The sequence below is a fragment of the Thalassophryne amazonica genome, chromosome 12 (assembly GCF_902500255.1).
Source record: "Thalassophryne amazonica chromosome 12, fThaAma1.1, whole genome shotgun sequence".
NCBI classification, from domain to species: Eukaryota; Metazoa; Chordata; class Actinopteri; order Batrachoidiformes; family Batrachoididae; genus Thalassophryne; species Thalassophryne amazonica.
The window spans coordinates 20,590,056-20,734,234 of NC_047114.1; positions in this window are offsets into that span (position 1 = coordinate 20,590,056).

Here is a 144,179-nt window from a genome sequence, read left to right on the forward strand (position 1 = left end):
TCAGGTTTTAGAATTCATCATAGTACAGAAACAGCATTAGTGAAGGTTACAAATGATCTTCTTATGGCCTCGGACAGTGGACTCATCTCTTGCTTGTTCTGTTAGACCTCAGTGCTGCTTTTGATACTGTTGACCATAAAATTTTATTACAGAGATTAGAGCATGCCATAGGTATTAAAGGCACTGCGCTGCGGTGGTTTGAATCATATTTGTCTAATAGATTACAATTTGTTCATGTAAATGGGGAATCTTCTTCACAGACTAAAGTTAATTATGGAGTTCCACAAGGTTCTGTGCTAGGACCAATTTTATTCACTTTATACATGCTTCCCTTAGGCAGTATTATTAGACGGTATTGCTTAAATTTTCATTGTTACGCAGATGATACCTAGCTTTATCTATCCATGAAGCTAGAGGACACACACCAATTAGCTAAACTGCAGGATTGTCTTACAGACATAAAGACATGGATGACCTCTAATTTCCTGCTTTTAAACTCAGATAAAACTGAAGTTATTGTACTTGGCCCCACAAATCTTAGAAACATGGTGTCTAGCCAGATGGTTACTCTGGATGGCATTACCCTGACCTCTAGTAATACTGTGAGAAATCTTGGAGTCATTTTTGATCAGGATATGTCATTCAATGCGCATATTAAACAAATATGTAGGACTGCTTTTTTGCATTTGCGCAATATCTCTAAAATTAGAAAGGTCTTGTCTCAGAGTGATGCTGAAAAACTAATTCATGCATTTATTTCCTCTAGGCTGGACTATTGTAATTCATTATTATCAGGTTGTCCTAAAGTTCCCTGAAAAGCCTTCAGTTAATTCAAAATGCTGCAGCTAGAGTACTGACAGGGACTAGAAGGAGAGAGCATATCTCACCCATATTGGCCTCTCTTCATTGGCTTCCTGTTAATTCTAGAATTGAATTTAAAATTCTTCTTCTTACTTATAAGGTTTTGAATAATCAGGTCCCATCTTATCTTAGGGACCTCGTAGTACCATATCACCCCAATAGAGCACTTCGCTCTCAGACTGCAGGCTTACTTGTAGTTCCTAGGGTTTTTAAGAGTAGAAGGGGAGGCAGAGCCTTCAGCTTTCAGGCTCCTCTCCTCTGGAACCAGCTCCCAATTCGGATCAGGGAGACAGACACCCTCTCTACTTTTAAGATTAGGCTTAAAACTTTCCTTTTCGCTAAGGCTTATAGTTAGGGCTGGATCGGGTGACCCTGGACCATCCCTTGGTTATGTTGCTTTAGACGTAGACTGTGGGGGGGTTCCCATGATGCACTGTTTCTTTCTCTTTTTGCTCCGTATGCATCACTCTGCATTTAATCATTAGTGATCGATCTCTTTTTCCTGGTTCTTTCCCTCAGCCCCAACCAGTCTCAGCAGAAGACTGCCCCTCCCTGAGCCTGGTTCTGCTGGAGGTTTCTTCCTGTTAAAAGGGAGTTTTTCCTTCCCACTGTGGCCAAGTGCTTGCTCATAGGGGGTCGTTTTGACCGTTGGGGTTTTTCATAATTATTGTATGGCCTTGCCTTGCAATGTGGAGCGCCTTGGGGCAACTGTTTGTTGTGATTTGGTGCTATATAAGAAAAAAGTTGATTGATTGATTGACTTTCATGGGCCTAATAATTTTCTTTTGGAACAGTTGATGACAATATATCCCCTTTTGAAGTGAGCCCCACCTACCACCAGAAATGTCTTCCTTCTTTCTTTAATTCTGTGTCCAGCCCAGGCCCGAATCAAGACCGGTTTGGACCGATTTTTTTATGCATCCTTTGTTATCGGTAAAAAAAAAAAAAATCTTGAATAATCCCGAATAGTGCCGAATGTGTCCCCGCAGTGAACACAGCTTTTGATTTGATCTCACAATGCACCATGCAGGTGTACACAGGAAAATTCAAACCGGATCAAACAAACATAGCGTCAGTCCAGTCGAGTCATTGATCACTGCATCCAGGAAAAAAGTTGTGCAAGGAAAATTGGATGCTTATTTCAGCAAGCAACGGTGAGTGGTTTATAAATAGTTTTCAGGCAATAGTGTGTTTGAAAGGCATTCTATGATGACTGAAATTACATTTTCGGTGGTTTTCCATCCACACATGTCAACCTATATGGATTGTCTGTAAATTATATGGATTTTTCCGAGTTTCAGAGTCATACGGACGTACAACTAAAGTCAGATATTCAGGGTTTGGTCTGCAGCGGATCTGTAATCAACCGTTTCTGCAGCGCGACTCCACTTTGAAGCATGAACCACTGAAGCAATGCCTCAATCCACTAGCTCGTTGGTTCTTTGAGTTGCTGCTCTTCAGAAGTGGCAAGTCCGCTTCTTAACCCCTCTCAAAACCATTAAAATACCGTGAGTCACTTTTGTGTGGATTAAAGTCACAAACCGGGACTCTTGTCTTGTTGCAGTCAAGAAACGAGAATCGTCCTCCGTTCCGTTGGCACAGCTCCAAACTCTGCGTGTCTCTCTGCTGAGACAGAGTCCGGTCGGAATTAATAACTTCAAAACAAATTGCTGGTTTAAATAAAATAACACCTCTTACAAACATTGTAATACAGACAAGAAACTACAATCGACTAAAATGTTTTTTTCCTCCCAAAATGAGACGTCCTGTATTCTTTACAAATTACATCCTGACGTGCAGCGCAGCAGCTGCAAGAGCTCAGCTCAGATATATGGAAAGATATTCATGCCAATAATGTGTGAAAGGAAATGCTTTTGACAAAACTACAGATTTTGTTTATTCCTATTTATGTCCAGAGATCAAGGATCCGCCATGTCAATTTTTGTTACAGTGTTGTTTTTGTAGGACATTATTTTTATACAAATAAGAAGTGTTCACTATGGTCCATGAAGTATAATAATTATATTAAAAGAAGTGTGACAGTGTATGTTGCACATGAATAAAAGAATGAAGATTATTAATAACAAGACATGTACGATTTTTATTTTTTCATTGGGCAAAAATGCATTTGTCAGATTTTCACTCTGGATCCAGCCCTGCACAATGGCTTGCAAACGTATTCAGCCCCTTGGTATTTCACGCATTTTAATTTGTTCATCGTATTTCAAATACTAAAAGTAAATCAGGCTTCTCAATACATAATACGTATAAATAATCAGTTTAATTGACAGTTTTCTTCAGACAATTCAAGGGATGGATACATGAACATTTCCAAGTCACTGAATATGTCCTGAACTTTATTTACATCAGTTATGAAGAAATACAAACAGGAGAAGAGTGAGGAAAGACACAAAGACACCCAGACAACCCAGAAGAAGTTACAGGCTTCCGTGGCTGTGATTGGAGAAATTGTGCATAGTGCATGTTTTGCATTTTGTATCCCCAGTTATACAGCTTCATGATGAAGTGGGACAGAGGAGAATTTTATTAAAAAGAAGACCTGAAAGTTCAGCTACAATTTACCAGAATGTATATCTGAGATGCAAGCCTAGATTTAATGTTTTGGTGACAGAAAACACTGGGGCTGATTCAGGCCGGTTGTCGGGCTAAGTGCAAGGGTTCAGGGTTTCTGGTGCGTGTTGTGAAAGTGTAGGAACACGGACCCACAACAGGGGGCGTAAATGAACGGGCAATGGATAAGCCAAAACAGTAACAATTTAATGTTATGACGTGCACAACGGAATACAGACATAACAGGTTTGGAAATACAGTCAATTACACATTGAGTGACGTGTGGACAGGCTCGAGGATAGGAGACGTCCATCCAGAAACGAGTCGGATCCCACACGGCTTCCACCGCCAACGGATCTGAAGAACACTGGAGCCGCCAAGTCCTGGGTCCCCAGGTGGCCACCGTCTCCAGCTGTCAGACCTGGTACTGCTGGCAGAGAAAAGAAACAGTACAGATGAGTGTGAGTACTCAGTAATCCCTCAGTCTGTGTTCCTTAGGGAGGGAGAACCTCCACCTCCAATAACACACTCGTGCAGCTCCTGTTTAACCACTTATCTGGTTGGGGTGTGAGGCAAAGCCGTCGCTATTCACACCAAACGCCAATCCAGCAGACAAGGAAACACCACAGGAAAACGGCTGCAAAAGAGATCAGACTATGACTCAGTTCTAAATTCAGCAGAGAAATTATCTCTATGGTAGCTGATTTCTCGGCGGGGAGGTGGAGTTGCAGTCCAGCCTTTATGGTGATGGTGATGAGTCGTGGATGAGTGACAGCTGGTGCTGATGATGAGTGACAGCTGTCCGACGCCCTCTCGTGCTTGAAGCCCGCACTTCAAGCAGGGCGCCATCTGGTGGTGGTGGGCCAGCAGTACCTCCTCTTCAGCGGCCTACACAACAGCGTGCACCCTTTTGTCACCGCCACCATTGTTATTATTACTGAGCCAGTATTGTGAGTGCTAAACGTTATGCTGAAATGATGTGGCGTTCTGCAGCCTGCACAGAAGCATTTCCACATTACGCATCACCAGTCAGACAGGATGGATCAAACCATCTTCCTTGGTCCTGTGTGCACTAGTCACGAAAAGTCCTGGAGCTGTGGAGAAGGCTAGAAAATAAATGTGACACTTCTCATGCACTTACAGCGATAAAACACCAGAATCAAACCCGGTGTGCATCCACAGGAAGCTTACTTTTTAGACCTCCTTGTATCGGCTGCCCATGTTGTGGGTTAATGGTCGACGCGCGACGGTCTCCGGCGATGGGGTTGCCTGCAGCCTCCTGCTCCCTCCCACGCACCCTGTGGGCCACTCCCAAGAAACAAAAAAACAAAATACAAACAACAACAAAAAAACACCTTTGGGCTTGGACCTCAGATCAGACGACACCACCCGCTGAAATTAAGCAGCATATTAAATAAATGCTGATGATTTTATTACGTTCTTGGTGGATGTAATGAGAGTGAGTGAGTGTGTGTGTGAGACAGAGAGAGAGAGAAAAAAACATACAACATCACAATGTAAAAACAAGATCAGGAAACACTGTTTATTCTGATTCCTGGACCCCTTTCCATTGAGTTGCATGCAATCACTCGTGTGGATCCTGGCATGCCTGAGTGGTACACATCATATGGTAAGGTTCTGTACTTTTGTCTTGGCCCAACACACCAGCCACAGTAGTGATCAGATATTTAGCTGTGATCTAGGTCTCTGTGTGTGGATGTTAGGTGTTTCTGGCCGTCACCACAATTCGATTTTGGGTGTTCCCAAGGGGATCAAGACTCTGGTGTTCCAGAATAGGATATGGATGCTCACTAACTTGACAACAGACTGTTGCTGTCACTACTTGTTCATGTGTGGTTGTTTGTTCTGGTATGTTGTATCACTGGGATTCCACCTCTTTGGTCCTTCACATTTGTTCATCACCTCACAGTTATTACTGTCACCACTTGTCTTGAGTTCTTGTCTGTCTTCATGTTGTTTTGGTCGGCCCTTCCTGATAGAAGTTATCTGTTAGCTTTAAATAAAATGTTATAGGCTGTTCAGGAAGGTCAGATGAAGATCACACGCACACACACACACACCACGTTCACTCACACACTACATGCTATCTGTCTTGCAAGAACAAATTGCATATATGTATATATGTATATAAATGGTTCTGCCAGTTTGACACTTATCATCACTGTATATGCAGACAGAGTAAAAACAAAAAATGTATGACTTCTTCAGAAAATGTGTTACTCTTCTTCAACGTCCAGCTCTGTCTTGAAGCAACTCTGGCTCTGTGTTAGTTTGTGGCTTCACAAATGGATAAAGGAATTTCTTCTGTCTTCTCTGCCTCCAACTCATTGAGGAAATGCAGGACACTGAAGATCCCTATTTGTATGTTGGGTTTGTTAACCTGCCCCCCTTAGTGACAGCAGCATGACATTTTCAGTAAGTCCTCCCTGGGGTGGTGTCTGTGGTGTTCATGATATTGGATGGCACAAACTCACTGTGCACAAGTGCCTGATCGCTCCCAGGATCAATCAAGACCTTGTAAGTGGTTCCATTTGTGACGTTGCCAAATACAGCACGTGAGTCCACTGATGTCACCATTGACAAAACTTATTTACCCCTCGGCAAGCTTCCTTCACCTCTCCCTGCTCTCGCACTCCCCCTGTTGACCCCCTCCCATACTGACATCACCCTCCTGCTGATGTCTTCACTAAGAGACTGTAGTCCTTACTGACTAATTCATTTACACCACATCTCCCTTTTTCAAGAGTCAATGGGTAGACTGTCATTGACTCTGCAGGACCTTAGGGTGTTATTCTGACCCTGTGACTGGAAGGCCTGCTGTTATCTAGACTGACCATCCATACACTCACCAGTCACACAACGTGAACAGATCTGCACCACACTTTTGCCATGGTCACCCTGGATACGGTGTGGGCATTAGTGGCTCCCTGTGGTTCTGTTTCTCCTGGCAGCAAGCTCGACAGTTCAAAACCAGCTCGTTGAGCTGCTGGCTCAGACCTGGCCACCACACGGATTGTCGTGCCCGCCCTCTGCACTTAACCACTCCCTGATGTCCCTCGTGCAGCTTGGTTAGAATGTCATTTCTCATTCGTGATGGAATCACTAGTCTCTGTCCCTTTAACAGGAGACCATCCTGGACTGTTAATGAAGCTCGTTCAGGCCAGTATGATTTCAGTGCAGCCTCTTTGATACCATGGGCTGGCCATCCGTCTGCACACAGCTGCATCACGCGTGCACACACGCTGTCACTCTGTAGATGGTCCCTCAGTGTCTCCAGAAAGGCAGAGCTTGCAGGTAGGTTTTCCAATATCATGTCAACATAGATGTTTGTGTCATTCACCTCTCTTCATCTGAGCTTGTGACAAAGAATCTGTTGTCCACAGGCATTTTCCCAATACCTGGCAGATGGAATAGGAGTAACACATCAGGCACGTTCTGAAGCGTTGGATTTGGGGAGGTGGAGTATCTAGGGCCTGAGACCAGAGGAGACTCAGAAGAGGCTTGTGATCCATCTCCAGCTGGAAATGTTTCCCGATGATGAAGTTGTGGAATCTCTCACAAGCCCAGGTCAGCCCTAAAGCTTCTTTCTCCACTTGTGCGTACCTTTGTTCGGTTGTTGTGAGAGACCGTGACATGTACGCAGTGGTGGGCACAGATAACCAAAAAATTAACTGCGATAACAGATAATCAGATAACTGAAAAGTTATCTTTAATAAAGATAAAACGATAAACCACCCAAAAATGTGTCAGAAATGACAGATGACCAATAAATTCCAGCATTGTCTCTGGTACAGTTGCAACTACTAACAAGCTGATATTGCGCTTTAACACTGCAATCACTTCTGAAAGCATCAAAACCAACAACACAGAATCTGCACTTGTGTCTTTTAACATCCTGCCCCCTGCTGGAAGCTGCAATTTACTACATGGCTTCCAGCACAGACGCAATTGAGAAAAGCCAGAAAGCTCAACTCTAACCAATAACAGTGCTCCCATCAGGCCAAGGTCTTGGAAAATAAAGCCCTGCTGAGTTATGGTTTGGTGTATAAATAAAATGAATACTGAAAGAATAACTCAGTTAATGTCAATTCTGTCATTTGTGCAAAGTTAAGATATAACATATATCTTTTAATGTTGATGCACTAATTCTGAAGTTTTGTAACAAACACAGACAGATGGCATTCTGGGTAAAATGTGCCTCCCCTACCCTGATTGGTTGATTAATTCTATGTAAACCAACATGTTAATGTGAGGTGTGTCGTGTGTTGGTGTTTACAGATAAATTTGCTTTTGTAAATATGACATTTTTTATTTGTAAAAATAAAAAAGCTTTTTCAAAAAAAAAAGTCCAAGTTGTAATTAGATAACCGTCTGATATAACCAGTGTCAAAATAAATAGGACACTGTCAACTACTGGTGCCAGTGCGAGTTTTGACCCTTTTCCAGCTGATTTTTCATTCGTGTGAGAATTTTTTGGATCGCACCGAGTTTCAGGTTAATCGCGCGCACTGCATCGTTTAGTATACATGGAGTAACGAGCTGCGTTTAACATCTCACGACCACCTCCTGAACGCCGATCGTATGGTCAGATGAAAATCAAACCTGATTGATATTCTTGTGCCTGTGCAAACACAGCAGAGCTGTCTTGTAATGTGTTTTTTGTTTTGTTTTGTGTTTTTTAAACTTTGATGTCTGCCATCAAGAGTTTTTGTAAATTAAGTTTGAAAAAACCTTCTGTTTACATTTATGTCGAGTCCGACGTGTGGTTTTTGAATGTACAATGTGTGTGAGAACATAAATCGAGCGCTCTGAACTTTTACACCGTGCAGTTCTGTGGTACAGCGTCTGCTCAGCGTCTGAGCACTGCCATGAACACTACTGACCAGTAGATGGCAGTAGAGACCTTGAAAACTTGCCAAAACAAAATTTCAGATAATCTGTGTTGCTACTTGCTATGTTTAAGATGCGTGGAATTTAATAAAAGCAAACACAAAAACAACATCTATAAACCCAGAGAATATATTCACGAGAATTTTAGGCACTAGAGTTTAATGCTGTTGTCCTGATCAGAGTGTCTCAAATGCATTTCTCCTTTCATGAACGTACTGAGATTACCGTACTGAGATTACCCTATCCTACCCATAATGCACTGCTGGGCACAGCATGCCCACACTAAAACCTTAAAAATTAGCGCATTACTTTAAAACTAAAACATATAGCTGATATTTTCACTTTATAAAATTTCAGAAGTGATGTTAATTTAAATAACTTGTCCGGAATAAGTTTGGTTAAAATTTGAACCATAAGTTAAAAATGTATGCCTCTGGATGACTTGAGTGATATTGGCCATTAGTATGGTGTTAAAAGAAATGGGTTTTTTTTTTTTTTTTTTGGTGACCAGTTCTCCTTTGTGTGCAGAGAACAGAATGTTTTTTTATAGAAACAGATCTTCAGTGTTTGCAGAGAGTAGAACTGCACATGTGTTCACGTTTGTTTACCATGTTAACGGTCTAAAAATTATCATCCAAAAATTCTTCGGAAGATAGTTACTCCGATAATGGTTTTCAAAGTTATCTGAAAAGATAATCCGATAATGACAACTTTATCTTCGATGGTTGTCGGATTATCGGAAGTGTGCCCACCACTGCATGTACTCTATCGGCCTCCACTCTTGTCCCACCTTTGAAGAAGCAGGCCCCAAAGACCATACGATGATGCATCTGCCGAGACCTTACTTTCCCTGTTGGGATCATACATGGCAAGCACCGGTGGTGAAGACAGTGCATCTTTCAGATCCTTAAAGGACTTTGCCTGCTCGACACCCCACAACCAGCAGTTTTTCTTTGACAGAAGATCACGCAGGGGCTTGTCTTTTTCTGCTAGGTTTGGGATGAACTTGCCCAGCTGGTTCACCATCCCGAGGAAAGATCTCATTTCACTCACTGTCGCTGGCTCTTTCATCTTCCTGACCACCTCTGTCTTAGCTGGGTCTGGGCTGATGCCACTGGCAAAGACCACGTGACCTAGAATGCTCACGACAGGCTTTGAAATGTCACACTTTGTGATATTTTGAGTGATACCTGCCTTTCGGAGCTTATCCAGCGTAGCATGTAGGCGAGCATCATGCTGCTCTTGTTTGCGGCCCCACACCAGCATGGGACCCCCTCAAGTACCATCCTGTTCTGGAAGTGTTCAAGGGCTGATGCTGAATGGCAGCTGCTTGAAGAAAAAGCGACCAAAGGGTGTGATAAACATTGTCAGTTTTGCTGAATTTTCTGTTAGGGGAATCTGCCAAAACCCCATATTTGCATGCAGCTTTGTGAAAATTTTGGCTCCAGCCAACTTCCCCAGTGTTTCCTCTACTGAAGGCAAGATGAATTTTTGTCGGCACACAGACTCATTCAGCTTGGTCAGATCGACACATATGTGCACGTCTCCTGTCTTCTTGGGCGCCACCACCCTGTCGGCAAACTAGTCTGTTGGTTCCTCGACTCTGCTGCAGTGTGCAAACTTGGTCAAGATCTACAGGAAACATCTGAACTCTGTAATTGCAAACAAACGTTTCTGTACCAAATACTAAGGTCTGGTTTTTTTATTGTATCAAATATGTATTTCATTCATGAAATTGCAAATTATTTAAAAATCATACAATGTGATTTTCAGATTTTTTTTTAGATTCTGTCTCTCACAGTTGACGTGTACCTAAAATAAAAATTACAGACCTCTCTGTTCTTTGTAGATGGGAAAACTTGCAAAATCGATAATGGATCAAATACTTATTTGCCTTACTGTACCATTTCCATTTTTCGGAACAAGGCTTCATGATATCCCCAGAGACAGATACTTTAACAGAACAAAATAATTTTCACCATTTTAGTACATTCTAAAGGTCTCTAAAAAAGTGGTGTTGTGGGTCAAATATGAATCAGTACAGAATACTGGCTGCTGCATGTCTCACTTAAAAGCTGTGGGTTGCTCTGTGGATTAAATATGGCTGAATTTGCTCAATTTTTTGGCAGGTGTGCTCTCATATTAATCTGTTACTCAGGTAATATATTTACCCATTGTATTCACTCTAGGAAATATAATGAGTGAATTTTAGTAGACTTTATTTGAAAATGAACGGGATAAAAAGTCTTCAGGTCAAAAAATGAACATAAAACAGTCTTCACATAGATTAGAATACATACTAGCTATGAGGTTAAAAACAATATTGGATAATAGCTATTGGTTTTTTTTTTTTTTGTTAGTTTGTTTGTTTTGTTTATGGGGTTTTTTTTAGTTCAGAGTGTCTTATCATCTGACCTGACCTGAAAATCAACAGTTATTTATACATATTTGTTGACATTAGTGTAAATGCAGATTTTATCATGCTCACAAACTGGTTTAAAAAAAAAAGCTTCTGGTGATCTTGACCCACAAGATAAATGTGGCTGTTGGGGTCAAGTGATCCAACATCATGTACATAAACAGTTTGGTGACAGTGAGTTACATACAGCAGAAGTGTTCACAGTCACATTAGAAAATAGACGTTTATTCTACTTCGACGATCATACACTCAACAAAAATATAAACGCAACACTTTTGGTTTTGCTCCCATTTTGTATGAGATGAACGCAAAGATCTAACACTTTTTCCACATACACAATATCACCATTTCCCTCAAATATTGTTCACAAACCAGTCGAAATCTGTGATAGTGAGCACTTCTCCTTTGCTGAAATAATCCATCCCACCTCACAGGTGTGCCATACCAAGATGCTGATTAGACACCATGATTAGTGCACAGGTGTGCCTTAGACTGCCCACAATAAAAGGCCACTCTGAAAGGTGCAGTTTTATCACACAGCACAATGCCACACATGTCGCAAGATTTGAGGGAGCGTGCAATTGGCATGCTGACAGCAGGAATGTCAACCAGAGCTGTTGCTCGTGTATTGAATGTTCATTTCTCTACCATAAGCCATCTCCAAAGGCGTTTCAGAGAATTTGGCAGTACATCCAACCAGCCTCACAACCGCAGACCACGTGTAACCACACCAGCCCAGGACCTCCACATCCAGCATGTTCACCTCCAAGATCGTCTGAGACCAGCCACTCGGACAGCTGCTGGAACAATCGGTTTGCATAACCAAAGAATTTCTGCACAAACTGTCAGAAACCGTCTCAGGGAAGCTCATCTGCATGCTCGTCGTCCTCATCAGGGTCTCGACCTGACTCCAGTTCATCGTCGTAACCAACTTGAGTGGGCAAATGCTCACATTCGCTGGCGTTTGGCAAGTTGGAGAGGTGTTCTCTTCACGGATGATGCGAAGGAGATGTGTTGCACTGCATGAGGCAAATGGTGGTCCCACCAGATACTGACTGGTATCCCCCCCCCCAGTAAAACAAAACTGCACCTTTCAGAGTGGCCTTTTATTGTGGACAGTCTAAGGCACACCTGTGCACTAATCATGGTGTCTAATCAGCATCTTGATATGGCACACCTGTGAGGTGGGATGAATTATCACAGCAAAGGAGAAGTGCTCACTATCACAGATTTCGACTGGTTTGTGAACAATATTTGAGGGAAATGGTGATATTGTGTATGTGGAAAAAGTTTTAGATCTTTGAGTTCATCTCATACAAAATGGGAGCAAAACCAAAAGTGTTGCGTTTATATTTTTGTTGAGTATATGTGAGGTGAATGTACTACACAATGAAACATTTAAAAACCCGATGACTTATTTATTTAAAACACAAACGCTACTTTAACAATCAGAAGCTAAGGGCCCCTTCACACATAGTATGAATAAGTACAACTCAGGTTGAGTCACGGCGGAACAGCTCGTATGAGAGAACCACGAAAACATTGAGCTGACGTGCAGGCGTGAACGATGCCGCTGCAATGGTTTCATGCACGCACGTACACAGTGCAAGCAGCTGCGCGATGTGGTGCAATATGTTCAATATTGCCATCTCAATATAAGATATGACTATGATTTCACACCAAGTGCAGCAACAATGAAAATTAAACATTCTTAAACAAAACGGTAATAATACCAAACTCATTTTGCACTCGTCATAAGCTTAGGATACAGTGCCCTCCAAAAGTATTGGAACACTTGGTATTTCACACATATTATGTTAGAAAGATTAAAAACGAAAATAAGATTCTAAAATCAAACCTTCACTGTGCCATGTGATATAATCACCACGATGACTGGTCCAAGGTGGCGGCTGCATTTCTTGCACCTCAGCAACCTATGTGGCATCTACTCCTCTTTAAAATGTCTATGTTCGTCTGCCGTCCATTTGTGGCTTTTTTACGGCTTTTTACGATTTCGGTTTGTGGCATTTTCTCCACTGCGGAGATTTTTTGTTCCATTTCCGGTTTGTGATTTTATCTACCGTAGAGCGAGCCTCACGCTGCTGCGCAGTGCTCTGGTCATATTATATTGCATTTTGTCCAAACTTTTTTGCAATTTGGGTTGTATATGTTGTATTTATGTAAATACAGAACTGTTGTGTGGGCCGCTGAAGAGGAGGTACTGCTGGCCCACTACCAGAAGGCACCCTGCCATGTTGGCAGCGTTTGGGCCTCTAGAGGGGGCACTGGCCTTTTTGGTACCACCAGGTATGCACCGTTAGGCCGTCATCAGCTGTTTGTCATCACTCATCACCACATCCATAAAAGCCTGGGAGAGACACCATAACTCTGCTGAGTTATCAGCTTACCTAACAGGTAAACCTACTCAGCCTTTTTGTGCCGTCCGCACATTCATTGCTACTGAAGTCTTTGCAGTTGTGATTTATATACTTGCAGCTTGTAGCTGGGTTTATTGGAAGTTTGGAGGAGTTGGCGTCTCCACTCCTCACTTCATACTTGCTAAGTATAACAATTGACACTGCACATTTTCCAGTTTTCCTCTGTACTCTGGGAGTTATTGGGAGTTTTCCCTCAGGAGGATTACTATGGTTTTGCTGTTTGCTGGGTGTGCACACACCCATCTCATCTGTTTTTGCTCCTGCCAGCAGTACAGGTCAGACAGCCTCAAGCGGTGGCCACCTGGGGTACCAGGACTTGGCGGCTCTGGTGTATTGCAGGCCTCCGGCTGGCGGTGGAACTTCATGGGTTCTGGCTCTTCTCTGGATAGGCGTCTCCTACCCTCGGGCCTGCCCACGTGTCACCATTTGTTATTTGATTGGACTCTGCATATTTGAGACCTGTTTGCACTTTTGCCCAATAAATTGTTATTTATTGGTATTCCTATTGACCACTCATTTATGCCCCCTAACGTGGGTCCATGCATTCACTTTCTCAACAGGATAACTCGGCCACGTCATGGATTCCGAGGGGCGTTTACCACCAGATGACCGATCAATGGAAGTGCAAGGTGCGCAGAACCTACCGGGAGGATCGCTGGGTGAGCTGCAGCACATTTTGTCTAACCTGGCTGCTCGTTTGGATTTATTAACCGAGCAGAGTGCTCAACTCAGCCGTAGGATGGAGGCTCTCACCGCGCAGGTAGACACAAGCACGTCAGGTGCGGCTGCAGCCACTCATCCTCCAGTAGATCTGCCGCCGAACAAAATAAATCCAGCGGTCCTTCAGAGGTCTCCCCCCTCGTCGGCCGAAGCTTACATTAGTCCCCCGGAACTGTACGGTGGTTGTGTCAAAACGTGCGCTGACTTCTTGATGCAGTGCGCACTCGTTTTTTCACAACGGCCCGTTATGTAGGCGTCGGAGCACAGCCGGGTGGCTTATGTGATTAATTTGCTTCGGGGCAAGGCACGCGCCTGGGCTACGGCGCTCTGGGAACAAGATTCATGGATCCTCTCAACTTACACTGGGTTCATAAGGGAGTTTCGACAGGTGTCTGATCATCCCAACAGAGACGAGTCTGCTTCAAATATGCTGCTGTCAATGAGACAGGGACGACAGAGTGCAGCTGATTACGCAATCGACTTCCGCGTTGCGGCAGCGAGGTGCGGTTGGGATTCAGTCTCACTCCGCACCGCCTTTGTAAATGGGCTGTCTCTGGCCCTAAAGGAGCATCTGGTGGCTAAGGATCAGCCGCGGGATCTAGATGGGCTTATTGATCTGGTTATTCGCTTAGACAATCGGTTAGAGGAATATAAGCGGGAGCGAGACGAAGGGCGTGGCCGGCTGCACGCTGTTTCTCTCCACTCCAGATCTGAGTTAGCGCTGTCCTCTCCCCGCTCAAAAGCCAGGGCTCTCCGCGTTGCACCAGCTCCCCCTGCTGACGTTGCTATGGACACGAGCAGGGCTAAAGTCAAATTGAAGGAAAGACACAGGAGGCTGGCCCGTGGAGAGTGTTTTTACTGTGGCTCAAGTGAGCATGCGCAGAAGAATTGCCCCAAGTGGTTAAAACTTCAGTGCTTACCCTTAGAGACTGGGCTAAGGGTGAGCCATACAAACCACATGGGTGTTCCACGAAAATGCGCATGAATCCCAGTCACAATCCTCTGTGGGGATTTAACCCTTACCACTCCAGCACTGATTGACACAGGATCGGAAGGGAACCTACTGGATAGTAGGTGGGCTAAGGCAGTAGGGCTCCCTCTGGTGGCCGTTCCTTCACCATTAAAGGTGCGGGCACTAGATGGCACCCTACTACCAGAAATCACACACCAGACACGGCCATTAACCTTGGTCGTCTCTGGTAATCACAGGGAGGAGATTGTGTTTTATGTAACACCTTCTACCTCTAGAGTTATTTTGGGCTATCCATGGATGATGAAACACAATCCTCGGATTGAGTGGCCATCTGGGGTTGTGGCTCAATGGAGCGAAACCTGCCACCGGGAGTATTTAAGATCCTCGGTGCCACTTGGCGATGAGGTTAAAGAGAAGGTCAGAGTCCTCCCCAATCTTACGGAGGTGCCAGCTGAATATCATGACCTTGCTGATGTTTTCAGCAAGGATCTGGCCCTCACCCTGCCCCCTCATCGACCGTATGATTGTGCCATTGATTTGATTCCAGGCGCTGAGTATTCGTCCAGCAGGCTGTACAACCTCTCATGTCCTGAGCGCAAATCAATGGAGACCTACATCCGGGACTCTTTAGCTGCCAGGCTAATCTGAAATTCTTCATCCCCGTTAGGTGCAGGTTTCTTTTTTGTGGGCTACAAAAACGGCGGTCTCTGTCCATGAATTGATTATAGAGGGCTGAATGAGATTACGGTTCACAACCGATACCCATTACTTCTCTTAAATTCAGTGTTCACGCCCCTGCATGGAGCCAAAATATTCATGAAGTTGGATCTTAGGAATGCTTACCATCTAGTTCGGATAAGGAAGGGAGACGAGTGGAAGACGGCATTTAACACCCCCTTAGGGCACTTTGAGTACCTGGTCATGCCGTTCGGCCTCACTAACACCTCCACAACGTTCCAGGCTTTGGTTAATGATGTTCTGCGGGATTTCCTGCACCGATTCGTTGTCATATACCTAGACGATATCCTCATCTTCCTCAAGCATGTCCGTCAGGTCCTTCAGCGGTTATTGGAGAACCGGCTGTTTGTGAAGGCCGAGAAGTGCGAGTTCCATCGCACCTCTCTGTCCTTCTTGGGGTTCATTATCTCCTCCAACTCTGTCGCACCCGATCCGGCTAAGGTAGCTGTGGCGAGAGATTGGCCCCAACCGGTAAATCGTAGGAAGCTGCAACAGTTCCTAGGGTTCACCAATTTTTACTGGAGGTTCATTAAGGACTACAGTCAGGTAGTTAGCCCCCTTACAGCCCTGACCTCCACCAAAGTCCCCTTCACCTGGTCGGATCGGTGCAAAGCTGCGTTTAGGGAGTTGAAACACCGGTTTTCAACTGCACCAGTTCTGGTGCAGCCCGATCCTAGCTGCCAGTTTATTGTTGAAGTGGATGCCTCTGACTCAGGGATAGGAGCCGTGCTGTCCCAGAGCATTGAGTCCGATAGCGTTCTCCACCCTTGTGCTTACTTCTCCCGCAGGTTAACCCCCGCTGAACGGAACTATGACGTTGGCAATCGGGAACTTCTGGCTGTGAAAGAGGCCCTTGAGGAGTGGAGACATCTGTTGGAGGGAGCTGTGGTCCCATTTGTGGTTCTCACTGACCACCGGAACCTGGAATATATCCAGACCGCTAAGCGGCTGAAACCCAGGCAAGCCCGGTGGTCATTGTTTTTTGGACGCTTTAACTTCAAGATCACCTACCGCCCCGGGACCAAGAACATCCGGTCTGACGCCCTGTCTCGGGTGCATGAAGAGGAAGTTAAAGCAAGGCTGTTGGACCCACCAGACACCATCATACCAGAATCCATTATTGTCGCAACCCTCACGTGGGACATGGAGGGAGTTGTTAGGGAGGCCCTGACACAACACCCGGATCCCGGAGGTGGACCACAAAACAGACTGTACGTGCCACCAGACGCTCGGACTGCCGTGTTGGACTTCGGTCACAGTTCCAAGCTCTCCTGCGCCTGTGCCTCGTCGCCCCTGGTCTCACATTGGATTTGACTTCATCACGGGTCTCCCTGCCTCCCAGGGGAAGACAGTCAGCCTGACGATAGTGGACCAGTTCTCGAAGGCGGCCCACTTCGTGGCCCTCCTGAAGCTCCCGACTGCCCAGGAGACTGCAGACCTCCTGGTCTACCACGTCATGCGTCTGCATGGTATCCCCACGGACATTGTATCAGACCGTGGTCCTCAGTTCTCCTCGCAGGTCTGGAGGAGTTTCTGTAAGGAGCTTGTCCGGGTACCACCCACAAACTAACAGTCAAGCAGAGCGGGCTAACCAAGACTTGGAGCAGGCCTTGAGATGCGTCACCTCTGTGCACCCAACGGTCTGGAGTCAACACCTGGCCTGGATCGAGTACGCACATAACAGCCAGGTGTCGTCATCTACCGGCCTCTCCCCGTTTGAGGTCTGCTTGGGGTATCAACCCCTGTTGTTTCTGGCCGTCGAGGGAGAGGTTGAGGTGCCCTCGGTCCAGGCCCACCTCAGGAGATGCCTTCGGGTGTGGAAGAAAGCCCGTTCTGCTCTCCTGAAGGCCCGGACGCGGGCTAAGGACCATGCGGACCGCCGACGTGCCCCGGCCCCAACATACCAGCCCGAGCAGGAGGTTTGGCTCTCCACAAAGAACATCCCTCTACAAACGGACTCCCCGAAAATAACCGACCATTACATTGGACCCTACAAGATCCTTAAAGTGATCAGCCCGGCCGTAGTGAAGCTCCAACTCCCGGCTTCACTGCGGATTCACACGGTTTTTCATGTTTCCCGGATCAAGCCTTACCACACATCGGACCTCTGCTCCCCCAGACCAGTGCCGCCTCCTGAACGGATCATCGATGGAGAACCAGCCTGGACGGTGAAGAAACTCCTGGATGTTTGTCGGAGGGGCCGGGGGTATCAATATCTGGTAGACTGGGAGGGGTATGGCCCAGAAGAGCGCTCCTGGAGGAAGAGGAGCTTCATTCTGGATCCCGCCCTCCTGGCGGATTTCTACCAGGAGCACCCAGACGAGCCGGGGCGGGCGCCAGGATGCACCCGTTGGGGGGGGTCCTGTTGTGTGGGCCGCTGAAGAGGAGGTACTGCTGGCCCACCACCAGAAGGTGCCCTGCCATGTTGGCAGCTTTTGGGCCTCTAGAGGGGGCACTGGCCTTTTTGGTACCACCAGGTGTGCACCGTTAGGCCGTCATCAGCTGTTTGTCATCACTCATCACCACATCCATAAAAGCCTGGGAGAGACACCATAACTCTGCTGAGTTATCAGCTTACCTAACAGGTAAACCTACTCAGCCTTTTTGTGCCGTCCGCACATTCATTGCTACTGAAGTCTTTGCAGTTGTGATTTATATACTTGCAGCTTGTAGCTGGGTTTTTGTAAGTTTGGAGGAGCTGGCGTCTCCACTCCTCACTTCTTACTTGCTAAGTATAACAATTGACACTGTACGTTTTCCAGTTTTCCTCTGTACTCTGGGAGTTATTGGGAGTTTTCCCTCAGGAGGATTACTGTGGTTTTGCTAACTGTTTGCTGGGTGTGCACACACCCATCTCATCTGTTTATGCTCCTGCCAGCAGTATCGGTCCAACAGCCTCGAGCGGTGGCCACCTGGGGTACCAGGACTTGGCGGCTCTGGTGTATTGCAGGCCTCCGGCTGGCGGTGGAACTACGTGGGTTCCGGCTCTTCTCTGGATAGGCGTCTCCTATCCTCGGGCCTGCCCACGTGTCACCATTTGTTATTTGATTGGACTCTGCATATTTGAGATCTGTTTGCACTTTTGCACAATAAATTATTTATTGGTATTCCTATTGACCGCTCATTTACGCCCCCTAACGTGGGTCCGTGCATTCACTTTCTCAACACAGAACAACTAAACAGAACTGTGTTTATTGTTAGATAAATGATGCTGTACAAACATGTTTATCATTTATTATCATCTATTACATCTGCTCATATTAAATTGTTCTTTCTATATCTTAAAATCTGCAAACTGTTTCTCTCAGATATTCACAGCTGCAGCCTGTTTATAGTTCTTTAGCAAGCTTCAGCAAAATCGCTCACTCTGTACCTAAGATTGGAATGATTCAGTTGTCACTCTGTACCTAAGATTGGAATGATTCAGTTGTCACTCTGTACAAGATTGGAATGATTCAGTTGTTTGCAAACGTATCTGCACATGACTAATAGCACATGTTGCAAACGTGGACTCATGTAGCCACACTTATCTTTTGTTTTCTTTACACAATAAAAGGGCCCCGCAAGGAGGTCACAGTTAGAGAACTGCACGATGCTGCCAGCCTCTGTTGTGTCTCTCCTTTGCAAAGCTCACTAAACACATCTCAACTCTCTGTCTGGGTTCTTTTTGTATGTCTAGGCGAGGTCAAACCTGACATATTTCCTGGTGCCGTGACACGGATGTCAACATACCCAGTCGCTGCGGAAAGGAGGGAGACACACCGAAGCCCGTCGACGGCCGGCTCCACAGGGAGGCCGAAAGAAAGTCCCAGGGAGTGAATTCTCCGCCAGGCCGGTGATTTAGAAGTCAACCTCCGACCGCAACGCTGGATTAATGACATCCGAACAGGAGAAAATCAACGAACCGGACAGAGCAGTAAGTAAATTCTTTTATGGTCTGACAAGGCAGGACTAAAATCAAATTTGACGGGGTCAAATTAGAAAACAGCTCCCGGGTGACTTAAAAACATGACAGGGTCATGTCAGAACAAATTTGATGGGGTCAAATTAGAAAACAGTTACAGGGTGACTGTTAAAAGATGGGACAGGGTCATGTCAGAGAAAAAGTCCACTATACGATCAAAGTAAGCTCAAAGTAAGACCAAAGTAAGATCAAATTACTATCAAAGTAACATCAAAGTAAAATCATAAGATGTCTAACAGTGTGAAAAAGTAATAGTGATCAAATTTACGCAGGATTTTACAACAGGATGCGACAAAATACAGCTGTCTAAACCAGGGGTGGGCATCGAGGGCCGAGACACTGCAGGTTTTCCATGTAACCAATCACCTCAGCAGGTGGGTTGCTGATGAGCTTCTGCTCTGAACATAAACACCTGGTTGTCAATGAAATCATCTGCTGAGACACCTGATCATTAATGAAATCACCTGCTGAGGCGATTGGTTGCACGGAAAACCTGCAGTGTCTCGGCCCTTTATGACACATGATTGCCCACCCCTGGTCTAAACGAATGAATGTGATTTGTGTGAATGTGATTTGTATGAAAGGGACGATTTGCAATTAAAGCATGGGCGCCCTAACTTCCTCCAGTCCAGGGGCAAAATACGAAGACGCTGCCTGTGAAGTAAATTGTGAACCAATCCATACACACCACACCTGTTTGTGTTGAACGACGTGACTGAAAAAAGGCACTAGGCAAGGTCACCCACCTCCTTCAGGAGGTTGAAGTGGTTGACACTTTTCAGTCAAACTGATAACCAAACAGTAAAAAGGAAAAAATAAATCGTCTGTTTAGGATTCCCTAGGAATCACCCCCCGCAGACGACCAAAATGGGGAATACACAATCGTGTTGCTGTTGTCACACAAAAAACAATTCACTTGAAGGTGATGTCAAATTTATGATAAAATGCGATCCAGAAGGACAGAAATATGTGGAAAAATGGAAGAAAAAACATGACTTCAAGGGCAAACTGATCGTGTCGGAGTGTGAGGCACTGGTACACAAATAACCGCGGAAACAGCAAGAAGGAAAGAGGGAGTGAGAAAAGACCGAAAATTGATAGAACTTAATATACTAATCTAATATATATAATATACTAATATATATATATATATATATATATATATATTATATACTAGATGAACAGGTTGAAGCACTTAATGGGCGTATTAAAACCAAATTCCAATGTAAAACAAATTATGATGTTATTGCTTCAACCAAAGGTCCATCTCAAAGGAAGGGCCCCGCTCCATCAGCCCCTCCCTTTGAAAAAAGACTAGAAGCTGCAAAAACTGCAGTATTTAAATCAGATGACATTCCTGTCACACAACTAACACACAACTCTGATGATTCTGACAGTGACAATTTGGATTCAGTGGACAATTGTGGAGCATGGACAATAATGAGTATAAAAGACAAACCCACCATCACTTTGGTGGTAAACGGTTCTCCGTTTGAGTTCTTGTGTGATACGGGCGCATGTAGAACAGTGATGAACACACTGCCCCCTAAAGCAAGAGTCACACAATAAAATTTATGTGAAATCAGCTAATGGTATGACTAACCAAGAAGTAATGTTGAAACCAGTGAAGATTGCTGATCCAGACACCCACCGTGAAATAAACAAACCCATTGTCTTTTCCCCAACATGTCCAGTGAATCTCCTGGGACGCGACTTGCTACAAAGTCTAAACACTGGCATCCTCCAAACTTCAGGAGGAATGAAAGTGGTCAGACTGACTACAGATGACATATTTTATGATGCCACAGAAGCGACTAGATACTCGTTGGACCTGACGGACATGACACAGGCTTCATGCCTACTTCAAAAGGCTGTAAAGCAGTTGACTGATTTACAGCATGCACTCCATCCTGAACAGTTACTGTTAAAGTGAGTGTGAAAAATGATTTTTTTTTCTGAGAAATTGACAAAAAATCCTTCAGAAATATTGACTGTTTGTAGTAAAACTTTGAAAAGTAGGAATAGTTTCCTGACATATGATAGTGTTATAGACCTTACTAAACCGAATTATGTTACTTGATACCACCTAAAAAGCTAAATGTCTAATAATTTTTTTTAAAAATATGCTGTCGTGAAATTGCCTGACCACATTGTTGAAGCACGTCAGCTGCTTTTGTCACATGTCTGCACAAGCTGCAGAACTGATTGCACTTTGCAAATGTGCAGCACACACTAAAGGTACTGATTATGTTTCCAATGGCAACCGTTTAGCTGATACTCTCGCCAAAACAGCTCCCTTCATTGACCATGATGTACTCAAATCTTGTCAACATGCTGCATCACAAAATGAAAAACATTCATGGTTGACAAAAGGTGCTCTCCGTGATGATTTGTACATTTACCAGGACAAACCTATCCTGCCAAAATCCTTGTTTGATACCGCTGCTATGGTTACATATGGGCAGAGCCATGTGTCAACAGGAGGGATAGTATCACAAGTAAATCGCATTTTTTCAACTTTTGGACTCAATGTTTATGCACAAACATACTGCAAGAAATGTTTGATCTGCATAAAAACAACCCACAAGACAATGAGACGTTTTCTTAAAACTTTTTCTGAATGAAACAAAGCCGCAAATAACAGATTAACTGCGACTATCCAGTAAAAAGCTGTTATTTTTCCTAATAATTTAATTGCGTCTTTTCCAGTTAAACGCTTTACTTTTACCTACATTTAAATGTGTTGTTTAAAGTTCAAAAGAACGTCTGTGTGCTCTGAGCAAATTTATTTAAATGTTTTGTGGATGGATGCGTCAGACTTTTATTTTTGAAAACACAAAAGTGAATTCTTTTGGCTCCTCAAGTATCCGCTTCAGCCAAGCTGGAAAGCGAACGTGATTTATGACCTGTGACAAGCTACAGCCTCATATCGGCACGCTAAAAAGCAGCCAAACAATTATTAGCCACTAACACGCAAGCTAACTTACCTTTAAAATAAGAAACGATTAAATTCGTTGGTGCAAACTAACGTCGATCAATTGAAGGGAAGCTAACAACAGAAACGTCGAGTCCTGCAACTGACTTTAAATTTATAAGACGATAAAATTTAACAGTTAGTACAACAGCACATGGGCTAAGCTAGGCCACGCTACGCTAAGCTAACTCTGCTAACTCACTCGGAAAACTTCAGAAAGTCACCAAGCCCCTGTTGAAGAGCATTGTAAAAGGTTGCAGTGCCTAAACACAGTCGTAGACCAGACCAAAGCAGCCAGAAGATAGTTTTTCAAATTTATTTCTTCTCAAAGTGTCGATAAAAAAGCCCGCTTGGAACTGCGGACAGGACAGGAAGCGAGCGGGGGGAACCCCCCTCCCCTCCTTGAGACTCCAAGCCTATTGAACAAGTGATCCCACCTACAGGTGGAGGACCGCATTGCATCCTTTTCGGCTTCAAAGGCATTAAACCGAATTTGGAAATAGTTGACCACCTTCCTTTTGTGAATACTTGACAGTGATCACGTGCTTGCTTGCCTCTACTGGTGGTTGGCTCTCACTGCGGTATTGTATCACTTCCTGTTCCGGAGCACAGTGGTGTTTTTCTGTATCTGTTAGCTGTTTAATCTGCGCAGTTAGATTGATCTAGTTATCTAGATTACGATTTGTTTCCCAGTGTAATCTTTACGTACCTTAACTAAAGCACTCCTTCTGCTGAATCACCTCTAAATTATTTACACATTATTCACTTTGCGTGTTTTTAGGAATCCGCTAGCTTAGCATAGCTACTAGCTCTTAGCCGATTTAGCATGGCGGCTTCTCCTGTCTCTCCCGCACTTTTCTGCTCTGGGTGTGAAATGTTTAGTTATTCCTCGGCCTCCTTTAGCAGTAACGGTACTTGTAATAAGTGTAGCTTATTCGTAGCTTTGGAGGCCAGGCTGGGCGAATTGGAGACTCGGCTCCGCACCGTGGAAAATTCTACAGCTAGCCAGGCCCCTGTAGTCGGTGCGGACCAAGGTAGCTTAGCCGCCGTTAGTTACCCCCTGGCAGATCCTGAGCAGCCGGGAAAGCAGGCTGACTGGGTGACTGTGAGGAGGAAGCGTAGCCCTAAACAGAAGCCCCGTGTACACCGCCAACCCGTTCACATCTCTAACCGTTTTTCCCCACTCGACGACACACCCGCCGAGGATCAAACTCTGGTTATTGGCGACTCTGTTTTGCGAAATGTGAAGTTAGCGACACCAGCAACCATAGTCAATTGTCTTCCGGGGGCCAGAGCAGGCGACATTGAAGGAAATTTGAAACTGCTGGCTAAGGCTAAGCGTAAATTTGGTAAGATTGTAATTCACGTCGGCAGTAATGACACCCGGTTACGCCAATCGGAGGTCACTAAAATTAACATTAAATCGGTGTGTAACTTTGCAAAAACAATGTCGGACTCTGTAGTTTTCTCTGGGCCCCTCCCCAATCAGACCGGGAGTGACATGTTTAGCCGCATGTTCTCCTTGAATTGCTGGCTGTCTGAGTGGTGTCCAAAAAATGAGGTGGGCTTCATAGATAATTGGCAAAGCTTCTGGGGAAAACCTGGTCTTGTTAGGAGAGACGGCATCCATCCCACTTTGGATGGAGCAGCTCTCATTTCTAGAAATCTGGCCAATTTTCTTAAATCCTCCAAACCGTGACTATCCAGGGTTGGGACCAGGAAGCAGAGCTGTAGTCTTACACACCTCTCTGCAGCTTCTCTCCCCCTGCCATCCCCTCATTACCCCATCCCCGTAGAGACGGTGCCTGCTCCCAGACTACCAATAACCAGCAAAAATCTATTTAAGCATAAAAATTCAAAAAGAAAAAATAATATAGCACCTTCAACTGCACCACAGACTAAAACAGTTAAATGTGGTCTATTAAACATTAGGTCTCTCTCTTCTAAGTCCCTGTTGGTAAATGATATAATAATTGATCAACATATTGATTTATTCTGCCTTACAGAAACCTGGTTACAGCAGGATGAATATGTTAGTTTAAATGAGTCAACACCCCCGAGTAACACTAACTGTCAGAATGCTCGTAGCACGGGCCGGGGCGGAGGATTAGCAGCAATCTTCCATTCCAGCTTATTAATTAATCAAAAACCCAGACAGAGCTTTAATTCATTTGAAAGCTTGACTCTTAGTCTTGTCCATCCAAATTGGAAGTCCCAAAAACCAGTTTTATTTGTTATTATCTATCGTCCACCTGGTCGTTACTGTGAGTTTCTCTGTGAATTTTCAGACCTTTTGTCTGACTTAGTGCTTAGCTCAGATAAGATAATTATAGTGGGCGATTTTAACATCCACACAGATGCTGAGAATGACAGCCTCAACACTGCATTTAATCTGTTATTAGACTCTATTGGCTTTGCTCAAAAAGTAAATGAGTCCACCCACCACTTTAATCATATCTTAGATCTTGTTCTGACTTATGGTATGGAAATAGAAGACTTAACAGTATTCCCTGAAAACTCCCTTCTGTCTGATCATTTCTTAATAACATTTACATTTACTCTGATGGACTACCCAGCAGTGGGGAATAAGTTTCATTACACTAGAAGTCTTTCAGAAAGCGCTGTAACTAGGTTTAAGGATATGATTCCTTCTTTATGTTCTCTAATGCCATATACCAACACAGTGCAGAGTAGCTACCTAAACTCTGTAAGTGAGATAGAGTATCTCGTCAATAGTTTTACATCCTCATTGAAGACAACTTTGGATGCTGTAGCTCCTCTAAAAAAGAGAGCTTTAAATCAGAAGTGCCTGACTCCGTGGTATAACTCACAAACTCGTAGCTTAAAGCAGATAACCCGTAAGTTGGAGAGGAAATGGCGTCTCACTAATTTAGAAGATCTTCACTTAGCCTGGAAAAAGAGTCTGTTGCTCTATAAAAAAGCCCTCCGTAAAGCTAGGACATCTTTCTACTCATCACTAATTGAAGAAAATAAGAACAACCCCAGGTTTCTTTTCAGCACTGTAGCCAGGCTGACAAAGAGTCAGAGCTCTATTGAGCTGAGTATTCCATTAACTTTAACTAGTAATGACTTCATGACTTTCTTTGCTAACAAAATTTTAACTATTAGAGAAAAAATTACTCATAACCATCCCAAAGACGTATCGTTATCTTTGGCTGCTTTCAGTGATGCCGGTATTTGGTTAGACTCTTTCTCTCAGATTGTTCTGTCTGAGTTATTTTCATTAGTTACTTCATCCAAACCATCAACATGTTTATTAGACCCCATTCCTACCAGGCTGCTCAAGGAAGCCCTACCATTATTTAATGCTTCGATCTTAAATATGATCAATCTATCTTTGTTAGTTGGCTATGTACCACAGGCTTTTAAGGTGGCAGTAATTAAACCATTACTTAAAAAGCCATCACTTGACCCAGCTATCTTAGCTAATTATAGGCCAATCTCCAACCTTCCTTTTCTCTCAAAATTCTTGAAAGGGTAGTTGTAAAACAGCTAACTGATCATCTGCAGAGGAATGGTCTATTTGAAGAGTTTCAGTCAGGTTTTAGAATTCATCATAGTACAGAAACAGCATTAGTGAAGGTTACAAATGATCTTCTTATGGCCTCGGACAGTGGACTCATCTCTGTGCTTGTTCTGTTAGACCTCAGTGCTGCTTTTGATACTGTTGACCATAAAATTTTATTACAGAGATTAGAGCATGCCATAGGTATTAAAGGCACTGCGCTGCGGTGGTTTGAATCATATTTGTCTAATAGATTACAATTTGTTCATGTAAATGGGGAATCTTCTTCACAGACTAAAGTTAATTATGGAGTTCCACAAGGTTCTGTGCTAGGACCAATTTTATTCACTTTATACATGCTTCCCTTAGGCAGTATTATTAGACGGTATTGCTTAAATTTTCATTGTTACGCAGATGATACCCAGCTTTATCTATCCATGAAGCCAGAGGACACACACCAATTAGCTAAACTGCAGGATTGTCTTACAGACATAAAGACATGGATGACCTCTAATTTCCTGCTTTTAAACTCAGATAAAACTGAAGTTATTGTACTTGGCCCCACAAATCTTAGAAACATGGTGTCTAACCAGATCCTTACTCTGGATGGCATTACCCTGACCTCTAGTAATACTGTGAGAAATCTTGGAGTCATTTTTGATCAGGATATGTCATTCAAAGCGCATATTAAACAAATATGTAGGACTGCTTTTTTGCATTTACGCAATATCTCTAAAATCAGAAAGGTCTTGTCTCAGAGTGATGCTGAAAAACTAATTCATGCATTTATTTCCTCTAGGCTGGACTATTGTAATTCATTATTATCAGGTTGTCCTAAAAGTTCCCTAAAAAGCCTTCAGTTAATTCAAAATGCTGCAGCTAGAGTACTGACGGGGACTAGAAGGAGAGAGCATATCTCACCCATATTGGCCTCTCTTCATTGGCTTCCTGTTAATTCTAGAATAGAATTTAAAATTCTTCTTCTTACTTATAAGGTTTTGAATAATCAGGTCCCATCTTATCTTAGGGACCTCATAGTACCATATCACCCCAATAGAGCGCTTCGCTCTCAGACTGCAGGCTTACTTGTAGTTCCTAGGGTTTGTAAGAGTAGAATGGGAGGCAGAGCCTTCAGCTTTCAGGCTCCTCTCCTGTGGAACCAGCTCCCAATTCAGATCAGGGAGACAGACACCCTCTCTACTTTTAAGATTAGGCTTAAAACTTTCCTTTTTGCTAAAGCTTATAGTTAGGGCTGGATCAGGTGACCCTGAACCATCCCTTAGTTATGCTGCTATAGACGTAGACTGCTGGGGGGTTCCCATGATGCACTGTTTCTTTCTCTTTTTGCTCTGTATGCACCACTCTGCATTTAATCATTAGTGATCGATCTCTGCTCCCCTCCACAGCATGTCTTTTTCCTGGTTCTCTCCCTCAGCCCCAACCAGTCCCAGCAGAAGACTGCCCCTCCCTGAGCCTGGTTCTGCTGGAGGTTTCTTCATGTTAAAAGGGAGTTTTTCCTTCCCACTGTAGCCAAGTGCTTGCTCACAGGGGGTCGTTTTGACCGTTGGGGTTTTACATAATTATTGTATGGCCTTGCCTTACAACATAAAGCGCCTTGGGGCAACTGTTTGTTGTGATTTGGTGCTATATAAAAAAAATTGATTGATTGATTGATTGATTGATTGATCAATGAAACTTATTGCGTCGTTTAACGATTTTTAATCACTTTTAAACTGATTAAGCTGATACGATCCTGATTCCAATTGAAAAAAATTGTTAGTGATATAGTGTTAGTGTAATAAATTGAGATAACACATCTCTAAAATCAAATTCATTTGGATTCTAATTTATGACAATTGTCTAATTTTGGATTTTTACTGTTTGTGATTTTCCAAACTAATTCTTTGACTTACACTAATTCTGCTTTCAGCATCAAAATAATCCTACAACCAAACTGGGGATTATCTAAAGCCAGTATTTTAATTGAAGCAGTTCTACAACTGAATTAATGAATTCAAAGACATTTTAATTAATTAAAATAAATTATTCAAACTTTTAATTTAAGTAATTAAAGTGTTGATTTTCAGATACTACCAATTAAAGCAAACACTCCTTTTCCTTTTTCAGATTTCAAAATCTCTTTTGAAACAAGTTTGAGAATTGCTTACAGCGAACCAATTCCCCCATACACAACTGTAACGGGTATATTTGTAAATAATTGTGTATCTTGTGTTAAAGTGATCATCTCATCTCATCAGGAAATTGAAAATACCGTTGTCTTCCGCAATGAAGTCACGTGCGCCCCGTGGCTCTGAAACGTCCAGCCACAATGATTCAGACAAGTCAATAACGCAGGTAATATTCAATCTAACCGCAGAGTTATTACCTGGACTTGCCGACAATCCGCAACGCAAACGAAGGTGAGCACAGGAAAGTCTGAACTCTGCAGCCAAGCTTTGAGCAAAGCACAAAAAGGGAACAACTTAGCTGAAATGCTAGGAAGACTAGCCATAACTGCTTTCGCCAAACTGAAGCATGTTGAATCTCTGTTATCACAGTCTGTTTCTCAAATCCAGGAACAGAAGGAGGAGAACCAGCCAGAGACTAGATGAGACCAAAAGATCTTTGATCCTTGCTGAGCAATGCATCAAAGACGAAAAGGATACCAAAACGATGAAGCCAGGAGACTACGTGTTTATCAAGGCCATAAAAAGGAAAAACTGGTCCAGCCCATGGTGGGAAGGCCCGTTCCAAGTATTGCTGACCACACCAACAGCCGTGAAGATCACTGAAAGACCGTCATGGATACATCTAAGTCACTGTAAGCTGCAGCGTGTGCCTATAACCACAAACGAGTAAAGGGGAAGTATGACTACAAAGGGGATTCACTGTATAGTGGTGTCTTGTCTCAGCGTCAGTGAAGCAGGGAGATCCTTACTCACTTAGAGTGGTTTATAGATGATGCTGTGGCCTAGCACCAATGACCGATCTGCAGCGTACACCCAACCCACTTGCCAAGCGCCGTGGCTGTGGGCGAGTCTGGCGGACAGTCTGGTGTGTTTTGATCTTAGCATGTTTTTGTCTACTGCAGGGGTGGCCAAGTTCGGTCCTGGAGAGCCACATTCCCAACACTCTTAGTTGTCTCCCTGCTCCAACACACCTGAATTCATTGAAAGGCTAATTAAAAGTCTGCTAATGAGTCTTTCATTGGATTCAGGTGTGTTGGAGCAGGGAGACAACTAAGAGTGTCAGGAATGTGGCTCTTGAGGACCGAACTTGGCCACCCCTGGTCTACTGGGATACCTACTGTGGCAGACGTGGGAACGACCTCCCCCATCTGAAACTGCTCTCGATGAATCAACCCCTGTTCATCCTCTCACCCGAAGAGAAAAATGATACATCGACCACCCTGACGAACCACAACACCCTTACCATACCAACATGTGGTGGCGCTACGTGAATTACACTTCACATCTGGTGAACCGTACCAACTGTTATGTCTGTACACATATGCCTGTTTCCACCACACATAATGGTCTACATGCTACTCCAATGTTTTGAGTTAATACTGATTGTTTGATGGGCCTGTCAACCTAGCTAGGAAATTATTCTGTACCTCTGAACAAAACCACTGCGTCTCTCTTGGAGGGAAAGAACTGTACCGGTTCCGGTTTACCTCCTATGTTATAATGGCCCCAGGTGTAGGACCCTCTACTGATAACTGATTTAACGCCTTATCATAGCTTTGATTATTGTGTAATTGGGAATGGCTCAAACCTACTTGGGTGGCTTCCACCTCACTCCTGCAATTTAACCTACACCTTCTGCGATTATGTAAATCGAACAGCAAAAAACGAATGCAACAGAAAAAAAACCTGTAAACAGGATAAGACCCAATGGAACAAGGCTCACCTCATCAGGGACGCAGACCGTTCCTGGTGTAACACCACCCAGGCCCCTTACGTTAAGCGCTGTTACTGTGCAGCCATAGCGCCAACCCAGAAGGGCACTAGAGTCCTCACTGACTACTACTGGCTATGCGGGACCAACGTTTACACTCACCTTCCTCTCAATTGGGGTGGAAGATGTGGACTGATTAATTTACACGAACCAGTAGTACATATTCCTAAAGACCAATGGTCCAAAGCCACCATCAAGTTCTGTGAACCACATAATGTTCGCATTAAATGAGAACTGTCTGATACCAGCCATATTCCTAGTGATAAAAGAATATTCAATCAGGGATGGAGGTCACTATTCGGCATGTGTCCACATGTTGGGGTCAACCTTGTAGCTCTAGAAGTTGAGTTTACCCGCTGGAAGTTTTTGCAATTCATGAAAGTTTGTGAAGTGATTTTTAAGGGCAGTTGGTTGAAATCAGAAAAGTGCCAGAACAGTTGGCCAACAAACAGACAAGCAGACATGACCTTTACCCAAATGATTGAATTATGGCAAATTTGGCCGTCCTTGCCAATTCCAGAACCCACCTCCCCATTTGTGCCACGTTTGGTGGACATGGGAGTGAACCAGAGGTGGGAGTAAGACACCATCAAGTCACTCTCAAGTCATGAATCAGCAAGTCTCAAGTCATAATGACCACCAAGTGTTTGACAGCTGACTTGAGACTTGACTTGGCACTTGCAGATTGATGACTTGAGAAGGACTTGACAGTGACTTACGCTCACCTCTGCAGTGAACAGTCAGAATTTTCAACTTTGACCTCAGTGACCTTGACCTTTGCCAATACAAACCCTTTAAGGGCAATTCCTGGGCTGACCATCATCCACATGTCAAGTTTGGTAGAAATCAGTCAAGTGACCTTTGAATAGAATAAACAAATATACAGACAATTGTTGCTCAAATTCTGGTGTGATGTTAGTGTTCTACATTCTGGTGGTGATGTGTCGGAGCTGAACTATTGTATAATGTTAGTATCATCAAAATGAGTAGCTGTAACACTGTACAAGGTCAAGTCAAGGTCCAGAATAATAATGACCACCAGTACTGTTGTCCAGCAGGACACAGACACAAACTCTGCTGTTGTTGGACAAAGGAGGAGAAACTAAATGATGAACTGATAAAATATCAAAATGTGGATATTGAACCCAGGACCTCATTCATGCAATGCATGTCTTCTGAAACGATATCAGGAGTAAATGAAATGAAGAATGGGGGACAAAAACCAACAAAGAAATGCTTTCAGTTAAAATCAGTTAAAATATGACACAATAAGTTCAGATACGAGGTCTGTTAGAAAACTATCCGACCTTTTTTTTTTTTTTTTGCAAAAACCATATGGATTTGAATCACGTGTGATTGCATCAGCCAAGCTTGAACCTTCATGCGCATGCGTGAGTTTTTTCACGCCTGTCGGTTGCGTCATTCGCATGTGAGCAGGCTTTGTGTGAGCAGTGGTTCACCCCCTTCGTCGGATTTTTATTGTGAGTAAAATATCTGAACGATTTGGAGCTTTGCTGCATCAAACTTTACGAGAAAATGTGAGAGACAGCCAGGTGGACACCATTCGGAAAATTCAGATGGCTTTCAGGGACGACTTTATGGGGATCACACAGATTAAGGAGTGTTACAGCTGGTTTAAAGACCGCCCACAGCGGCTGAGAGCACGCCGCACTCCGAGCAGCGATCGACAGGCTGAAATGACCAGATCATTTCCAAAGTGAAGGCTGTGTTGATCCGGGACATCGTGTGACTACCACAGAAATGGCAGAAGACGTGGACATCACCACTTTTTCGGCACATTCCACTGTTACAGGAGTTGTTGTCATGGAAAGAGGAGCGGAGGAATGCGCCACAGAGCCGCAAATGACACAGGACAAAAGCACCTCCGTGTTGGTCTCACAGGACGGCTTTCAGATGGCTTTCAGACGGCTTTCGGTGGCTTTTCAGTCGTGTGACTATCCGAGAAATTGTGGATGAGCTGGACATGCCAGAACATCTTCTTCATCACGGCGTTGCTTTGCGCCATGCGGCTCCGTCCCGACGCGCGAATTCCTCCGCTCCTCTTTCCATGACAAAAACTCCTGTAACAGTGGAATGTGGCGTTCATTTAACTGAACATAGTGTTGATCCAGGACGTCATCTGAATACCAGAGAAAATGCAGAAGACGTGGACATGAGCACTTTTTCACATTGAGACAGACGTGAAGAGGAATCACGTGTGCTTGTATGAGCCAACCTTGAACCTTCGTGCGCATGCGTGATTTTTTTCACGCCTGGTGATTGCGTCATTTGCTGGTAAGCAGCTTTTTTGTGAGGATGGGTGGAGTCTCTCATTAACGAAGCTGATGGCGCAGCAACAACGCCTCCATGATGAAGCCTCACAGGACATGTTGTGACATGCCCAGCTCGTCAACCATTCGGAAGATTCAGATGGCTTTCGGTGGCTTTTCAGTCGTGTGACTATCCAAGAAATTGTGGACGAGGTGGACATGCCACAACATGTACTGTGAGGCTTCAACACGGTGGCGCTGTTCAGCTTGCTGCGCCATCAGCTTCGTGCCGATGACTTTCGCCGCCACTCTTTTCTTGGCAAAATCTTCTTTCACAGTGGAATGTGCCAAAAAAGTGCTGATGTCCACCTCTTCCGCAATTTCTTGGATAGTCACACGACGGTCCCACATCTCCACAGCGTTGACTTTGGAAATGATCCGGTCGTTTCAGCATGTTGATGCCGATAGGAGCGCGGCGCGCTCTCCACCGTTGTGCGGACGTCTTTAAACCGGTTGTACTGCGCCTTAATCTGTTGGGAAAGTGTAGGAACACGGACCCACAACAGGGGGCGCAAATGAACGGACAATGGAGTAAGTCAAAATAACAATGCTTTACTGTTGTGAATGTGCACAACGAATACAACCAATTACAGAAATGGACAAAAGTCAATACACAAAGGTGTCGTGTGGGCAGGCTCGAAGATAGGAGACGCCTCTCCAAGGTAAGACCGGAACCACACGGCTTCCTCCGCCACAGGACCCCGGGAATACTGGAGCCGCCAAGTCCCGAACTCCCAGGTGGCCACTGCCTCCGCGTGTCGGACCTGGTACTGCTGGCGAGGGAAAAAGAACAGTTAGATGGGGGCGCGTTTGCACCCAGAACTCCGAACGGCAGGAAAGGTACCTCCACCTCTCGTTGGAACAGTAAACCAATAACTAGCTCAGTCAAAACTGTGTACTCAGTAGGCTTTGATATGTTACCTCTCTGGTAGAAACGATATCTCGGCAATGAGGTGGAGATGCCGTCCTGCTGATATACCCCACTGATGATTGCCGTCAGCTGTCTCAGGTGATGGGTGACAGCTGTCACCGAGGCTGCTCCCGTGAGGCGGCGGCGCCCTCTGGTGCCTGGAGCCCGCACTCCAGGCAGGGCGCCCTCTGGTGATGGTGGGCCAGCAGTACCTCCTCTTCAGCGGCCCACACAACATTAATCTGTGTGATGCCCAGAGGATCATCACCGAAAGCCATCTGAATAATCCGAATGGTTTCCACCTGGCTGTCGCCCAGTTTGTGGCAAACTTTGATGCAGTCGCGCTGCTCCAGTCGTTCTGCCATGTCCTTGCAAAGAAAAAATGATGAGAGACTCCACCTATCCTCACAAAAAAGCTGCTTACCAGCAAATGACGTAACCGACAGGTGTGAAAAAAATCACGCATGCGAACGAAGGTTCAAGGTTTCTTACCAAATTTGCACCACTGACAGATTTTAGGGCATGGAAGACACCAATGAGTTTTGGAGGTGATCTGGATCCGGATTGGTGGACATCAGAAATCTCAGATTGCTCTTGTTTGTAAGTGCTTTCTGTATTTACTGTGTTGCCTTAATTTGTATGTGTTGTGGCCTCTCTTGATTATTAGAAAAAAATATTCTGAATGAATACACAACACACGCACACCTAACTCAGTTAGGTTTATTTTACTTAAGATGATATTTAATGCTTGAATATGAGTTCAGGAAAATGAAATAATTCCCTCAAAATAAGTTGATAAGTTGATTAAACTGATCAGGTTTTGTCCAAAATAACAATGAAATAAATGACCTGTTGGTTCCTTGAAAAATGCACAAAACAGTGAATGCAGTCAAACATTTTATGTTGTAATGACAATTTATTAAAAAAATATATTTACAGATAATAAAAAAATAAAAAAGATTTGGTGATGTCTCTGCAGGCTGCTGGGGGTCAGTGCTGAGACGTCTTGACCTTTTTAACCTGCACAATAAATAAATAAACACATTCAGACTTTCTATATGATGCCAGCTGCTAAAAACAAGAGTCACGTGTTCGATCTGATTGTTTCCTCACCTTCCTGTTGGGATTCCACGTCGGGTGGAACTCGTAATGTCCTCGGCTCTCGATTCTGGCCAGTTCGAAATATTCTTCCTTCTCCTTTGCAGAGAGAGAATGCCACTGCAAACACAAGACAACACACTGTTAGTTCACACACTCGCTGACACAACAACAACATCCTGCCGGTGAGGAGTGTGCACACTCACCATCTGTCCCAGAATCTTATTCACGATGGCACAGTCTTTCACTTTCTGCTGTGCCACCACAGGTGGGCGCTGCTTCTGCCGATACACCATGAAGGCATTTTTTTTCACGTAGGGTTTGGGATCAGCAGAAGTGCTGGGAGGGGTTCTGGGTTTTGGAGGATCAGGAACACAGGTGTGATGAACAGGAGGAAAGGAAGCCAAATGAAATGTGGGAGGGACAAAAGTGAATAAAATGTTTTCAGCAACAGGAGTATTGAATGCCTGGTACTGAGGGCTTCCAAGGTCCATGATCAGGACATCATCCTGATCCTGAAAACACAAGCAAACACAACCAGTGGTTACAAAATATGATCTGTCCATATTTGTCATAAATCCATCTCTCCATTCATTAAAACTCTTAAAGTGCATCTGGCAAATGAAATGTCAAATGAGCTGACTATTCTAAATCAAATCAAATCAAATCAATTTCATTTATATAGCACCAAATCACAACAAACAATTGCCCCAAGGCGCTTTATATTGCAAGGCAAAGCCATACAATAATTACAGAAAAACCCCAACTGTCAAAACAACCCCCTGTGAGCAAGCACTTGGCGACAGTGGGAAGGAAAAACTCCCTTTTAACAGGAAGAAACCTCCAGCAGAACCAGGCTCAGGGAGGGGCAGTCTTCTGCTGGGACTGGTTGGGGCTGAGGGAGAGAACCAGGAAAAAGACATGCTGTGGAGGGGAGCAGAGATCAATCACTAATGATTAAATGCAGAGTGGTGCATACAGAGCAAAAAGAGAAAGAAACACTCAATGCATCATGGGAACCCCCCAGCAGTCTAAGTCTATAGCAGCATAACTAAGGGATGGTTCAGGGTCACCTGATCCAGCCCTAACTATAAGCTTTAGCAAAAAGGAAAGTTTTAAGCCTAATCTTAAAAGTAGAGAGGGTGTCTGTCTCCCTGATCCGAATTGGGAGCTGGTTCCAGAGGAGAGGAGCCTGAAAGCTGAAGGCTCTGCCTCCCCTTCTACTCTTAAAAACCCTAGGAACTACAAGTAAGCCTGCAGTCTGAGAGCGAAGTGCTCTATTGGGGTGATATGGTACTACGAGGTCCCTAAGATAAGATGGGACCTGATTATTCAAAACCTTATAAGTAAGAAGAAGAATTTTAAATTCAATTCTAGAATTAACAGGAAGCCAATGAAGAGAGGCCAATATGGGTGAGATATGCTCTCTCCTTCTAGTCCCTGTCAGTACTCTAGCTGCAGCATTTTGAATTAACTGAAGGCTTTTCAGGGAACTTTTAGGACAACCTGATAATAATGAATTACAATAGTCCAGCCTAGAGGAAATAAATGCATGAATTAGTTTTTCAGCATCACTCTGAGACAAGACCTTTCTAATTTTAGAGATATTGCGCAAATGCAAAAAAGCAGTCCTACATATTTGTTTAATATGCGCATTGAATGACATATCCTGATCAAAAATGACTCCAAGATTTCTCACAGTATTACTAGAGGTCAGGGTAATGCCATCCAGAGTAACCATCTGGCTAGACACCATGTTTCTAAGATTTGTGGGGCCAAGTACAATAACTTCAGTTTTATCTGAGTTTAAAAGCAGGAAATTAGAGGTCATCCATGTCTTTATGTCTGTAAGACAATCCTGCAGTTTAGCTAATTGGTGTGTGTCCTCTAGCTTCATGGATAGATAAAGCTAGGTATCATCTGCGTAACAATGAAAATTTAAGCAATACCGTCTAATAATACTGCCTAAGGGAAGCATGTATAAAGTGAATAAAATTGGTCCTAGCACAGAACCTTGTGGAACTCCATAATTAACTTTAGTCTGTGAAGAAGATTCCCCATTTACATGAACAAATTGTAATCTATTAGACAAATATGATTCAAACCACCGCAGCGCAGTGCCTTTAATACCTATGGCATGCTCTAATCTCTGTAATAAAATTTTATGGTCAACAGTATCAAAAGCAGCACTGAGGTCTAACAGAACAAGCAAGAGATGAGTCCACTGTCCGAGGCCATAAGAAGATCATTTGTAACCTTCACTAATGCTGTTTCTGTACTATGATGAATTCTAAAACCTGACTGAAACTCTTCAAATAGACCATTCCTCTGCAGATGATCAGTTAGCTGTTTTACAACTACCCTTTCAAGAATTTTTGAGAGAAAAGGAAGGTTGGAGATTGGCCTATAATTAGCTAAGATAGCTGGGTCAAGTGATGGCTTTTAAGTAATGGTTTAATTACTGCCACCTTAAAAGCCTGTGGTACATAGCCAACTAACAAAGATAGATTGATCATATTTAAGATCGAAGCATTAAATAATGGTAGGGCTTCCTTGAGCAGCCTGGTAGGAATGGGGTCTAATAAACATGTTGATGGTTTGGATGAAGTAACTAATGAAAATAACTCAGAACAATCTGAGAGAAAGAGTCTAACCAAATACCGGCATCACTGAAAGCAGCCAAAGATAACGATACGTCTTTGGGATGGTTATGAGTAATTTTTTCTCTAATAGTTAAAATTTTGTTAGCAAAGAAAGTCATGAAGTCATTACTAGTTAAAGTTAATGGAATACTCAGCTCAATAGAGCTCTGACTCTTTGTCAGCCTGGCTACAGTGCTGAAAAGAAACCTGGGGTTGTTCTTATTTTCTTCAATTAGTGATGAGTAGAAAGATGTCCTAGCTTTACGGAGGGCTTTTTTATAGAGCAACAGACTCTTTTTCCAGGCTAAGTGAAGATCTTCTAAATTAGTGAGACGCCATTTCCTCTCCAACTTACGGGTTATCTGCTTTAAGCTACGAGTTTGTGAGTTATACCACGGAGTCAGACACTTCTGATTTAAAGCTCTCTTTTTCAGAGGAGCTACAGCATCCAAAGTTGTTTTTGGGACTTCCAATTTGGATGGACAAGACTAAGAGACAAGCTTTCAAATGAATTAAAGCTCTGTCTGGGTTTTTGATTAATTAATATGCTGGAGTGGAAGATTGCTGCTAATCCTCTGCCTCGGCCCGTGCTACGAGCATTCTGGCAGTTAGTGTGACTCGGGGTGACTCGGGGGTCTTGACTCATTTAAACTAACATATTCATCCTGCTGTAACCAGGTTTCTGTAAGGCAGAATAAATCAATATGTTGATCAATTATTATATCATTTACTTTACAAATAAATAAAGTATTATGAAACTATTGGTGTATTGTGGTTTATTTCTGGCAAGATCTTGCCTTGTGGGGTAAAGATGATTCTGAGAAAGCCCAGAACTACACAGGAGGACCTGGTCAATGATCTGAAGACAGCTGGGACCACAGTTACAAAGATTACAATTAATAACACACGACACCGTCATGGTTTAAAATCCTGCAGGGCACACAAGGTCCCCCTGCTCACGCCAGCACATCCAGGCCCGACTGAATTTTGCCAGTGACCATCTGGATGATTTGAGGAGGAATGGGAGAAGGTCATGTGGTCAGATGAGACTGAAATAGGGCTTTTTGGTATCAACACCATTCGCTATGTTTGGAGGATGAGAACAACCCCAAGAACAACATCCCACCGTGAAGCGTGGGGGTGGACACATCATTTTTGGGGGTGCATTTCTGCAAAGGCGACAGGACGACTGCTCCGTTATGAAGGGTGGATGGATGGGGTCATGTATCCTGAGATTTTGGCAAATAAGCTACTTCCCTCAGTAAGAGCACTGAAGATGGGTCGTGGCTGGGTCTTCCAGCACGACAATGACCCCAAACACACAGCCAGGACAACTAAGGAGGGGCTCTATAAGAAGCATTTTAAGGTCCTGGAGTGGCTGAGCCAGTCTCCAGACCTGAACTCAACTCAATAGAAAATCTTTGGAAGGAGCTGAAACTTGAAACCTGAAAGATCTGGAGAAGATCTGTATGGAGAAGTGGACCAAAACCCCTGCTGCAGTGTGTGCAAAGTTGGTCAAGAACTACAGGAAACGTCCAACCTCTGTAACTGTAAACAAAGGTTTCTGTACCAAATATTAAGGTCTGTTTTTCCATCAAATACTCATTTCATGCGATAAAATGCAAATTCATTATTTAAAAAAATCACACAATTTTCTGATTTTCTGATTTTTTGGGGGGATTCTGTCTCAGTTGAAGTGTACCTACGATAAAAATTACATACTTCTCCATTCTTTGTAGGTGGGAAGACTTGCAATATCGACAGTAGATCAAATGCTTATTTGCCTCACTGTAGCATAACGCCCCCTTGAGGGTCTCTATTGAAATTAATGGGAAACACTGCATGTCACGTCATGCCATGCTAAGGTAAGCTGCTATGTGCGGGAAGCCAGCGAGTCTCGCTGAGGAAACCACTCCTGGGATCACCGACTGGGACAGAACGAGACAACGAGTGACCGCTGTTAACAGGAGAGCCGCGACGTGGACGAGCTTCAGAGTCAAGCTGAGCTAAACCGATAGCTTGCTTCTCTTAACAAATAACAGCACCACACAGTGGAACAAAAATTCTACATGGCTCTGTGTGTGAACACAGCAGGAGTGAAATCAGAGACACCACTTTCACGGGATGATTATTCAGTCTGATTGAGGCATATGCAATCTTTTTTTTTCTTCTGAATAGACTGCGGGTTACAAAGAGGAGGAGACGGACATATGCTGATGACAAAATACAAAAATATTACAACCACATTAAAACCATATTACATTTGGAGACAAAAAGCAACAGAGATTGACTGTGTGTCCCAGTGTAAGTCATGAAGTGGACTGTAACTGGACACAGGTGGAGCGACCTTCAACCACCAAATACTCAGCATCTGAGGTTAATTCACTGTTATGCCTAAAAACAGCTGTGAATCTGTGTGCAGATGCTGTTTGGCTAATTTTATTTTCGTCAGCTACATCAGGGCTTACACAAGTTAAAGAGTTGGAAGTAATGATTCATAATCTGATGAACAGTTTTTGAAAAGATAGTGTTGATTAGAGTGAGATATGCGCTTTAAACATAACAGCTCCTTCTTTCATGAACAAAATAATGCATTGATCAAAAGCATTAGTATTGCTTGGGACTCACCCCCAAGCTTGGCAGCGTGGCATAAAAAGGCTGCAACCTAAACTCACATTGCCTGAATTCTGATGATATGAATTGGCCTTTTTAGGGATCAATAAAGTTGTTTGAATCTTGAATCTAGTACTCATAATTTTTTCTGCTGTGTGAGTGGCTGATCTTTTGTCAAATCTGCATTTATGTTATTGAACACACACTCTAATGTTTTTATTTGTTGCTTCAGGCGGAACTGAATACAAACGTCCTGCTTTTATGACACTTGAAAGTATTTTGTGTTTCTTTATTTTGAAGTTTATACTTTTATTCATGACATAATGATATTATACTCCTGCTGACTGTGTGTTCTGTCCAACCCTACCCGTTCCTCCATAGGAGGTGTAGCAGGAGGAGCTTTGTGCTCCGGGACTCCGGGATCACGGAAACACTCCATCATGAAGTCGGCCATCTTCACCAGTCGATCGATTTCATCATCATGATCAAGCAGGTCCAAGTAGAGTGACATCTGAGTGGAATCCATGACATCCACTGGAGTTTAAACATGACATTAATCATAATTACTTTATTTGTCGAAACTCACAAACATAATAAAAACATCAAACAAAACAGTATAAAATATAAAAAGCAATAAAAAGTAGGACTGCAAGCAGTCATATACGGGCCCTCGTTCCGCGCGACCGCCTACCCAGGGCAGTGTGTTCTCTTGTTGTTAAAGATTTTGTATATATGCTATCACTGTTAAACGTTTGTACATTTGCCTTCTTTCTCATGAGAACGGTGTTGTGCTGTTTTGCACTTCACCCTGAGAACGTACGTGTTATTCAACCTTGTTTAGCTTTGTCTTCTTTCTCATGAGAACGGAGATGTGCTGTTTTGCACCTGTCTTAATGCAATCCTGAGAATTCAATTTTGTTTTGACGTTTGTGATGTGGTGTTTAGTGTGAAGGAGTGTGGAAGACAGGACACTTCAGGCAGATGCAGAACAGCTGATACCTGCAACAGACGAACGAGATGTGCTGACCTGAAGTGTTCTTCCTTACAGCTGCACTTATTGACGTATGCGTTTATGTTATGGGAAGAAACTTGTCTTGCGTCATTACCCCCACCCTTAGGACAAGTTTCTTGTTTATGTGATGAGGGCGTCTCTTAATAAAAAGAGCGGAAAAGCAGGCCAGACTTTAGTGTAGCCTTGGTGTACAGCCTGGCTGCACTCCGCGCGTAATATTTGACTTTCTGTCTCACTGGTGTTTCTTGACTCTGTTTGTCTTGTTAAAGGTTTTAAGAATGTTTGGAGGAGAAAATACCCAACATTGACTGGGGGCTCGTCTGGGATCTCAACAACACCGGAGGTGTCCGGCGGAGGTCGTCAAGTCCAGACGTAAATCCTTGGCCAAGGTCTGATCGATCGATTGATCGTGTCTGCAATTGTCGACCACCGCTGGCATCGTCTGGTTGATGAGATTTTCCCGAAGAAGACAGACAGGAAGTCGAGTCAGTGAGTAAAATTTCTTTGTAAACAGTACTGAGTGAGTGGTGATCAGATCACATAAAACAGTTAAATTCCGCAAGCGATGATACAGAATCGCCTGTTAATGCAAAGCAGTTAACTCTGTAAGGAGGGTGCGGACTCCTCTGTTTATATACGCGTACCGGTAGGGGATAAAAGTGATCACATAAAACAGTTAAACTCCGTAAGCGATGATACAGAATCGTCTGTTAATGAAACACAGTTAAACTCTGTAAGGAGGGCGGACTCCTCTACGGTTGCGAGGGACGCGAGTAGTTAAATTCCGGAAGGAGGATACGGACTCCTCTGTTTTAATACGTACAGGAAATCCCGGGTAGAAATACGTGCACTGTAAAAGGCAGTTAAATTTGGCAGGGACGGCGGAGTCCCCTAAGGCAGGACATTAGTTAAATTTCACGGGAGGGCGAGCTCCCCTGACATAAGAATACGCGTACGATTATTAGGAGTGTTTCTATGTGTAAATAGTGTTTTGCGCAAGTGTAAATAACTGTGTGAAAGTGTAATACTTTGGACAACGTTAGTGACAACCGTGCGTGTGGAAGCAGCAGGCAAGTGATTCCGCTTCCTACGGGGAGGTGAAAGGAATCAACCACACGACGGTAAATTAATTGTCACGTCCAAAGAAAGTGTGAAACTTCAGATTTAGAACACCCTAGGTGTGCCCCCGTCTGAAGTCCAAATTATAACAAGGGATAAAAAAAATATAATAAAAATGGGGGGTAAGACGTCTAAAAATAAGGAAAATTTATCAACTGACGACTGGAAAGTTATGGAGGCAAAAAATCCAAAAGCAACAAAGAAATTGGAGACCTGGATAAATAAACATGACTTTGACGGACGACTGAACCTGATCAGCATACAAAAGCTGAAGAAGGAGTTAGAACGGGAACATAAAGGTGATGAGAAAAAGATGCAGAAAGTAGGGGCAGATTTAGTGGCATTTGGGAGGAAGAAGCAGAGAACAGACAGAAAGGAGCAGAGAAGCGACGATTAGAGAAAGCAAGGAAAAAGAAAGCTGTAGGTAAGGCAGAAGAAGATGTGATAATTCAGCACAGAGAGCCAGAACAGCCTCAACAATCACCGCCGGCTGGATCGTCGGTGACAAAGAGACCTTTATCTCCTCTACCAGAGGATGACGATGTACCGCCACCACAGTATGATTTGGCAGTAAAACCTAAGGTAAAAAGAGAAAAACCAGAAAAACCACAAACACGCAGTCAAGCGAAAGTGCCTACAGCCCCTCCCATGGTGGAACATAGTGATCAGGGAGGTGCCTATCCTATGATAGAAGTACCAAATCCTCGTGCAGGAACAGCAGGACAGCTACCAACCATGCTCGTTTATCGGACATGGAATGCTGATGATATCAAAGCAGCAGTCGACATGATACCATCGCCACATGTCGATATTGAGGGCTTTCTGCAGGATATAGAAAACATTAGAACATCTTACCACCTTAATGGACCTGAAGTCCAACAGGTGTGGATGAAAGCATGTGGCCCTAAATGGAGTCAGGTACGCGGAGACTGGAATCCTGCAGATCAACAAGGCGTACCACTGACACATGATGATCTAGTCTTGAAAACAAGAGTGGAAGCTATGATTACACGTGCAAAAGGAGTGTTAGGACCAAAGATAAATTATACTGAAATTACCAGGACAACTCAGAAAGAAGGAGAGCCATGGACAGAGTTTAGGTGCAGATTTTAGAATGTGTTTAGGGTCCATAGTGGCATATTGCCAGAAACACCTGTGTATGAACAACAATTGAAAAACGCTCTGATCCAACATTCCAATAAGGATATAAAAGCTTGGATACAGAAACATTGGATTGGATTGCCTACAGGCACATTGGAAGACACACATACACACTGCTGTCATGCAGAAGAAGTCTTAAAACAGAAAAAGACAAGAAACAGCGACAAAGGAGTGTATGTAGCACATGGAGATGATGAAATATATTACCAGCAGGGCAACTTAAGACAGCAGAAGCAGTGCAAACGCCCCAAAAAGCCATGGCAAAATAGACAAGGTGGACAGCCACAACGTCAAGGACCATGGCAACCACAACAGCAGGGAGGGCCACCACGTGGTCCCCTGATTTGTTGGAACTGTGGAAGAGAGGGACATATGTATAGAAATTGTCCAAATCCACCTACTGAGGGAGCAGCAGGGAGAATTCCACAACGGAATAATCCTCCGCAGCCACAGTATCCACAATGACTAGAATCCATAATCCATGATTCCATATCAGATAGGCAGTCTGAATCTGTATGTATGGATCTGTGTGCCTTACTGGGAAATCCGGTACCAAACCAGAAGTGACTTTGTTGGTAAATGGACGACCAGTGACATTCCTTTGTGATACAGGAGCATGTAGAACCACATGTAATGACAACATACCTGTCCATCAATTAAGCAACAAACTCTTTAGGGTTCGCTCTGCAAATGGACAAACATCAGACGTCCCTATCACCAAACCCATAACGTTGACAGATCCATTTGGCCTGACGTGTACTATGTCAGTGTTGAGCATGCCACAATGTCCAGTTAACCTCCTAGGACGAGACGGATTGACTGCATTGGGCTTGTCCATAATTGTGGAACAAGGGAAATTAGTTGTTGAACGCACAGGAGGCGTTAACATGGTAAGAGAAGAAAGCGCTGACCCCACATTCCACTATTACTATACATTTGACATCTCAGAAGAAGATGCTGCAGGATGGGGTAAAGATGTCGTCTGCAAGCGACAGCCCTACTAAAAAATCCTGAACAACAGATGTCACCACCTGACCTGCATGTCACAATGTGGCATAAAGATCCTCCAGGTCCGGATGGTGACTATGAAACTAAATTGAAAAATGTTTCACCTGTGAAACTGACAATGACCGATTTGATTCATGATGGCAACTCAATAGCCGTCATAACAGTAACAGGCGCCACTGAAGATGTATCAAAATTGAAATTCACAGGTATGCCATTACATATGTCACTTTGTAAGCCATATTTGACAGAATGGCAAGAATTGGGACTGACAGTCATAACAGCTTTGTCAGCCTCTGATTGGAGTAGAGTTGGCCTACGAACGGAGTTCAGTCCATCAACCAAGTTGTATAAAGTGCCAGTTAATGTCTCATTGGTGCTGACAGCTGGAACACACATTGATGCGTCCACTTCACAATCCTGAGTGTTTCAGTTGAGTCCTGAAGAGGATGCTCTTCTCTCTTCAGTACCGTCAGGATTGTGGACAACAGGTCCTTCAGACGTAGGACTGATTAAAAATGCACAACCTGTAGTTATAAGGCCAAAAACAGAATACAGACCATGTGTAAGACAGTATCCATTGAAACCTGATGCAATTGACGGAATCAGGCCAGTAATAGAGGATTTATTAACAGCAGGAGTAATAGTGCCATGTCCAGATTCACCATGTAACACACCTATATTTCCTGTGAAAAAGGCTCCGCCCTCAGTGGGGTGGAGAATGATTCAAGATCTGCAGGCAGTAAATGCTGCTGTGATTAAAAGAGCACCATGTGTCCCAGATCCACATACCTTGTTAAATTCGCTGAGACCAAATTCTAATAGTTTCTCAGTAATTGACATAAGTAATGCATTTTTCTCTGTGCCAGTGCATCCAGATAGTCAATTCTGGTTTGCTTTTACCTTTAAAGGACAACGATATACATTCACCAGATTACCGCAGGGTTACGCAGAGAGTCCAACTATTTATTCTCAAGTCATGTCAGCATGTTTAGCCAATTTCGTTCCACCGGCAGATAGCCAACTATTAGTGTATGTCGATGACATTTTGATTGCCTCTGACACACGAGAAAACTGCATAACTGACACAGTAGCATTATTATGTTTCTTATTTGATAATGGCCACAGAGTGAGTAGAAAACAAAGTTCAGTTGTGTAGGGATAAAGTAAAATATTTAGGACATGAGTTATCAGCCCACAGGGCGCACGATCCTGTCTGACAGGAAGGAAGCAATTTTGCACGCTCCAAAACCACAAACCAAAAAGCAGATGATGTCATTTCTTGGATTGACAAATTACTGCAGGGCATGGATTCCCTGCTATGCAGAGTTGACTAGTCCACTTTCTGATTTGATGTACAAAGATGATATTTCAATGTCAACCGTGTTGGAATGGAACAAAGAAGCTGAGGAAGCCTTTGTAAAAGTAAAACAAACATTAGTGTCATCCACAGTTTTGGCACTACCAGATTATAGTAAACCATTCATTCAAACAGTTGATTGTAAGAATAAGTTCATGACTAGTGTTTTGGTTCAAGTGTATGGCTCAAAATTGAGGCCAGTTGCCTACTACTCATCTAAATTGGATGCAGTAGCAAGTGCTTTACCACCATGCGTACAGGCTGTTGTTGCAGCCTCTATGGCTGTTCAAAGTAGCAGTAATGTTGTTCTATTCCATCAGTTGACATTGAAAGTTCCACATGCAGTCTCTGCACTTTTGTTGCAGACAAACATGAGCCTTTTGTCCCCAGCAAGACATCTTTCGTGCATGTCCTTGCTATTATCACAGCCACACCTTACGATAGAGCGATGTACAACATTGAATCCATCCACATTGATACCTTTACCTGAGGATGGTGAGCCGCACAATTGTCTTGATGTAGCAACAGTTTGTACAAAAGCACGCCCAGACCTCCGGGACACACCCATCCCAAACAGTACAATTGTGTATGTGGATGGTTCTTCCACTAAAAACGCTTATGGACAAACACAATCTGGATATGCTGTCGTCACAAATTCAGAAGTATTAGATTCTGCTTCATTGCCATCGTCATTTTCAGCACAAGCAGCTGAATTAGTTGCTTTAAACTGCAGCTTGCTATCTGTTTAAAGGTACGGCTGTAACAATTTATACAGACAGCCAGTACGCTTTTAGCACAGTGCATGTGTTTGCAAAACTGTGGGAGGAGCGTGGAATGGTGACATCGTCTGGAAAGCCAGTGACTCATGCCACTCTCCTGCCCTACTGCAAGCTGTGAAGTTGCCTCAACAAATTGCTATATGCAAATGTGCGGCTCACACCAATGGCTCTGACAGTGTTTCAAAAGGAAATGATTTTGCTGACAGAGCAGCAAAAGAGGCAGCAGCAGCTTCTTCTATTTGTGTTGTACAGGAAACTACTCCAGATTTGCATTTAGGTCATACACTGCTTGCTGACATGCAACAGCAGGCAACTGACAGAGAGAAACAAATGTGGATAGCTAAAGGCGCTACGTATGCAAATGACTTGTACGTATGACCACAAAAGAAACCCATATTGCCAAAGAATATGTTTAAATGGGCAGCTATTATGAGCCATGGCGTGACGCATGTCTCATCAGGGGGTATGATATCGCAATTGCAATCTATTTTTTTCTATTTTTTGTCTTTATGGGTTCGAAGCATATGCAAAACAGCATTGTAGAGCATGCATGATATGTGCAAAACACAACTCACAAGGCAATTTGAGACCCCAAAGAGGTAAATTTCCAACACCACAATATCCCTTTCAAGTGATTCATATGGATTATATACAGCTGAGTAAACATGAAGGGAAGGAATTTTGTTTAGTCATAATTGATGCCTCTCAAAATGGGTAGAATTGTTCCCTACAAAACATGCAGATTCACTTACAGTGGCTAAAGCATTATGCAAAGACATCATCCCACGATTTGGAATACCAGAAACAGTCTATTCAGATAACGGAGCGCATTTTGTTAATGCAATAGTGCAATACGTGGGAGAAGCACTACAGGTTAATCTAAAAAAGCATTGTTCTTATCATCCACAAAGTGCCGGATTAGTGGAAAGGATGAATGGAACAGTAAAAACAGACTTAGAAGACAATGGAGGGAAACAGGCAGACCATGGACGCATTGTGTAGATTTGGTAAAAATGTATATAACATAACTAGTACCATGGGGTTGACACCGTATGAAACATTTTTGTGCAGAAATATCGCCTGCCATATTATGGACAAATTTGGAATGTACCTTTGGAAGCCAATTTGGCGGATTACATGAGAAAATGTTAGAAGGACAACGAGGGAGAGTTCCAAACACTGATGATCCCATTTCTCCACAGGAGGACCCTAAAGTGGTACCTGGAGACTGGGTGTTGATAAGAAGCATCAAGAGAAAACACTGGCATTCCCTAAATGGGAAGGGCCCTATCAAGTACTACTCACAACACCCACAGCTTTGAAAATTGGGGAAAGAAGTACATGGATTCATTTAACTCCCTGTAAGAAAGTCATTTCTGCAGACACAGACAAACAGTAAGAACAGTAGGACAAGACTAGTAATAGTGTGTGAGCTTGGTGTTAAGATCCAGGTTAGACACGAAAGCTAGCAGAAGACATTAAGAAGCCACTGTTCTGAACATAGGTGTGCTGTAGTGTGCAGAAATGGCGAAAGAAAAAAATAAAAAGAACGGGGGTTTCTGGACCCCACGGACAGTCCTTGTTATGCTACTTTTCTTTTTTGAATTGGAGTATTATTAAAAGCCATGAGCACGGGACATGATAATACGGATCACATCCGCAGATTGCAGAGACCAAAAAGAAGTAACAAAGACCCCAGTCCGATAATCAATTGCCACAGTACATAGCTGTGATGGGAATAATGCATACCGATTTGGTGTACAGGCCTGCATTCCTAGAAATACTTCTGTGATCATCTCTGTACCATATAGTGCTCTTACCCATGGAATGCCGGATGGTGACAGAGGGGCTAATTACGGAAATAGTTTCTCATGGTATATGACCAACGATCAACAAGATAGGAGATGGGAAACGTTGGTAGCCGATGAATGGAGTAGATGGACACCAAGATGGGCACAAACCGAGTGGGCTAAGTACCCAGAGTCAAAGTCTCAAAATGTATCAAACAGATGATAAGCTGTCTATAGTGGTGAATACCACAGAAAAAGGACCATATTCCACCTGATATAGAGGGAGACTGTTGGTTGTTCCTCCTTTGGGTATACAAACAAGGAAAAGACCCGTATTTCCATTTCTTCCTCTGTGAGACAGATAGAGTACAGCAACCAATATTGACCGAATTAAGTACGTCAAAGGGGGTGTCCATACAAGCAAAGGGGGTGTCTGTACAAGGCACAAAAGACATGAAGGCAGATGACTGGTTCCTAGTAACTACAGGAATTAGTGGACAAAATAACAATTGGCTTTTTAATGGCAGAACAAGCAGGACTAGCAGCAAAGAAGGACTGTGTTGTGTGTATGGGACCCAGACCTGTATTACAGGTAATACCGGCAGCATTACCCAAAGACTGTCTACTGACTGCTATGACACAGACATACATTGCGGTAAACAACAAATGTTTTAAGTGGGACAAGATCTATCCAGTGACCAAATTAACTAAGATCAAAGCTTTATTCTCAAGCAAAGTTGGGCATGCTAACCATACATGTGTACACTTGACAGGGACAAGTAAGACTTTGGGTAGCTTAAACCACACCGCCTGGTGTAAGAATGTGGTCCATAGTACTCCCACATTCAAACCTGTCGGGAGGAGTGACGTATGGTGGTGGTGTGGGGATAACAGAATCTTTGACAGACTGCCACAAATGTGTCAGGTTATTGTGCATTAATATCATTATTGTTACCAGTTGAAGCCATACCCATGACCCCTGAAGACGTTACGACATATGCAGCCTCTCTTATTCCTGAAGATTGGCAGAAAAGGCGTAGCCAGACATAGAGTGAAAAGAGATTGGAAAGGAGTGGGAAATCCAACATATATTGACGCAATAGGAGTCCCCAGGGGAGTGCCTGACGAGTATAAACTGGTTAATCAAAAGCAGCTGGATTCGAATCTTCCAACTGTTGGTGGTGCTCAATTAATAAAAACGTGGACAGAATAAACTACATCCACTACAATGTACAGAAATTAGGAAATTGGACTGAGGAAGGATTTAAGGCTGTCCATTCACAGTTAGAAGCCACGTCCCTTATGGCCTTCCAGAATCGCATTGCTCTGGATATGTTGTGGCAGAGAAAGGAGGTGTTTGTGCCATGTTCGGAGAACAATGCTGCACATTCATTCCCACAACACAGCTGCAGACGGCAGTCTCACTCAAGCCATTGACGGGCTGAGGACGTTGAACAGGAAGATGAAAGAGCACAGTGGAGTAAACACCGAAGGCTGGGATTGGTGGCTGGAAGGGATGGGAAAATGGAGGTCTTGATTTCTTCACTATTAGTGTCTATAGCAGTATTTGCTGCAATTCTAACATTGTGTGGATGTTGTTGTATTCCATGTCTCCGAGGCCTTGTAAATAGAATGATAACCACAGCAATAAGTCCAGGACCAGGAGGGGGTCCAGCATCATATCCACTTCTGGGGACAGATGACGACAAGGAGGATGATGGCTCTCCTGACCTGTACCCAGACCAATGGAAGTATGATGACCCAGACACCGATGATGGTGACAATGATGACATCACCTCTGGGGTGTAAGCCTAGAGAAAACATACCATGATGAACCTCTTAGTGAAAATCTCAAAAAGAAGTGCTAAGCTGAGTGATGCCTACTGTATGTTTTAACAGGCGATAACAGGAGGGGAATGTTAAAGATTTTGTAATATGTTATCACTGTTAAACGTTTTGACATTTGCCTTCTTTCTCATGAGAACGGTGTTGTGCTGTTTTGCACTTCACCCTGAGAACGTACGTGTTATTCAACCTTGTTTAGCTTTGTCTTCTTTCTCATGAGAACGGAGATGTGCTGTTTTGCACCTGTCTTAATGCAATCCTGAGAATTCAATTTTGTTTTGACGTTTGTGATGTGGTGTTTAGTGTGAAGGAGTGTGGAAGACAGGACACTTCAGGCAGCATGCAGAACAGCTGATACCTGCAACAGACGAACGAGATGTGCTGACCTGAAGTGTTCTCCTTACAGCTGCACTTATTGACGTATGCGTTTATGTTATGGGAAGAAACTTGTCTTGCGTCATTACCCCCACCCCTTAGGACAAGTTTCTTGTTTATGTGATGAGGGCGTCTCTAATAAAAAGAGCGGAAAAGCAGGCCAGACTTTAGTGTAGCCTTGGTGTACAGCCTGGCCGCACTCCGCACGTAATATTTGACTTTCTGTCTCACTGGTGTTTCTTGACTCTGTTTGTCTGTTAAGGTTTTAAGAATGTTGGAGGAGAAAATACCCAACACTTGTGACCAGATGTGGGTATGTGCTTACAGGGGCAACCACTCATCCCACAGTTCAAATTTCAAGGAAATCACACAATGCATGAAGGAGTTATGACATGTTGATGGTTCATCCACTAGGGGGCGCTCAGTGTAGAAACAGAGGGGCCAGGAGTGTTGAGGGGCCAACCATCATCATACATGTGAAGTTTCAAGTCAATCAGGCAAAGCATGAAGGAGTTATCATGACTTGATGTTCTATGGCGAAGGGCCAAAATGGCGGCACCACAGCGGCCACACCCTTCAACATAGACAAAAGCTTTCGATAACTTTTGGTTAGTATCATCTGTGGATGCTGTTAAATACATTTCAAGTGCATTGGACAAAATCCCTAGGAGGAGTTCGTTCAAATACAACATGTGGAAATCACGCCAAAATGAGAACAAAATTCAAAATGGCCAACTTTGTGTTTGGAGTAGACTCATGGTGCAAGAGACGTTTTTGTACATCTATGCAAGTCACACATGTATACCAATTTTCATCTCCCTACTCCAAAAAAACCCCTATGGGGAGGGGTTTTTGAAATTTTCAAGGGGGCGCTATTGAGGCACTTTGACCCGCCCATGGGCGAGGCCCCTATGAATTGTAGGAGGTTGTCATGCTTGACCTGTGTATCAATTGTCATGATGATATGACAAAATTAAAGCCTTCAAAAGGAAGAACGTAATTTCATGGCGAAGGGGCGATATTCAGTACGCCACCACACAGAAGCCGTTACTCGTAAGTTCACGGCGATCATCGCCTATGTTCACCAAGTTGTTCTGCATGTTTTAGAAGTGGAAGGAAGTTGATGGTGTTAAGTATGTGACATCAGTACCTGTTTAAGTATAATGCTCCATGGCGAAGGGTCGAAATGGCGGCGCCATAGTGGCCACACCCTTCAACATAAAGAAAAGCTTTCGATAACTTTTGGTCATTATTGTCTCTGGGTGATGTGGAAGAAATTTGAAGTGCATTGGACAAAATCCCTAGGAGGAGTTTGTTCAAATACAACATGTGGAAATCACGCCAAAATGAGAAGAAAATTCAAAATGGCCGACTTCCTGTTTGGAGCAGACCCATGGTGCAAGAGACTTTTTTGTACGTCTATGCAAGTCACACATGTGTACCAATTTTCATCTCCCTACTCCAAAAAAAAACCGTATGGGGAGGGGTTTTTGAAAGTTTCAAGGGGGCGCGATTGAGGCATTTTGCAGCGCCTATGGGCGACGCCCCTATGAATTGTAAGAGGTTGTCATGCTCGACCTGTGTATCAATTTTCATGATGATGTGACAAAATTAAAGCCATCAAAAGGAAGAACGTAATTTCATGGCGAATGGGCAATATTCGGCACGCTGCCAAACGGACGCCGTTACTCGTACCTTCACGGCGTTCATCGCCTACGTTCACCAATTTGTTCTGCATGTTTTCGATGTGGAATGAAGTTGATTGGGTTAAGTATGTGACATCAGGACCTCTTAAAGTAAAAATAGGACATTTCCCGCCAACACTGGGGGGCGCTATGGTGCAGGTGGGAACTTAAGATATGCAGACGTTCAGGGCGGAGCCCTTATCATGTCCAGCAAGTTTGAATGATCTACGATGAAGTATGTGGGCGTGACAGCCGTTCGAAGTGAAATGGCGTGCTCCGAAAAGCTCACTAAAGTTTGACGACCCCTAGCAGCCACGCCTTTTGACTTAATTAGAATCTTTTGATAACTTTTGATCACCATTGTGTTGTGATGATTTTGACCAAATTTGAAGACGATCGGATGAAATCCCTAGGACGAGTTCGTTCCAATGTAAGTAGTGGAAATGGCCAAAAATGGCAAAAAATTTGCTCAAAATCGACACTTAAAATCAAAATGGCCGACTTCCTGTTGATATTTCACCATGACAGTAAGAGACTTTTTCGTGTGTCCTGGCATGGTAAATATGTGTACTGAATTTCGTGAGGCTACGACGAAAAAAGCCCAATGCGGAGGGGTTTTTGAAAATTTCTAGGGGGCGCTATTTCACGGTTTTTCTGCAACCATGTGTGGCGCCCCCAAAATATCGAATGTCCGATCCGGCCGGACGACTTTGGAAAGTTTGGTGAGTTTTTGAGTATGGGAAGAGGCCGAAATTTCAATTTCAATAGTGAGAATAATAATAATAATAACTAGGACTGCAAGCAGTCATATACGGGCCCTCGTTCCGCGCAACCGCCTACCCAGGCCAGTGGGTGCCCTTGTGACCGCATGTGGGCATGTGCATGCAGGGGCAACCACTCATCACACAGTTAAATTTGAAACAAATCACACAATGCATCAAGGAATTATGACATGTTGATTGTTCATCCACTAGGGGGCACTCAGTGTACAAACAGAGGGGCTGGGTGTGTTCAGGAGCCAACCGTCATCATACATGTGAAGCTTCAAGTAAATCAGGCAAAGCATGAAGGAGTTATCATGTCTTGATGTTCCATGGCGAAGGGTCAAAATGGCGGCACCATAGTGGCCACACCCTTCAACATAGAGAAAAGCTTTCGATAAGTTTTGGTCAGTGTCATCTCTGGATGCTGTCAAAGAAATTTGAAGTGCATTGGACAATATCCCTAGGAGGAGTTAGTTCAAATACAACGTGTGGAAATCATTGCAAAATGAGAAGAAAATTCAAAATGGCCGACTTCCTGTTTGGAGTAGACAAATAGTGCAAGAGACCTTTTTGTACGTCTATGCAAGTCACACATCTGTACCAATTTTCATCTCCCTAGTACAAAAAAAAACCTATGGGGAGGGGTTTTTGAAATTTTCAAGGGGGCGCTATTGAGGCATTTTGCCCCGCCCACGGGCGACGCCCCTATGAGTTGTAAGAGGTTGTCATGCTTGACCTGTGTATCAATTTTCATGATGATATGACAAAATTAAAGCCGTCAAAAGGAAGAAGGTAATTTCATGGCGAAGGGGCGATATTCGGTACGGCGCCACACAGAAGCGGTTACTTGTAAGTTCACGGCGATCATCATCTACGTTCACCAACTTGTTCTGCATGTTTTAGAAGTGGAAGGAAGTTGATGGTGTTAAGTATGTGACATCAGTACCTGTTTAAGTATAATGTTTCATGGCAAAGGGTCAAAATGGCGGCGCCATAGTGGCTACACCTTTCGACATAAAGAAAAGCTTTCGATAACTTTTGGTCAGTATCATCTGTGGGTCATCTGGAAGAAATTTGAAGTGCATTGGACAAAATCCCTAGGAGGAGTTTGTTCAAATACAACATGTGGAAATCACGCCAAAATGAGAAGAAAATTCAAAATGGCCGACTTCCTGTTTGGAGTAGACCCATGGTGCAAGAGACTTTTTTGTACGTCTATGCAAGTCACACATGTGTACCAATTTTCATCTCCCTACTCCAAAAAAAAAACCGTATGGGGAGGGGTTTTTGAAAGTTTCAAGGGGGCGCTATTGAGGCATTTTGCAGCGCCCATGGGCGACGCCCCTATGAATTGTAAGAGGTTGTCATGCTCGACCTGTGTATCAATTTTCATGATGATGTGACAAAATTAAAGCCGTCAAAAGGAAGAACGTAATTTCATGGCAAATGGGCAATATTCGGCACGCTGCCACACGGACGCCGTTACTCGTAACTTCACGGCGTTCATCGCCTACGTTCACCAATTTGTTCTGCATGTTTTCGATGTGGAATGAAGTTGATTGGGTTAAGTATGTGACATCAGGACCTCTTAAAGTAAAAATAGGACATTTCCCGCCAACACCGGGGGGCGCTATGGTGCAGGTGGGAACTTAAGATATGCAGACATTCAGGGCGGAGCCCTTATCATGTCCAGCAAGTTTGAATGATCTACGATGAAGTATGTGGGCGTGACAGCCGTTCGAAGTGAAATGGCGTGCTCCGAAAAGCTCACCAAAGTTTGACGACCCCTAGCAGCCATGCCTTTTGACTTAATTAGAATCTTTTGATAACTTTTGATCACCATTGTGTTGTGATGATTTTGACCAAATTTGAAGACGATCGGATGAAATCCCTAGGACGAGTTCGTTCCAATGTAAGTAGTGGAAATGGCCAAAAATGGCAAAAAATTTGCTCAAAATCGACACTTAAAATCAAAATGGCCGACTTCCTGTTGATATTTCACCATGACAGTAAGAGACTTTTTCGTGTGTCCTGGCATGGTAAATATGTGTACTGAATTTCGTGAGGCTACGACGAAAAAAGCCCAATGCGGAGGGGTTTTTGAAAATTTCTAGGGGGCGCTATTTCACGGTTTTTCTGCAACCATGTGTGGCGCCCCCAAAATATCGAATGTCCGATCCGGCCGGACGACTTTGGAAAGTTTGGTGAGTTTTTGAGTATGGGAAGAGGCCGAAATTTCAATTTCAATAGTGAGAATAATAATAATAATAACTAGGACTGCAAGCAGTCATATACGGGCCCTCGTTCCGCGCAACCGCCTACCCAGGCCAGTGGGTGCCCTTGTGACCGCATGTGGGCATGTGCATGCAGGGGCAACCACTCATCACACAGTTAAAATTTGAAACAAATCACACAATGCATCAAGGAATTATGACATGTTGATTGTTCATCCACTAGGGGCACTCAGTGTACAAACAGAGGGGCTGGGTGTGTTCAGGAGCCAACCGTCATCATACATGTGAAGCTTCAAGTAAATCAGGCAAAGCATGAAGGAGTTATCATGTCTTGATGTTCCATGGCGAAGGGTCAAAATGGCGGCACCATAGTGGCCACACCCTTCAACATAGAGAAAAGCTTTCGATAAGTTTTGGTCAGTGTCATCTCTGGATGCTGTCAAAGAAATTTGAAGTGCATTGGACAATATCCCTAGGAGGAGTTAGTTCAAATACAACGTGTGGAAATCATTGCAAAATGAGAAGAAAATTCAAAATGGCCGACTTCCTGTTTGGAGTAGACAAATAGTGCAAGAGACCTTTTTGTACGTCTATGCAAGTCACACATCTGTACCAATTTTCATCTCCCTAGTACAAAAAAAAACCTATGGGGAGGGGTTTTTGAAATTTTCAAGGGGGGGGCTATTGAGGCATTTTGCCCCGCCCACGGGCGACGCCCCTATGAGTTGTAAGAGGTTGTCATGCTTGACCTGTGTATCAATTTTCATGATGATATGACAAAATTAAAGCCGTCAAAAGGAAGAAGGTAATTTCATGGCGAAGGGGCGATATTCGGTACGGCGCCACACAGAAGCGGTTACTCGTAAGTTCACGGCGATCATCGTCTACGTTCACCAACTTGTTCTGCATGTTTTAGAAGTGGAAGGAAGTTGATGGTGTTAAGTATGTGACATCAGTACCTGTTTAACTATAATGTTTCATGGCAAAGGGTCAAAATGGCGGCGCCATAGTGGCTACACCTTTCGACATAAAGAAAAGCTTTCGATAACTTTGGTCAGTATCATCTGTGGGTCATCTGGAAGAAATTTGAAGTGCATTGGACAAAATCCCTAGGAGGAGTTTGTTCAAATACAACATGTGGAAATCACGCCAAAATGAGAAGAAAATTCAAAATGGCCGACTTCCTGTTTGGAGTAGACCCATGGTGCAAGAGACTTTTTTGTACGTCTATGCAAGTCACACATGTGTACCAATTTTCATCTCCCTACTCCAAAAAAAAAAAAACCGTATGGGGAGGGGTTTTTGAAAGTTTCAAGGGGGCGCTATTGAGGCATTTTGCAGCGCCCATGGGCGACGCCCCTATGAATTGTAAGAGGTAGTCATGCTCGACCTGTGTATCAATGTTCATGATGATGTGACAAAATTAAAGCCGTCAAAAGGAAGAACGTAATTTCATGGCGAATGGGCAATATTCGGCACGCTGCCACACGGACGCCGTTACTCGTAACTTCACGGCGTTCATCGCCTACGTTCACCAATTTGTTCTGCATGTTTTCGATGTGGAATGAAGTTGATTGGGTTAAGTATGTGACATCAGGACCTCTTAAAGTAAAAATAGGACATTTCCCGCCACCACCGGGGGGCGCTATGGCGCAGGTGGGAACGTAAGATATGTAGACGTTCAGGGCGGAGCCCTCGTCATGTCCAGCAAGTTTGAAGGATCTACGATGATGTATGTGGGCGTGACAGCCATTCGAAGTGAAATGGCGTGCTCCGAAAAGCTCGCCAAAGTTTGACGACCCCTAGCAGCCACGCCTTTTGACTTAATTAGAATCTTTTGATAACTTTTGATCACCATTGTGTTGTGATGAGTTTGACCAAATTTGAAGACGATCAGATAAAATCCCTAGGACGAGTTCGTTCAAATGTAAGTAGTGGAAATGGCCAAAAATGGCAAAAATTTGCTCAAAATCGAAACTTAAAATCAAAATGGCCGACTTCCTGTCGATATTTCAAAATGACAGTAAGAGACTTTTTCGTGCGTCCTGGCATGGTAAATATGTGTACCGAATTTCGTGAGGCTACGACGAAAAAAGCCCAATGCGGAGGGGTTTTTGAAAATTTCTAGGGGGCACTATTTTGCGATTTTTCTGCGACCATGTGCGACACCCCCAAAATATCGAATTTCGGATCCGGCCGGACGACTTTGGAAAGTTTGGTGAGTTTTTGAGCATGGGAAGAGGCCGAAATTTCGATTTCAAGAATGAGAATAATAATAATAATAATAATAATAATAAATAATAATAATAATAATAATAATAATAATAATAATAATAATAATAATAATAATAATAAAACAGCGCAATTACAATAGGGTCCTCGTAGGACGTTGCCTACTCGGGCCCTAATTATAGAAATCAAACGATGAATTGTACAAAAATCACATAAATCAGCAAAATATGATTCAAATTAGTTTTAAAATATGCCAATTATAGCAGATAATACATTTTTTCAAAGGTTAGCCAGAAATTATTCACCAAAACTGGACTTTTAAAAACCACCATCAGATAATTCCACAAAGTAGGAGCAGGAAACTACAGCCTCGTAGAATTTTAGTTTGACTAGACTCAGTATTGGTAAATGGTAAATGGACTGCATTTATATAGCACTGTTCCATCTGCAGCACACGCTAAAAGCGCTTTACAATAATACCTCACATTCACCCCGATGTCAGGGTGCTGCCATACAAGACGCTCACTACACATTGGGAGTAAATACGGGATTAATGACCTTGGCTGGGATTTGAACCAAGGCTCCTCTGGTCTCAAGCCCAACACTTAATCATGAGACCATCACCTCTCCATCACATTATATTATATTTTATTAAAACGTGGTTAACCTTGATGTATTTTAAGAGGCTAAAAAGTCATGTGTTTCAATCTGCTCCGTTTTGTGTTTGAGTGACATGGGCGACAACTACACCATGAGATCAGTCACTGGTCTCTTCAAAAATGCTTGTTTTGTGTGTTTATATACATGTTACTCATATATTATGCAAATGTTAGCAAGAAATAAACACTTCTAAAACTGAAAACATTGTTTTTGTAACTTGATAACACATCTGGAAGGATTTACCAACTATTTAGCAGACATTAGCGTGATGACATCACACTCTGCTAGCTATGTGTAAACTCGTGTGTGTATATAACCTCTTTGTCATATATTATGTAAACACTAGCGAGAATTAAACACTTCTAAAACTGAAAATGCTGTGTTTGTAACCTAATAATACTCCTGGGGTGATTTATAAGACATTTACTGTGTTGTTTTTAATGTATGGGTGCTATGTACTGGATGTGTTGTTGTGTAGCAGACTCTGTCAAGGCAAATTTCTCCTTAGGGAGACAAATAAAGACACTTTGACTTTACCTTTGACTTAAAATATCTGTACCTAGGCCTACTTTGATTTAATTTTTGATGCCATGTTTGAATTCACTTCCCTAAAGTATCCTTTTTTCACTTGCAATGGTTGGGGATTGTGAAAGTTTTGAAAATCTCAAGACACTGACACGCCCTAACGCCCACCAAGGCAGTGAGAGACGCACGTGCAAACAGGTGAGAAGTGAGAAGTAAATCCTGCCATTTTGTTGCACAGAAGTTGATTATCAACCTTAAAAAACATTCAGAAGTGATACCGGTAGTGACTGACATGACATGAAGCCTACTGATGTGGTTTTTCTATGTTTGAACCATCTTGGTGAGTTTAAGCAAATTAATTCAGCACGTGTGTGTTGTGTGGGCCACCAGAAGAGGAGGTACTGCTGGCTCACCACCAGAGGGCGCCCTGCCTGAAGTGCGGGCTTCAGGCACGAGAGGGCGCTGCCGCCACGGACACAGCCGGGGGTGACAGCTGTCACTCATTATCTCTTGACAGCTGTCACCCATCTACACTACATCATCTCACTCCATAAAGACCGGACGTCATCTCCACCTCGTTGCCGAGATATCATCTACCTGTGAAGGTAATATTCTCTGCTGTATCTAAAACTGTCATAGTCTGAACTCTTTTTGCAGCCGCTTTCCTGTGGTGTGCCTTATCTGCTGGATTGGCGTTTGGTGTGAACAGCGACGGCTTCGCTTCACACCCAAACCAGATAAGTGGTGTAACAGGAGCTCCATGAGTGTGTGATTAGAGGTGGAGGTGACTTTCCACCTTCTGACTGTTTTTGTTACTGGGTGTGCACACACCCAAGTCTCACTGTTTGTGCTCCTCGCCAGCAGTACCAGATCCGACAGTCGGGGACGGTGATCACCTGGGAATTCGGGACTTGGCGGCTCCAGTATTCACCAGGTTCTGTGGCGGTGGAAATCGTGTGGTTCCGGCTCTTCTCAGGACAGACGTCTTCTATCCTCGAGCCTGCCCACACGTCACCTTGGTGTATTGACTGCTATCAGATTCTGTTATTGTCTGTATAATCGTTGTGCACATTCACAACGTTAAATTGTTACCTTTTGGCTCATCTATTGACCGTTCAATTTGCGCCCCCTGTTGTGGGTCCGTGTCACTACACTTTCTCCAACACAAGTGGTTGTGTATAAAATCTGTGATCTTAATTTTTTCAGAGACTTCAAAGTGAAATGTATCTCAACTCATATTTTACAAACAAGTGAGAACCCGATGGTCACTGTGTTCCCCCTGTGGAGAGCAGACAACCTTCCAGGACAACCATCTCTGCAGCAATCCACCAGTCAGGCCTGTATGGTAGAGTGGCCAGACAGAAGCCACTCCTTCATAACAGGTACATGGCAGCCCACCTGGGGTTTGTCACAAGGCACCTGAAGGACTCTCAGACCATGAGAAACAAAATTCTCTGATCTGATGAGACAAAGATTGAAGTCATTGGCGTGAATGCCAGGGATCAAGTTTGGCAGAAACAAGGCACCATCTCTACAGTGAAGCATGGTGGTGGTAGTTTGGTAAGAGGTGCTGCGACTTGACTGTAAAAAGTTATCAAACTCTAGAAAGGGCTGTTTGACGTTGGTGGGGACTGACAATTCAGTGACTGCATGGACTTTTTTGGAATCTGGTTTGATTTGTCATTTTTGGCAGACGTACAGTAGTGTTCAGAATAATAGTAGTGCTATGTGACTAAAAAGATTAATCCAGGTTTTGAGTATATTTCGTATTGTTACATGGGAAACAAGGTACCAGTAGATTCTCACAAATCCAACAAGACCAAGCATTCATGATATGCACATTCTTAAGGCTATGAAATTGGGCTATTAGTAAAAAAAAGTAGAAAAGGGGTTGTTCACAATAATAGTAGCATTTGCTGTTGACGCTACAAACTCAAAACTATTATGTTCAAACTGCTTTTTTAGCAATCCTGTGAATCACTCAACTAGTATTTAGTTGTATAACCACAGTTTTTTATGATTTATTCACATCTGCGAGGCATTAATTTTGTTGGTTTGGAACCAAGATTTTTTGCTCAGTTACTAGTGTGCTTGGGGTCATTGTCTTGTTGAAACACCCATTTCAAGGGCATGTCCTCTTCAGCATAAGGCAACATGATCTCTTCAAGTTTTTACATATCCAAACTGATCCATGATACCTGATATGCGATATATAGGCCCAACACCATAGTAGGAGAAACATGCCCATATCATGATGCTTGCACCATCGTGCTTCACTGTCTTCACTGTGAACTGTGGCTTGAATTCAGAGTTTGGGGGTCGTCTCACAAACTGTCTGCGACCCTTGGACCCAAAAAGAACAGTTTTACTCTCATCAGTCCACAAAATATTCCTCCATTTCTCTTTAAGCCAGTTGATGTGTTCTTTGGCAAATTGTAACCTTGTAACCTCTTCTGCACATGTCTTTTATTTAACAGAGGGACTTGGTGGGGGATTCTTGCAAATGAATTAGCTTCACACAGGCATCTTCTAACTGTCACAGCAATTACAGGTAACTCCAGACTGTCTTTGATCATCCTGGAGCTGATCAATGGGTGAGCCTTTGCCATTCTGGTTATTCTTCTATCCATTTTGATGGTTGTTTTCCATTTTCTTCCACATGTCTGTTTTTTTTTTTTTGTGTCCATTTTAAAGCATTGGAGATCATTGTAGATGAACAGCCTATAATTTTTTGCACCTGTGTGTAAGTTTTCCCCTCTCCAATCAACTTTTTAATCAAACTACGCTGTTCTTCTGAACAATGTCTTGAACGTCCCATTTTCCTCAGGCTTTCAAAGAGAAAACCATGTTCAACAGGTGCTGGCTTCATCCTTACATAGGGGACACCTGATTCACACCTGTTTGTTCCACAAAATTGACAAACTCACTGACTGAATGCCACCCTATTGTGAACACCCCGTTTTCTACTTTTTTTTTTTACTAATAGCCCAATTTCATAGCCTTAAGAGTGTGCATATCATGAATGCTTGGTCTTGTTGGATTTGTGAGACTCTACTGAATCTACTGGTACCTTGTTTCCCATGTGACAATAAGAAATATATTCAAAACCTGGATTAATCTTTTTAGTCACATAGCATTGCTATTATTCTGAACACTACTGTAGCTTACGAAGGTGACTGAGGATTTGTGTAAAGCACACTGTTCTGTTTTTACAAATACATGTTTTTCAAGCAGTGGTGGGCACAGTTCCAATATATCGAAGATAATGTTTTCATTATTGGATTATCTTTTTAGACAACTTTAAAAACCATTATCGGACAAATTATCTTCCGATAAATTTTTGTCCAATAACTTACTTTTAGACTGATAACGTAACAAACAAAGCTGAACAACAGCAAACATTTTTAAAATTTAAAATCAGTTGAGCACCTACGTGTTAAAACTTTCCTAACAGATGTATAGTTCCACCTTGTGCAAACAGAAGAGAGCTGCTTCCAGGAGAAACTGCTCTATCCTCAGCAGAAAAAGAATAACTAGTCACAAAAAAAAAAAAAAATCATTTCTATTACCATATTGATGTGCGGGCAATATCACCCAAGTCATCCAGAGGCATACATTTTTAACTTATGGTTCAAATTTTAACCAAACTAATTTTGGACAAGTTATTTAAAATTACTGTCATGTCTGAAGTTTTATAAAGTGAAAATATCAGACATATGTTTTAGTTTTAAAGTAATGTGCTAATTTTTAAGGTTTTAGTGAGCACATGCTGTGCCCAGCAGTGCATTATGGGTAGGATAGGGTAATCTCAGTATGTTCAGGACAGGACAAATGCATTTGAGACACTCTGTTCAGGCTCCATGGACAACAGCATTAAACGCTAGTGCCTCAAACTCTCATGAATATATTCTCTGGATTTATAGATGTTGTTGTTCTATTTGCGTTTCTTAAATTCCACACATCTTAAATGTAGGAGACACTGATTACACTATGTAACAAAATTTTTGTTCCTGGCTTCTAAGTGTTATATTTCAACTGCTTATGTCTAAAGTCTATGGAAAAATGACTACATTCAGCATAAACTTTGATTTTAGTTTTTTTAACGTTCTAGAAAGTTCTAAAAGTTTCTTGAAATTTCTAGATAATTCTGGAAACTTCAAGAAAATTCTGGACAGTTCTAGCAGTTAAAGAATATTCTGGAAGACTACTCAGTAGTAGTGAAGGCGAATCGAGAATATTCTTGAAAACAGACAAATTTCAAAATATCATTGTCCTGATCACAGAAGCAAAGTTTCTGTGGAATAACAGCTATTTTCTATTTATTTAAGGCATAACAGGTTAGGAAAACACACTGTGTACCCAGGAACAAAACAAAAATAAAAATTTGTTACGTAGTATCTGGAATTTTCTTTTGGCAAGTTTTCAAGGCATCTACTGCCATCTACTGGCCAGTAGTGTTCATTGCAGTTTATTGCAGTATTCGTCCTGAAGCTGAGCAGACACTGTATGATATTTTTAATCAGTGTACTCGATTTCAGTTCAAACTGTACAACAGAACCGCATGGAATAAAAGTTCAGAGTGCATGATTTATGTTCTCACACACGTACGTTCAATGGATGCTTGTAGCTCTTCAGCAGCAGGATACCCTCACGACGGCCGACCAGAATAATATCAAACAGGTTTGATTTTCATTCGACCATATGATCGGCGATCAGGAGGTGGTCGTGAGATGTTAAACGCAGCTTGTTACTCCATGTACACTACACGATGCAGGAGGCGCGATTAACCTGAAACTCGGTCCAAAAAATTTTCGTACAAATGAAAAAATCATCTGAAGAAGGGCCAAAACTCACACAGTGTCAAGACAATATCGAGTGCACGTTTTACATCATAAAATGTGCCCACTTCATAAAACTAATAATAAAAATAATAAAACTAATAAAACGAGTGCACATTCTCTCCACATGCAAAACATTTTGCGATGACACTTCCAGGGCTCCATAAAATGCCTGTTTTTACAAATAAAAAAAGCACATTTATCTGTAAACACCAACACACGACACACATCACATTAACGTGTTGGTTTTCATAATGAATGACTGAACCAATCAGTGTTTAGCAGAGGCACTTTTACAGAGAATCCTTTGCGATCTGTCTGTGTTTGTTACAAAACCTGAATAATGCACAGAATTAGTGCATTATTCAACATTAAAAGATATATGTTATATTTTAACTTTGTACAAATGACAGAAGTGATATTAATGGAGTTATTCTATCAGTATTCACACCAAACCATAAGTCAGCATGACTTTATTTTCCAAGACCTCTGCCTGACCGGAGCATTGGTAGAGAGCTGGTTTTTGTGGCTGCTCTGATGGTGTGGCTGTCCTCCAAGCTGTGTAGTACAGTAGAGTTTGCAGCAGTGGGCAATATAGAAGTGCAGGCTTATTGTTTGGGTCTGTTGTTGCTTTTGTTGCTTCTAAAAGCGATCGTAGTATTAAAACTCAAATTCATCTTATTAGTAGTTGCAAGTGTACCAGAGACAATACTGGAATTTATCAGTTATCTGTAACTTCTGATACATTTTTGAGTGGTTTATCGTTATCAAAGATAACTTTTCAGTTATCTGACTATCTGTTATCAAAGTTAATTTTTTGGTTATCTGTGCCCACCACTGTTTTCAAGAAGGTGCGAATGTCCTGCTGGAGATTTGGAAAAAATGAGGATTTTGTCTAAATAGACAAACACAAACCTTTTGAGAAAATCATGAAGAACATTGTTCACCATGAACGAAAGGTGATGGGAGTGTTGGTAAGACCAAAAGGCATGACCAGATATTCAAAATGCCCTAAAGATGTGTTAAAGGAGGACTAGCCTAACTTTAATTTTCTTATCTGATAAACTATACTGAAAACATGCCTTCCCCACCTTTCTTTTTTGTTTGTTTTTGAGAATTCATAAATCAATAAAAATAAAAAATGATCAAGAATGCATCTGATTGGTCAGTATGACTTCACGATATGTACACTAAGCTTCCACGGTTGTCGTACCCTTTTGGATTTTTACCTGCATCCGAGACATAGTAGGAGAGTGTTTTTAGTGAAAATGGGTGTTTTTTGTGTGGCTCCAGATGCAGTAATGAGGGATACAGAAGAAATAATGTTAGCTATCAAGCGCTACCGCTGAAAAATAAGGAAAGGTTCGAGCAGTGGATAAGTGCAATGAAACTGAAGGACCCTCCTGTGATCAGGTTCTACAAAGTGTGAAGCAACCATTTCGAGTGGGACTGCTATGAAAGAGATTTTTTTCCCAACTTGTCCTCTGACACTCCGAGACGGAGGTGTTCCTTTGTCTCGCATCATCATCGAATTGGTCGTTGCCGCCCGAAGCCTCCGCCGCGGCTTTTCCATGACAAAATCTCTTGTTAAAAGTGAAATCTGCCGGAAAATGACTGATGTCCAGCTCTTGTGATAACCAGAGAAGAAGCACACGACGGTCTCGTATCCACAGAGCCATCCATTTAGAAATGATCCAGTGGTTTGTGCCTCGTCGTCGCAGCTCGGAGCGCGGAGCACCGACCATCCTTAAAGCAGTCCTGAAAGCTGTAGTAAAAGTCCTTATTCTCTGTGAAGCCCGTAAAATTTTCACCGAAAGCCAGATACATTTTTCGAATGGTTTCCAGGTGCCAGTCTCTAATAGCTTCTGAAAAAATTCTGATGGAAAAAAGTCCTATTCATGCCGCCATTTCCAGACAATGAAAATCTGACGAGGGGGCGGGACCACTCATTCCCAAGGTGTGCTCACAGGCAAATGACATCACCGATAGGCGTGGAAAAACTCACGCATGCGCACGAGGGATCAAGCATGTCTGACGTAAAAACATATGAATGAAATCCATATAGTTTTTTTGAAAAAAAATAAAAAGGTACGATACTTTATTGACAGACCTCGTATAAATTGAGATCAACAGTAAGTCATTGGGAGTGTAATTATATGCATTATCTGCTAGTAAAAACTGATAGTGGAATTTTGTGTGTGGTTGGTCTGTATATCTATATATATATATATATACATATCTATATATATAATATATATATATATATATATATATATATATATATATATATAGATATATATATATATATATATATACACAGTGGCTGCAAAAGTATTCATCCCTGTTGTGAAGTGTCGTGACACGGACCCACAACAGGGGGCGTTAATGAACGGACAATGGATAAGCCAAAAAGTAACAATTTAATGTTGTGAATCACACAACGACGTACAGACAATAAACAATACAGTGACTGTCAAATCATACACCAGGTGACGTGTGGGCAGGCTCGACGATAGAAGACGCCTGGCCGAGAGAAAAGCTGGATCCACACAGCTTCCACCGCCAACGGAGCTGAAGAACACCGGAGCCGCCAAGCCCTGCGCCCCAGGTGGCCGCTGTCTTCAGCAGTCAGACCCGGTACTGCTGGCAGAGAACAGAGACAGTCCAGATGAGTGTGAGGTCGCACACACTCGAGCAGCTCCTGTCTAACCACTTATCTGGTTGGAGTGTGAAGCGAAGCCGTCGCTGATCACACCAAATGCCAATCCCACAGATAAGGACACACCACAGGAAAACGGCTGCAAAGAAGTACAGATTATTACTCAATGTTTTGAGTCAGCAGAGAAAGTTACCTGATTGGTAGTTGATTTCTCGGCGGGGAGGTGGAGTTGCAGTCCGGCCTTTATGGTGGTGGTGATGAGTAGTGGATGAGTGACAGCTGGTACGGATGATGAGTGACAGCTGTCACTCCTGGTCGCTCCGACGCCCTCTCGTGCTTGAAGCCCGCACTTCAAGCAGGGCGCCATCTTGTGGTGGTGGGCCAGCAGTACCTCCTCTTCAGCGGCCCACACAACAGGACCCCCCCCTCAACGGGCGCCTCCTGGCGCCCGACCAGGCTTTCCGGGTGACGGTGTAGAAGTCGGCCAGGTAGGGCGGGTCCAGGATGAAGCTCCTCTTCACCCAGGAGTGCTCTTCGGGGCCATAACCCTCCCAGTCCACCAAATACTGGAACCCCAGGCCCTTTCGACGGACATCCAGGAGCTGGCGTACCGTCCACGCGGGCTCCCCGTCAATGATCCGGGCAGGAGGCGGCGCTGGTCCCAGGGCACACAGTGGTGAGGTATGGCAGGGCTTGAGTCTTGACACATGAAACACGGGGTGTATCCGCAGTGAAGCTGGCAGCTTCAGCTTCACTGCGGCCGGACTGAGGACTTTGAGTATGGGAAATGGTCCGATGTACCTGTCCTTAAGTTTGTGGGATTCCACCTGCAGGGGGATGTCCTTAGTGGATAGCCAAACCTCCTGCCCGGGCTGGTATGCAGGGGCCGGGGAACGCCGGCGGTCTGCATGGGCCTTAGCCCTCGTCCGGGCTCTGAGCAGGGCAGAGCGGGTGGTACGCCACACCCGACGGCACTTCCTCAGATGGGTCTGGACCGAGGGCACCCCGACCTCTCCCTCCACCAGTCGAAACAATGGGGGCTGGTACCCCAAACACACCTCAAACGGGGAGAGGCCGGTGGCAGATGAGACTTGGCTATTATGAGTGTACTCGATCCAGGCCAGATGGTCACTCCAGGCCGTCGGGTGCGTGGAGGTCACGCAGCGGAGGGCCTGCTCCAGTTCCTGGTTAGCCCGCTCTGCCTGCCCGTTCGTCTGGGGGTGGTACCCAGACGAGAGACTGACGGTGGCCCCCAGTTCCCTGCAGAAACTCCTCCAGACTTGGGAGGAGAACTGAGGACCACGATCCGAGACAATGTCTGATGGAATCCCATGCAGACGCACGACGTGGTGGACCAGGAGGTCTGCAGTCTCCTGGGCCGTCGGGAGCTTCGGTAGGGCCACAAAGTGGGCCGCCTTGGAGAACCGGTCCACTATCGTTAAGATGGTGGTGTTGCCCTGGGACGGCGGGAGGCTTGTGACAAAGTCCAGGCCGATATGAGACCAGGGGCGACGAGGCACAGGCAGAGGCTGGAGGAGGCCTTGGGCCTTGTGATGGTCAGCTTTGCCCCTGGCACAGGTGGTGCAGGCCTGGACATACTCCCGGACGTCGGCTTCCATAGATGCCCACCGGAAGCGCTGCCGGACCACTGCCACGGTCCTTCGCACCCCTGGGTGACAGGAGAGCTTGGAACCATGACAGAAGTCAAGGACTGCAGCCCTGGCCTCTGGTGGGGATGTACAGTTTGTTCTTCGGACCTGTCCCGGGTCCGGGCTCCGTGTCAGGGCCTCCCGGACGGTCATCTCCACGTCCCAGGTAAGGGCGGCCACAACAGTGGACTCGGGGGATGATGGTTTCAGGGGGGGTCTGACAGCTCGGTCTTGACCTCCTCTTCGTGCACCCGGGACAGGGCGTCAGATCATTGGTTCTTTGTTCCGGGGCGGTAGGTGATCCGGACGTCAAAACGCCAAAGAACAGCGACCAGCAGGCTTGCCTGGGGTTCAGACGCTTCCACGGTCCGGATGTACTCCAAGTTCCGATGGTCCGTGAAAACCGTAAATGGTACCGATGCTCTTTCCAACAGGTGTCTCCACTCCTCAAGAGCCTCCTTCAACGCAAGAAGTTCCCGATTGCCGACGTCATAGTTCCGTTCAGCTGGGGTCAACCTGCGGGAAAAGTAGGCACAAGGATGGAGAACCTTGTCGGACTCCCCGCTCTGGGACAGCACGGCTCCTATCCCTGAGTCAGAGGCATCCACTTCAACAACAAACTGGCACTTGGGATCGGGCTGCACCAGAACCGGTGCAGTCGAGAACCGGCGTTTCAACTCCCTAAACGCGGCTTCGCACCGATCCGACCAGGTGAAGGGGACTTTTGTGGAGGTCAGGGCTGTCAGGGGGCTAACTACCTGACTGTAGCCCTTGATGAACCTCCGGTAGAAATTTGCAAAACTGAGGAACTGTTGTAGTTTCCTACGGTTAGTTGGTTGGGGCCAATCTCTCACCACCGCAACCTTGGCCGGATCAGGGGCGACGGAGTTGGAGGAGATGATGAACCCCAAGAAGGACAAAGAAGTGCGGTGGAACTCACACTTCTCGCCCTTCACAAACAGCCGGTTCTCCAACAATCGCTGTAGGACCTGACGTACATGCTTGACATGGGTCTCAGGATCCGGAGAAAAGATGAGTATATGGTCTAGATATACGAAGACAAACCGATGCAGGAAGTCCCGCAAGACGTCATTAACCAATGCTTGGAACGTCGCAGGCGCATTGGTGAAGCCGAACGGCATGACCAGGTACTCAAAGTGACCTAACGGGGTGTTAAATGCCGTCTTCCACTCGTCTCCCTCCCGGATCCAAACCAGGTGATAAGCATTCCTAAGATCCAATTTCGTGAAGCAGGGGCGTGAACACTGAATCCAACAGAGGTAACGGGTATCGGTTGCGAACCGTGATCTCGTTCAGCCCTCTGTAATCAATGCATGGACGGAGTCCGCCGTCCTTCTTGCCCACAAAAAAGAAACCAGCACCCATCGGGGAGGTGGAGTTCTGGATCAACCCGGCTGCTAACGAGTCCCGGATGTAGGTCTCCATTGATTCGCGTTCCGGACGTGAGAGGTTGTACAGCCTGCTGGACGGGTACTCAGCGCCCGGTATCAAATCAATGGCACAATCGTATGGACGGTGCGAGGGCAGCCTGAGTGCCAGATCCTTGCTGAAGACGTCAGCAAGGTCGTGGTACTCGGCTGGCACCGCAGCCAGATTGGGGGGGACTAAAACCTCCTCCTTAGCTGTCACACCGGGTGGAACCGAGGATCCTAAACACTCCCGGTGGCAGGTTTCGCTCCACTGAACCACAACCCCAGACGACCAATCAATCCGGGGATTGTGTTTTAACACCCATGGAAAACCCAAAATCACTCGGGAGGTAGAAGGTGTTACATAAAACACAATCTCCCCCCTGTGATTCCCAGACACCACCAATGTCACTGGCTGTGTCTGGTGTGTGATTAGTGGAAGAAGGGTGCCATCTAGTGCCTGCACCGACAATGGTGACGGTAAGGCCACTAGAGGGAGCCCAACCTCCTTTGCCCATCTGCTATCCAGCAGATTCCCCTCCGACCCCGTGTCCACCAGTGCTGGGGCGTGAAGGGTTAGATCCCCACTCAGGATCGTGACTGGGATTCGTGCAAATCGTCGGGATTTCCCCACGTGGGTGTTGTGACCCACCCTTAGCCCAGTCTCTAAGGATGAGTGCTGTTGTTTTGACCGTTTGAGGCATTCTCTCTGTATGTGCTCGGTAGAGCTGCAGAGGAAACACTCTCCACGGATCAGCCTCCTTTGTCTCTGATCTGATCGTTTTTTGGCCCTGCTCGTTTCCATAGCAACGTCAGCAGGGGGAGCTGTTGTCACGTGGAGAGCCCTGGCAGTGGAGCGTGGGGAAGTCGGCTTCCTTTCGGACCCGGGAGGAAGAGGGATGGCTTGTGCCTGGCCACGCCCCTCGTCTCGTTCCCGTCGGTGTTCCGTTAATTGGTTGTCTAACCGTATAACCAGGTCGATAAGCCCATCTAAATAGCGCGGCTCGTTCTTCGCCACCAGGTGCTCCTTAAGGACCAGAGACAGTCCGTTTACAAAGGCGGCGCGGAGCGCAACAGCATTCCAGCCGGCTCGCGCTGCCGCGATGCGGAAGTCGACTGCATACTTCGCTGCGCTCCGACGCCCCTGCCGTATCGACAGCAGCACACTTGAAGCGGTCTCGCCTCTATGAGGGTGGTTGAACACCTGTCGGAACTCCCTCACAAACTCAGTATAAACCGTTAGGAGCCGTGAATTCTGCTCCCAAAGCGCCGTAGCCCAGGCGCGTGCCTCTCCTCGAAGCAAATTGATCACATAAGCCACCCGGCTGGCGTCTGCTGCATACATGACGGGACGCTGTGAAAAGACGAGCGAGCACTGCATCAAGAAGTCCGCGCATGTCTCCACACAGCCTCTGTACGGCTCCGGAGGACTTATGTATGCTTCAGGGGAAGGTGGGGGGGTTCGTTTAACGACCAGCGGAATGTCTGTTTCTGGCACACGGTCAGCAGGAGGAGGTGCTGCAGCAGCGCCCTGAGCACGCGCTTCCACCTGGGCGGTGAGAACACTGCTCTGCTCGGTAATTAAGTCCAACCGAGCGGTAAAGCTCACCCAACACGCCTCCTGCTGGCACCTGTGCACCTCGCTCTCCCATTAGCTGTTCAAGCGATGGTTGACGCCCCTCGGGATCCATGACGCTGGCCGAGAAATCCTGTTGTGAAAGTGTGGTGACACGGACCCACAACAGGGGGCGTTAAGGAACAGACAATGGATAAGCCAAAAAGTAACAATTTAATGTTGTGAATCACACAACGACGTACAGACAATAACAATACAGTGACTGTCAGTCATACACCAGGTGACGTGTGGGCAGGCTCGACGATAGAAGACGCCTGGCGAGAGAAAAGCTGGATCCACACAGCTTCCACCGCCAACGGAGCTGAAGAACACCGGAGCCGCCAAGCCCTGCGCCCCCAGGTGGCCGCTGTCTTCAGCAGTCAGACCCGGTACTGCTGGCAGAGAACAGAGACAGTCCAGATGAGTGTGAGGTCGCACACTCAGTAATCCCACAGTCTGTATTCAGTAAAGGAGGGAGAACCTCCACCTCCAATCACACACTCGTGCAGCTCCTGTCTAACCACTTATCTGGTTGGAGTGTGAAGCGAAGCCGTCGCTGATCACACCAAACGCCAATCCCACAGATAAGGACACACCACAGGAAAACGGCTGCAAAGAAGTATAGATTATTACTCAATGTTTTGAGTCAGCAGAGAAAGTTACCTGATTGGTAGTTGATTTCTCGGCGGGGAGGTGGAGTTGCAGTCCGGCCTTTATGGTGGTGGTGATGAGTAGTGGATGAGTGACAGCTGGTACGGATGATGAGTGACAGCTGTCACTCCTGGTCGCTCCGACGCCCTCTCGTGCTTGAAGCCCACACTTCAAGCAGGGCGCCATCTTGTGGTGGTGGGCCAGCAGTACCTCCTCTTCAGCAGCCCACACAACACATCCCCTTGGTATTTCACACATTTTAATTTGTTTATGGCATTTCAAATACAAAAAGTAAATCAGGCTTCTCAATATATACAATTTATAAAATTATTTTCCTTAGACTCAAACTGAAAGTAAATCTCTTCAACATGATTTAAATTAATTAAAATATAAAAGCCAAGATGATGGGTTGCATAAGTAATCAGCCCCTTTGCTATAATATGTGTAAATAATCAGCTTAACTGACAGTTTTCTTCAAACAATTCAAGGGATGGATTCATGAATATTTCCAAGTCACTGAATATGTCCTAAACTTTATTTACATCAGTTATGAAGAAATACAAACAGTGTGGCACTCTATGGTAAATCTGTGTGGAGTAGACAGTTCTCAAAAACTGAGTGACTGTGCAAGAAGGAGAAGAGCGAGGAAAGACACAAAGACACCCAGACAACCCAGAAGAAGTTACAGGCTTCTGTGGCTGTGATTGGAGAAATTGTGCATAGTGTATGTTTTGCATTTTGTATCCCCAGTTATACGGCTTCATGATGAAGTGGGACAGAGGAGAATTTTATTAAAAAGAAGACCTGAAAGTTCAGCTACAATTTGCCAGAAGGTATATCTGAGATGCAAGCCTAGATTTAATGTTTTGGTGACAGAAAACACCGGGGCTGATTCAGGCCTGTTGTTGGGCTAAGTGCGAGCGTTCAGGGTTTCTGGTGCGTGCACTCTTTTGTCACCGCCACCATTGTTATTATTACTGAGCCAGTATTGTGAGTGCTAAATGTTATGCTGAAATGATGTGGTGTTCTGCAGCCTGCACAGAAGCATCTCCACATTACGCATCACCAGTCAGACAGGATGGATCAAACCATCTTCCTTGGTCCTGTGTGGTCCTGTGTACACTTGTCATGAAAAGTCCTGGAGCTGTGGAGAAGGTGAGAAAATAAATGTGACACTTTTCATGCGCTTACAACGATAAAACACCAGAATCGAACCCAGTGTGCATCCACAGTAAGCTTACTTTTTAGACCTCCTTTTATCGGCTGCCCGTGTTGTGGGTTAATGGTCTCCGGCGATGGGGTTGCCTGCAGCCTCCTGCCCCCCCAACGCACCCCTGTGAGCCACTCCCAAGAAACACAAAACAAAATACAAACAAAAAAACCCCATCTTTGGGCTTGGACCTGAGATCAGACGACACCACCCGCTGAAATTAAGCAGCATATTAAATAAATGCCGATGATTTCATGACGTTTTTGGCGGATGTAATGACAGTGAGTGTGTGTGTGTGTGTGTGTGTGTGTGTGTGTGTGTGTGTGTGTGTGTGTGTGTGTGTGTGTGTGTGTGTGTGTGTGTGTGTGTGTGTGTGTGTGTGTGTGTGTAAGACAGAGAGAGAAAAAAAAACAATTCATTGTTAAAAATCAAGTTTTACTTTGTGCTCTGTTGACTAGCGACAATATCTTTTTCAATTTAAATTTGTTTTCATTTAATTAGCACCAAATCACAACAAAGAATCCTCAAGGTGCTTCACACAAACAAGGTCTAACCTTACCAACCTTGATTGGTATGTGCCTTGATTGTCCGTATATATTGTCGTTTTGGACAATATGTGGCGGCGAAATTATGTGCCGGTGTCTTTGAACAGGGCATATATCATTGTGGCGACAATATAGGATGTAACAAGAAGACCCTGTTCGTGTTGGATGTTGGGAGTGATCCGGATCAATATGCAGGTTCTGCAGCAGAAACATACGACATCACGATGTAAAAACAAGATCAGGAAGACACTATTTTGTTTCAGCTTGTGAATTAAATATCAGACTGCAGCATCTTGACCAGTCGGATCATTCTGGATCAGTATGTACTTATTGCATTGTGTTGTGGAATCGGAATCCAGGTAAAATCCGTGTCACGATATGAATTACATATCTTTTACTTTTTCCCCTGGCATTTTGCCGGGCTGCCCCGGTGGCCCTGGTGGCTGCCCTTCCTATCCCCTGTGCCCTTCTACTGTCCTTTTTCTCCTTGTTTCTCCTGGGGTCCTGATTCCTGGACCCCTTTCCATCGAGTTGCATGCAATCACCCGCATGGATCCTGGCATGCCTGAGTGGTACACATCATATGGTAAGGTTCTGTACTTTTGTCTTGGCCCAACACACCAGCCACAGTAGTGATCAGATATTTAGCTGTGATCTAGGTCTCTGTGTGTGGATGGTTAGGTGTTTCTGGCCGTCACCACAATTCGATTTTGGGTGTTCCCAAGGGGATCAAGACTCTGGTGTCCCAGAATAGGATATGGATGCTCACTAACTTGACAACAGACTGTTGCTGTCACTACTTGTTCATGTGTGGTTGATTGTCCTGGTATGTTGTATCACTGGGATTCCACCTCTTTGGTCCTTCACATTGTTCATCACCTCACAGTTATTACTGTCACCACTTGTCTTGAGTTCTTGTCTGTCTTCATGTTGTTTTGGTGGTCGGCCCTTCATGATAGAAGTTATCTGTTAGCTTTAAATAAAATGTTACAGGCTGTTCAGGAAGGTCAGATGAAGGTCACACACACACACCACGTTCACTCACACACTACATGCTATCTGTCTTGCAAGAACAAATTGCATACGAGGTCTGTTAGAAAACTATCCGACCTTTTTATTTTTTTCAAAAACCTGATGGGTTTGAATCATGTGTGCTTGCATGAGCCAACCTTAATCCTTCGTGCGCATGCGTAATTTTTTTTCACGCCTGTTGATTGCATCATTTGCTTGTAAGCAGCCTTTGTTTGAGGATGGGTGGAGTCTCTCGTCGTTTTTTCTTTGCAAGGAAACGGCAGAATGACTGAAGCAGCGCGACTGCATCAAATTTTGCTAGAAACTGGGCGACAGCCAGGTGGAAACCTTTCGGATTATTCAGATGGCTTTCGGTGACGATCCTCTGGGCATCACACAGATTAAAGTGCTGATGTCCACCTCTTCTATAATTTCTCGGAAAATCACACAACGGTCCCACATCACCACCGCGTTCACTTTGGAAATGATCCGGTCATTTCAGCATGTTGATGCCGCCCGGAGCGTGGCACGCTCTCCACCGTTGTGCGGACGTCTTTAAACCGGTTGTACCGCTCCTTAATCTGTGTGATGCCCAGAGGATCATCAACGAAAGCCATCTGAATCTTCCGAATGGTTTCCACCTGGCTGTCGCCCAGTTTGTGGCAAAATTTGATGCAGTCGCGCTGCTCCAGTCGTTCCGCCATTTCCTTGTAAAGAAAAAACAACGAGAGACTCCACCCATCCTCACACAAAGGCTGCTTACAAGCAAATGATGCAATCAACAGGCGTGAAAAAAAATTACGCATGTGCACGAAGGATTAAGGTTGGCTCATGCAAGCACACATGATTCAAACCCATCAGGTTTTTGAAAAAAATTAAAAGGTCGGATACTTTTCTAACAGACCTCGTGTATATGTATATAAATGTATATGCAGACAGAGTAAAAACAAAAAATGTATGACTTCTCCAGAAAATGTGTTACTCTTCTTCAACGTCCAGCTCTGTCTTGAAGCAACTCTGGCTCTGTGTTAGTTTGTGGCTTCACAACTGGATGAAGGAAGTTCTCCTGTCTTCTCTGCCTCCAACTCATTGAGGAAATGCAGGACACTGAAGATCCCTATTTGTATGTTGGGTTTGTTAACCTGCCCCCCTTAGTGACAGCAACATGACATTTTCAGTAAGTCCTCCCTGGGGTGGTGTCTGTGGTGTTCATGATATTGGATGGCACAAGCTCACTGTGCACAAGTGCCTGATCGCTCCCAGGATCAATCAAGACTTTGAAAGTGGTTCCATTTGTTGCGTTACCAAATACAGCAGCTCTGGGACCTGAACAATTGTAAAGAGCGACAGAAACAGAGAAGTTATAAGTCTAGTCTGTTTGGTTTTATCACTACTCTCCCAGATCTTGTTCTGCAAGCAGTGATTGCTGATTCTCTCTTATCTTCAGGCTGTTTCACTGTAGGTGTTTCTGGAACACTGTGGTTGTTCTCTGCTGCACCACTGCCATCCTGCTCGGGTGGTGTCTGTATGGCAATGAGATGATGCTGGTTCTGCCTAATGACCCCTTGAGGGCTCTCCAGCAGATATGAGTGTGGTGTGGTATGGTTCCCGCTGACAGCACCAGACACTTTTTGATCTGTGACCCACACGTTCTGTCCAGGAGTGAGTCTGCTGAGATTCTGTGCTCTGTGTCTGAGATTGTAGCGCTGCGTGTCTTTTATTTTCCTCTCCTTTTCTTTCTGCAGCATAGTGACTCGATCAGGAAGAACAGGGTTCAGCAAAGCAGGTAGAATGGGTAAAGTAGTACGAAGCCTCCTCCCCATTAACAGTTGGGCAGTGCTGTACCCATTCTGGAGTGGCGTAGCCCTGTAGGCTAACAGAGCGAGGTTGGGATCGTCTGATCTTTTCAACAGTTCCTTCAGTCTGTACTGCCTATTCAGCCTCTGCATTTCCTTGGGGATATCTTGGGCTGCTGTTGATGTGATGAAACCCTCAGGACTCTATGCACTCTGCAAAAGCTGCTAAAGAGAACTGTGGCCCATGATCAGTGACTAGGGACTCAGAGATCCCGTGGTGTGCGAAGATGGACTTAAGGTGCAGTATCCCATTGTTGGACCTTGTAGGCTTTAAAAGGGCCATTTCTACATCCCTTCATGCATAGTCTACCACCAACAGGTATATTTTGCTCCCCAACGTGAACAGATCTGCACCACATTTTTGCCATGGTCACCCTGGATACGATGTGGGAATTAGTGGCTCTCTGTGGTTCTGTCTCTCCTGGCAGCAAGCTTGACAGTTCAGAACCATCTCGTTGAGCTGCTGGCTCAGACCTGGCCACCACACGGATTGTCGTGCCCGCCCTCTGCACTTAACCACTCCCTGATGTCCCTCGTGCAGCTTGGTTAGAATGTCATTTCTCATGCGTGATGGAATCACTAGTCTCTGTCCCTTTACCAGGAGACCACCCTGGACTGTTAACAAAGCTTGTTTGGGCCAGTATGATTTCACTGCAGGCTCTTTGATACCATGGGCTGGCCATCCGTCTGCACACAGCTGCATCACACGTGCACACACGCTGTCTCTCTGTAGATGGTCCCTCAGCTCATCCAGACAGGCAGAGCTTGCAGGTAGGTTTTCCATTATCATGTCGACATACAGTGAGGAAAATAAGCATTTGAACACCCTGCGATTTTGCAAGTTCTACCACTTAGAAATCATGGAGGGGTCTAAAATTTTTATCTTAGGTGCATGTCCACTGTGAGAGACATAATCTAAAAAAAAAAAAAAAAATCCGGAAATCACAATGTATGATTTTTTAATAATTTATTTGTATGTTACTGCTGCAAATAAGTATTTGAACACCTGTGAAAATCAATGTTAATATTTGGTACAGTAGCCTTTGTTTAGGTAGAACATTAGAGGTAAAACATTTCCTGTAGTTTTTCACCAGGTTTGCACACATTGCAGCAGGGAATTTGGTCGACTCATCCATACAGATCTTCTCCAAATCTTTCAGGTTTGGAGTTTCAGCTCCCTCCAAAGATTTTCTATTGAGTTCAGGTCTGTAGACTGGCCAGGCCACTCCAGGACCTTGAAATGCTTCTTACGGAGCCCCTCCTTAGTTGCCCTGGCTGTGTATTCGGGGTTATTGTCATGCTGGAAGACCCAGCCATGACCCATCTTCAATGCTCTTACTGAGGGAAGGAGGTTGTTTGCCAAAATCTCGCAATACATGATCCCATCCATCCTCCCTTCAATACGGTGCAGTCAGCCTGTCCCCTTTGCAGAAGAGCACTCCCAGAGTATTCCACTCCCATTCTTCACGGTTGGGATGGTTTTCTTGGGGTTGTTCTCATCCTCTAAACATGGTAAGTGGAGTTGATTCCAAAAAAAACTCTATTCTGGTCTCATCTGACCACATGACCTTCTCCAATGCCTCCTCTGGATCATCCAGATGGTCACTGGTGAACTTTAAATGGGCCTGGACATGTGCTGGCTTGAGCAGGGGGACCTTGCTGCCCTGCAGGATTTTAAACCATGACATCATGTGTTAATAATGTAATCTTTGTGACTGTGGTGCCAGCTCTCTTCAGGTCATTGACCAGGTCCTCCTGTGTAGTTCTGAGCTTTCTCAAAATCATCCTTACCCCACAAAATGAGATCTAGCATGGAATCCCAGACCGAGGGAGACTGACAGTCATCTTGTGTTTCTTCCACTTTCTAATATATAATCATAACAGTTGTTTTCTTCTACCAAGCTGCTTGCCTGTTGTCCTGTAGTCCATCCCAGCCTTGTGCAGGTCTACAGTTTTGTTCCTGGTGTCCTTAGACAGCTCTTTGGTCTTGGCTATGGTGGACAGGTTGGAGTGTGAATGACTGAGTGTGTGAACAGGTGTCTTTTATACAGGTAACAAGTTCAAACAGGTGCAATTAATACAGGTAAAGAGTGCAGAATAAGAGGGCTTCTTAAAGAAAAATTAACAGGTCTGTGTGAGCCAGAATTCTTGCTGGTTGGGAGGGGGTCAAATACTTATTTGCAGCAGTAACATACAAATAAATTATTAAAAAAATCATACATTTTGATTTCCGGATTTTTTTTTTTAGATTATGTCTCTCACAGTGGACATGCACCTAAGATGAAAATTTCAGATCCCTCCATGATTTCTAAGTGGGAGAACTTGCAACATCGCAGGGTGTTTAAATACTTATTTTCCTCACTGTAGATGTTTATGTCCTCAAACAGTTCCATGTCAGCCGATGTTTCACCTCTCTTCATCGGCGCTTGTGACAAAGTATCTGTTGTCCACAGGCATTTTCCCAATACATGACAGATGGAATAGGAGTAACACATCAGGCGCATTCTGAAGCGTTGGATTCCGGGAGGTGGGGTATCTAGGGCCTGAGACCCGAGGAGACTCAGGAGAGGCTTGTGATCCGTCTTCAGCTGGAAATGTTTCCCGATGAGGAAGTTGCGGAATCGCTCACAAGCCCTAAAGCTTCTTTCTCCACTTGTGTGTACCTTTGTTCAGTTGTTGTGAGAAACCGTGACATGTACGCTATCGGCCTCCCCTATTCGTCCCACCTTTGAAGAAGCACGCTGCCAAGACCATACGATGATTCGTCTCCCGAGACCTTACTTTCCCTTTTGGGATCATCCATGGCAAGCACCGGTGGTGAAGACAGTGCATCTTTCAGATCCTTAAAGGACTTTGCCTGCTCAACACCCCACAACCAGCAGTTTTTCTTTGACAGGAGATCATGCAAGGGCTTTTCTCTTTCTGCTAGGTTTGGGTTGAAATTGGCCAGCTGGTTCACCATCCCGAGGAAAGATCTCATTTCACTCAATGTCGCTGGCTCTTTCATCTACTTGACCACCTCTTAGCTGGATCTGGGCTGATGCCAGATTGTTTAAAAAGATAAACTTTTAAAGGTTTATTCCACCCAAAAATATTACTTATTAATAAAAAAAAACTTTGTTTCATTTATTGGGACAAAGTGTGTAGCAATATAATGTTATAATCAGGTAAATTAATATGTAATCTTATGTTGTGGTCAGTGTGTTCTCTTGATCTACAACAGGACAGTTTGAAAGTTTTGAACAAGGTGAGAAACAAAGACAATGCTGGAGGCAGATATTTAGATTTATTTTTACATTATTAAACTAAAATAAAAGCTTAAAACACACACACACACACACACACACACACACACACACACACACACACACACACACACACACACACACACACACACACACACACACACACACACACACACACACACACACAAGCTGATACAAAATGCCGGAAGAGCATCAAGTTATGTGGACATCACTGAAGTAGCTCCTCAGACTCCTCTCAGAGCCTCCTGACAGACAGACACAGAGACAGACATTAGCATGCAAAAACAGACTAACCATTTCATGGGCCTAATAATTTTCTTTTGTAACAGTTCATGTCAATATACCCCCTTTTTAAGTGAGCCCCACCTACCTCCAGAATAGTCTTCCTTCTTTCTTTAATTCTGTGTCCAGCGCAGGCCCAGATCCAGACCAGTTTGGACTGATGCATCGGTCAGATTTTTTTACGCATCGCTCATCATCGGTAAAAAAAAACAAACCCTTGAATAATCCTGAATAGTGCCGAATGTGTCTCTGCGGTGAACACAGCTTTTGATTTGATCTCACAATGCACCATGCAGGTGTACACAGGAAAATTCAAACTGGATCAAACAAACATAGCGTCAGTCCAGTTGAATCGTTGATCACTGCATCCAGGAAAAAAGTTGTGCAAAGAAAATTGGGCGCTTATTTCAGCAAGAAATGGTGAGTGGTTTATAAATCGTTTTCAGACAAAAGTGTGTTTGAAAGGCATTCTGTGTTGACTGAAATTACATTTTCGGTGGTTTTCCGACCACACATGTCAACCTATACGGATTGTCTGTAAATTATACAGATTTTTCCGAGTTTCAGAGTCATACAGACGTACAAATAACGTCAGATATTCAGGGTTTGGTCTGCAGCGGGTCTGTAATCAACCGTTTCTGCAGCGCGACTCCACTTTGAAGCGTGAACCACTGAAGCAATCCTTCGATCCACTAGCTCGTTGGTTCTTTGATTCGCTGCTCTTCAGAAACGGCAAGTCTGCTTCTTAACCCCTCTCAAAGCCATTCAAATATCATGAGTCACTTTTGTGTGGATTAAAGTCACTAACTGGGACTCTTATCTTTTTGCAGTCAAGAAAGGAGAATCGTCCTCCGTTCCATTGGCACAGCTCCAAACGCGGCTCTCTGCTGAGACAGAGTCCGGTCGGAATTAATAACTTCAAAACAAATTGTTGCTTTAAATAAAATGACACCTCTTACAAACGTTGTAATACAGACAAGAAACTACAATCGACTAAAATGTTTTTTTCCTCCCAAAATGAGACGTCCTGCATTCATTACAAATTACGTCCTGACGTGCAGCGCAGCAGCTGCAAGAGCCAGCTCAAATGTATGGAAAGACATTCATGCCAATAATGTCTGAAAGGAAATGCTTTTGACAAAAACTACAGATTTTGTTTATTCCTATTTATGTCCAGAGATCAAGGATCCACCATGTCAATTTTTGTTATACGAGGTCTATTAGAAAAGAAACCGACCGTTTTATTTTTTTAAAAAACTATATGGATTTGATTCATATGTTTTTACATCAGCCAAGCTTGAACCTTCATGCGCATGCGTGAGTTTTTCCACGCCTGTCGGTGACGTCATTCACCTGTGAGCACACCTTGTGGGTGGAGTGGTCCAGCGCCCTCGTCGGATTTTCATTGACTGAGAAGTTGCTGAGAGACTGGCGCTGTGCTTCATCAAAATTTTTTCAAAACTGTGAGGCACATCCGAGTGGATACCATTCGAGAAATTAAGCTGGTTTACATTGAAAATTTTAACGGCTGATGAGAGATTTTGGATTGTTTCTATCGCTGTAAGGACTTCCCACGGAGCGGGACGTCGCGCAGCGCTCCGAGGCGACGTCGTCATCCTGTTTCAAGCTGAAAACCTCCAAATTTAAGCCTCTGTTGACCCAGGACGTCGTGAGAGAACAGAGAACTTTCAGAAGAGGTCGGAATCAGCAGTTTATCCGGACATTCCACTGTTAAAGGAGATTTTTTAATGAAAGACGTGCGGACGGATTGGCGCGTCGGCTCGCAGCTTGCGCCCGCCACAGGAAAAACTACACTAAGAGTCCTTACTGACTAATTCATTTACACGACATCTCCCCTTTTCAAGAATCAATGGGTAGACTGTCATTGACTCTGCAGGACCTTAGGGTGTTATTTTGACCCTGTGGCTGGAAAGCCTGCTCTTATCTACACTGACCATCCATACACTCACCAGTCACACATTTATCTTACGTTTTAGCTTTGAACAATAAAGCACATAATATAAATACAAACAAATAACTCTGTGCTGTCTCACCTGAGTCTAAGCTCTGGGACCTGAACAATTGTAAAGTGCGACAGAAACAGAGAAGTTATAAGTCTAGTCTGTTTGATTTTATCACTGCTTTTATCAGTGCTCTCCCAGATCGTGTTTTGCAAGCAGTGATTGCTGGTTCTCTGGTATCTTCAGGCTGTTTCAGTGTAGGTGTTTCTGGAACACTTTGGTTGTTCTCTGCTGCACCACTGCCATCCTGCTCGGGTGGTGTCTGCATGGCGATGAGATGATGCTGGTTCTGCCTAATGACCCCTTCAGGGCCTTCCACCAGATATGAGTGTGGTGTGGTATGGTTCTCGATGACAGCATGAGACACTTTTTGATCTGTGACCCACAAGTTCTGTCCACGTGTGAGTCTGCTGAGATTCTGTGCTCTGTGTCTGAAATTGTAGCACTGCATGTCTTTTATTTTCCTCTCCTTTTCTTTCTGCAGCATAGTGACTTGATTAGAAAGAACAGGGTTCAGCAGAGCAGGTAGAATGGGTAAAGTAGTACGAAGCCTCCTCCCCATTAGCAGTTGGGCAGTGCTGTACCCATTCTGGAGTGGGGTAGCCCTGTAGGCTAACAGAGCGAGGTCGAATGAACTTTTCAACAGTTCCTTCGCTGTCTGTACTGCCCGTTCAGCCTCTGCATTTCCCTGGGGATATCTTGGGCTGCTGGTGATATGATGAAACCCTCAGGACTCTACAAAGTCTGCAAAAGCTGCTCCAGAAAACTGTGGCCCATGATCAGTGACTAGGGACTCACAGATCCCGTGGCGTGCAAAGATGGACTCAAGGTGCAGTATCACATCGATGGATGTTGTGGCGGTTAAAAGTTTCAACATACCTTGATGCATAGTCTACCACCAGCAGGTATATTTTGCTCCCCAATGTGAACAGATCTGCACCACACTTTTGCCATGGTCACCCTGGATACGGTGTGGGAATTAGTGGCTCCCTGTGGTTCTGTCTCTCCTGGCAGCAAGCTTGACAGTTCAGAACCATCTCGTTGAGCTGCTGGCTCAGACCTGGCCACCACACGGATTGTCGTGCCCGCCCTCTGTACTTAACCACTCCCTGATGTCCCTCGTGCAGCTTGGTTAGAATGTCATTTCTCATTCGTGATGGAATCACTAGTCTCTGTCCCTTTAACAGGAGAATATCATGGACTGTTAACAAAGCTTGTTCGGGCCAGTATGATTTCAGTGTAGGCTCTTTGATACCATGGGCTGGCCATTTGTCTGCACACAGCTGCATCACGCGTGCACACACGCTGTCTCTCTGTAGATGGTCCCTCAGCTCCTCCAGATAGGCAGAGCTTGCAGGTAGGTTTTCCATCATCATGTAGACATAGATGTTTGTGTCCTCAAACAATTCCAAGTCAGCCGATGTTTCACCTCTCTTCATCTGCGCTTGTGACAAAGTACAAGGTCTGTGAGGTCTCACAAGCCCAAGTCAGCCCTAAAGCTTCTTTCTGCACTTGTGCGTATCTTTGTTCGGTTGTTGTGAGAGACTGTGACATGTACGCTATCGGCCTCCACTCTTCGTCCCACCTTTGAAGAAGCACGCCACCAAGACCATACGATGATGCGTCTCCCGAGACCTTACTTTCCCTTTTGGGATCATACATGGCAAGCATCGGTGGTGAAGACAGTGCATCTTTCAGATCCTTAAAGGACTTTGCCTGCTCGACACCCCACAACCAGCAGTTTTTCTTTGACAGAAGATCACGCAGGGGCTTGTCTCTTTCTGCTAGGTTTGGGATGAACTTGCCCAGCTGGTTCACCATCCCGAGGAAAGATCTCATTTCACTCACTGTCGCTGGCTCTTTCATCTTCCTGACCACCTCTGTCTGGGCTGATGCCACTGGCAAAGACCACGTGACCTAGAATGCTCACGACAGGCTTTGAAATGTCACATTTTGTGATATTTTGAGTGATACCTGCCTTTCGAAGCTTATCCAGTGTAGCATGTAGACGAGCATCATGCTCCTCCTGTGTGCGGCCCCACACCAGCATGTCATCAGTATGACACACGACGCCCTCAAGTCCATCTGTGACCTCTGTCACCACCCTGTTCTGGAAGTGTTCCATGGCTGATGCTGAATGGCAGCTGCTTGAAGAAAAAGGGACCGAAGGGTGTGATAAACATTGTCAGTTTTGCTGAATTTTCTGTTAGGGGAATCTGCCAAAACCCCATATTTGCATGCAGCTTTGTGAAACTTTTGGCTCCAGCCAACTTCCCCAGTGTTTCCTCTACTGAAGGCAAGATGAATTTTTGTCGGCACACAGACTCATTCAGCTTGGTCAGATCGACAATATGTGCACGTCTCCTGTCTTCTTGGGCGCCAACACCATGTCGGCACACCAGTCTGTTGGTTCCTCGACTCTGCTGCAGTGTGCAAACTTGGTCAATATCTACAGGAAACAACTGAACTCTGTAATTGCAAACAAACGTTTCTGTACCAAATACTAAGGTCTGTTTTTCTATTGTGTCAAATATGTATTTCATACATTAAATTGCAAATTATTTAAAAATGATACAATGTAATTTTCTGATGGTTTTTTTTTTTATTTTATTTTTTTTTAGATTGTGTCTCTCACAGTTGACGTGTACCTAAAATAAAACTTACAGACCTCTCTGTTCTTTGTAGATGGGAAAACTTGCAAAATCGATAATGGATCAAAGACTTATTTGCCTCACTGTACCATTTGCATTTTTTGGAAACAAAAAAACAAAAAAAAAAAAAAAAGTGCAATTATCATTATCATCTGACCTGAAAATCAACAGTTATTGTAGTCAGGCCCCAAAATATACATATTTGTTGACATTAGTGTAAATGCAGATTTTATCTTAAACTGTGGTTTAAAAAAAAAGCATCTGGTGATCTTGACCCACAAAATAAATGTGACTGTTGGGGTCAAGTGATCCAACATCATGTACATAAAGTTTGGTGACAGTGAGTTACATACAGCAGAAGTGTTCATGGTCACTTTAGAAAATAGATGTGTATTCTACTTCTACGATCATATGTGAGGTGAATGTACTACACAATGAATCCTTTAAAAACCCGATGAGTCATTTGTTTATTTAAAACACAAACAGTTCTTTAACACTCAGAAGCTAAGGGCCCCTTCACACATAGTATGAATAAGTACAACTCAGGGTGAATCATGGCGGAACAGCTCGAATGAGCGAAGCACGAAAACATCGAACCGACGCGCAGGCGTGAACGATGCCGCTGTGACCGTTTCATGCATGCGGGTACACAGTGCAAGGAGCTGCGTGATGTGGTACAGTATGTGCAATATTGTCATATCAGTATGATATAAGATATAACTGATTTCACCAAAAGTGCAGCAACAGTGAAAATTAAACATTCTTAAACAAAACGGTAATAATACCAAACACATTTTGCACTCGTCATAAGCTTAGGATACAGTGCCCTCCAAAGTGTTACAAAGATTAAAAACAAAAATAAGATTATAAAATCAAACCTTCACTGTGCCTTGTGATAGAATCACCACGATGACTGGTCCAAGGTGGCAGCCGCATTTTATGCACCTCAGCAACTAATGTGGCATCTATTCCTCTTTATAATGTCTATGTTCGTCTGCCGTCGGTTTGTGGCTTTTTTACGGCTTTTTACAACTTCGGTTTGTGGCTTTTTCCCCACTGCGGAAATTTTTTGGTCAATTTCCGGTTTGTGATTTTATTTACCATAGAGCGAGCCTCACGCCGCTGCGCAGTGCTCTGGTTGTATTGTTTTGCATTTTGTCCAAACCTTTTTGCGATTTGGGTTGTATATGTTGTATTTACGTAAATACAGAACAACTCAGCAGAACTGAGTTTATGTTACTGATTTTCAAAAATGTCTGATGCAGCAAAAAGCAAACTCTTACAAACCCACTGGCTTCTGCAGGCATACTTTGAAATAAACTGAACAGAACAATGCAGGCTTATTTGACTCTCCACACTGAAAAAAGTGAAACACAGTGCACTTCATTCAAAGTACTTATACTCAACAAAAATATAAACGCAACACTTTTGGTTTTGCTCCCATTTTGTATGAGATTAACTCAACGATCTAAAACTTTTTCCACATACACAATATCACCATTTCCCTCAAATACTGTGCACAAACCAGTCTAAATCTGTGATATTGAGCACTTCTCCTTTGCTGAGATAATCCATCCCACCTCACAGGTGTGCCATATCAAGATGCTGATTAGACACCATGATTAGTGCACAGGTGTGCCTTAGACTGCCCACAATAAAAGGCCACTCTGAAAGGTGCACTTTTGTTTTATTGGGGGGGATACCAGTCAGTATCTGGTGTGACCACCATTTGCCTCATGCAGTGCAACACATCTCCTTCGCATCATCCGTGAAGAGAACACCTCTCCAACGTGCCAAACGGCAGCAAATGTGAGCATTTGCCCACTCAAATCGGTTACGACGACGAACTGGAGTCAGGTCGAGACCCCGATGAGGACGACGAGCATGCAGATGAGCTTCCCTGAGACAGTTTCTGACAGTTTGTGCAGAAATTCTTTGGTTATGCAAACCGATTGTTCCAGTAGCTGTCCGAGTGGATGGTCTCAGATGATCTTGGAGGTGAACATGCTGGATGTGGAGGTCCTGGGCTGGTGTAGTTACACGTGGTCTGCGGTTGTGAGGCTGGTTGGATGTACTGCCAAATTCTCTGAAACGCCTTTGGAGACGGCTTATGGTAGAGAAATGAACATTCAATACACGAGCAACAGTTCTGGTTGACATTCCTGCTGTCAGCATGCCAATTGCACGCTCCCTCAAATCTTGCGACATCTGTGGCATTGTGCTGTGTGATAAAACTGCACCTTTCAGAGTGGCCTTTTATTGTGGGCAGTCTAAGGCACACCTGTGCACTAATCATGGTGTCTAATCAGCATCTTGATATGGCACACCTGTGAGGTGGGATGGATTATCTCAACAAAGGAGAAGTGCTCACTATCACAGATTCAGACTGGTTTGTGAACAATATTTGAGAGAAATGGTAATATTGTATATGTGGAAAAAGTTTTAGATCTTTGAGTTCATCTCATACAAAATGGGAGCAAAACCAAAAGTGTTGCGTTTATATTTTTGTTGAGTGTATTTACATTGGTCTAATGGGAAATTGTGGTTTCCAGTTTAAATCTGCTGGAATCACTTTACAAAATCCTAAATATACATTGTGAGAAACTAACAAATTAGCTGTAACAAATTACATAAATTTTTTAAGTTAATCCAAAGTAGCATTTTTTTCAGTGCATGTTTTTAGAAAATGAAAAAATAACAGGAAGACCATTTTGAAATATATCAATCATATAGCTGCAACTTAGTAACTTCAAAAAGTAAATGTAAAATCTGGTCAGTTTGTATATTTTTAAGATTAAAATCCTTCCAGTGTGACAGCATCATCATCATCATCATTATCGGGATGTTTGTTTTGTTTCCCCACATTCTCAGCCACACACAAAACTGTTGTGCCTGAAGAAAAAAAAATTTCCACTCAAGGTCTAAAACTATTTCTTTATTTGTTGGTTGGTTTTATCTGTTTATTATACCTTTGCCACATTGTGAGTTCCGTTCTAGTTTTGTCTCTGCCTTTTCTTTTCTGGTTTTTCATTTGTTTCCTAGTTTGTTCCTTTGTTCTCATGTTAATATTTATTAGGCCTTTGGTTTTGTTTACCTTTCCTTTGGCATTTTATTTTTTTCACTGTTGGTGATTCTGTCACAGACTTCTCTTGCTCTCTGTCTTCCCTCATCTTTGTCTCATCCTACCACACCCCTTCCTGAATGTTCTCCACACCCTTGTCTCATTTTGTTCTTTACCTCCTGTGTTATTTAAGCCTCGTGTTTTGTCAGCTTTCACCAGTTTGTTGAACATTTGTGTCTTCCTTCCAGCCTTCATCATATTCTTGTTTGCCAAGTCGTGTTTTTGACCTTGCTTTGTGTTTTCAGATTTTGTCTTTGTCTCTGCCCTTGAACCTTGTTGCTGTGTTTTGACCTCTGCTTGTTTTTGGACCATGTCTATACCTCACAATTGTCTGTAATCTCCGCACCACTGACTGCCAGACTGTGTACTGAATCTCTGCCTGTTTTCTCGATAAAAGCCTTTTTGATTACCTCGGTTCCTCAGCCTGTGAGTCTGTATTTTTGTCCACTTCCTGGTCAATGCCACACCATCTCACACCATGACACTCAGCAGGAATGTCTGTATCCAAAAACACAATTCTCTCCTTTGTGAGGAAACTGCGTGATTGATTGCAAGAAAAGTGATGAAAAGTTACAGTTAGTTCACAGCATGCCTCTGTGAGAAAACGTTTGATATTATTCACCTTCAAAGACGTTGCTGCCCACTGGTTGTAACACTTGGACCCTAATCAGCTACAACTAGATCTCTTTGGTATGAGGTCTCTTCAAACGAATGCTGACATCCTGAGATTCTGATGATTATTTACTTTGCCAGGAAACGTCAGTGTCCACATTTTAGTCATGTGACACATTTGTTCGGGCGTGATCCAGTACGCATGTTTCAGTATTGAGGAGGATTTTCCACCTGGCTGTGGCAGATAGATGTCCACTTCTGGGAGGTGATGATGGCTCGGTTGTCTGCCTGGGTGGCTCTGTGGTCTGGTGGATGCAGTTACGTGTTTGTGAAGTGATTTTTAAGGGCAGTTGGTTGAAATCAGAAAAGTGCCAGAAGAGTAGGCCAACAAACAGCCAAGCAGACATGACCTTTACCCAAATGATTGAATTATGGCAAATTTGGCCGTCCTTGCCAATTTCAGAACCCACCTCCCCATTTGTGCCAAGTTTGGTGGACATGGGCGTGAACCAGAGGTGGGAGTAAGACACCATCAAGTCACTCTCAAGTCATGAATCAGCAAGTCTCAAGTCATAATGACCACCAAGTGTTTGACAGCTGACTTGAGACTTGACTTGGCACTTGCAGACTGATGACTTGAGAAGGACTTGACAGTGACTTACTCTCGCCTCTGCAGTGAACAGTCAGAATTTTCAACTTTGACCTCAGTGACCTTGACCTTTGCCAATACAAACCCTTTAACGGCAATTCTGGGGCTGACCCTCATCCACATGTCAAGTTTGGTAGAAATCAGTCAAGTGACCTTTGAATAGAATAAACAAATATACAGACAGCTGTTGCTCAAATTCTGGTGTGATGTTAGTGTTCTACATTCTGGTGGTGACGTGTCAGAGCTGAACTATTGTATAATGTTAGTATGATCAAAATGAGTAGCTATAACACTGTACAAAAAGAAAAACAAAACAAAACACAGAGTAAGTCAAGGTCCAGAATAATAATGACCACCAGTACTGTTGTCCAACAGGACACGGACACAAACTCTGCTGTTGTTGGACAAAGGAGGAGAAACTAAATGATGAACTGATAAAATGTCAAAATGTGGATATTGAACCCAGGACCTCATGCATGCATTGCATGTCTTCTGAAACGACATCAGGAGTGAATGAAATGAAAAATGGGGGAAAAAAACCCAACAAAGAAATGCTTTCAGTTAAAATCAGTTAAAATATGACACAATAAGTTCAGATACATTTAATTATGTACCGTAATTTATTGATCTGAGTTTGTTTGCAGACGATCTGCTCTGTGTCAGCCTGATCCCGTCAGATCTCAGAAGCAAAGCAGTGTGGGACCTGGTACACAAGTTAGGTACACAAGTAGAACGGTAGTAGTAGATGTCGGACTGTCGGGGTCAGTTCTTCTATGGTTTTTCTATCTGTCCGGGCGTAGTCAGAGTCTGCGGACCTGTTATGCGGAGTCCCTCAGGGTTCTGTATTGGGCCCCATTTTGTTTTTATAGTACTTGATCCCTTTAGGTAGGATCATTCAAAGATTTACTGATGTCTCTTACCAGTTATTTGCTGATGACATCCAGCTTTACTACTCCTTTAAGACATCTGAGATTAAGAGGCTTGATTCCCTCCTCCATTGTTTGGCGGAAATAAAACAATGGCTAATGAATAACTTTCTTCAGCTCAACGCAGACAAAACAGAGACATTGGTTATTGCCCCTGATGCCCATATTCCAGGTATTCAGCAGTACTTGGGAGACCTGGGCCAGTCTGCTAAATCATGTCTTCGAAACTTGGGTGTCATCTTTGACAAAGACATGTCTTTGGTACAGCATTGTAAACAGCTGAGGAGGAATTCCTTCTTTCAATTAAGAAACATCTCTAAGCTCAGGAAAATGGTGTCTCGAAATGATTTAGAGCTTATTATTCATGCTTTTGTGTCAACACGTTTAGACTACTGTAACAGTTTGTTTTCATGTCTAAACAAGAAGGAATTGCATCGACTGCAGTTAGTACAGAACTCTGCAGCGAGAATTCTGACACAAGCTAACAGGAGGACTCATATTTCCCCAATTTTAAAGGAGCTTCATTGGCTGCCAGTGTCCTTCAGGATCAATTTTTAAATTTTGGTTTTAACCTTTAGAGCTCTACATGGCCAGGCGCCTCCCTATATCTGTGATCTCATCCAGCCTTATGCTCCTGCCAGGGCGTTCAGGTCTGTGGACCAAAATTTGTTGATGGTTCCTCGCACCCGTTTTGCAACCAGAGGAGAGCGATCCTTCCAGGCTGTTGCTCCCAGGCTTTGGAATGGTCTCCCGCTCTCTCTGTGCTCACTGGACTCTGGCGTCACTTTTAAAAGCCAACTTAAGACCTTCTTTTTTACACAAGCTTTTGCTTAGCTTTTGGGCTGCTTTGCTATCCTGTTATGTTTTTAAATGTCTCGGCCATTGTCTGATGTATTGTGTGGTGTACTGTGCTTTTATGTTGTGAAGCACCTTGTGGCTCTTGTCTGTGAAAGGTGCTATATAAATAAAATTTACTTACTTACTTACTTAGAACCAACACACTTGAGTGTTTTTACTTTCTGAAGCTGGAATTTTACACCTTTGATAAAAACGAGGGAAGTGTGGGAGGAGCTGCTTCATCTGCTGCCATCATGACAAGAAAATATCAGCACAACTAAAGTTCTGGCAACAAATAAAAGAAAAATAGGATTCTTGCCCAGATAACTTTATGTTTATTACTTCCACCAAAACTGCTGAACTGATTTTTCAGATTTTTACCACAGATATATATTAGGCCATGGAATACTCCATAAAATTTTGCGGGTGATCCGGATTCTGGATGAAGTTTCACTTTATATAGGCTTTGAAGGATTATGTCAATACTACTTCACGGATTCTTACCAAATGTGCACCACAGACAGATTTTAGGGCATGGAAGACACCACTGAATTTTGGAGGTGATCTGGATCCGGATTGGTGGACATCAGAAATCTCAGATTGCTCTTGTTTGTAAGTGCTTTCTGTATTTACTGTGTTGCCTTAATTTGTATGTGTTGTGGCCTCTCTTGATTATTATAAAAATATTCTGCATGAATACACAACACACGCACACCTAACTCAGTTAGGTTTATTTTACTTAAGATGATATTTAATGCTTGAATATGAATTCAGGAAAATTAAATAATTCCCTCAAAATAATTGAGTTGATTAAACTGATCAGGTTTTGTCCAAAATAAGAATGAAATAAATGACCTGTTGGTTCCTTGAAAAATCCACAAAACAGTGAATGCAGTCAAACATTTTATCTTGTAATGACAATTTATTAAAAAATATATTTACAGATAGTAAAAAAATAAAAAAGATTTGGTGATGTCTCTGCAGGCTGCTGAGGGTCAGTGCTGAGACGTCTTGACCTTTTTAACCTGCACAATAAACAAATAAACACATTCAGACTTTCTATATGATGCCAGCTGCTAAACACAAGAGTTACGTGTTCGATCTGATTGTTTCCTCACCTTCCTGTTGGGCTTCCACGTTGGGTGGAGCTCGTAATGTCGTCGGCTCTCGATTCTGGCCAGTTCGAAATATTCTTCCTTCTCCGTTGCAGAGAGAGAATGCCACTGCAAACACAAGACAACACACTGTTAGTTCACACACTCGCTGACACAACAACAACATCCTGCCGGTGAGGAGTGTGCACACTCACCAACTGTCCCAGAATCTTATTCACGATGGCACAGTCTTTCACTTTCTGCTGTGCCACCACAAGTGGGCGCTGCTTCTGCCGATACACCATGAAGGCATTTGGGGGCTTTTTCACGTAGGGTTTGGGATCAGCAGAAGTGCTGGGATGGCTGCTGGGTTTTGGAGGATAAAGAACACAGGTGGGATGAGCAGGAGTGCTGGGTTTTGCAGGATAAGGAACACAGGCGGGATGAGCAGGAGTGCTGGGAGGGGCACTGGGTTTTGGAGGATCAGGAACACAGGCGGGATGAGCAGGAGGAAAGGAAGCCAGAAGAAATGTGGGAGGGACAAAAGTAAATAAAATGTTTTCAGCAACAGGAGTATTGAGCGCCTGGTACTGAGGGCTTCCAAGGTCCATGATCAGGACATCATCCTGATCCTGAAAACACAAACAAACACAACCAGCGGTTACAAAATATGATCTGTCCATATTTGTCATAAATCCATTTCTCCATTCATTAAAACTCTTAAAGTGCATCTGGCAAATGAAATGTCAAATGAGCTGACTGAAGTATTATGAAACTATTGGTGTATTGTGTTTTATTTCTGGCAAGATCTTGCCTTGTGGGGTAAAGATGATTCTGAGAAAGCCCAGAACTACACAAGAGGACCTGGTCAATGATCTGAAGACAGCTGGGACCACAGTTACAAAGATTACAATTAATAACACACGACACCATCATGGTTTAAAATCCTGCAGGGCACACAAGGTCCCCCTGCTCACGCCAGCACATCCAGGCCCGACTGAAGTTTGCCAGTGACCATCTGGATGATTTGAGGAGGAATGGGAGAAGGTCATGTGGTCAGATGAGACCGAAATAGGGCTTTTTGGTATCAACACCACTCGCTATGTTTGGAGGATGATAACAACCCCAAGAACACCGTCCCACAGTGAAGCATGGGGGTGGACACATCATTTTTGGGGGTGCTTTTCTGCAAAGGGGACAGGACGACTGCTCCGTTATGAAGGGTGGATGGATGGGGCCATGTATCCTGAGATTTTGGCAAACAAGCTACTTCCATCAGTAAGAGCATTGAAGATGGGTTGTGGCTGGGTCTTCCAGAACGACAATGACCCCAAACACACAGCCAGGACAACTAAGAAGGGGCTCTGTAAGAAGCATTTTAAGGCCCTGAAGTGGCTGAGCCAGTCTCCAGACCTGAACTCAATAGAAAATCTTTGGAAGGAGCTGAAACTTGAAACCTGAAAGATCTGGAGAAGATCTATTTGGAGAAGTGGACCAAAACCTCTGCTGCAGTGTGTGCAAATTTGGTCAAGAACTACAGGAAATGTCTGTAGAAGAATTTTTAGGTCCTTATTTGAACTGTGATGAACTATCAAGTGTCCTGATCTGAACTGTATGTCCTCTGGCTGAACTAGCAGGTGTTCAACCCAAAAAAAGGGCTCTATCAGTCATTTGATCTGTCAGGTACTTTCCAAGTTGGCTGATATCCCAGCAGTAATGAGCCCACAGGCCACGTGCAGGGGGCCTCAGGCCAGCTGCACCTGTGGCCGAAGGTCTTTTAAAATCCTTAAATCCTTCAAGTTTTAATGGGAGCGTTTGTCACATTGAAATAATGGCCTAACACCTGCTTAGGGTTCACTAGAGGACGCTTCCAATAGAAAACCATGTTTTGGGAATAAAATAAATAAAAAAGTCGAAGGAGGAGCGATGCCCGCGGGTCTCCAATAAATAGATGAGCGTGGTCGTCACATATTCAGTCTCTCTAGAGGACTCAGTTTGTATAAGCTCTGTGTCGAAGGCTTAAATAAACTTGAAAACTCTGTGCATTTTATCTTGCTTAAGGCTGAATTATTCCAAAGTGTTGTGTCCTTTTCTAGCAAATCACTTGCAATTAGTTTGTGTTAGCTAAAAGAAGTCATCCTGAGACGACCAAAAGAAGGACCACGACAGAACTTGGCGAGCCAGCTTCAGGAGGGTCCAGGGGCATTCCAGCAGCCTGGGACGGTCCAGCTCATCCCTCCAGACCGTAAATAACAGTGATCACGACTAAAAGGTAAGCAGAAACCTTTTATAACTTCTGCACAATCTGGAGGAGTGAGTCGGGATTTCCGCCCAAGTTGACAGGTGATATTTTTAATTGCCTCTTACCCAAAAGAACCTGGACTAAGAAAATTGACAAGAGACTAAAAAAGATAAGACTGAAAATTATCAGGCCTTGTAGATAAAATGCTCAGAAGGTGTGTGTGTTCCCGGGAAAAAGAATGTCTGTGTGAGTGAAAGGTCAGGAATGTTCATGAACTCTGGTGCGGAAAAGAGTGCGTGGAGAACTAACCTGGATGCTTGGGGAATAATTGGTGTTGAAATTCGTTACTAACGTGCCGGCTGATAACATGCGCTGTAGGGGTTAATTTAGGGGAGTATACTGACAAATAGGTACAAGGTAATACAAGTGTTGTGTGGGCCGCTGAAGAGGAGGTACTGCTGGCCCACCACCACTAGAGGGCGCCCTGCCTGGAGTGCGGGCTCCAGGCACCAGAGGGCGCTGCCGCCTCACGAGAGCAGCCAGGGTGACAGCTGTCACCCATCACTGGACACAGCTGACTCCACTCAGCACGGAGGTATATCACCAGGACGGCGTCTCCACCTCAGTACCGAGATATCGCCTTAAGATAGAGGTAACGTTCTCTGCTGTATTTCTTACATTATTATATTGTCTTTCTTGTTGAGCATTGCAGGACAGCTGTCTACAAAAAGCCGTTGCTTCGGATAAGTACTCACCTTCCTGCAGTATTGTGACGTGAGGTGGAGGCGGCTTCTCCCCTCTCCGTGTTACTGGGTGCAGCCGCATCCACACCTGTGTGTTTGTTGTTCTCTTGCCAGCAGTACCGGATCCGACGAGCGGAGGCAGTGGCCACCTGGGAATTCGGGACTTGGCGGTTCCACTACTTCCAGGGTTCGGTGGCAGAGGAAATCTGGGTGGTTCCGGTTCGACTTGGACGGACGTCTCCTACCTTCGAGCCTGCCCACACGACACCAGTGGAATTCGGCTTAACCCCAAATTGTCGATTGTTGTATTGGTTGTGCACGTTTCACAACAGTAAAACCTTGTTATTTACCTTCTCCATTGTCCGTTCATTTGCGCCCCCTGTTGTGGGTCCGTGTTCCTACACTTTCACAACAACAAGGTTATTTAAAGAAAAAGGAGACTGAAGTGAAATAAGTGCGAAAAAGAGTTTAACAGAGAATACGTGCAGAGGAAGCACAAGATAAGCGCCTGAGGGGGCGCAGTAGAAATACCGTACGTGATAAAGAGATTTAAAGAGAAAAGTGCAAAGTAGCACAGCTGACAGTAAGTAAAAAGAGCTCAATAAAGGACATCATTTTTTTAAGAAAAGAGAAAAACTATATAAAAATAATAATAATAATAATAATAATAAAGAGTTAGTGCAGAATACATGAGAATTAATGAAGCAGAAAATAGTGCAGTAAGGCACCAAGGATACGCACGCGAGGTGCGGTAAGGCGTAGAAGTAAAATTAAATATTATATGCTCAGAGAGGAGCTTGTTAAAAATAATATATTAAGCACAGGATACGCACGCGAGGCGCGGTAAGGCGTAGAAGTAAATGAAATATTGTACGCTCAAAGAGGAGCTTGTTAATAATATATGAGTTGCTGGCAGCGCCGGAGAAGCTGTCTAACGTGAAGAAGAGATACATACTCAAACAGAACACATTGGTGTTAAGTGATTAAAAAGGTTGTTTAAAGCCACGGAGTGAAGTGACAGAAGTCTAGATAGAGATATATAGAAATTTGTTTTTAATAATTTTTGTGTATAAAGCTTTTGAAGATTGTTGAGTGGGAGAGCGGAGAGTAAGCGGGGAGTTGCAAGCAAGCTGTGAGGGCTTGCAGGCTGGCTGACATACAAGATTAATGTGAAAGAGTACGAGGAGGAGGAGACGTTTAGACCCAACAGGAGGACTTGGGAGGTGCATGACAGGCAAAGAGGAAAAGTGAGAAACAGAGACAGTGGGGAAAAAAGACAGGAGAAGAGACTGCTATGTAAATACAGAGAAGGTAGATATTATTTCAAAGAAAGAAAACTAATAAACAAACATAGCAGAAAAAGACAAGAGAAGCAGAAAGTGAGAAATTAGAAGGAAAATAGAAAGTCGGGAGCAAAGACATTAGGAAGTGTTAGGGTTGTAAGAGGATTAAATAAATAAAGTTGGTTATAAATCAAAAGAGTTAAAGCTTAGATTATAGTGAAAAAGCTGACAGACTGATCAATGCTTGGGACAGTCATTGATGGGAGACTTAAGTGATGATGAAATAATACTCCCAGAACATTACTTGACTGACGGAGACATCGAAACCCAGGGAATCAGGACACATTTTTGGCTGGAAAGGACCTATTTTGACAGGGTAGGAGCAGAACATTGGCAGGACGAACAAGAGATCAATCAGAAATTATGCAAGATTACTAAGGTAATCAATCTGAAGCAAAAGAAAGAACAATTCCCTCTAATTAATTGGGAGCTGCTGATAAGACGTCTGTGGCATCAGGGTTTAACCCCGTGGCTGGAGCTGCTTTGTGCTGATCCTAATAAAGAAATTAGCATACCATTAAATCATTTAATAACACTGCCAACCGATCCAGGTGAAGAACTGTTTCCTAGGTTGACTCTGACTGTGGTCCCAAGGAAGGTTCGGTGGGAAACAGGTAAATTTTCATATTTAGCTAAAGAAAAAGAAGACGGGCATAACAGTTGGAAATTTAATCCTTTTAAGGGTTTAAAATACAAAACAGGTGTTACAGCCGGCAAGTTATTGGTCTGGATCAGGACAGCCCCTGAGGGACTACCAGAGCACCATAGAAACATCTCACATAGCGTTTGTCAAGGTTACATGGGTAACTCTCAAGGTCAAGGTCGGGAAAGTACCCCGCTAGACTTAGTACTAAGAAAATATCCAGGAAAACGCACTAAGGCCAACCAATGTATGAGAAAGTGGCACAAAAGGTCACATGGGGGCAGGCAATGGCCATTGGAGGGATCATTTGATCCGGTGATGTGTGAAGCAGTTGCGGTAGAAATACAGAAAAAAGAAATTAAAGATCAGCAGAAGAACGTGAATAACAACAAAAAACGCACTGAAGAAAAAGAAGTTTTGGCCTTGTTCAAGCAGGAAGCACAGAGGCTACAGCAGAAAAGAGAAAAAATGACGGAGGAAAGATCCAAAGAGACTAAAGCCAGTGCACCGAGCTGGGAAGCAGAGCCACCCCCATATAAACGTCATGATATGGGAAAGACAGCTGGACAGTTTGTATTAGGCACTCATGAAGAGGACCAAGGCATGGATGTGGAGGGCAAATTCACACTGACACTAAAAGCTCGAGAGCCACAAGGAGACAGGTCCTCGATCTGTCAAATGGATCATACAAGGTCTCCAAGTCCAAAAGTAAGTGGATTCCCATCACGACCAGTAGGGGGAGCCACATATAACAGTAACACTGAGGTAGACGAAGATAGAGAGAAAGACCTGAAGTCTCCACCTGCGCCCCGAGGTCCACTGAAAACCGTCCCCTCCCACCATAAGTCAGCCGACTGGACCTTCTCAGGCTATAAAGGTTCCAAAGAGTGGCACAAGAGCTTCTGTGACACACTGGATCTAGCCAGAAAAGGTAATGAAGAACTAGCTGAGCAACTTCGGCTAGCGGAGGAAAGAATACAAAAACATAGGGACGCCGAGGAAAGAAGAATATTACAACAATCGATGCCCAATCGAGGGAATCACATTATAGAGCCGCCCACCCGGAAGATTTCTGGTGAGGTCGTCATTGAGAGTGCAAGAGAAGCCCGACTCAGGCAAAGACAACAATGTGTAGCCAAAAATATAACGGCTTTAGAACAGGATATAACCAACTGGATGGACCGCCTGGAACCAGTCAGTCGCACTCGATCTGGAAGACAGTATGGAGCCCCCACAGAAGAAGAGGAGGACGAAGACCTCATATGCCCATTGGTGGTCAGAAATGGTCATCATGTGTATACCCCATGGAGCTGGACAGACATGGTGGGGCTGGCCAACAGGCTGCCAGACATCACCCAAGGAGCTGGGAGATGGATAACAGCCTTAGAAGAAGGCACTGCAGGGGTAACCTTGTCTTTAGGTGACATAAAAGCCTTGCTAATGCATGTAATGGGAAAACATGACACTGAAGAATTAGCAGGAAAGGTTGGACTAACACAGATGATGGGCACTAATCAACATGATGAAGTCCCCTTTAATCGCTATAGAAACTCCATGTGGGAAGGACTGAGAAGAAAGTACCCTGAGGTCTTGGATCCCTCTAAATTGGATGATGAGGAGTGGACACCTGAAGAGTGCCCAAAGAAGTTCCTGCACCGATTCCAGAAGAGATGGGCGGAGGAAACAGGAAATGCATGGAACCATTCTCCAGCAACTGAAATCCTGTTTAAAATAACTGTAAAAAAGGCTCTACCAGATGAGGTTCAGAAAGCCCTAGATGGAGTCGTGGGACTATCAAAAATGAATTGGGCTTTATACTCTGAGCATATTTGTCACCATCTTGAAATCTACAAGAAAGAAAAACAAAAAGAAGAAGATGCAGCAAAATCCCTAACGAAAAATTGGTGCAGATGCAGTTGGGAGAACTAACCAAAGGCAAGAAAGAAAAAACAAAGACCCAGGCACCAATGATGACCCCTGTTCCTTCTGAGCCGGCAAGCACAGGCCCTACGGCAAACACTGCTGCCACCATACAGGCACCTGTGGTAGCAGCCACACAGAGCCCCCAAGGAGCAGCAGGAAGCACTCCTACAGGAGAAGTCTCAGCACCAGTGGAGCATCACTATCACTACCATAGCACTGGCACACCCGGAAATGGACCCACCTACAGTCATGGGTGGAGAGGAGAGTCACGGAATTTCAAGGTCAAAGAGGAGGGTGGCGAAGAGGATCTCGCCAACCTTCATTTGGAAGCAGATTCCAAAACTCAGCTCCCAGGAACAGTCAAGCGGGACCGCCTATGGGACCAACACCCCCAATAGGGGATCAACACTCTAATGAGTGTTGGAGCTGTGGACAATCTGGACATCGAATGAGAAATTGTCCAGCCCGACCTTGGGTTGGACCCTCTGCCTATTGGCAATAGGGGGACCTAGAGAAGACAGAGGGGGAAACGGTGGCATTGGCTATTTCTATGATACCTAAGGAAGAGCCAACCGTCACCGTTAATATACAAAACAGAGATTTCCCTTTCATGGTGGATACAGGGGCAACATACTCTTGCATAGCGAAAATGGGCGCTCATCTCCCCCTCTCTGGGTCTGTAATTAAGACCATCGGCTTCTCTGGGAAAACTCAAATAATACCTTTTACACGCCCACTTCCTGTAACGATTGCAGGAAAAACAATTGAAGCACCCATGTTATACTCACAAAATACACCTGTGAATTTGCTGGGAAGAGACATTTTATGTAAACTACAAACCCAGATAGTGTGTACCCATCAAGGACTGCAAATACACTTTCCTGACGAAGCACTCACCAACATTATGGTGCTTATGGACATGGAAAACAAGGTCCGACCTGTGCAACCCATGGTATACTGGCTGAAGTTACAACCAGAAAATTCAAATCTCCAACTGGAATGGGAAAAATGGAAGCCCTGGGCAGAACAACACTATGCAGCAGTATATACACCTAGTTTACCTTTACATGTCACCCTGATGTTCGATGCCAAACAAGAACAGACTGACTATGCATGCTGCTGGGATGCATTGATGAATCAATGTTTCACATAACCACCACAGAAATTTATTTAGGCCCCCAAGGGGCCGCAGCTTCTGTCAAGCTAACTTCAGCTGAACAACAATGGTATCAAGTGCCGAATGCCACGCCTCATGTGACCCTTTTAGTCTCTGAAAAGTACGAATCCCATGACCTAGGTCCAATGGTAAAGACAGCCTCAGAAGTTGAAGAATGGCAGAACATGGAAAGTCCACAAGTACATCTGTCAAAAGACCAGCAGTTTATACAAATTAATTTAAAAGTAAATGATGAGGCTATAGCTCAAAAAGTGGAGCTCAATCCTAGACCAGAGGGACAGATGGTGTTATCGGCCCAACAAGAGAAATTGTTAGAGCAAATACCACCAGTGGTGTGGTCCAAAAGCAAAACAGATGTAGGATTAGTAAAAACAGCCTTACCAGTAAAAATAAAAGTAAAACCGGGAGCAAAACTGCCTCACCAAAGGCAGTATCCATTAAAACCTCAGGCTATTGAAGGCATAAAACCAGTAATTAAGGGACTAATGGCAGCTGGAGTTTTAATAAAAACTGCAAGCCCATGCAATACTCCTATCTATCCTATCCCTAAAAACAATACCAAAGAGTATCGGCTGGTACATGATCTGCGTCCTATCAATGCAATAATAGAAATGGATGCACCTATAGTACCTGATCCGCATACTATACTATCAAGCATCCCTGCTGGAGCAAAATGGTACACAGTAATCGATCTGTGTTCAGCCTATTTCAGTGTGCCTGTGCACCCAGACTCACAACATTTGTTTGCATTCACATTTCTGGGACAACAGCTAACATATACACGGCTACCTCAGGGACTGAACCTGTCCCCAGCCGTCTTTAACAAAGTCCTGGCTGAAGATTTACAACACCTTGACATACCCAGTACATTGGTGCAATATATGGATGATCTCCTTATTGCATCAGAGACTCAAGAACAGTGTGAAAAAGATTCATTAATTGTATTGCATGCATTGGCAGATGGAGGTCATAAAGTAAGTAAGGACAAATTGCAGTTCTGCAAACAACAAGTAGAATACTTGGGAAGACAGTTGTGTGGGACCACGCGATGTATAGCCCCAAGCCAAGTGGAAGCTATAATCAAGGCTCCCAAACCCCAAACAGTGGGACAGATGCTTTCATTCCTTGGGATGGCAGGGTACAGTCGGCCGTGGATTTGTGATTATGCTATAAAAACTGCACCTTTGCGTGCCATGATTAGAGCAGTGGGGCAAACAAGCAATGCAGCTCTCCTCGTCTGGACAGATGAGGCAACGGGAGCTTTTGAGGCCCTAAAAACAGACATGCAATCTGCTCCCACGTTAGGTAACCCAGATTATGGGAAACCTTTCCATTTGTATGTTACTGAAAAAGCTGGTTATGCTTGTGCTGTACTAATGCAGGAAACAAATGAAGGAAAACAACCATTGGCCTATTATAGTACAAAGCTTGACAACATTGAAACAGGATTGCCACCATGCTATCAGGGTCTAGCAGCAGCTGCCTTTGCATTTCAAAAACCATCATCCATAATCATGGGACATGCAGTAACGTTGTACACGTCGCATCAGATACATGCCCTGCTAACCAGTCAACGTTTTGTCTTAACACAAGCTAGACGCACTGGATATGAAGTTGTGTTGTCCGCTCCAGAAATAACAATACAACGTTGTCACACGGTGAATCCCGCCACCAAATTGACCACACCGTTAGATGGTACTCCACATAACTGTGTGGCAGAGACAGAGAAATTTTTGAGAGCCAGAGAACATTTGTATAATCACGCCATAGATGCAGATCTAACCCTGTTCGTGGACGGCTCATGCTTTTGGGATGCCGCGGGATTGCATGCGGGTATGGGGATTGTTAAACTAAACACGGATGGCGAGACCTTTGAATTACTGGAGTCCCAAGGAATTGATCAGCCTTGTTCAGCCCAACTGGCAGAAATCAAAGCCTTAACTATGGCTTGCCAGATAGCTAAAGATCAACGTGTTAATATCTACACAGACTCAGCCTACGCTTATGGCGTATGTCATGTACATGCAAACATTTGGAAACAAAGGGGATTCCTGAGAACAGATGGCACCCCTGTCACTCATGGAGAAGCAATTTCCCAACTGTTACAAGCTCTCCAATTACCGTCTGAGGTAGCCATCATTAAATGTGCAGGTCATCAAAAGAATAATAACATCATAGCTCAAGGTAACAAACTAGCAGATGACGCAGCTCGCAAAGGAGCACAAGGGGAAAATATGTTTCCCCTGCTAACCATCCAAGATTGTGCCCCACTGGTTTCACTTGACGCACTGATAGTGGCTCAAAGTAGGGCCAGTGGAGAAGAAAAACGAATGTGGGTTAAACGAGGCGCTATTGAGACACGCAGTCAGGGGCCAGCGGACAAGCTGTGGCGCAGTAGTCATGGACATTTTGTGTTACCCACCAATTTATTACAACATGCAATCATTTGGGCCCACGGACCCGATCATTGTTCGCGAGTCCAAATTATGAACAAACTAAAAGCTGTCTGGTGGTCACCATATATGGCAGCTACAGTGGACCGTTTGTTGAATGAGTGTGAGGTATGTGCACAGTACAATGTCCGGAAATCATTCACAGCCCCTTTAGCCAACAATCCGGTCCCTGATGGGCCATTCAGACATCTCATGATGGATTTCATAGACATGGGAGCTGAAAACCGAGTTAAACGAATATGTGATATGTGATATGCAGGTTCAGCCGATGGATTGAGGCAGTAGCCTCTGCAAATCAAGACCATAAAACGGTAGCCAAATTCTTGTGCCGAGACGTCTTTCCAAGATTTGGCATTCCAGATACTATCTCATGTGACAACGGTAGGGCTTTTGTAGCCAAGGTTACACAACAAACATTCAAACAATTGGGTATCAAACAGAAGTTTGGGTGTGTTTATCACCCTCAATCAAATGGGGCGGTGGAACGGGCTAATGGCATTTTAAAGAACAAACTAGCAAAAATCATAGCAGACAGCAATGGCAAACTAACCTGGCTGGATGCGTTGCCGCTTGCTTTATTGTCAATGCGCTCACAAACTAACCGACTAACCCATTTGACACCATATGAAGATCTTACAGGTCGGCCGATGCCTATTCCATACCTGAGAGGACCCTACAAAGGACCATCGCTGGAGCAGCTACAAGACGAATGGCATAATTATCTGAGACAGTTAACCCAAATACACAAAACTATCTTTTTGCAGGTCAAAGGTGCTACAGAAGACAGAGAAGCAGAGATTCCACTTGAAAATCAGACCATCCAGCCTGGTGATCTGGTTTACGTCAAAGTGTTCAAAAAGAAGTGGGACAGGCCCCGCCGAGAAGGTCCTTTTAAAGTTATTCTTGTCTCACGTACAGCAGTCAAAGTAGACGGTAAGGACACTTGGTTTCATTTAAACCACTGCTGTAGGGTTGGTGGCCCAGCGCCCCTGTGGCCTCGGCAAGCTCGTCTTGGCAGAGCCGCTGGGCCAAGGGGGGAAGCAAGAGAAGCCAGAGACCCTACAGCAGCACCGAGGGACGGCCACGCCTCCCTGCAGCCAGAAGCAGTACCGAGGGAAGGTCACGCCTCCCTGCAGCCAGGCGAACACCGGCCAAGGCGCTCACAGAGACTGACTGAACAAAGACGATGCACAGCTTCAGAGAGTAGTGGATCCCTGCCAGATAGAGCAGCGACAGACTCAGATGCAGACTCAGAAACAACTGGAGACACAGGCCAACAGACAGACATAAATACAGACCGACAGATAGACAGGCCACAGGAGACATCAGACTCGGACAGCAACTCAGTAGATTTACCGACAGAAGAACCGCAGGAAGTACAACCCAGACAAAGCACAGATACACCACACATCCCTAGTGACAGCTCATCTAGCGACGGCTCACTCAGTAGCACATCTAGTAGCACATCTCAACAGTCACCAGAACAATGATTAAGGATAAAGGGATTGACAATACTACTGGTGGTTAGTATGGGAGAAAATAGACGTCCAAAACATACAACGGACTGTGCCGTGGCCATGGCCGCAATAGCAACTAAACAAGGCATTCTAAACACAGGAAAAACATAATTTGGTATACATTAAATCAAAAGCCTACAAGAACATAGGAATACAGGGAAAGCTGGGGGATTACATATTAGGCGAAGCCATTAGCATCAAATGTGAAGAGGAGGGAACACTCAACATAGAGGTAATTTGTGATAAAAGAGGATGCAGGGAAACCAAGCAAGACGTAACTGTTACAGTACATGAAGCCACAAAATGGGTAAAAATCAAACCAAGGAAAGAGAGGACAGTTAGAAGTCTAGAAACAAGCAGTCACTTAGGGAGATGGGATCCCAGTACAGACCTAGCCCGCACACAAGGGTTGAAGACCAATTTATTTTACCAATGGTTGAAATTTTCGGCTAGGCAGATCAGTAAAAAGCCTTGCATAGCCTGTCACCGGAAGGGTGTGATACCTCAGGCTAAACCCCTACCTGATATCAACAACTGTTATAGGAGCCCCCAACATAACTCAGACCAAGCAGAGTGCTATACACAATGTGTTATGAAAATGGCAGTAGGTGATGAAAAATATGCTGCCGACAGTAAACTTTGTCCAGTGCCTCTAAGTACAGAAGGAACCGTTCCACCTATGATTAAAATAGAGAAAGGGATGATACACCCATTCTGTATAGCTAAAGGCTTAGTAGCACAATACATAAGCGATTGGCAGGTAGGGACGACCCAGTCAAAACACCACATACAGTGTATGCAAAAGCAGCAAGAATACAAACCGGCCAAAACAGCATGGAACATTACCGTCTGTCACACCCTGCCAGCAGCAGGCATACAGTGTGAACAAATAGTACCGACCACAGGGGGGTCTGTAATTGGACTGAATCTCACCCATGCTTCATGGGTATCTACTCCAAATTTAGCTAAGGGAACGGTACCCTTGGCTGACATCTTTTGGATATGCGGACAAAAAGGAAACTCCTGTCATCGCTGTCCCCTAATTGGAAAGGCCTTTGTGCTCCCGTGATGCTCACAGGAGCAATAACAGTAATTGAAATGCCAAATTCAATACAACCCATGCCACAGAAACTTCGTAAGAAAAGAGGAATAATGACATTTAAAACAGACTACAACGTCACAGTAAGAAACGGGATACCAGAAGGGATACCCCGACAATTAGAAGCCATAGACAGTAGCAGAGTCAAAGCAGATGAAGACGGGGATAAATGGGGATGGGCATTGGCTCTGTTCGGAGTTACTCCAAAAGTCCGTTCTAGGTTCCAGGAGGTGCAGTGGATTAATTACTTGTGGTATAATCAACAAAGATATTTGAATTGGACATTGGCAGCTGTAGGAGCATTAACCGAACAACTGCACGCCACCTCGCTAATGACAATGCAAAATAGATTAGCTATCGAGATGATGATGGCTGATGAACAAGGAGTTTGTATTATGATCAAAGCCACCGAATGTTGCACAGCTATTCCCATGCGTACAGGGGAAGACGGAAATTTGACAGAGCTCTTAATCACACTTGAAGAGATGCAACAGGAACTATTAAGTAACTCCATAGGAGGGAGAAATGAAACTGACGATTCTGGATACATTGTAGGGAATGGAATGAATATTGGCTCACTATTTTCACTGTTTGGGGCTCTAAGGAGAGGGTGGATATCATGGAAAGACTGGTTATATCAGATAGGTGTAGTCTTGGCACTAACAGGGGTGGCGGTCTTGCTGGTAATATCTTGTGGTATTCCCTTGATAAAATTTCTGGTCAATAAATTGATTGCATCCACAGTAGGACAGCTCCCACTGTTAGCCGTCCGAGCCCTAGAAGAAAGCACAAACGAAATAGACAGAGAACCAGAATACATGGAAATGGATGAAATACCAATTATCCTCCCCGACAGCCCCCAGCTACCCAATATTGTGGCGTATACCCCAGATAGGGAGGACTGGGATGGACCATGCTTGGTGATATTGTAGACGAGGAAGAAGACATGCACGCACATTTACATTCACACACATGCACCCACAACAATGAGGGATAGGATAGACAGTATCTGAAAGAATGACATGGAGCTGTAATAATGAACGTATATGTATATTAATAGGACACAGGAGTATTGCTGAGAGACCAGACTCCCCTGATCAGGGACCTACGCCTGATCTGCCTCTATCAAGTCTGATTGGACTCTCAGAACTGTTTGGAGAAGAGGATATACAGGAGGGACGGTCGAGCCATGATTGGTCGCCACAGCCGCCATCCATCCAGCAGCTAAACCAGTTGGCAACAGAAGGATCTTCATCGTTCCAGCACCTGGCGATGACGGCTTCACAGAATCTGCCTGCAGCAAGAGTCGGCCCGAGGACTCCACCATCACCTGAAGGACCCTTTGGACTCAGGAACACACTCCTTCCGCAGATGCCATGGAGACAGTCACATGTGCCAGTGGCAACGATACTCTCCAGGGGAGGCAGCCAAGGTCGGCCATATGCAGCAACTGCCCGAGTGCATCCTAGACCCAATTCACTGCTAGGACCTGTCCCCAGCTTTTCACCCCCAAGGCAGGAGAGATATTCTGATCAGCCCAGTGCCTCTGGAGGAGGATCAGCAGAGGTGGACCTTAGCCGAACTCACCCACCAGGACAGAGGGGAGCTTTGTACAGGCTGCTAAATGCCCAGAGTGTCCCAACCACTTGCCCGTGCGACATCAACAATACTCCCCCCACACACGAAATGCCTTCCCCCTTGTACTTCCTGTCCCCTGGACTGCACAACCTTAATCTGGTCATGGTCACCCCACTGGACATGGCAATCTTGGCTAGAGAGCTTCGTCTTCCACAAGAGTCTGCTCCAAAAACCTTGGAGCAGCTCCTGCCCCTCACAAATCACATTCCCCATGGACTATTTGAGGAAATCATGCCACAACTGAGTCAGACAGCTGCATACCTGTTAAGGATACACCGTGACAATGCCAACATCTCTTGTGCTCAGGAGGGCCTCCATACTCAACTGTGTGGTCTTCAGTCTAGTATGGACATGCTAGCCAGCATGATGGAGCATATGAAGAGGGAACACCTAGGGCTGGCCACCACCACCCTGAATGTGGGCAAGAATTCTCTGGGGGCCCTGTACAACCTGGCCAAGCAGCACAAGGAGCTGGAAAGATCCATCAGAGAACTGCGTGACTGAAAGCCAGAATTCCTGATCCTTCCCCCACTACCCCTGAAAGGCCAACCTCCCCATATTCCCCAACTTCTCCCAAAACTTCAGACGCTGAGTAAATGCTGAGGAGCGCGGACTGACGTAATGGCACTGAAAACGGACGATGATCTTGGTTCTTGAGTTTGAATTGCGGACTGGTTTCAGAAATCTGAGTGTAAAAAAACAAAAACAAAGAAGGATATATGTTAGTAACGAAGGTCGGGTAAATGTCTGTCCTTACCATCATCTGCGTAACACAGATAAAGCTAAATGCATACACATAGATATCACATTGCAAAGTTATAAAAAGGGGACCCTTACACGGCGTGTTTGGAGATTTAGTAGTAAAGATGCACCATAGGGACCCCTTTTTCTTAAATTATAGCATGCCTCAAGAGACATGCATTGCCTAAATTTGGCGTCTGGCCAAAAAGGGCATTAGAAAACAAGCTGAAAAAGACGAAAAACAAAGTGGAAAATGTTGAGAAATGGCCTATAATGAAAACCATTATATGATTGATTAAGGCAAATGACTTAAGGACGGACATGAAGGGAAATCATTTATTGTGTTTATCATTTAACTAGATATAGCTGCGCTAACCTTAGAATAGTTTCTCGATTGGTTGACTAAATAGTGGTAACGTAGGGGTTGTTTGATGCATTTAAGTAATAAATGTGTGACCCTTTAACAAAATAATATGTAGAACCAAGTATAATGGGTTGGAGCCTCTGGTTGAGTGAGACAATAGATGCCAGAAGATGACTGGTTGCACTGTCAATGTAATGCCTTTACTTTGCCATGAATAAGAGGTTGCTGTAACTTGTTTTATGTGGCCATTTTAAGTGCCTTGAATTACACCAAAACTCAATGTTTGAATGTCACCTTGCGTTGATATAATCCAGCTAATTGATCACCTTGTGCCTTAGTATGTAGGTTCACCTGCACTTAAATATATTTACCGTGTAAAGTATCACTTATATTCATATCCGCACCAGAGTTATCAGTAAGTCGAGTGATGTGTTTTTCTTTTTTTTATTATTGCAATGCACAAATGAGGATGTCTTGTCAGTAAACAACCCAAGAGTATAGTTGATGTAATGGGACTCTTTCGAGTCCCAGAGGAGGGACTGTAGAAGAATCTTTAGGTCCTTATTTGAACTGTGATGAACTATCAAGTGTCCTGATCTGAACTGTATGTCCTCTGGCTGAACTAGCAGGTGTTCAACCCAAAAAAAAGGGCTCTATCAGTCATTTGATCTGTCAGGTACTTTCCAAGTTGGCTGATATCCCAGCAGTAATGAGCCCGCAGGCCACGTGCAGGGGGCCTCAGGCCAGCTGCACCTGTGGCCGAAGGTCTTTTAAAAAAATCAGTTGTAAATCCTTCAAGTTTTAATAGGAGCGTTTGTCACATTGAAATAATGGCCTAACACCTGCTTAGGGTTCACTAGAGGACGCTTCCAATAGAAAACCATGTCTTGGAAATAAAATAAATAAAAAAGTCGAAGGAGGAGTGATGCCCGCGGGTCTCCAATAAATAGATGAGCGCGGTCGTCACATATTCAGTCTCTCTAGAGGACTCAGTTTGTATAAGCTCTGTGTCGAAGGCTTAAATAAACTTAAAAAGGCTGAATTATTCCAAAGTGTTGTGTCCTTTTCTAGCAAATCACTTGCAATTAGTTTGTGTTAGCTAAAAGAAGTCATCCTGAGACGACCAAAAGAAGGACCACGACACGTCCAACCTCTGTAACTGTAAACAAAGGTTTCTGTACCAAATATTAAGGTCTGTTTTTCTATCAAATACTCATTTCATGCGATAAAATGCAAATTCATTATTTAAAAAATCATACAATGTGATTTTCTGATTTTTTGGGGGGGTTCTGTCTCTCACAGTTGAAGTGTACCTATGATAAAAATTACATACGTCTCCATTCTTTGTAGGTGGGAAGACTTGCAATATCGACAGTAGATCAAATGCTTATTTGCCTCACTGTAGCATAACGCCCCCTTGAGGGCCTCTATTGAAATTAATGGGAAACACTGCATGTCACGTCATAGCATGCTAAGGTAAGCTGCTATGTGCGGGAAGCCAGCGAGTCTCGCTGAGGAAACCACTCCTGGGATCACGGAGTCGAACAGAACGAGACAACGAGTGACCGCTGTTAACAGGAGAGCCGCGACGTGGACGAGCTTCAGCGTTTGTGTTACTGACATGGCTCTGTGTGTGAACACAGCAGGAGTGAAATCAGAGACACCACTTTCACAGGATGATTATTCAGTCAGATTGAGACATATGCAATCCTTTTTTTTTCTTCTGAATAGACTGCGGGTTACAAAGAGGAGGAGACGGACATATACTGATGACAAAATACAAAAATATTACAACCACATTAAAGCCATATTACATTTGGAGACAAAAAGCAACCGAGATTGACTGTGTGTCCCAGTGTAAGTCATGAAGTGGACCGTAACTGGACACAGGTGGAGCGACCTTCAACCACCAAATACTCAGCACCTGAGGTTAATTCACTGTTATGCCTAAAAACAGCTGTGAATCTGTGTGCAGATGCTGTTTGGCTAATTTTATTTTTGTCAGCTACATCAGGGCTTACACAAGTTAAAGAGTTGGAAGTAATGATTCATAATCTGGTATACAGTTTTTGAAAAGATAGTGTTGATTAGAGTGAGATATGCGCTTTAAACATAACAGCTCCTTCTTTCATGAACAAAATAATGTATCATTAGCAGTGATCAAAAGCATTAGTATTGCTTGGGACTCACCACCAAGCTTGGCAGTGTGGCATGAAACTGCTGCAACCTAAACTTACATTGCCTGAATTCTGAGGTAATTGGGTATGATATGAATTGGCCTTTTTAGGGATCAATAAAGTTGTTTGAATCTTGAATCTAGTACTCATAATTTTTTTCTGCTGTGTGAGTGGCTGATCTTTTGTCAAATCTGATTTATGTTATTGAACACACACTCTATTTAATGTTTTTATTTGTTGCTTCAGGCGGAACTGAATACAAACGTCCTGCTTTTATGACACTTGAAAGTATTTTGTGTTTCTTTATTTTGAACTTTAAACTTTTATTCATGATGTCATGATATTATACTCCTGCTGACTGTGTGTTCTGTCCAACCCTACCCGTTCCTCCATAGGAGGTGTAGGAGGAGGAGCTTTGTGCTCCGGGACTCTGGGATCACGGAAACACTCCATCATGAAGTCGGCCATCTTCACCAGTCGATCAATTTCATCGTCATGATCAAGCAGGTCCAAGTAGAGTGACATCTGAGTGGAATCCATGATGTCCACTGGAGTTTAAACATGACATTATTCATAATTACTTTATTTGTTGAAACTCACAAACATAATAAAAACATCAAACAAAACAGTATAAAATATAAAAAGCAATAAAAATTATAGAAATCAAAAGATGAATTGTACAAAAATCACATAAATCAGCAAAATATGATTCAAATTAGTTTTAAAATATGCCAATTACCGCAGATAATACAGTTTTTCAAAGGTTGGCCAGAAATTATTCAGCAAAACTGGACTTTTAAAAACCACCATCAGACAATTCCGCAAAGTAGAAGCAGGAAACTACAGCCTCGCAGAATTGTAGTTTGACTAGACTCAGTATTGGTAAATGGTACGCATTTATATAGCGCTGTTCCATCTGCAGTAGACGCTAAAAGCGCTTTACAATAATACCTCACATTCACCCCGATGTCAGGGTGCTGCCATACAAGACGCTCATTACACATTGGGAGTAAATACGGGATTAATGACCTTGGCTGGGATTTGAACCAAGGCTCCTCTGGTCTCAAGCCCAACACTTAATCACGAGACCATCACCTCTCCATCACATTATATTATATTTTATTCAAACATGGTTAACCTTGATGTATTTTAAGAGGCTAAAAAGTCACGTGTTTCAATCTGCTCCGTTTTGTGTTTGAGTGACATGGGTGACAACCAATCAGAGTAGAGCTACACCGTGAGATCAGTCACTGGTCTCTTCAAAAATGCTTGTTTTGTGTGTTTATATACGTTACTCATATATTATGCAAATGTTAGCAAGAAATAAACACTTCTAAAACTGAAAATGCTGTTTTTGTAACTTGATAACACCTCTGGAAGGATTTACAAACTATTTAGCAGACATTAGCATGATGACATCACACTCTGCTAGCTATGTGTAAACTCTTTCGTTTGTGTGTATATAACCTCTTTGTCATATATTATGTAAACACTAGCGAGAATTAAACACTTCTAAAACTGAAAATGCTGTGTTTGGAACCTAATAATACTCCTGGGGTGATTACATTTAGTGTACATTAGCATGTACGCTAACGTTGTCTAACAACGCTAACTTGCTATGCGTTAAATCTGTCTTATTAATATCTGCAACTGCACAGAGGGTGAGTTACAAATATTTTTTGATTTGCACAGTGGTATTTTTGCATTGAGTTATTTTTACAATTTACACAGAATACTTTGGTGTGTATTTATGTCAGTTAAATCATTTTTAGTTTACCTGTTTGATTTGTAATCTGTTGACAAACAACTGCTGAAGTTAAAAGTTGCTTTCTGCTCCAAAATGTGTCCACAAGCTGCTCGTATGTGTGTTTATGAAGCAAAATTCAGTCTGTGCTCTCAGAAAGTCAGTGAGGTGCTCAAACGTTAGGAGAGAGTTGTTGTCTGGTTACCATGGAGACAGTATGCTGCATTCAAAACTGTCAGAAATTTGGATATTCTGACCTCTGGCTCGGGGAAAATGCCTTGAATGCTCCATCGAACCATAATTTTCAATTGTGACACACAGCAGTGGTGGATGTGTTTGTGATTAGTGTTGAAAATGCATCTTTAAATGAATTTTTAACAAAATATTACTGCTGCATGTAATATTTTCACATTCTATGAAGATTTAATTAAATTACAAGCACCACACAAAAGCAAAAAGTCATTGACATTTACATTTAGCCATAAAACATAACATTAGCCTAGCTCTATGATAAGTACTAAGTACTTGGTCCATATTTGTCTACGAGATGATCCTATGAATGCACTTTTTCTTAGAAGTAATGATTTTTTATGTCACCTGTTTCAGAGCTTACAAGGGTTTTGAATGCAGCATTAAAGCTATATTCTGCATCATATATATTTCATCAAGTATATTTTTGAACCATTTTAGTAAAACTGCAATATTTAAGGTTTTTTTTTAAATAAAAGAACTTTAAATGAAATTTACTGCTGACTTATCTTTTTAATTCCATGTCATTCTACCAGTGAAGCTGGAGGAAGTTATGTTTTTGCTCCCGTTTGTTTGTTTGTTTGCAAACAGCATGGAGTCCACAATATTTCAAATGTTATGATTTTTTTTTTCTGCAGATTCATTTTCCCATAGGCAAGAAATAATTCCATTTTCAAGGCCATAGGTCAAATGTTAAAGTCAGGAAAAATCTTGGAAAATTGGAAAAATGAAAAATCTCTAACTTTAACATTGAACATATTTTCAAAAATTCATATCTGTGTCAAAAAAGACCAGATTTCTTGAATATTTGAGAGCTTTATGTGGGTTTGTATCCTTTATCGACTGACAAAGTTTGATCTGGATGTGATCCAGAGTATAGATTTTGGGGCCATTTAAATTTAACATTGTAAACCTCATTTATTATATACAGTATCCATCCATCCGTCCATTTTCTTCCGCTTTATCAGGTCAGGTCGCAGGGGCAGCAGCTCAAGCAAAGCCGCCCAGACCTTCCGATCCACACACACCTCCCCCAGCTCCTCCAGGGGAACCCCAAGGTGTTCCCAAGCCAGCAGAGAGATGTAGTCCCTCCAGCGTGACCTGGGTCTTCCCCGGGGCCTCCTCCCAATGAGAAGTCAATCAATCAATCAATTTTTTTTTATATAGCGCCAAATCACAACAAACAGTTGCCCCAAGGCGCTTTATATTGTAAGGCAAGGCCATACAATAATTATGTAAAACCCCAACGGTCAAAACGACCCCCTGTGAGCAAGCACTTGGCTACAGTGGGAAGGAAAAACTCCCTTTTAACAGGAAGAAACGTCCAGCAGAACAAGGCTCAGGGAGGGGCAGTCTTCTGCTGGGACTGGTTGGGGCTGAGGGAGAGAACCAGGAAAAATACATGCTGTGGAGGGGAGCAGAGATCGATCACTAATGATTAAATGCAGAGTGGTGCATACAGAGCAAAAAGAGAAAGAAACAGTGCATCATGGGAACCCCCCAGCAGTCTACGTCTATAGCAGCATAACTAAGGGATGGTTCAGGGTCACCTGATCCAGCCCTAACTATAAGCTTTAGCAAAAAGGAAAGTTTTAAGCCTAATCTTAAAAGTAGAGAGGGTGTCTGTCTCCCTGATCTGACTTGGGAGCTGGTTCCACAGGAGAGGAGCATGAAAGCTGAAGGCTCTGCCTCCCATTCTACTCTTACAAACCCTAGGAACTACAAGTAAGCCTGCAGTCTGAGAGCAAAGCGCTCTATTGGGGTGATATGGTACTACGAGGTCCCTAAGATAAGATGGGACCTGATTATTCAAAACCTTATAAGTAAGAAGAAGAATTTTAAATTCTATTCTAGAATTAACAGGAAGCCAATGAAGAGAGGCCAATATGGGTGAGATATGCTCTCTCCTTCTAGTCCCCGTCAGTACTCTAGCTGCAGCATTTTGAATTAACTGAAGGCTTTTTAGGGAACTTTTAGGACAACCTGATAATAATGAATTACAATAGTCCAGCCTAGAGGAAATAAATGCATGAATTAGTTTTTCAGCATCACTCTGAGACAAGACCTTTCTGATTTTAGAGATATTGCGTAAATGCAAAAAAGCAGTCCTACATATTTGTTTAATATGCGCTTTGAATGACATATCCTGATCAAAAATGACTCCAAGATTTCTCACAGTATTACTAGAGGTCAGGGTAATGCCATCCAGAGTAAGGATCTGGTTAGACACCATGTTTCTAAGATTTGTGGGGCCAAGTACAATAACTTCAGTTTTATCTGAGTTTAAAAGCAGGAAATTAGAGGTCATCCATGTCTTTATGTCTGTAAGACAATCCTGCAGTTTAGCTAATTGGTGTGTGTCCTCTGGCTTCATGGATAGATAAAGCTGGGTATCATCTGCGTAACAATGAAAATTTAAGCAATACCGTCTAATAATATTGCCTAAGGGAAGCATATATAAAGTGAATAAAATTGGTCCTAGCACAGAACCTTGTGGAACTCCATAATTAACTTTAGTCTGTGAAGAAGATTCCCCATTTACATGAACAAATTGTAATCTATTAGACAAATATGATTCAAACCACCGCAGCGCAGTGCCTTTAATACCTATGGCATGCTCTAATCTCTGTAATAAAATTTTATGGTCAACAGTATCAAAAGCAGCACTGAGGTCTAACAGAACAAGCACAGAGATGAGTCCACTGTCCGAGGCCATAAGAAGATCATTTGTAACCTTCACTAATGCTGTTTCTGTACTATGATGAATTCTAAAACCTGACTGAAACTCTTCAAATAGACCATTCCTCTGCAGATGATCAGTTAGCTGTTTTACAACTACCATTTCAAGAATTTTTGAGAGAAAAAGAAGGTTGGAGATTGGCCTATAATTAGCTAAGATAGCTGGGTCAAGTGATGGGTTTTTAAGTAATGGTTTAAAAACTGCCACCTTAAAAGCCTGTGGTACATAGCCAACTAACAAAGATAGATTGATCATATTTAAGATCGAAGCATTAAATAATGGTAGGGCTTCCTTGAGCAGCCTGGTAGGAATGGGGTCTAATAAACATGTTGATGGTTTGGATGAAGTAACTAATGAAAATAACTCAGACAGAACAATCGGAGAGAAAGAGTCTAACCAAATACCGGCATCACTGAAAGCAGCCAAAGATAACGATACGTCTTTGGGATGGTTATGAGTAATTTTTTCTCTAATAGTTAAAATTTTGTTAGCAAAGAAAGTCATGAAGTCATTACTAGTTAAAGTTAATGGAATACTCAGCTCAATAGAGCTCTGACTCTTTGTCAGCCTGGCTACAGTGCTGAAAAGAAACCTGGGGTTGTTCTTATTTTCTTCAATTAGTGATGAGTAGAAAGATGTCCTAGCTTTACGGAGGGCTTTTTTATAGAGCAACAGACTCTTTTTCCAGGCTAAGTGAAGATCTTCTAAATTAGTGAGACGCCATTTCCTCTCCAACTTACGGGTTATCTGCTTTAAGCTACGAGTTTGTGAGTTATACCACGGAGTCAGACACTTCTGATTTAAAGCTCTCTTTTTCAGAGGAGCTACAGCATCCAAAGTTGTCTTCAATGAGGATGTAAAACTATTGACGAGATACTCTATCTCCCTTACAGAGTTTAGGTAGCTACTCTGCACTGTGTTGTTATATGGCATTAGAGAACATAAAGAAGGAATCATATCCTTAAACCTAGTTACAGCGCTTTCTGAAAGACTTCTAGTGTAATGAAACTTATTCCCTACTGCTGGGTAGTCCATCAGAGTAAATGTAAATGTTATTAAGAAATGATCAGACAGAAGGGAGTTTTCAGGGAATACTGTTAAGTGTTCTATTTCCATACCATAAGTCAGAACAAGATCTAAGATATGATTAAAGTGGTGGGTGGACTCATTTACTTTTTGAGCAAAGCCAATAGAGTCTAATAATAGTGTTGAGGCTGTCATTCTCAGCATCTGTGTGGATGTTAAAATCGCCCACTATAATTATCTTATCTGAGCTAAGCACTAAGTCAGACAAAAGGTCTGAAAATTCACAGAGAAACTCACAGTAACGACCAGGTGGACGATAGATAATAACAAATAAAACTGGTTTTTGGGACTTCCAATTTGGATGGACAAGACTAAGAGACAAGCTTTCAAATGAATTAAAGCTCTGTCTGGGTTTTTGATTAATTAATAAGCTGGAATGGAAGATTGCTGCTAATCCTCCGCCCCGGCCCGTGCTACGAGCATTCTGACAGTGTGACTCGGGGGTGTTGGCTCATTTAAACTAACATATTCATCCTGCTGTAACCAGGTTTCTGTTAGGCAGAATAAATCAATATGTTGATCAATTATTATATCATTTACCAACAGGGACTTAGAAGAGCGAGACCTAATGTTTAATAGACCACATTTAACTGTTTTAGTCTGTGGTGCAGTTGAAGGTGCTATATTATTTTTTCTTTTTGAATTTTTATGCTTAAATAGATTTTTGCTGGTTATTGGTAGTCTGGGAGCAGGCACCGTCTCTACGGGGATGGGGTAATGAGGGGATGGCAGGGGGAGAGAAGCTGCAGAGAGGTGTGTAAGACTACAACTCTGCTTCCTGGTCCCAACCCTGGATAGTCACGGTTTGGAGGATTTAAGAAAATTGGCCAGATTTCTAGAAATGAGAGCTGCTCCATCCAAAGTGGGATGGATGCCGTCTCTCCTAACAAGACCAGGTTTTCCCCAGAAGCTTTGTGCCTGGAACACCTCTCCAGCGAGGAGTCCAGGGGGCTTCCGGAAAAGATGCCCGAGCCACCTCAACTAACTCCTTTTGACGTGGAGGAGCACCGACTCGACTCCGAGCTCCTCCCGAGTGACCGAGCTCCTCACCCTATCTCTAAGGGAGCGCCCAGCCACCCTGGGGAGGAAACTCATCTCGGTACTCATCTTGTACTCGCGATCTCGTTCTTTCGGTCATGAGCCAAATCTCATGACCATAGGTGAGGATCGGAACGTGGATCGATCGGTAAATCGAGAGCTTTGCCCCCCTACTCAACTCTCTCTTCACCACATAGGGCTGATACAGCGACCGCATCACTGCAGATGCTTCACCGATCTGTCTATTGATCTCACGCTCCATCCGTCCCTCACTCATGAACAAGACCCCGAGATTGAGGCAAGGACACTCCACCGACCTGAAGAGGGCAAACCACCCTTTTCCGGTCGAGAACCATGGCCTCGGATTTGGAGGTGCTGATTTTCATCCCGGACGCTTCACACTCGGCTGCAAACCGCCCCAGTGCACGCTGAAGGTCCTGATTTGACGAAGCCAACAGAACCACATCGTCCACAAACAGCAGAGATGAGATTCTGTGGTTCCCAAACCAGACCCCCTCTACACCCTGGCTGTGCCTAGAAATTCTGTCCATAAAAATAATGAACAGAACTGGTGACAAAGGGCAGCCCTGGCGGAGGCCAACGTGCACTGGAAACAGGTTTGACTTACTACCGGCAATGCGAACCAAGCTCCTGCTGCGGTCGTACAGGGACCGGATAGCCCTTAGCAAAGGACCCCGGACCCCATACTCCCAGAGCACCCCCACAGGGTGCCCCGAGGGACACGGTCGAACGCCTTCTCCAGGTCCACAAAACACATGTGGACCGGTTGGGCAAACTCCCATGAACACTCGAGCACCCGATGGAGCGTGTAGAGCTGGTCCAGTGTGCCGCGACCAGGACAAAAACCACACTGCTCCTCCTGAATCCGAGGTTCGACCATCGGTCGAATTCTCCTCTCCAGTCCTCTGGAATAGACCTGAACGGGGAGGCTGAGGAGTGTGATCCCCCTATAGTTGGAACACACCCTCCTGTCCCCCTTCTTAAAGAGAGGGACCACCACCCCGGTCTGCCAATCCAGAGGCACTGTCCCCGATCGCCACGCGATGTTGCAGAGGCGTGTCAGCCAAGACAGTCCCACAACATCCAGAGACTTAAGGTACTCAGGACGGATTTCATCCACCCCAGGAGCCTTGCCACCGAGGAGCTTTCTAACCACTTTGGTCACTTCGGCCTGGCTAATGGACCTGAGTCCCCAGTCTCTGCTTCCTCTTCGGAAGACGTGACGATGGGATTGTATACAGTATTTTACATTATATCTTAACATGCACCAATCTCTCTCATATTTGAAAATGAGGTGCAGACTGGCTCTCACTATCACCTGGCAAAGTTTGATCCAGATCTGATCTGGATTGTGAATTTTGTTGAAATTTGAATTTAATATTGAAAAGCCCATTTGTTGTACATTTTACATTATGGAGTTGTGGTGATTCTGTAGGCAGAGGACTGGTCTGTGCTTAAGTTCCTGACCATATCTTGGCTAAGTTGAGGAAGTAGAAGGCCAACAGTGATCTTGAAGCTTGGGTTGATGGGAAGCTCGGTGGCACTATCCAGCAGTTGTCCAAGTGGTTCAGACCACTTGTTATGACTGAGTGTTTTGCCATCAAGGACTTGAACTAAGTGTTTCAAGCCAAGCTCACCAGTGTGCAAGTCACACACGATCTATGCCAGCTTCCTGCCAAGTTTCACCTCCACATGGTGTATCACACCACATTCCCAGCCAGTGTTGACGTTGGTTCTGTCTCCTCCAGTGTCCATCTGTTTCAATATTGAATGAGTTACTTTTACAGCAGTTTATCATGCTTCTTTACCACAAGTGTTCTCAAGATGTGTAGCTTGTCAACACAGATGCTAATAAGCACATTGCTACATCACTTTAGTGGCTACATTTAAATAATACATTAAATCTAAATTCTTATTGCCAAAGTATTGTAAAATATACAAATCTTCAGAACCAAGCTTCATGAATAATGCTGGTTTAACACCATAATTAGGTTCCATTTTATGACTATATTAGATCATATTTTGTGACTTTTCCCAAGCAATATCTGGTAGTAGGCTGATCCCCACACACTGTTTGAGGATTTAGATTACAGCGCCCTAAAATCCGCTTTAATGCCATCAATTGCACTGTGAAAAAACTTGCATTGTGAGTTTTCGGAATCATGTCTTAGTGTGCCACAATGTCAAATTAGAGCAAAAACGCCACATTTTATCCCATCTTTGACTATCTGAAATATCTGTAGCTAGGCCTACTTTGATTTAATTTTTGATGCCATATTTGAATTCAGTTCCCTAAAGTATCCCTTTTTTTTTTTTCACTTGCTACGGTTGGGGATTGTGAAAGTTTTGAAAATCTCAAGACACTGACACGCCCTAATGCCCACCGAGGCAGTGAGAGACGCACGTGCAAACAGGTGAGAAGTGAGAAGTAAATCCTGCCATTTTGTTGCACAGAAGTTGATTGTCACCCTTAAAAAATATTCAGAAGTGATACCGGTAGTGACTGACATGACATGAAGCCTATGATTGTGGTTTTTCTATGTTTGAACCATCTTGGTGAGTTTAAGCAAAGCTAATTCAGCACAAGTGGTTGTGTATAAAATCTGTGATCTTAATTTTTTCAGAGACTTCAAAGTGAAATGTATCTCAACTCATATTTTACAAACAAGTGAGAACCCGATGGTCACTGTGTTCCCCCTGTGGAGAGCGGACAACCTTCCAGGACAACCATCTCTGCAGCAATCCACCAGTCAGGCCTGTATGGTAGAGTGGCCAGACAGAAGCCACTCCTTCATAAAAGGTACATGGCAGCCCACCTGGGGTTTGTCACAAGGCACCTGAAGGACTCTCAGACCATGAGAAACAAAATTCTCTGATCTGATGAGACAAAGATTGAAGTCATTGGCGTGAATGCCAGGGATCAAGTTTGGCGGAAACAAGGCACCATCTCTACAGTGAAGCATGGTGGTGGTAGTTTGGTAAGAGGTGCTGCGACTTGACTGTAAAAAGTTATCAAACTCTAGAAAGTGCTGTTTGACATTGGTGGGGACTGACCATTCAGTGACTGCATGGACTTTTTTGGAATCTGGTTTGATTTGTTGTTTTTGGCAGACGTAGTTTACAAAGGTGACTGAGGATTTGTGTAAAGCACACAGTTCTGTTTTTACAAATACATGGTTGTCAACCAGTTGTGGGCACAGTTCCCATAATCTGACAACAGATAATTATCGAAGGTAATGTTTTCATTATCGGATTATGTTTTTAGATAACTTTAAAAGCCATTATCGGACTAATTATCTTCCTATAAATTTTGTCTGATAGCTTACTTTTAGACTGATAACGTAACAAACAAAGCTGAACAGGAGCAAACATTTTTAAAATTTAAAATCAGTTGAGTACCTACATGTTAAAAGTTTCCTAACAGTTCCACCTTATGCAAACAGAAGAGAGGTGCTTCCAGGATAAACTGCTCCATCCTCTGTAAGAAAAGGAGAACTAGTTAAAAAAAAAAATCATTTCAGTTAATACCATACTAATACGTGGGCAATTTCACCCAAGTCATCCAGAGGCATACATGTTTAACTTATGGTTCAAATTTTAACAAAACTAATTTTGGACAAGTTATTTATAATTACTGTCATGTCTGAAGTTTTATAAAGTGAATATATCAGATTTATGTTTAATTTTAAAGTAATATGCTAATTTTTAAGGTTTTAGTGAGCACATGCTGTGCCCTGCAGTGCATTATGGGTGGGATAGGGTAATCTCAGTACGTTCACGACAGGACTAATGCATATGAGATACTCTGTTCAGGCTCCACGGACAACAGCATTAAACTCTTGTGCCTAAAACTCTCATGAATATATTCTCTGGGTTTATAGATGTTATTGTATTTGCGTTTGTTAAATTCACACATCTTAAATGTAGCGGACACGGATTATCTGGAATTTTGTTTTGGCAAGTTTTTAAGACCTGTACTGCCATCTACTGGCCAGTAGTGTTCATGGCAGTTCATAGCAGTATTCATCCTGAAGCCTAGCAGACACTGTATGATTTTTTTAATCACTGTACTTGATTTCAGTTCAAACTGTACAACAGAACCGCATGGTGTAAAAGTTCAGAGCGCACAATTTATGTTCTCACACACATTGTACGTTCAAAAACGACACATCGAACTCGTGTTTCCAAAAGTAAAACGTAAGCTTTTTTGAAACTTAATTTACATAAACTCTCGATGCAAGATATCAAAGTTTAAAAACAAAACAAAACAACAAAAAAACATTGCAAGATCGCAATGAGCGCCTTGGGGCAACTGTTTGTTGTGATTTGGCGCTATACAAGAAAAAAGTTGATTGATTGATTGAAGATAGCTCGGCGGTGTTTGCACATGCACAGTGCGAGCGGTTGGATGCTTGTAGCTCTTCAGCAGCAGGATACCCTCACGACGGCCGACCAGAATAATATCAAACAGGTTTGATTTTCATTCATTTCATTTTCATTTCCATACGATCGGCAATCAGGAGGTGGTTGTGAGATGTTAAACGCAGATTGTTACTCCATGTATACTACACGATGCAGGACGCATGATTAACCTGAAACTCGTTCCAAAAAATTATCGCATGAGTGTGCAGCCGAGTGTGAAGCGTCCGGGATGAAAATCAGCACCTCCAAATCCGAGGCCATGGTTCTCAACCGGAAAAAGGTGCTTTGCCCTCTTCAGGTCGGTGGAGTGTCCTTGCCTCAAGTGGAGGAGTTTAAGTATCTCGGGGTCTTGTTCACGAGTGAGGGACGGATGGAGTGTGAGATCGATAGACGGATCGGTGCAGCATCTGCAGTGATGCGGTCGCTGTATCGGACCGTCGTGGTGAAGAGAGAGCTGAGTAGGGGGGCAAAGCTCTCGATTTACCGATCGATCTACGTTCCGATCCTCACCTATGGTCATGAGATTTGGCTCATGACCGAAACAACGAGATTGCGAGTACAAGTGGCCGAGATGAGTTTCCTCCCCAGGGTGGCTGGGCACTCCCTTAGAGATAGGGAGAGGAGCTCGGTCACTCGGGAGGAGCTCGGAGTCAAGCTGCTGCTCCTCCACGTCGAAAGGAGTCAGTTGAGGTGGCTCGGGCATCTTTTCCGGATGCCCCCTGGACGCCTCGCTGGAGAGGTGTTCCGGGCACATCCCACTGGGAAGAGGCCCCGGGGAAGACCCAGGCTGGCTTGGGTACGCCTTGGGGTTCCCCCGGAGGAGCTGGAGGAGGTGTGTGTGGATCGGGAGGTCTGGGCGGCTTTGCTTGAGCTGCTGCCCCCGCGACCCAACTCCTGATAAAGCGGAAGAAAATGAATGAATGAATGAATGAATGAAAAATCATCTGAAAAAGGGCCAAAACTCGCACAGTGTAAAGCCAACATTTATGTGTCAAGACAATATTGAGTGCACGTTTTACAACATCATAAAACGTGCGCACATCATAAAACTAATAATAAAAATAATAAAACGACCGCACATTCTCTCCACATGCAAAACATTTTGCGATGACACTTCCAGGGCTCCGTAAAAATGCCTGTTTTTACAAATAAAAAATGGAATATTTTACAAAAGCACATTTATCTGTAAACAACACATGACACACGTCAGATTAATGTGTTGGTTTACATAATGAATGAACCAATCAGTGTTTAGCAGAGGCACTTTTACCCAGAATCCTTTGCGATCTGTCTGTGTTTGTTACAAAACCTGAATAATGCACAAATTAGAGCATTATTCAACATTAAAAGATATGTTATATTTTAACTTTGTACAAATGACAGAAAAATTTATCAAGAATACATCTGATTGGTCAGTATGACTTCACGATATGTACACCAAGCTTCCACGTAGTCGTATCCCTTTTGGATTTTACCTGCGTCCGAGAAAGAGTAGGAGAGTGTTTTTAGTGAAAATGGGTGTTTTTTTTGTGTGTGGCTCCGGTCTGCAGTAATGAGGGATACAGAAGAAATAATGTTAGCTATCAAGCGCTACCGCTGAAAAATAAGGAAAGGTTCGAGCAGTGGATAAGTGCAATGAAACTGAAGGACCCTCCTGTTATCAGGTTCTCCAAAGTGCATAGCAACCATTTCCAGTTGGACTGCTATGAAAGAGATTTTTAACCGAAGCTCATGGGTTCAAAATAAAAACACTTTTTGAAGAACACTGCAATCCTGACGATATTTGACTTTAGTAAGTGTATAAATGCGTGGCGAGCTACAGCCAACGCAGGCCCCAGACACAAAAACAGAGCCAGCTGTCGTTGTGAGCCCAGAGACAAGCGAGAAAGAAGGACTTCTTTGCAGGAGGTGAGTATTAAAAGTAGAATATTTATTTATCAGTCTAACTGAGGACATGATATTAATTCTAAATGCTCAACCGGTGCACAGTCACTGTCATGATACTAATGACAGTCTTTTTTCGTACGAGGTCTGTGATCCGACCTTATTATTTTTTTCAAAAACCATATGGATTTGAATCACGTGTGATTACATCAGACATGCTTGAACCCTCGTGGGCATGCGAGAGTTTTTTCACGCCTGTCAGTTACGTCATTCGCCTGTGGGCAGTCTTTGAGTGAGGAGTCGCCCACCCTCTCGTCGATTTTTTCATTGTTTAGGAATGGCTCCGAGACTGCTGCTTTGTTTGATCAAAATTTTTTCAAAACCGTAAGGCACAACTGAGTGGACACCATTCGATAAATTCAGCTGGTTTTCGGTAAAAAATTTTAACGGCTGATGAGAGATTTTGGTCTGGTAGTGTCGCCGTAAGGACGGCCCACGGCGCCTGACGGCGATCTGCGCTTCGAGGCGGCAGTGTCTCGTCGTTTCAAGTTGAAAACTTCCATATTTCAGGCTCTGTTGACCCAGTAAGTTGTCAGAGAACAGAGAACTTTCAGAAGAAGTCGGCATGAGGAGTTTATTCGGACATTCCATTGTTAACGGACATATTGTAATGAAAGAACGTGCGGGCAGAGTCGCATGTCGGGCCGGACCCCACCGCGGGGGGTCGCGACAGGAAAAACACCTCCGTTGGAAACCTTAACGGACAAGTTGGAACATGCCCAAGCTGTTAAACTATTTCTCAGTTACTCACTTGTTGAAAGCCATCAAAAGCCGCCTGAATTTTACAAATGGTTTTCAACACGGCGGTGTTTTTCCTGTCGCGGCGCACACAGATTCACCGAGTCGTCACGGAAACAACTCGGTGAATTTGCGCGCACGTCTTTCATTACAAAATGTCCTTAAACAGTGGAATGTCCGCATAAACTCCTCATGCCGGCCTCTTCTGAATCTTCTCTGTTCTCTCACGATGTCCTGGGTCAACAGAGCCTTAAATTAGGATGATTTCAGCTTGAAACAGGCTGACGACGGCGCCTGGAAGCGCTGCAGGACGTCCCGCTCCGTGGGAAGTCCTTACAGCGACAGAAACACCCCATAATCTCTCATCAGCCGTTAAACTTTTCACCGAAAACCAGCTGAATTTCTCGAATAGTGTCCACTCGGATATTCCTCACAGGTCCAGAAAAAAGTTTGATAAAGCAACGCGCGCCGTCTCGAGCAGCGTGTGAAACAAAGGAATTCAGCCGAGAGTGCGGGACCACATCTCACTCAAGGCCTGCCCACAGGGAAATGACGTCACCAACACGCGTGAAAAAAACTCACTCATGCGCACGAGGGTTCAAGCATGATTGGTGTAATCGCATGTCAATCAAGTCCATATAGTTTTTTTTTTTTTATAAAACTGCCGGTTAGTTTTATAGATACCTCGTATATGCAGACAGTAAAAACAAAAAATGTATGAGTTCTCCAGAAAATGTGTTACTCTTCTTCAACGTCCAGCTCTGTCTTGAAGCAACTCTGGATGAAGGAATTTCTCCTGTCTTCTCTGCCTCCAACTCATTGAGGAAATGCAGGACACTGAAGATCCCTATTTGTATGTTGGGTTTGTTAACCTGCCCCCCTTAGTGACAGCAGCATGACATTTTCAGTAAGTCCTTCCTGGGGTGGTGTCTCAGGTGTTCATGATATTGGATGGCACAAACTCACTGTGCACTTCATGATATTGGATGGCACAAACTCACTGTGCACAAGTGCCTGATCGCTCCCAGGATCAATCAAGACCTTGAAAGTGGTTCCATTTGTCACGTTACCAAATACAGCACGTGAGTCCACTGATGTCACCATTGAACAAAACTTTTTATTTACCCCTCGGCAAGCTTCCTTCACCTCTCCCTGCTCTCGCACTTCCCCTGTTGACCCCCTCCCATACTGACATCACCCTCCTGCTGACATCATCACTAAGAGTCCTTACTGACTAATTCATTTACACCACATCTCCCCTTTTCAAGAGTCAGTGGATAGACTGTCACTGACTCTGCCGGACCTTAGGGTGTTATTTTGACCCTGTGACTGGAAGGCCTGCTCTTATCTAGACTGACCATCCATACACTCACCAGTCATGATTTATCTTACATTTTAGCTTTGAACAATAAACCACATAATAGAAATACAAACAAATAACTCTGTGCTGTCTCACCTGAGTCTAAGCTCTGGGACCTGAACAATTGTAAAGAGCGACAGAAACAGAGAAGTTATAAGTCTAGTCTGTTTGGTTTTATCACTACTCTCCCAGATCTTGTTTTGCAAGCAGTGATTGCTGGTTCTCTGGTATCTTCAGGCTGTTTCACTGTAGGTGTTTCTGGAAAACTTTGGTTGTTCTCTGCTGCACCACTGCCATCCTGCTCGGGTGGTGTCTGCATGGCGATGAGATGATGCTGGTTCTGCCTAATGACCCCTTGAGGGCTCTCCAGCAGATATGAGTGTGGTGTGGTATGGTTCCTGATGACAGCACCAGACACTTTTAGATCTGTGACCCACACGTTCTGTCCACGTGTGAGTCTGCTGAGATTCTGTGCTCTCTGTCTGAGATTGTAGCGCTGCGTGTCTTTTATTTTCCTCTCCTTTTCTTTCTGCAGCATTGTGACTCGATCAGGAAGAACAGGGTTCAGCAAAGCAGGTAGAATGGGTACAGTAGTACGAAGCCTCCTCCCGATTAGCAGTTGGGCAGTGCTGTACCCATTCTGGAGTGGCGTAGCCCTGTAGGCTAACAGAGTGAGGTTGGGATCGTCTGATATTTTCAACAGTTCCTTCACTGTCTGTACTGCCTATTCAGCCTCTGCATTTCCTTGGGGATATCTTGGGCTGCTGTTGACGTGATGAAACCCACAGGACTCTATGCACTCTGCAAAAGCTGCTAAAGAGAACTTTGGCTCATTATCAGTGACTAGGGACTCAGAGATCCCGTGGTGTGCGAAGATGGACTTAAGGTGCAGTATCCCATTGTTGGACCTTGTAGGGGTTAAAAGGGCCATTTCTACATCCCTTCATGCATAGTCTACCACCAACAGGTATATTTTGCTCCCCAACATGAACAGATCTGCACTACACTTTTGCCATGGTCACCCTGGATACGATGTGGGCATTAGTGGCTCCCTGTGGTTCTGTCTCTCCTGGCAGCAAGCTTGACAGTTCAGAACCATCTCGTTGAGCTGCTGGCTCAGACCTGGCCACCACACGGATTGTCGTGCCCGCCCTCTGTACTTAACCACTCCCTGATGTCCCTCGTGCAGCTTGGTTAGAATGTCATTTCTCATGCGTGATGGAATCACTAGTCTCTGTCCCTTTAACAGGAGACCACCCTGGACTGTTAATGAAGCTCATTCAGGCCAGTATGATTTCAGTGCAGCCTCTTTGATACCATGGGCTGTCCATCCGTCTGCACACAGCTGCATCACGCGTGCACACACGCTGTCTCTCTGTAGATGGTCCCTCAGCTCATCCAGACAGGCAGAGCTTGCAGGTAGGATTTCCATTATCATGTCGACATACAGTGAGGAAATTAAGTATTTGAACACCCTGCGATTTTGCAAGTTCTCCCACTTAGAAATCATGGAGGGGTCTAAAATTTTTATCTTAGGTGCATGTCCACTGTGAGAGACATAATCTAAAAAAAAAAAAAAAATCCGGAAATCACAATGTATGATTTTTTTAATAATTTATTTGTATGTTTCTGCTGCAAATAAGTATTTGAACACCTGTGAAAATCAATGTTAATATTTGGTACAGTAGCCTTTGTTAACAATTACAGAGGTAAAACATTTCCTGTAGTTTTTCACCAGGTTTGCACACACTGCAGCAGGGAATTTGGTCAAGTCATCCATACAGATCTTCTCCAAATCTTTAAGGTTTGGAGTTTCAGCTCCCTCCTGTCATGGTCCTGCCCTTGATGTGCTTTCTGTTATGACTTTTTCATTGATCTTTGCTTTCTTGTTCTGTACATCTGTATTTGCATTCCTGCCATGTTCATGTTTTCATTGGTTTTGTTTTCTGTTCATCATTCATGTATTGTGTAGTTTTGTCTTAGTAGCTGTTTTGCCACATTGTTTTCATTAATTGTTACCTTAGTTTTCACTTCAGTCTTGGTTTTGTTCTGTATATTTAATTTCTTGTATTATGCTTTAGTCTGGCCTTTTCTGTGAAGTTTACTTTTGTCTCTGCTTTTGTTTTCAGTTTATCACTTAGTCTTCTGTTTAGTCATTTTAGGCATTATCTGTTATTCTGTCGTCTGTGGGTTTGTTTGCCATTTTGTTCTTAGTTTTTATACTCTAGCCATGGTCAGTTCCGTTCTAGTTTTGTCTTAGTCTTTTATATTCTGGCTGGTCTGTCTGATGTTTAGTTGTTTTTTCTGTTTTCTTTCATCTCTGTCTCATTGCACTTGTCTCTGCATTTTGTTATTTCTGTTTTTTCTTCATCAGAATTACCTTTTGGTTTTTGCTGTTCAGTATTTTTGCACTAAGTCACGCCCACCTGAACTTTTCTGTTTCTTCTGTTTGCCATGCCCTCTTCCTGGTTCTTCCAACACACCTGTTCTCACTTTCCTCATTTCCACTTTGGTTATTTAAACTCTCTGCCTTCACTCAAGCCCCGCCAGTTTGTTGATTTTCACAGTCCTCGTACCAGCCTTTTCATAGCTCTGCCTTGTTTTGCCGTGTACTGACCCAGCTCTGTTTTGTGACCTCGTCTTGCTGCTGCCCACGTACTTTGTCTGCTTGTGTTAAAGACCTGAGCCTGCCTTTTTGACGACGCCCTGGCCTGCCGACTATCTGTACCTCTGCATCCATGACTGCCTAACTGTGTACCGAATCCAAGCTCATTTTTTGACCGATAAAGCCTTTCAATTTCAATTCCATTGTCTGTGAGTTTTTGCATTTGGGTCCCACAACCTTTGGTGCCACATCACCCCGAGTTCCTGACACCTCCAAAGATTTTCTATTGAGTTCAGGTCTGGAGACTGGCCAGACCTTGAAATGCTTCTTACGGAGCCCCTCCTTATTTGCCCTGGCTGTGTGTTTGGGGTCATTGTCATGCTGGAAGACCCAGCCATGACCCATCTTCAATGCTTTTACTGAGGGAAGGAAGTTGTCTTAGACAGAAGTACTTAGACAGCTCTTTGGTCTTGGCTATGGTGGACAGGTTGGAGTGTGATTGACTGAGTGTGTGAACAGGTGTCTTTTATACAGGTAACAAGTCCAAACAGGTGCAATTAATACAGGTAAAGAGTGCAGAATAAGAGGGCTTCTTAAAGAAAAATTAACAGGTCTGTGTGAACCAGAATTCTTGCTGGTTGGGAGGGGGTCAAATACTTATTTGCAGCATTAACATACAAATAAATTATTTAAAAAATCATACATTGTGATTTCCGGACTTTTTTTAGATTATGTCTCTCACAGTGGACATGCACCTAAGATGAAAATTTCAGATCCCTCCATGATTTCTAAGTGGGAGAACTTGCAACATTGCAGGTTGTTCAAATACTTATTTTCCTCACTGTAGATGTTTATGTCCTCAAACAGTTCCAGGTCAGCCGATGTTTCACCTCTCTTCATCGGCGCTTGTGACAAAGTATCTGTTGTCCACAGGCATTTTCCCAAAACATGACAGATGGAATAGGAGTAACACATCAGGCGCATTCTGAAGCGTTGGATTCTGGGAGGTGGAGTATCTAGGGCCTGAGACCTGAGGAGACTCAGGACAGGCTTGTGATCCCTCTCCAGATGGAAATGTTTCCCGATGAGGAAGTTGCGAAATCGCTCACAAGCCCAGGTCAGCCCTAAAGCTTCTTTCTCCACTTGTGCGTACCTTTGTTCGGTTGTTGTGAGAGACCGTGACATGTACGCTATTGGCCTCCACTCTTCGTCCCACCTTTGAAGAAGCACGCTGCCAAGACCATACGATGATGCGTCTCCCGAGACCTTATTTCCCTGTTGGGATCATACATGGCAAGCACCGGTGGTGAAGACAGTGCATCTTTCAGATCCTTAAAGGACTTTGCCTGCTCGACACCCCACAACCAGCAGTTTTTTCTTTGACAGGAGATCATGCAAGGGCTTTTCTCTTTCTGCTAGGTTTGGGATGAACTTGGCCAGCTGGTTCACCATCCCGAGGAAAGATCTCATTTCACTCATTGTCGCTGGCTCTTTCATCTTCCTGACCACCTCTGTCTTAGCTGGGTCTGGGCTGATGCCACTGGCAAAGACCACGTGACCTAGAATGCTCACGACAGGCTTTGAAATGTTACACTTTGTGATATTTTGAGTGATACCTGCCTTTCGGAGCTTATCCAGCGTAGCATGTAGACGAGCATCATGCTCCTCCTGTGTGCGGCCCCACACCAGCATGTCATCAGTATGACACACGACGCCCTCAAGTCCATCTGTGACCTCTGTCACCACCCTGTTCTGGAAGTGTTCCATGGCTGATGCTGAATGGCAGCCGCTTGAAGAAAAAGTGACCGAAAGGTGTGATAAACATTGTCAGTTTTGCTGAGTTTTCTGTTAGGGGAATCTGCCAAAACCCCATATTTGCATGCAGCTGTGTGAAAATTTTGGCTCCAGCCAACTTCCCCAGTGTTTCCTCTACTGATGGCAAGATGAATTTTTTGTCAGCACACAGACTCATTCAGCTTGGTCAGATCGACACATATGTGCATGTGGTCAGTTTTTATTTTTTTAAGATTAAAATCCTTCCACTGTGACATCATCATCATCATTATCGGGATGTTTGTTTTGTTTCCCCACATTCTCAGCCACACACAAAACTCAGCTGTTGTGCCTGAAGAAAAAAAATTCCACTCAAGGTCTAAAACTATTTCTTTATTTGTTGTTTATTTTGTTTCTTATTTATTTATTGCAAAATGACAGCCTATTAATGGACAGTGTTCTCACCTGCTTCATGTGATTTCTGCTTCTGAACATCACTCAGCAGGAGCTCAGTGTCATGATCTGCCTCGTATCTGGGCTTATGTTATGATGTATCCCACGTCTGGATCCTTGTTCCCCTGCTTGTTCCCCAGCCTTCATCATAGTCTTGTTTGCCAAGTCGTGTTTTTGACCTTGCTTTGTGTTTTCGAATTGTTTTTGTCTCTGCCCTTGAACCTTGTTGCTCTGTGTTTTGACCTCTGCTTGTTTTTGGACCATGTCTATACCTCACGATTGGCTGTAATCTCCGCACCACTGACTGCCAAACTCTCGACTGAATGTCTGCCTGTTTTCTCGATAAAAGCCTTTTTGATTATCTCAGTTCCTCAGCCTGTGAGTCTGCATTTTGTGTCCACCTCCTGTTCAATGCCACACCATCTCACACCATGACACTCAGCAGGAATGTCTGTATCCAAAAACACAATTCTCTCCTTTTTGAGAAAACTGCGTGACTGATTGCAAGAAAGGTGATGAAAAGTTACAGTTAGTTCACAGCATCCCTCTGTGAGAAAACGTCTGATATTTTTCACCTTCAAAGACGTTGCTGCCCACTGGTTGTAACACTTGGACCCTAATCAGGCTCCAACTAGATCTCTTTGGCATGAGGTCTCTTCAAACGAATGCTGACTTCGTGAGATTCTGATGATTATTTACTTTGCCAGGAAACGTCAGTGTCCACATTTTAGTCATGTGACACGTTCGGGTGTGATCCAGCACGCATGTTTCAGTATTGAGGAGGATTTTCCGCCTGGCTGTGGCAGATAGATGTCCACTTCTGAGAGGTGATGATGGCCCGGTTGTCTGCCTGGGTGGCTCTGTGGTCTGGTGGATACAGTTATGTGTTTGTGAAGTGATTTTTAAGGGCAGTTGGTTGAAATTCAGAGCATTTCTTTAGAGACTGCGCCACCTACCTGTCATTCAAGAGCGTGACTTGCTATTTTATTTTCAAATTTGATTTCACTCCAAATATACGTACAATGCAACTAAATCAGTTAGTACGGCTCTTTCAGGAGCACATAGTGTTGCACAAAAAGTAGTACTTCAGGTCATACCTATAATTGTAAAGGTTAAATGTATCCAAAAAAATTAAAAAAGTTAAGCTTTTAAAGGTTTATTCCACCCAAAAATATTACTTATCAATAAAAAACTTTGTTTCATGCATTGGTACAAAGTGTGTAGCAATATAATGTTATAATCAGGTAAATTAATACACTCAACAAAAATATAAACACAACACTTTTGGTTTTGCTCCCATTTTGTATGAGATGAACTCAAAGATCTAAAACTTTTTCCACATACACAATGTCACCATTTCCCTCAAATACTGTTCACAAACCAGTCTAAATCTGTGATAGTGAGCACTTCTCCTTTGCTGAGATAATCCATCCCACCTCACAGGTGTGCCATATCAAGATGCTGATTAGACACCATGATTAGTGCACAGGTGTGCCTTAGACTGCCCACAATAAAAGGCCACTCTGAAAGGTGCAGTTTTATCACACAGCACAATGCCACAGATGTCGCAAGATTTGAGGGAGCGTGCAATTGGCATGCTGACAGCAGGAATGTCAACCAGAGCTGTTGCTCCTGTATTGAATGTTCATTTCTCTACCATAAGCCGTCTCCAAAGGCGTTTCAGAGAATTTGGCAGTACATCCAACCAGCCTCACAACCGCAGACCACGTGTAACCACACCAGCCCAGATTTAGACTGGTTTGTGAACAATATTTGAGGGAAATGGTGATATTGTGTATGTGGAAAAAGTTTTAGATCTTTGAGTTCATCTCATACAAAATGGGAGCAAAACCAAAAGTGTTGCGTTTATATTTTTGTTGAGTGTACTTCAGTATACACTAGGTGGTGCTGTTACTGCTGCAAATGTCTTTTACTGCCACCTGGTGTTGTGATAGACATTTTACTGACAACTTCATAACATAATCAGAAAAAAATTAAAAGTTACATCTTTTTTCATTACACTACAGAGTCAGTCATTTCATAATTATTAGACTTAAAAAAAGATAAAGTTTAACATTCTTAAATCAGGGTTCAGTGTGTCTGTTATAGATACTTAAAAATGCTTTGAAAGCTTTCTTTTGGAAGCTAATACATTGTCTCAGTATACTGCTGCACACTTTCAGTCAGTGACTCATGATTAGTACACTCTTTCTTCACCGTCCCAAGGACGGGTACTTTGCTAGTCATTATCTAAAGAAACCTGTCATTTTTTTGGTATAGTAATTTATATGCTCTTCTTCAGACTAGTATCACCATCCATTTATAATCATACTTATTTTTGTACTGTCATTTTGTGTGAATCTGAATAAAATGATTGAAATGAAAAATCAAATTGTTTACTGAAAGGACACCGTATGTTATAACATTTCAGACTTGAAAATTTTTCTGAGATATTGCTTTGTAAATGTTATTTCATCATTTTCGGGACAAACTTTTTCAGAGCTATTTAAAGAGATATTCAGTAGATGTTAAAATAAATAAATATGTCAGGTTTTGGATCCGTTTAGGTTGTGTTCTGTTTTACTCTCTGGTTTGGTTTGTATTTGTGATCTTTCTCTTGCTCTGTCTTTCTGCTTAGGTTTTCTCTGTCCTGCTCTTTCTTTTCTCTCTCTTGGCTCCTGGTGGTGGGAATTTCTCTCTGTCTGGCCACACCCTGGTTCTGGGAGCTTCTCCACACACCTGTTCTTCATTTGCAGTTAATCACCTGGGTGCTTTATAAGCCTCACTGCTTGCCTTTGTCCCTCGCCAAATCGATGTGCCTTGTGCCTCTTTCCAACTCAGTTCCTTGTGTTTTTTGCCTTGCCTTGATTGCTTCATTCTGTTTTTGATTACCTGCCTGTGTACCTCAACCATGCCTAAGGCTGATGATTTTGTTACTGTTGCTTCTTTTGGAACCAAGTAAACGCTTTTACTCCACTGAGCTGTGTACGTGTGTCCTGCATTTGTGTCCAGCTTGCTTCACCAGCCAATCCTGATAGAACAGTCTGACCAACTATGGCCGCAGTGGACGCAGACACTTTCCAGTGGGCAGTACACCATCACAGCCAGCAGCTAGCTCAATAAAAGGACCAGTTTGCCACACTGAACTCTGGTATTAGCGCACTAGCTAAGCGGCAAGACACCATCATGGCCTCCGTGAGCTCTCAGATGGAGCAACTACTGTCTACCAAGAAGCGTCAGGCTATGACCGACACAGTTCGCGCTGACTTACCACTTCCAGGAACGTCAGCAGCCCCGCCGGCTTCCGTACCCATCTCTGACATCTGTAATCAACTCTCCCGGCCTGAGCGGTTTTCCGGAGAGTCAGGGGACATAAAGCCTTTTATCACACAGTGTGAGTTACATTTCAAGTTAATGTCACCAATGTTTCCGTGTGAAAAGACGAAGATAGCATTGGTGATCACTCACCTGACCAGCCAGGCAGCAGCGTGGGCCACGGCTGAGTGGAGCTGCAATTCGCCATCTTGCTCCTCCTTGGCAGCTTTCACCAAATCACTCCAGCAGGTATTCCAACACACCTTTCCAGGGCGCAAAGCGGCACACTCGCTGATGAAGCTGAAGCATGGCAATCGGCGGGTGGCTGACTACGCCATAGATTTTCGTATTTTGGCCGCAAAGAGTGAATGGAATTCCGCAGCGCTCCAGAATGTGTTTTTCCAGGGCCTGAATGACACCATCCAAAGTATGCTCATTGCGGTGGATCTGCCCGAAAATCTTGATGACGTCATCGCACTGGCGATCCGAACCGATCGTCGCTTATCTGACTGTCCTCACCGGGAATGCCTTCGTCCCCCTCCAAGGGTTACCTCCATGGCCGACCGGCCTTCTACCCCCAGTCACACGGGAATCTGCGCCTCTTCCGGTGCTACTGAAGAGCCCATGCATGTGGGAGGAGCATGTCTCTCCAATGAAGAACTAGAGTGACTCTGTGTGAAAAGACTCCGTTATTACTGTGGACAATCAGGTAATGTTCTCATACACTGTCCTGTAAGGGGTGCCCCAGTGTGGCCGAGATCAGTAGTGCAGGTGAGTCAGAGCTCAATTGTTCCTTCCTCATAGGATGTTCTTATTGCAGAATTTAAGTGTGATCATGCTACCTTGTCCAACCTTGTGTTTACTGATTCCAGAGCCAATTCTAATCTTATGTTGTCATCTCTCACCAGGTCCCCCCACCTTAAATTGCACCAGCTGTCACGGCCTCTGGTGGTTCATGCCGTGGATGGTCACGAGATGGGCCAAATTGCGTTTCACACACAATCTGTTCATATGACCATCCCTGAAAATCATACTGAACAAATTAGTTTCCACATATTTGATTAAGTGACTCACTCATTAATACTGGGGCATCCCTGGCTTCAACGCCATAAACCACAACTTGACTGGTCTCGGGGTAAAACTGAGTCATGAGGACCTGCATGTCATGATTCCTGTCTGACAAAGTCTGTTGTTCCATCAAGTGTAACTAAGTCAGATCTAGAGGGGGGTCCAATCTTGCTACCATGATCTTGCTGAAGTCTTTATCAAAGCTAAGACTAAGTCACTTCCGCAACACCGTGAGTATGACTGTGCTATTGACCTTCTCCCAGGGGCTGCCCCCCGGGGCAAGCTGTTCTGTCTGTCTACAACACAACATCTGGCTATGAACACCTATATTCAGGAGTCACTCACTGCCGGTTTGATTTGTCCTTCATCTTCACCCGCAGGGGCGGGGTTTTTCTTGGTAGAAAAAAAGACAAGACCCTCTGTCTTTGCATTCATTATCGAGGACTTAAAGACATCATGATCAAAAATCGGTACCCTTTACCACTTATTTCCTCTGCATTCAAACTGCTAGAAGGAGCCAAAGTTTTTATGAAGATAGATTTATGGAACACGTATCACCTGGAATGCATACGTCCAGGGGACGAATAGAAGGCCACCTTTAATATAGCCACAGGCCACTACAAATTTCTTCTAATGCCATTTGGTCTTACTCATGCCCCTGCTGTGTTTCAAAATCTTGTAAATGATGAGTACCTTAACAAATGTGTCTTTGTTTCTTTATCTCGATGACATTCTTATTTACTCACCCGATTTGGAAAACTCACACACAGCAGGTCCGGACCATTCTCCAAACTCTTCTGCAAAACGGTCTTTTGTCAAAGCCGAAAAATGCGAGTTCCACCATTCCACAGTATCATTCTTTGCATTTGTAATTTCTGAGGGTTAGATCAAGATAGATCCTGCTAAGGTTGCAGTGGTTCGTGATTGGGTGGTTCCAAGTAGCCATAAGGACATTCAGAGGTTCGTTGGTTTCGCCAACTTCTATCGTAAGTTTAACCATAACATCAGTACCATCGCAGCTCCTCTGCATAATGCTACCTCCTCGCAACGGTCTTTTGTGTGGACCCCAGAATGCGAGGAGGCATTCCAGAAGCATCATTTTACAATGGCCCCTGTGCTACTCCTTCCTGACCCCGCCCAGCAGTTCATGGTCGAAGTCGATGTGTCCAACATTGGTATTGGTGCCATTCTTTCTCAAACAAAGCCCTGCGACAATAAATTGCATCCCTGTGCATTTTCATCCAAGAAACTTACTGCTGCTGAACGAAATTACAGCATGGGAGATCGCAAACTGCTGGCGGTCAAAGTGGCCTTGGAGGAGTGGCGCCATTGGTTGGAGGGTGCACAGTTGCCTTTCTTAGTTTGGACCGACCATAAAAATCTAGCCTATCTCCGCACGGTGAAACAGCTTAACGGTCAACAGGCCAGGTGGGCCATATTCTTTAGCAGGTTAAATTGTGTGTTATCTTATTGTCCAGGGGCTAAGAATGGGAAGTCAGACACTCTCTCCCGCCTCGGTGACTCTTCTGGTTCTGCACCTAGTCCTCAAACTATCCTTCCCGAAACCTGTTTTGTGTCTGCATTTACCTGGGATATTAAAGCTAAAGTAAGGTCAGTGCTCCGTAATACTCCACCTTACTCGGACTGTCCCACTGGCAAAATATTTGTTCCGACTCCTCTTAGGGGTGAGGTAATCCATTGGGGACATGATAGTCGATTCTCTTGTCATCCAGGTATCCAGAGAACCATGGTTGTGTTAAAGCAGAGATAAATGCTCCACACATCCTCCTGCAGGTGCCCTGTTATCTCTGCCCGTTCCTGTCTGACCATGGACACCTATCTCTGTTGACTTTGTGACTGGGTTGCCGGTTTCTAGTGGTAACTCGGTAATTATGACTGTTGTGGATCGTCTGTCCAAAATGGTTCATTGGTTCAAAATGGTACCATTTTGTACCTCCCCTCAGCCAGGGAAATGGCCGAGGCTCTTTTAACTCATATCTTTAGGCTTCATGGATTTCCACAGGATACTGTCTCTGATTGGGGTCCTCAGTTTGTTTCGAAATTTTGGAGGGAGCTCTGAAGTCTTCTCTGGGTCACATTCAGCCTTACATCCGGTTATCATCCCCAAGCTAATGGACAAACACAACATCTCAACTAAGACTTACACATTACATACGGCTCACGGATGAATAAAGCTGTGGTCGTGTTTTTGCACGAGGTGTGTTTGGTGCACAATCTCGTGGAGAGCGGGTTGGTTCTGGAAAATGAAGTTGTGGCGGTGTTACCTTTGTTTGTCCTGTCTGAGTGACAGTCTCGGGAGTTCCTCCGTTCATTCCAAATGAAAGAGAGCTGGTGAGGTTTGAAAAGTTAGCGAGCGGCCTGAGAACAGTTCGTTTGAGTGGAAAGATGTCAGACTCCAACATGTGCAGTCACTGAGGAGGCAGTGCTTCATGTACCTGAATAACTCCAGCGGAGAACTTGAGCTGTCTTTTGCTGTTAAATATGCTCAGCAGAGGAGACCCTGGAGCACCTGTGGCTGACCTGCCCTCGTCTGATACCCCTTTTTAATGTCCTGGGACTATGGTTTCAGAGACTTCAGCGAGACTTTACCGAAGAACTCTTTGTGCTTGGACCAAAATTTTCAGAAGTGCAACGCAGGAATATGTCAGTGATTAATTTCATCTTGGGACAGGCCAAGATGAGTATTTGGATAACAAGGAGGGACCGGAGAGCAGGCACAGGCTGCACAGACCCTGAACTTCTGTTGAACAGACTGATAAGGGCGCACCTCAGGCTGGAGTTTGCATACAGCTCATTGGTGGGGGAGTTGGAAGAGTTTGAGGCTGTGTGAATGATGGGGGAGCACTCTGTGAACTGAGAGGGGAGCAGCTACTTATGGACTATTAGGATTTGTAATTTTTTAAGTTTGTTGTGGTTGATTTTATATTTATTGTCTTGACTAATAACTGGTATAAAATATTTATTAATTAATTAAATAAATGTGTTTTTAAAAGTCAAAGTCTTTCTTTTCTCTCTCTTCGCTCTTGGTGGTGGGGGTTTCGCTCTGTCTGGCCACACCCTGGTTCTGGGAGCTTCTCCTTGCCTTGATTGCTTCATTGTGTTTTTTTGATTTCCTGCCTGTGTACCTCGACCATGCCTAAGCCTGATGATTTTGTTACTGTTGCTTCTGTTGGACTGCCTATCTGTGTACCCACCCCAACTATCAATCAATCAATCAATCAATCAATTTTTTTTATATAGCGCCAAATCACAACAAACAGTTGCCCCAAGGCGCTTTATATTGTAAGGCAAGGCCATACAATAATGATGTAAAACCCCAACGGTCAAAACGACCCCCTGTGAGCAAGCACTTGGCTACAGTGGGAAGGAAAAACTCCCTTTTAACAGGAAGAAACCTCCAGCAGAACCAGGCTCAGGGAGGGGCAGTCTTCTGCTGAGACTGGTTGGGGCTGAGGGAGAGAACCAGGAAAAAGACATGCTGTGGAGGGGAGCAGAGATCGATCACTAATGATTAAATGCAGAGTGGTGCATACAGAGCAAAAAGAGAAAGAAACAGTGCATCATGGGAACCCCCCAGCAGTCTACGTCTATAGCAGCATAACTAAGGGATGGTTCAGGGTCACCTGATCCAGCCCTAACTATAAGCTTTAGCAAAAAGGAAAGTTTTAAGCCTAATCTTAAAAGTAGAGAGGGTGTCTGTCTCCCTGATCTGAATTGGGAGCTGGTTCCACAGGAGAGGAGCCTGAAAGCTGAAGGCTCTGCCTCCCATTCTACTCTTACAAACCGTAGGAACTACAAGTAAGCCTGCAGTCTGAGAGCGAAGCGCTCTATTGGGGTGATATGGTACTACGAGGTCCCTAAGATAAGATGGGACCTGATTATTCAAAACCTTATAAGTAAGAAGAAGAATTTTAAATTCTATTCTAGAATTAACAGGAAGCCAATGAAGAGAGGCCAATATGGGTGAGATATGCTCTCTCCTTCTAGTCCCCGTCAGTACTCTAGCTGCAGCATTTTGAATTAACTGAAGGCTTTTTAGGGAACTTTTAGGACAACCTGATAATAATGAATTACAATAGTCCAGCCTAGAGGAAATAAATGCATGAATTAGTTTTTCAGCATCACTCTGAGACAAGACCTTTCTGATTTTAGAGATATTGCGTAAATGCAAAAAAGCAGTCCTACATATTTGTTTAATATGCGCTTTGAATGACATATCCTGATCAAAAATGACTCCAAGATTTCTCACAGTATTACTAGAGGTCAGGGTAATGCCATCCAGAGTAAGGATCTGGTTAGACACCATGTTTCTAAGATTTGTGGGGCCAAGTACAATAACTTCAGTTTTATCTGAGTTTAAAAGCAGGAAATTAGAGGTCATCCATGTCTTTATGTCTGTAAGACAATCCTGCAGTTTAGCTAATTGGTGTGTGTCCTCTGGCTTCATGGATAGATAAAGCTGGGTATCATCTGCGTAACAATGAAAATTTAAGCAATACCGTCTAATAATACTGCCTAAGGGAAGCATATATAAAGTGAATAAAATTGGTCCTAGCACAGAACCTTGTGGAACTCCATAATTAACTTTAGTCTGTGAAGAAGATTCCCCATTTACATGAACAAATTGTAATCTAGTAGACAAATATGATTCAAACCACCGCAGCGCAGTGCCTTTAATACCTATGGCATGCTCTAATCTCTGTAATAAAATTTTATGGTCAACAGTATCAAAAGCAGCACTGAGGTCTAACAGAACAAGCACAGAGATGAGTCCACTGTCCGAGGCCATAAGAAGATCATTTGTAACCTTCACTAATGCTGTTTCTGTACTATGATGAATTCTAAAACCTGACTGAAACTCTTCAAATAGACCATTCCTCTGCAGATGATCAGTTAGCTGTTTTACAACTACCCTTTCAAGAATTTTTGAGAGAAAAGGAAGGTTGGAGATTGGCCTATAATTAGCTAAGATAGCTGGGTCAAGTGATGGCTTTTTAAGTAATGGTTTAATTACTGCCACCTTAAAAGCCTGTGGTACATAGCCAACTAACAAGGATAGATTGATCATATTTAAGATCGAAGCATTAAATAATGGTAGGGCTTCCTTGAGCAGCCTGGTAGGAATGGGGTCTAATAAACATGTTGATGGTTTGGATGAAGTAACTAATGAAAATAACTCAGACAGAACAATCGGAGAGAAAGAGTCTAACCAAATACCGGCATCACTGAAAGCAGCCAAAGATAACGATACGTCTTTGGGATGGTTATGAGTAATTTTTTCTCTAATAGTTAAAATTTTGTTAGCAAAGAAAGTCATGAAGTCATTACTAGTTAAAGTTAATGGAATACTCAGCTCAATAGAGCTCTGACTCTTTGTCAGCCTGGCTACAGTGCTGAAAAGAAACCTGGGGTTGTTCTTATTTTCTTCAATTAGTGATGAGTAGAAAGATGTCCTAGCTTTACGGAGGGCTTTTTTATAGAGCAACAGACTCTTTTTCCAGGCTAAGTGAAGATCTTCTAAATTAGTGAGACGCCATTTCCTCTCCAACTTACGGGTTATCTGCTTTAAGCTACGAGTTTGAGAGTTATACCACGGAGTCAGACACTTCTGATTTAAAGCTCTCTTTTTCAGAGGAGCTACAGCATCCAAAGTTGTCTTCAATGAGGATGTAAAACTATTGACGAGATACTCTATCTCCCTTACAGAGTTTAGGTAGCTACTCTGCACTGTGTTGTTATATGGCATTAGAGAACATAAAGAAGGAATCATATCCTTAAACCTAGTTACAGCGCTTTCTGAAAGACTTCTAGTGTAATGAAACTAAACACTTTTACTCCACTGAGCTGTGTACCTGCGTCCTGCATTTGTGTTCAGCCTGCTTCACCAGTCAATCCTGATAAAATAAATAAAAACAAATTCATAATGTAGGTACTACCAACATTAAAACAAGATCACATTTGAAAACATGTTTTAACTGTAATAAGGGGAAAAATATCATTCTGAAGCTGCTTAATCAGTACAATATTCCATGTAAGGAAACTACGAATAACCAAAGTTTTATATCTGCACTGTGACAGCATTCACATTCAATCAAATTGCCCCCCCACCTTTTTTATTTATTAATGTTTTGCCTGTAACTCAGCCACACGGGGTGTGCAGCGAGTACATTCTGAGTGCCGGTCCCAAGCCCGGATAAATAAGAAGGGTTGCGTCAGGAAGGGCATCCGGCGTAAAACAAGTTAACCAACTATGCAGACTAAGAATCGACTTTCCATACTGGATTGGTCGCAGCCCGGGTTAACAACATCCGCCACCGGTGCTGTTGCCCAACAGGGTGCCGGTGGATATTGGGCTACTGCTGGGCAAAGACAATGAAGAAAAGGAGGAGAACGTTTCCACAAACAGCAGGAGAAGAAGGTTGAGTCTCAATTCTACCCCTTGGCCCTTCCCCTTACCCCTACCCCTCTGTTTTGCGTGAAAAACATGGCGCCGAAAGAGCCGCACAAATGAAGCGGCTTTCATTACAAATTACGCTGTTTAGAAAGTTATAACTTGCCAAAAAACTTTACAGGCAGTTGTCTATGACAGCAACATGTATGCTGCTGGATGCATGCTGCGTATATTGTTGTTCTGAGGAATATCGTAACTTCGCTCATGTGCTGAGGCACTATAATGCATATACACACGAACGCTACGATAAGACACTTTTATATCTCACAATGGAGAAAATCATGATAAAGGATAAGCACGTTAATTTGTATGTTCATAAATCTTTATATAATATCAATCCCTGCTGTTGGATTTCAAGATCTGTAACGTGTATATTTTGTAAACAAACGGAGCCCTGAGTGCACTCGTCTCCAAATAAGCTTTCAGGCAGAAAATGAGAAGTTTCATCAGTGGGAATAAGTTGGAAAATATATACACACACACATATATGTGTATAACACACAACCTGACATCCTAATAGACTGATATTATTTGTCAAGGACATTTCTAAAGGAAATAGGGCTGGATGCAAAAAATGGGAGAATTTGAAAAAGAAATATACCAGAACCAGATGCAGCCCAAAACATACATACAGGTGCTGGTCATATAAATGGAATATCATGAAAAAGTTGATTTATTTCAGTAATTCCATTCAAAAAGTGAAAAATGTATAATATATACATTCATTGCACACAGACTGATATATTTCGTGTTTATTTTAAATAAACTGTTTTCCTGTTTTGTCATTAGTATTTTATATGTCTTTTTTAATTCTTTTTATTTTACTGCTTTTACTTATGTTTTAAATTTTTTTATTGTGTTTTAATCTTATTTCATTTTATTCTGCTTTTACATGATGTTTGTGAAGTACCTTGAGGCGATTAGTCGTGATTTGGCGCTATATAAATTAATAAATTATTATTATTTTAATTACTAATGAATTCAATCAATCAATCAATCAACTTTTTTCTTATATAGCGCCAAATCACAACAAACAGTTGCCCCAAGGCGCTCCATATTGCAAGGCAAGGCCATACAATAATTATGAAAAACCCCAACGGTCAAAACGACCCCCTATGAGCAAGCACTTGGCAACAGTGGGAAGGAAAAACTCCCTTTTAACAGGAAGAAACCTCCAGCAGAACCAGGCTCAGGGAGGGGCAGTCTTCTGCTGAGACTGGTTGGGGCTGAGGGAAAAAACCAGGAAAAGGACATGCCGTGAAGGGGGGCAGAGATCGATCACTAATGATTAAATGCAGAGTGATGCATACGGAGCAAAAAGAGAAAGAAACAGTGCATCATGGGAACCCCCCCACAATCTACGTCTAAAGCAGCATAACCAAGGGATGGTCCAGGGTCACCCGATCCAGCCCTAACTATAAGCCTTAGCGAAAAGGAAAGTTTTAAGCCTAATCTTAAAAGTAGAGAGGGTATCTGTCTCCCTGATCTGAATTGGGAGCTGGTTCCACAGGAGAGGAGCCTGAAAGCTGAAGGCTCTGCCTCCCATTCTACTCTTACAAACCCTAGGAACTACAAGTAAGCCCGCAGTCTGAGAACGAAGCGCTCTAATGGGGTAATATGGTACTACGAGGTCCCTAAGATAAGATGGGACCTGATTATTCAAAACCTTATAAGTAAGAAGAAGAATTTTAAATTCTATTCTAGAATTAACAGGAAGCCAATGAAGAGAGGCCAACACGGGTGAGATATGCTCTCTCCTGCTAGTCCCCGTCAGTACTCTAGCTGCAGCATTCTGAACCAACTGAAGGCTTTTTAGGGAACTTTTAGGACAACCTGATAATAATGAATTACAATAGTCCAGCCTAGAGGAAATAAATGCATGAATTAGTTTTTCAGCATCACTCTGAGACAAGACCTTTCTGATTTTAGAGATATTGCGTAAATGCAAAAAGGCAGTCCTACATATTTGTTTAATATGCGCTTTGAATGACATATCCTGATCAAAAATGACTCCAAGATTTCTCACAGTATTACTAGAGATCAGGGAAATGCCATCCAGAGTAACGATCTGGTTAGACACCATGCTTCTAAGATTTGTGGGGCCAAGTACAATAACTTCAGTTTTATCTGCGTTTAAAAGCAGGAAATTAGAGGTCATCCATGTCTTTATGTCTGTAAGACAATCCTGCAGTTTAGCTAATTGGTGTGTATCCTCTGGCTTCATGGATAGATAAAGCTGGGTATCATCTGCGTAACAATGAAAATTTAAGCAATACCGTCTAATAATACTGCCTAAGGGAAGCATGTATAAAGTGAATAAAATTGGTCCTAGCACAGAACCTTGTGGAACTCCATAATTAACTTTAGTCTGTGAAGAAGATTCCCCATTTACATGAACAAACTGTAATCTATTAGACAAATATGATTCAAACCACCGCAGCGTAGTGCCTTTAATACCTATGACATGCTCTAACCTCTGTAATAAAATTTTATGGTCAACAGTATCAAAAGCAGCACTGAGGTCCAACAGAACAAGCACAGAGATAAGTCCACTGTCCAAAGCCATAAGAAGATCATTTGTAACCTTCACTAATGCTGTTTCTGTACTATGATGAATTCTAAAACCTGACTGAAACTCTTCAAATAGACCATTCCTCTGCAGGTGATCAGTTAGCTGTTTTACAACTACCCTCTCAAGAATCTTTGAGAGAAAAGGAAGGTTGGAAATTGGCCTATAATTAGGTAAGATAGCTGGGTCAAGTGATGGCTTTTTAAGTAATGGTTTAATTACTGCCACCTTAAAGGCCTGTGGTACATAACCAACTAACAAAGATAGATTGATCATATTTAAGATTGAAGCATTAAATAATGGTAGGACTTTCTTGAGCAGCCTGGCAGGAATGGGGTCCAATAAACATGCCGATGGTTTGGACGAAGCAACCAATGAAAATAACTCAGACAGAACAACCGGAGAGAAAGAGTCTAACCAAATACCGGCATCACTGAAAGCAGCCAAAGATAACGATACATCTTTGGGATGGTTATGAGTAATTTTTTCTCTAATAGTCAACATTTTGTTAGCAAAGAAAGTCATGAAGTCATTACTAGTTAAAGTTAATGGAATACTCAGCTCAATAGAGCTCTGACTCTTTGTCAGCCTAGCTACAGTGCTGAAAAGAAACCTGAGGTTATACTTATTTTCTTCAATTAGTGATGAGTAGAAAGATGTCCTAGCTTTACGGAGGGCTTTTTTATAGAGCAACAAACTCTTTTTCCAGGCTAAGTGAAGATCTTCTAAATTAGTGAGACGCCATTTTCTCTGCTGGCAAGAAACAGAAACAGTCAGGTGTGGATGCGGCTGCACCCAGCAACACGGAGGGTGGAGAGTCCACCTCCACCTCTCGTCAACAACAATCAAGAAGTGTAGGAAGGTGAGTACTTATCCAAATGCTGTCTGGTAGTCAGCTGTCCTACAGATAATCAACAAGAATACAATTAAAGTCACACGTATGTGTAGGCTGAGATTGTTACCTCTTTGGTAAGGCGATATCTCGGCAAATGAGGTGGAGATGCCGTCCTGCTGATATACCTCCTTGTTGATTGGGATCAGCTGTCTCCAGTGATGGGTGACAGCTGTCATCCTGGCTGCTCCTGTAAGGCGGCAGCGCCCTCCGGTGCCTGGAGCCCGCACTCCAGGCAGGGCGCCCTCTAGTGGTGGTGGGCCAGCAGTACCTCCTCTTCAGCGGCCCACACAACAGGACCCCCCCCCTCAACGGGCGCCTCCTGGCGCACGACCGGGTTTGTCAGGGTGGCGACGGTAGAAGTCGGCCAGGAGGGCCGGGTCCAGGATGAAGCCCTTCTTCACCCAGGAGCGTTCTTCGGGGCCGTACCCCTCCCAGTCCACCAGATACTGAAAACCCCGGCCCATCCGTCGGACGTCGAGGAGCCGGCGCACGGTCCAAGCCGGCTCTCCG